The sequence below is a fragment of the Semicossyphus pulcher genome, unplaced genomic scaffold (assembly GCF_022749685.1).
Source record: "Semicossyphus pulcher isolate SPU_LCO1_2020_fin unplaced genomic scaffold, fSemPul1.0.p SCAF_1, whole genome shotgun sequence".
NCBI lineage: Eukaryota > Metazoa > Chordata > Actinopteri > Labriformes > Labridae > Semicossyphus > Semicossyphus pulcher.
The window spans coordinates 12,021,821-12,165,999 of NW_027211603.1; the positions used below are offsets into that span (position 1 = coordinate 12,021,821).

At 41.8% G+C, this 144,179-nt stretch overlaps 1 protein-coding gene across 2 annotated transcripts; it reads right to left on the bottom strand.

Moving 5' to 3' along the window:
• Positions 1 to 52,941: 52,941 nt before the first annotated feature.
• On the bottom strand, positions 52,942 to 114,682 carry pcdh17 (protocadherin 17). Of its 2 annotated transcripts, none has more exons than XM_069659633.1 (5): positions 113,998 to 114,682; positions 110,434 to 113,229; positions 89,348 to 89,406; positions 88,777 to 88,946; positions 52,942 to 57,773 (listed from the first exon to the last, which is right to left on the bottom strand). In XM_069659633.1, the coding sequence occupies exons 2-5, from the start codon at positions 112,927 to 112,929 to the stop codon at positions 57,073 to 57,075; spliced, it is 3,426 nt and encodes a 1,141-aa protein (XP_069515734.1). In that variant the 5' UTR covers positions 112,930 to 113,229; positions 113,998 to 114,682; the 3' UTR covers positions 52,942 to 57,072. The 2 variants fall into 2 exon arrangements, with proteins under 2 accessions (XP_069515734.1, XP_069515726.1); XM_069659625.1 differs by having other exon boundaries at positions 88,777 to 88,949.
• Positions 114,683 to 144,179: the final 29,497 nt, after the last annotated feature.

The following is a 144,179-nucleotide window of genomic DNA, read 5'->3' on the forward strand; positions in this document are numbered from 1 at the left end:
TACAGAGGAGAAGAGTCTAGTTAGCGACTCCCATCCCTGTTGTGATGGGAGTACCAGGTGCCTTTCATTGGCAGAGCGTAGTGGGCGGGAGGGAGTGTAGACCTGGATGAGGGCGTTCACGTAGGCAGGAGCTGTTGTTGCCGCTGTTTTGTAAGCGAGCAACAGGGCATATGAATCTTAACCCTATGTCACATGATTTCACACATGCTGGATGACTGGAGCAGTTTCTCTGAGCATCTAATAATGCTGCAAATAGTTTTAAAGCTAATAAAGAAGCAAAGGTTATCTTATGCATCTATATTAGACACCAAGGGGCGTGATGTAGCCTAGCGATAGTATTTAACAAAGTGGGAATAAGAACAGTCAGATAACAGCTAACAGTAGGTAGCTTGGAACAAACAGGGCCTATTCTGGCTAGATACATGACAAGGTTTCCATCTGGTACATTTAAAATAGTAACTAGGTTGCTTTAAGTTACTGTTATTTAAAAGTAAATATATAAGCAATTTGTTTTTCTGTGTTTTAAGATGCTTTAAATTGTCATTTCGAAGCCAATCCTGGTTGTAGCAGCATCCAGGGAAGTCCCTGTCCGTCTCCCAGTGATACGAGGCGATAACTCAGAGGAGTGCAGCTGGACTGCTCTCTGTAGGCCGTCACAGTATTTCCAAGCATGCTGCACTCTCTGGCCACACCCCAATCAGTGATGTCAAAGCCATTAAGTGCTGATTGAAAACACCTGCATGCATTATCAGCTATTATGTCAGCACACTTATGCTCTGAATGGGCTGCATCTGAGGCTATTTCAGTACCTGTTATTATACAAATTTCTCTGCAAAAAAATTCAGATGGCCAACGAAAGCTGGAGCAGCCCAGTAGATTTCAATACCATTAGCCACCCCGCTCAATAATCAGCTTCATTTGCTAAGAAAACAAACTGGGGCCAGATGGCGAGGCTGATGAGCGTTCATCGATCTCGGGTCCCTCTTGCATACTTGCTTAATTCTGGAAATGGAGGGGACGGCCTTCTGAAGGGTGAGGAGGGAAACACGGGGGCAGATGTGACTTCCCTCATCTATGCTAAGCACAACACTCAAAATGTGAGAGGTGTGAGAGGTGTGAGAGCTCTGGAGCGGCACTTTAGAGTTTGAAACAGCTGCACTAGTGAGCTTCACTTCAAACTATCTAGGTATTTTATGTAACGGGGGGCTTAGTCTGAGTGAAATAGAACTTTTCATCAAGATATCATATTGAGATTTTAACAATAACCTTCAATTTAGTTCACTTTGATCTATTAAAATGTGCAATAATGTTTTAAGAGTCTCAAAGCTATATTTGATAAGTGGAATCTGATAATTAAAGTAGTGTTTGATGAGCTCTTATTACCCAGGTGGAGGAGATTGATCCCTCATCTAATCTGATAGTGCTTCTATTAAAGTAACATTTAACCCAAAGTTCAGTCACTTTCATGTTTGAAAAGTCCTCTAGTCTGTTCTTTAAAAAAAATAAATATTTGCGCAACCCTTTTTTACAGTGTTAAAAGCGAACGTTCAAACAAAACACAAGTTTGATTAGAATAAAATCGTCGTTATCTTGGTCCTTTAAGACCACAGAATAGGTATTAATATTTAAATCACTTTTTTTCTTTCATGTTCCAAAAGATACTGAAGATTTCAGAATTGAAAGTGAGCAGCAATTTCATCTGGATTTGACCCGAGCGACCCTCCTACTTAGGCTGAGATATTAGTCTCACAATCCTGCGAGAGAGAACAGGCAGCTTATTAAAAACAACCCTTCATTTCCATAAGACATGGCGAAGCACTTGGCTTGGTAATCTTTGGGAAGCTCCTGATGAATATCTAACTATGACCCTGAAGTTGTTACGGACACTGTAGCAGAATGCAGTGTTTTCCTGCAGGCACTGGTGGTGGCTTTAGCTGCTGTCGTTGCCAAATAACTGTTGTCTCTGTGAAATCTTGTTTAGTCATGCTATGATTGTGCTTTATTGGCGGGGACATGGTTGTTGAATATTGGTGGCTGTGAACGGAGGAGGCAAAGCAGAGGAAAATAACCAACAGATGGTGTCAGGATCCGGGTTGCTCACATTTTAGTTAACAGAATAGAAGATCAGAAATGTTTTGGAGAAACAAGGGAGTATTTACCTGTTCAGAGAGCTTATTTCAAGAGTGAAACACGTATCAAGAATGTGATTATGATCCTGGACTTAGATGAAGACAAAATGCCCAGAGGCATGGGAGAACATGATACCACGCCAGCCTCCGATAAATTCATGAATGCAATCAGAGATGCTGGGTGAACACCAACTGATCTGGATGATGGCATGTGCGCTCCAGAAAGCCTGGCCTCAGCTCTTCCAGTAGCAGGAGACCATGAAACAGATTGAGCTGATTATGCTGCTGATTGTGTTAGCAGGAGGAGAGACAAGCAGCCCTGATAGCAGGATGGAGGAGGAGACCCTGCCTTCTTAATGAACAGCTGTCTTATTTGCTGGACATGCGAGTAGATAGAACCATTGTGTTTTTATAAGCTGCTTATTTTAATGCTTAGACTTGGGGGCATGGGCTAATAGAGGAGTTTTGTTCTGACATAACGAGTCAAAGTCTAATTATAAATCTCAATTAGGAACTTCTGTCCAGGAACTTTTTTGTTAATAACAGCGAGCTTATACCGCACTTTTATGAGAGAGGAAACTTTGACAAACTTTAACAGAAGAGTGTTTTGCCACACTAGAGACTTGACCTACACATGTAAATGACTTTTAAACTTTTCTGACATGGTACTAACAGTAGTTAAATCCCCTCAAAACATAGTTTTGATTTTTTTTTTCCATAAAAGGAGCAATTGGCCCCTGGAAAAAGCCTCTGTCCGTCAAAGCTGGTGTTCTCTGTAATCAATAGAAGCAATTATATTTGAAATTGGCGCCATAGCTGTGGAGAAAGTTGTACAGCTCGTTTTCATCCATTCTGCATTCCTACAACACCCAGCGTGCATTGCGCCATTCCCTCTGAAAGGAACGGCCCAGCGAGAGACGCTGGAGTGAAATACTGTTTTCCAGTCAAGGTCATTGATCGCTGCAGGCAATGGCTCAGAGCGGTACAGAATCAGAAATACGACAAGAATATACCGGTGGATTGTCTAAAAAATCTTCAGGTCTGCAGTCTACATTTCAAACCTGACGATTTTGAACGAGACATGTCATCGGAGGCGGGCGTCTTAGATTGAGGAAGTGTAGTTTATGACGGTCCCTGGCGTAGTCTGGCATTCTGGAGGTTTTCCAGGGCCCATTGGAGAAGCGGATAGCATCCTCCAAAGGCACAGAGCAATTGCATTACACCACATTATCAGTGGATTTAGACTCATCTGCTTCAGTTACTATCATCCATTACTTCAAATAATACAAAAACGTCTCACCCCTGCTGTCACAGACAAACTATTGCCAAACCATAGTGTTACTGTGACTGTGAGCTACAAGGTATAAAGGAACATCCTCATCCCTGTATGTGTTGATTTATCTGTGACATGAAATAAAATATAACAGTAAAAGACACATTACTATAGCTTGTACCAGCAAACTGCAAAGAAACACATAACTTATGTCTATAAATTCCAGGAGAGAAATGTTGGAAAAGTACAAAAAGCCATTTTGACTGTTGTGAAAAACACAAAGTTTAAAGAATATAAAATACATATGGGCTTAACTAAGTAAGTGGCAGTAAGTAAGCAGACAAGTTGTAAAATGGTCCTGGGTCCCAAAAGACTTCACGTATATGTTTCATGGTGTAATGCACTGGACTGCTATGAGTGTTACTTGTATCTGCAGAGAAATACTGTGATGTTTTTCAATACAAAAAAAATATTAAGACGGCCAAAGAAATGTTTTATCAAAGGATTTTTACAGAATTATATATTTTGAATTTGTGTGCAAAACATAAAGGCCCAAAAAAGTCTGAAATATTTCCATTGCGTTGGAAGGAAAAGAAGCATCGTGAGCCTTTATATGATGGATTCAATCTTTTTCATCAGCGACTCTTTTGTGGTGCTGTTCTCACTGCTGCAAGCACCCAGCTCCCTCTGAGGAGAAAACCAGATTGTTCCCCCTCTGACAGAGAATATTTTCCGGCAGACAACCAGCTTTCCTTATCTCCTCATCGCTTACATTACAAATTGGTTGTAAATTAAGATAACTAAAGTTGTTAAATACAGTTTTCATTATGAAAATGCTAACACACCTGCTCCATCCCACCCAAGAGTGAGTTTCTGCTGCAGGGAAGAGCTTGTAAATGACTTCCCGTGTTACAGAGAAGTGAAAGGAGGTTCATCCTGAATGTAAATGGCCTGGTAACTCAGCTTTATGGTATTGTTTGGAGGTAATGCCTTTGAAGAAAATATTATGAAGAGTATAATGTGATTCTGTGTTTCTCTTAAAAGTCTATAATGGCGTTCACCTTAATGTATTTGGATAATAGTCCAATGTTCATGCAAAATATGCTTTTATACCTGTTCTTCCAGCTCCATCAACTGCATTAAAAACTAATGGATGTGCAGAACCATCTCAGTGCACAGAGCTCCCGTACCTGGCCTTGTAATTGAAGTAAAGATGTATAAAAAGTCATTTTCCAAACAAAAACAAACCCTTCCTCTTCTTCTCTCTCTTCTTCATGTAGCGCTGTTTGTAAGTTTGCTTCCACACACACCTTGAACTCCTTCTAATCCGTTTCTGTTTGGTGTGCCGGTGCCGGATTGCTGCTGAATCAGAGGTGGGCAATAGAAAGGCTAAGGCTTCGACAGAGAACACAGGGTTTTTCCTGTTCTTCTTCTCCCAGCATTAATGGCTGGAGCATTCCTATTACCTGCTCTGAGCCCTGAAGATGGGATTCCTGTGGTGCAGGCCGGGAGCTGCTCTGCTGCGCTGCATTGTGATGAGTTCTCCACTGATGTTTTCCAGCTTGCGCTCCTCTCAACTCTGCCAGATCTACTTTTCTCTCCTGCCTGTCTTCAACCCGGGCGTAGTATAGCTTTCTCAATATGTCTAGTACTTTTCTGCTTCTTTTGTCTATCCTCAAGCTGAACTTATGTGTCTATCTTTCTGCACAGTTTCTTCTTATGTGTGGGTTTCTGTGAGCAAATGCACATATTTTCCTACTGTGCTGCACCTGTTCTTAATATTCCTCTGACCGAACAACCAGTGTGGACATGAATCGAATAACATCAACAACTGCAGGCAACAAATATATTGAATCTCTGTGCATTTTCAATTCCATGAAGGCGGAGGATGGAAGGAAAGAGGAATAAATACTCTGAGTACTGTAATCAACTTTAGTTTTCAGGTATCTGTACTTCACTTGAGGATTGTTTTACTTCTACTTTCTACATTTTGAAAAGAGGCTCATTTTAGCTTCATGAATCTGAGCAGATAGATAGAACATTTTTATTTAGCATCATTGCGATCGGTCTTGACGTTGAGAGGCTGCGACACAATTTCAACCAAAATTGTGTTTTGTTGAACATTCTTTGACGTTAGAAGGATTTAAGTTAATAGCCTCCCAAAAATGACATGAAATTTAGTTAGCTTTGCATATAAACAGCTGGGATGAATGTCTAAGATGTCTAATGGGCTACTTTTGACTTTTTACACGGTGACTATGGGCAGAAATATGTGTCAGTAGAAACTGAATTGAAAAGATTTCAATATGAATTTTAATAGTTTTACTTGAAAAATTGAATAAAAAATCCATTCGTATCACATAATTTGAATTTGAATGGTTAAAGGTATAATAAGTAGGATTTTCCGAGAAAAATAGAATATAGACTTTTACAAATATAATATAAATCATCACTTATGGGTCTCTATACATGTGTGTTGGTGAGTGTGTGTGCAGACCCTTGTGAGACCCATCCCTCTGCATCTATTCTGTTGTTTTGCTTTGCACGGGACGTTTTCAGTAGGGGCGCTGTTGTTGTTGTTCCCTGAGCCAATCACAGCGTATAGGTGAGTGAGGGAGTGGTTCAAATTAGCAACGAACATGGCGAAAGAGCGATGCAGAGCTGGCCTTCTTTCTGTTGGACAGGTAGGTGCCTCAAACCGGGTAGGACAAGCTAACCAGGGGTTAGCATGCTAGCACAAAATTAACGGTGATGCTGTCGGTGTTAGCTGGGCGAGGTGGGCGTGTTCTCGCAAGAGAGAGTGAGAGTGAGCTTCTGGTGACGAAGAGCCCAGGAGGAGGGGCCCAGTTTGAATGTGTTGTTGACAAAATGCAAGGAAAAATCCTACCATACCTTAAAGCTTTAATAATTGCATTGAAAAACTGAAATAGCACAATTTTTTTATTGAATATATTAATTTGAAACTGAGTTGTAAAGTTGTAAAACTGAATGTAACACTAATATTGAGTCAGATTATCTGAAAATTCCAATTCCAAATTCAGTTCACCCCACCACAATGCCAGTCTGCGGCAGCTGCCCCCTGGAGCTTCCCCAAACAGAGCTGCCTTAGTGCAAATAGCTAATAAACTAACTATCACTTATAATATAACAAACTATCTAATAATGTAACTAATAATAGTCCACAGCAGTTCTGGCGGGTCTCGTTAGCCACCAGAAGTAAGAATATAACTAAATATCATTAGCTCTAGTAGCTTCCAGAAGCTTCATGTAGTGAAGGGAATGGTCAAAAACAAACTTTCAAGAACTAAATTTGAATTGTGAACCAAGATTTGACACAAATATCTGCCCATACCTTTCAGCCTACTTTTCCCCTGTAACTTCAGTAAAAAGGATAAATCAGTACCTTTACTTTTACTTGTTTTTTTTAGTTTCTGTTCATCTACTTGAAGAAAGAATCTTTGTACTTTTGCCTCCTCTGCATGAAGGTCTCAGGTTTAAGGTTGTCACCATTGGTTTGGCCAAGTGAAAACACACAATAGAAACATTGCTCTTTAAAACTCCACAGTCCTAACAACCCACATGCAAGACATTCTTACCTTGAACAGAAAAAATTCTGCTACCTCAGAGTGAAAAAATACAAGAATTGAAGATTGGCTCTCTAAAGAAATTGGATATTTTCTTCGGATGGATTTTGCTTTAAATGAACGATGTGTTTGAAGCAGACAAACGGTCTGTATGTAGCTAAAAGCAGCACAACGTAATGAATCCGTACATTATATCCACCACATGCAGTGACGAGACCATGTGAGAGTTTTACCTTCAGAGACGAGGAGAGAAATCGCAGCTCTCTGCTCCTCACTGTCAGTTTTTTCTCTTATTTTCAACTCCTGTCCTCCCTGCTTCTCTCCCTCTACTAATGCGTCTCTGTGTTGTCACTCCACGTCCCGCTATCAGACACCATCTTTGTCTCATCTGTTCATTCTCTCCTGGGATCCCTGTTTGTCGACTTATTCCCTCTACATCCTCCTCTCCTCTCCTCCCTTTCCTACTTTCTCTTTCTTCCCCAGGAGTCTCCTGTCACCTCCTGGGCTCCCAGTTGTACAGCGCGGAACAAACAACCCAGACACAGTAATGCAATATGGACAGAGTTAAAAGGAATATAGGCACGGGAGGATCGAGGGTATTGCATTGGAAATAAAGAGCTTTAGTAGTATGTATGAAACAATGCTGCGTCTCCAAATCCCGTCTAATTAAAAGTTAGTGAAGCAGCCAAGGAGGGACGTTTGTATATATGCTGTATGTGTCTCTTTGCATTTAGAATACGCGTTCTACACATGGACTTGATAATGCACAGATGGGTTCTATATTCCCCAGCTCCTCTCTGCCTCCCCAGGCTATTGCCCCTCCCGCTTTCACACCAATCTTCGGGGGTAGTTCTGACATGGGATCCTCTTTTTGCTTTGGGGGCTGACAGGAACCGATATCTCCCCCATCTGAGCCTGCATGAAGTCTGGGTCCCTCATCACAGAACTGGCTGTCTGACAGCTCATTCATCCAGCCTGGCCCCACTAGGCTTTGCCCCAATGCATGCTGCCTTAACTGGGCCTCCAAAAAAAAAAAAAAAAAAAAAAAAATCTCAGCTGTGTTGACTGAGGGAAGCGTTAGAGTACAGAGCTTAAAACCAGCCTGTATGGCGCTCTGGTCACAGGGGCTGCGAGGTGGTTGAAAGGGGGGTGGAGGGGTGGGAGAGGAAGCGCTAGGGGAGCGAGACAAGGAAAATGAAGTAAGGCAGAATGAAGAGAGATGTTACAGTCAATAAGTAACCTAATACAGCAGTGGTGGGCAGAGCAGGCATTCCTCTTCTCTGTCCCTGGTGGTTAGCACAGCCAGCCATTTTTCAAGTTAAAAGAAGGATTTGGGTTAGATGTGGAGGCCCAGGAGAGTCAATGTGGCATTTGCACTATGCAGCGGGTACCTGCTGTGGAAAGGAAAAGAATATCGTACGGGTGTTACAGTGCAATAGAGAAATAGACACAAAGAAAGAGACGCAGCGCAACGTAACTTAATCCAATAAAATGGAACATTTTCTCTGGCATGAAAATCTGAAGTATTTCTAAATTCACTTTCCACGACAACTGAGCTGCGAGCTCGTAAGTGGACCTCGACTTAGGATTGTGTTTTTTGGAATTTCGAATTCTGAAGTCACAAATTAGCCGTGAAGCTTTTGAAAGCATGTCTTGAGTAACTGTGAACACATTTATACGTAGTTAAAAAACGGATTTGTAGGGGATTACATATTCATATGTGTATACATGTGCAATCAAATATGATAAGAGCCATGGGACACTGCTTTAACAATGGATGCACCAGTTATAGGCACCTTGTAGGAGTAGTTAATATAGACCTAAACATTAATAGGAACTGAAAAATTTGTGTAAACCTGACAACGAAATGAAATAAGCCATTTAAAAAGTATTATTGTATAATGTAAATTGGTTATGTTATAAAAAGAGAGCAGGAAGAAAACAAAACAAAAGGGAAGTTTGTTCCGAAGAGGTGAAATAGTTTTCTGTCTTGGTTTTTTGAAAAGGACAGAGAGAGAAACAACAACATAAACACCTTCAATGAGAAGAACTTTGGGCATAAGACACCGTTTTAATCACTTAGACCTAGATACCGAGGAGCTCCACCAAAATAGCTCTGTGTTCCGCCCCGCTTATTCCCTCATGTCTGAGAGGGTGCACCATCGCAGAATAACCTCCTCCACACTCTGATGGTGGCCAGCTCCTACCACAGATGGAGGGAAATTGGATGGATGGAAAAAGAAATAGAAATAGGACAAGCTAAGCCCGAAGCAAATAAAACAGAAGTGGAAATCAATTTTATCATCCAATTATCATTTTGGCCTGACCCCTGTGAACTCAATATTACTAGTTTCAATAATAGATTTAAAAGTGCTTTCCCTACATCCTAATTAGAATTACTACACAGAAACAGAGATGGCCATCCTATTAATTCACTATACATCAAGTTGCAAGTGCGCAGCAGATAAGTTGTACCACAGTGAAATCAAACCCTCAGTTAGAGAATGTGTTTTACAATCAATTATAATTAAATGAACCCAGCTAAAAGTTGTGTTCCTACAAGGTGCACATATTCTATCTCGTTTACATTGAAAAGTAGACTCAACATGAAGCCCATTAGTGAATTAACATGATAAATAGCATCAGCTGAAAAATTGTACAGCTGTCATTAGCCGGGAAACGACACAAGATGTAGAGAAAAACATTTCAGTGCAGACAAGCTGGCGCCAAGTGTTGTGCTGATCGGATCCTCGTAAAGAAACTTGTTTTCTAGATTAAACGCTGTACCTTACATCATGAGGCATCGTCAGCCGAATGTCTCCATTTTCACTCATTATAATTGGAAGTTAGTTAGGGGGAAATGTGGGGGAGTGTTCATCAAACTGTCACAGAATCTAACACATTTGTCGGAGAATAGCCAGCACTGTGGAACAAGTCCTGAATGAATGATTTACACTGATATAACAAAATCAGTGTGTTGCCGAAGTTATGTAGAATTATAATACACTGTCTATATATATATATATATATATGAAGCCCAGGTATACATTACAGATGAAGTGTAGTCACTTTTTTCTTACAAACATCCCTTTTTCTTAATTAACTCCCCTCCCAGCGAATCCCATCTTAAACATCAACCTCTAAGCTGAATAACCAGGGTGGTAATTAGAGAGTTAAAGTGACATGGTAGCCAGTATAGAAATAAATACAAAGGTAAATAAATAAAATAAAATAAAAGAGTAGTGGAAAATCATAATAATGAGAATATCAAAAGTAATAACAGTGGTCATATGCATCATTGAACACAAATTATGGATAAGAAAAGCTAGTAGCTGCTCACAGCTAGGCCGTTATGTTGGACTAATGAAGATCTCAGGAGGATACAGTCAGTAGACCCGATACAAAGGTTAGTATCCAACCACCCATGAGCGCCCGCCGCCCTAAGTCAAGGGAGTCTTGTTCCTGGGCTGGCTGCGTTTATAGTGGGCAGGCACAAAGAGGCAGGTCCGGCGTAGGCAGGCTGAAGGTGGACCACTAGGGTGACACTTCTCTAGGGGGCAGTTGATTGATCTAATTAAGCGGTGGCCTCCAGTGAGAATACAGTCAGAAGAGCCTCTAAGAGTGAACTTTATTTCCTCCAGTTTTAGGAGAAACAAAATGATGCGGTCAGGCTTTAAATACGGGAGGCTGGGGGGATTTCCACAAAAGAAGGATTTTACACTTTCTAGACTTGCTGAAAATACACAGTATATCTCACTGTTATCTTATATGAAAAAAGATATTAAAAAAGATGGCAAGGCTGGGCAATTGTGACCAATAACTCAACTCCAGTTTAGATCCACTAGCTCCACTTTAATGACTTGGCAACTGTTGCCCCATAATAGCTAAAAATGAATGTTATTCTTACCTTATTATTCTTTAACCTAACCATATTTCTTTTTAACAGTCGCTTTACCAACTTTGGTTAACAAACTGTTATTTAATAGAGGCTTATACTGTAGCAAACTTATAATAACTTATTGAAAAGTTTGTATATTGCGCTTTAACTGTCAAGAGCATCATCAACAGGAGGGTGTCCTTGGCAAACTTTAGTGTTTATTATTTTTGTCTCATTTGGTGAAACATTGGATGTGAAGGATGCATGCTAAATATGCTGGTATGCAGTATTGGCATACTCTAGCCTTTTTTTTGTTAAGTGACTGTGGCATTTATTTTAGTTAATGATGCAAAATGTGCACAATAGTTTTTACTGTATGCTGCCTGCATGGGGTTGCAGTCAGTTCTTGGCAAACAAGGTTGATTTCTGGGACATTGGCTCTTGCAAGTATTGGTGGAACCTCACAGTGTAGGTTAAGTTAATAAGAATATCTACATTATAACATTACATTTCTTGGATACATTTATCAGAAACACACTGCAATAACAGTGATTTCTAGAAGGGCACTTAGAGAGCCCAGACCTCCGCCAAAACTTTGTCATGACTCATATCCAATATTATTGTTAGTTGTGACTTGGATGCGGATCTGCCCCAAAATTTAATGGGTGCTTGCTTGGCCCGAGCTACACTATTCAACCAAGTTCTATTAAAATTGGGCCAGTAGTTTTCCGTAATCCTGCTGACAAACAGACAATGAAACGGCGCCATTTATTCCTGCTGCTTCTTAATTTAATGGGTGCTTCCTTGGCCCGTGATACACTCTTCCACCAATTTTCACAAATGTCAGGCCAGTAGACTCTCCGTAATCCCGCTGCTAAAAAATGGCCCAAAAGCGTAACCTCCTGGGCTAATGATTGTAGAAATGTACCCATGCTAAATGATTCCTCCACTTGAAGACAAAGAATATTCAAGCACCTGTCTGATGTACTATTTGTAAAAGTAATTGTCTTCCCTGTTGCACAAAGTGCAGACATTACGGCGTGTTCGTTGAATAGGAGGGGTCACTGACCTTTAACCCACATGAACTCTTTTGAACTGTGCAGGCCTGTTTATGTGCCCTCTGTGTGCTTCTGTCACTCCTGAACACTCCAGCGGCAGCCAACAATGACCTCTGCCAGCATGTCACAGACCGGAGCTGCTCTCAGGATAATGGACAAATTATGCAAGGAGCTGAACAAATAGAATGAACATGCAGTTTCCCTCTGAACTCCACCTTCCTCCCCTTTCCTTCTGATGCAGACCAGTTTGAACACAAAGAAATGATTTCCTGTGTTCAAATCTATAATTCGCACACATAATCTAAATTGAAGAATTGCACCTTGATTCAATAAACATTGGGACCTTTTGTGCATTGAAGGGTGAACTCAATTCCGGGAAGGACCTAATCCCACTACCTCCAAACCTCGAGACATTGCTCGCTCCATCGGAAGGCATCAGAAAAAACAAATCTCTGTTCTTTCAGGGACCAAGAGAATATTCATCTTGTGAGTCCCAACACATCATTCATACATGGTCAAAAACATTTCATTAAACAAATGACGTGATTGTTTCTGAGCTCAGTGAGCATGGCTGGATAACAGATGAAGGGGGCCCATTTTAAGCAGCCAATCACAATGACCAATGCAAAGGTCGTGCACTTGAGGCAACAAGGGTGTATCAAAATTCACTTGGTATTTTTTAGTGATGCAAATTTAAGAGATTCAGTCACTGTCTGCTTAGACAGTCCATTTTCCTTTCATCTGCATGCATGGCAACAAGAGAAAGAGGACGTTTGAGCTTGCAAACAGTAGTATTTTATGCTGACAATGACATTGTCAACATGTTCATATTTAAAATGTTAAATGCTAACCAATGTTGCAAAGTTATCGCAGGACACATTACAAAAACAGTCCTCTTTGTTATATGATTTACCAAGCCCCAACATGAATCCACTATGAGCAAGTACTTGTGCAGGCTAATGCATTATGGAACTGTTTTCTAGTGTTTAACATAATTAAAGGTCAAAGTTTAAAATGGTAAAAAGGCCCTATTAACGACATAATTAATTTAGTTAAGAGATAAACAAAGCTCTTACCTCATAATTTATTCATGCCTAAGGGCCACTTAAATGTCTGTACAAATTTGTATGTTTATCTAACCAGTAGTTGGTGATGTATTTTAGTTTGTGCCCAATTGTCTTTGGATTGACCAACAGTCCAAGGGACCCACATTTCCATTAGAAGAGCCTAGCCTTTTCTACTAGTAATAATACATGCAGTCTTCTAAAGCTGAGATCATTTATTAGGAATTGCAGGCCAATAAACAACTACTAAACTATGCTGTCAAAGTCAGGTAGTGTGCCCTTTAAAACTGAATTTAAGTTTGTTAAGATAATAAAAGTGTGATCACTGGGATTTCCAACTGTAATGGTCTACAGTTTAGTTTGAAACTTTCCACAAATAAGTATTAATGCAGTTACCGCCTCTGTAGTAAATTAATCAAGCACAACCACATAGGATTTGGGGAAATTGCTTTGGTAACGCACAGCGTGTCGCTTAAAGTAAAGGCTCCAGGTGGAACACATTCTGGTTCTTCAACAGTTGTATTCATTAATTTTACTATAAGGTAACAACTTACATAATATAAGGAGTTCTATGTTCATTGATTAACAGAATGGAAGTTGCAGCTACATCCTGAAGACCCATTAAAGAATTGTTCAGGTTTGGTGACACGTTTGCCAATGGCAGTTATTTACCAAAGCATCCGAATTCATTATGTTGGTGGCCTATAAATAAAGGGCACTCACCAGCTTCTTCAGTTTAATGGGGTGGGATGGGCTACATCTGCTGGGTTGGATGGAGGCTTTTTCCACCACTAAAAATGGATGTAATTATTTTAAGTGTGCTGGGGGAGACACTGTGCACAGATGCGGGCCAGAACAATGTGGCTGAGGTTAGTAATAAAACAAAAAGTAATTGTAACAGTTTCCGTAGAGACTGTTGGTAATCCATATGGGAACCTTGCAGAGATTAAAGCTTTTGACCTCAGCATGGACCCTTGTAGCCAGTCGGAGCAAAGTTTCATTTAGCTGGATGAATGACACCGGAAAGAAACAGCTCAAAGTGATGGCTCGACTTTGGTTCTTCTTCTCTCAAAGAAAATGTAACAGTATGGTTTTATCATATTTTAAGTGCTTTTTTTGTCTTTCTCAGCATTAGACAAACATTCTTTCATTAACAAACACTTTAAATTGATTCCTCCATACCCAAAGTAAGAGTTCCACCATGCTGTGTGAGCAGAGGAAGTGCTGTGCCTTCTTTGGCATTTATTGTAGTAAAGCAGTCTGTTCTGACACCTGCAGAGATGTCTCTTTCTTTTTGTTTTATGATAATGAAAACCTCAGTTCCTGATAATGTTTAGATAATTACATTGAAAGAACACTTTGGGGCCATAATTTAAAGATCCCCGTAGACAGCTTTTAACACATAGAGAAATACTCCGCTGGGTGTAATAATTAATGTCTGATGTACTTTTCAATTAACTCACTTAATTAACAACTTTTGCTCCTCACTGAATATTCTTCCTGTCCAAAGGGTTACTTACGGAAAAGAAGATGTCTAATTGTAAAGTCCACTGCGTGCACCGGAGGCTTTAAGTTTCACTGTAACACTGACGGTTGCATTCTGGATTTTGTTGTGTGCAAAATCATGTTCATACCTTTATCTCTTGAATGTCAAATCAGCCTTCTGGTGTCAAATTGTTGACTTATATCATTCCGCGAAGTAAAGGTCAGTGAAGTAACGACAAATAAAACACATGTCTGTCAATTACCATAACTTTAGTCAAACTGGAGGAACACAACTGCTTTCATAGATGTGCCAAACATTCCTGAAAATTGCCAAGTAGATTGTAAAATGTATTTTTTGTAATGCGTTATAAGAATAAGTCAGAACATCCTTCAGAAAAACTGAAATGCCAAATCAAAGAGTTGCAGTTTTAGACATTTTTCTAAAGACTTGTAAAGACCACTCAGCTGTTGTTGTTTGCTTTACAGAGAAGCTGCATTTTTTTCAATTCTTTCCTTTTGCAAACAAAATAACTTTATTTAATACAATGAGTTTCTTTAATAGATCCATTTTGAACCACTCTGTCTTTTTCTGTTCAAATCATCACGCAATAATGGATTTAGCCGAAAAGTCTTCTAAATGGTAATTACAGGTCATCTGATTGATCACGTAAGGCAACAACACTTCACATGTGTAAAATTTCCTTGCACCTGGAAAAGGGCTAATACATGCCGTAGGCAGTCTGACCTACATGTTGATAAATTGGCCATGAGTGTGTCCGATTTTTATTTTTTTCCATTTGTGGGACAACAGCCGTCCCCATCTCCTCTGATATGTAGAAAACAAGGAGTAAAACAGTGCTGTAAACCTGCTCCTCCCTCACTTCTTTCCTCTCCATTTTACAATCACATCCACATACAGTAGTTACCTGTTACATGAGGCTAATTATTCTGTTTTCAACATTTAAACTGTATATTATGTTGTGCCACATGTTGAGCATATTTAATATGGGTAATGTGCAGTATGCGTCATTTGTGGTTGTGATTGGAATGTGCAACTCTGTTGATTGTTGTTTGGTTTCATTGTTTTTTATTTACTATTACTAATATTACTGTGGAGACAGCTAGATGTGTGCAGCATTCAAGCCCGAAACATATTTCAATGCAGGGACAATATAGTTTATCGAATTGTACCACATCATATCGCATTGCATTGTATCGCATCGTATTGTATCATATTGTATCGTGCTGTATCATATCGTCTCTTATCATTTTGTATTGTACAGTATCGCATCGCATCGTATTGCATCGTATCGCATCGCATCACATCATATTGTATCATATTGTATCATATTGCATTGTGCTGTATCATATCGTCTCTTATCAAATTGTATCGTACAGTATCGCATCGCATCGTATTGCATCGTATTGCATCGTGCTGTATCATATCGTCTCTTATCAAATTGTATCGTACAGTATCGCATCGCATCGCATCGTATTGCATCGTGCTGTATCATATCGTCCCTTATCATATTCTATTGTATTGTGTCATATCACATTGTGTCGTGTCGTGACTTTTTCTATTGTACCGGATTATATTGTAACACATCGCGTTATATTGAATCGTATTATATAGTATCCTGTCATATTGAATTGTAAACTTCTCATCTCTTTAACACACTAATTGTGCATATGTCTTAATTTATTAATATTGTAAGCAGAGGCTGATGAGCACAGGACTTGACTTGTGGCATGTATGCACTTTTTTACTTGAATTTGTGTGAATGTTCCTGTTAATACCAGTAAACTCATCTGGCAGACATGTGGCGCTTGAAAGACACAGGAGGTGGTCAGCTCAAAGAAAGCTAAAATGCAACGAGACAAAGAAAAGAGAGAGAGAGAGAATAAAAAGCACAGTAAGAGCAGCATGCATGCATTACCTCAGACAAAGGGTATTCTCTGAGAAACTAAAAGAAACCCAGAGGGCATAAAAAATTCCCTTTCTGAGTGACAAACATGCTCACGTATTCCTGTATTACAAGCAAGTCTCCTTATTTATTGACAGGGTTTGTGATACTGCAGTTTTGTGTTATGCAGTCAAAGAAAAGCAAAATAATATATACACACTGGATGTCATCCCCAGATCATCTAAGAGCATGCATGTAGGGAAGAAAGAGATGCTGCTGTGGTATAGGACATACAGAGTTACAGTATTCAGAAGAGGATTACATAAGGCTGCCATGATTGCACGGCCCAGATGGCTGCAGCATGTAAGTGCCAATTGATATAACAGTGCCACTCAACGGTTCTGCCACCAAACCCATTTTGATTAAGCCCGAGATACTGATGTCTGGCAGCTGCAGTGCTACACATACTGATGTCTTGATGTCAGGATCTTCAGTCCCCAGAACGAAACAATCACTCCCACGCAGGCTCGGTCTGGAGCCCCGAGACAAGGCCTCGTGAGTAAAAGAGAAATTGAAAACACGTTTAAAATTGTGACGGGAGAACGACAGATTTTCTGAGTTATGTAAGACAGTGAAACAAAAGTACAATGCTGTTTTTCAACCATTACTGAGAAGCTGGGATGTATTTTAGTCATCACAACAACACCTGGACTCGCACAATACTTCCCTGCTCACAAAGGAGGCTAAATTTTGATAAATTACTTTTTTGACAAGTGGTTCCCTTTTGTTGGGTTTGAAAGATGTACTGTACCTCTTAAGGCACCGTTCCAAAGAGACCTTCTGTCATGACAACAGTGCGAAAATTAATTTCAACTGAGACGTGTCTGAAATGAAAAACCTTGGAGGAGTATTTTTATTTTGATCATTTGCCGTGCTTCTCTACTACAAATACGTTATGTAAGTGTGGTATTTTGTGCACAAATGTTTGGTTCTTGTGCGGTTAATAGGAAATTAAAACATTGCCTCAGAGCATGAGGATGAGTAGGAAGAGCTGTTTGAAGTTTCTGTTTCAAGGAAGAGAGCAATTGTGTGTTATACAATGAGCTCAATAAATATTTAGACAGTGATACATTTAAGCTCCACGCTCACATTTTAGATGTGAAATACTCGAAGAAACAACTTCTGGGCTTGGTGCAGACGTTCTGCTATATGAAGGAGATTAATATTGGCCTTTTGTAGGGGAAAAACACCTCTTATATATTACAGGTAGATGATTTGAACTAATCGTATTCAGTTTGCAGTCAACAACTCTGATTATAGACGTATGCCAGTGCCTGAAACCAGCGAGATTCTCTTACTTTTTAGTAATATTGCATTTCCTTATATGTAGTAAATGAGGAAATGTCAGGAAAACGTAGTTAATAAGAGTTCGCTAAAGGATATCCACAGCACACTTCCATGTTTGCACATTCTCCACCTTAATATTCCCTTACATGACTCAAAAATGAGACCTTTCAAAGGGTTTCGTGCTCTCAGAAATGTTTTTCCTTTGGTGTGATGTTCAGTTTATATTTCCCTGGGTCAGTATGTTGAAAGATAACAACTTTATTGACCCCTCATTGGGGGAAAATCACGTCTTCAGAGCCGCTTACAAGTCAGAATAAAGGAAATGAAGTTAATAAAGTTAATAAAGTGATAAATATGACCTGTTATTTCTGCATTGTATATGTTCTTAATGTATTTAATGTATTTCCTATTGTTGCTTCTGTTCTTTCTTTTATGTAAAGTGCCTTTGAGTACCTTTTAAAGCGCTATATAAATAATAAAATGTATTATTATTATTATTATTATTATTATTATTATTATTATTATTATTATACATAGGAAATACAGCAACAATAAAAGAAATAAGAAATAGTAATACTAACATCAATATTAATAAATAAACTATGAACAGTACGTACACATTTCACTTATTCAGAAGTGGCTTTGGTTGGATGCGCAGGAAATTACACACATGGTGTGTAGCATTTTACTATTATTAAAATGTTGGAGAGGAATATTACGTAACGTAAGTATTAAAAAAAACAAACACTTATAATATAAATGAATATATGTAAGCATACATATGAAATACATACTGTATATATAAATAAATCAACCACCTAAAGCTTCTAGCCTTCTGATGTTAAACATACGGCCTTAGTTTTATAGGGAAGGTTTCCTGACTGTAGACATCGATATCACAGTGTCTTATTTCACAACATGATGACCCCAGTTAGCAGAACAACACATTCAGGCACAATATTGAGTGTAGGTCACCTGCATTTATGGCAGCACTCAAATACCAATTAACACTAACTGTAGTTTTCTTGCAAAAACAGAAGAAAAGAGCCTGGAACTATAAGCATAAACATGTTTTTAGGCACGTACTGCAAATGTGACACATGGGCCATTTAGCACCCTGTGGAGATAGATGTTAAGAATAGAAGCATATATTATCTGTCAGCGTTGGCTGGACATGCTCTCTGTGTGGACACGCCTTAAGAGCTGTGTAATGAAGCTAGGAACTAGCACTTAGTTTAGCATAGTTTCTGAAAGAGGTCGCTGGTCACTGTCCAATATAATAATTACGAAAAATCTGCTGTCGCTGGTCTTGAAATAACTATAGTTACAAAACGGGTTTTTTTGTGGACCTGAGTACAGAGACCGCTCTTGGTTGTGTGCAGTGAAAGACTGTAGTCTTGCCATTATAGGGAAGTTAAAGGGGATGTTCAAAAGTAGCCTTAAATTAAACAGACAGTTCAGCATTGGTGCCTTAACCCCAAAGCCATTGCGGATCCCCAAAGTGAACATATTGTGAACAAATTAATGCTACGTGAACAAAGTGTAATGCATATTGTACTTTATGATGTATTATATATGCAGTGAGCATTTGTAAGGAACCCAATTAGCCGTGCCCTAAAGCGAGTTTATCTGGGGTCCATTATTTAAAGTTGTGCTCAGAGCAGCCGTCAGAAAAGTTACCTTGCTTTTTTTTTTGTGGTCATGTGATGCACACAAGGTTAACAAAGTCATGCAAACGCAACTGTGTGCTGTCATTTGTAAGGGATAGTGATAACAGGTCCATTTCAATGGTTCCATTGTTCCTGTCTTTGTTCTCCTGCAGCAAACACACTTTGTATGCATTGACATGTATTGACCATATACTTTTGTATGTGTACGGTATTCTCCCAACCTCCATCCCCCGCACAACAGGGCTTCCCCGAAAGCCACAGTGTAATTCAAACCATGCCCCATCCTTCGGTTTGCCCTGTGTGGTTTCTTGCCTCTGCATCATCCATTTCAATCATGGCATGTATAAGTTGAGTATTAGCCTTAAAACATTTGCACTAACAAAATAATAACTACTTTTCTTAAGTTTGAGCACAAGTTTAAGAATGTAATTGTACTCAGTCTGATTGCCAATAAATAGTTAATTTCTAAGTGTCTATGGGTGTGGCCAGGTTTTGCTATTTCTGTGCAACATGCCCCAAATTGATGCTGCAGCTTTAAGCCACAAATACATTATCAGCACACAGAATTGAACAAGTTCAGTAATGGCCCATCACATCAGCTCCCTTTATTCACTTTAAAAGCAGCAGACAATTTTTCTAATGGGCAGGAAGAAAAGCCGAAGCCAGCTTCTTGTAAAAGAAAAAGAAGCAAACAAAGCACAAAGATTCATGTCTTTAAAATGATGCCAGGGGAAGAAGAGACTCTCTTTCAAAATAAATGTGTATTAGAAAACACTAAATCCCTCTTACCATCATTTTGATGTTTAGTTTTCAGATAACATTAACTACAGTAACATGTATGACAATGTATGTGTGTGATATGTGGTATAATTTGTTAAAGGAGCAATTCATCCCTGGAAAAAGCCTCTGTCAGTCAAAGCTGGTGTTCTCTGTAATCGATAGAAGCAATAACATTTGAAATTGGCGCCATAGCTGTGGAGAAAGTTGTACAAACAGCTCGTGGTTTCGCCCATTCTACATTCCTACAACACCCAGCGTGCATTGCGCCCCTCCCTCTAAAAGGAACAGGCCAACGAGAGACGCTGGAGTGAAATACTACCGTCTCTCTGCGGGCGATGGCTCAGAGTGGCACAGAATCTGAAATACGACGAGAATATACTGGTGGATCATTTAAATCATCTTCAGGTCTGCAGTCTACATTTCAAACCTGACGATTTTGAACGAGACATGACATCGGAGGCGGGCGTCCCAGATTGAGGAAATTTAGTTCAGCGAGCTCCCTGGCCTCCGCCAGTTGACGCATTCTACGTAGTCTGGTGGAGGTTTTCCAGGGCCCATTGGACGAGCGGATAGCTTCCTCCAAAGGCACAGAGTGACATTGCTTTTTTCTCTCTTCCATAATGGCATTAGCTCCCCATAATAGCATGATAGGACTGAGGTTGAATATCGGTGAACTGGCCTTTTAAGATAACAAAATAAAAAGACTAAGGGGCAATTCAGAGAAATGTAACCCAGGCTCTGCTATTTAAATGGTCCATAAAGTATTTAAAACAGCCAGATCAACTTTCAATCTGTAACAGTGCTGTCTCCCTCTTTCCTTGTTTTACACTTAAAATACTAAACCGAGAACATTACATCACTTCCCTCTTGGTCAATTCCAGGCATTGACGGGAGATCAATACGACATGCTGTTCTCCTCTCGTGGTGTTTGGGGATCATGTCAGGATGGAGTGATGAATGGCAGAAGAACGGGCTCGGCAGTCGGGAAAAATGAGCTGGACTGGGGAACAGGAGGTCGACGAGGTTAATGATGTTGGCCGTGATTATTTGCAGGTGTGAATGATCAGAGATTAATCATTCAGCAGCGAGGTTTGAATGACAGGAGGTGAGAAATGGCCATGATCAAACTGGTGGAAACGTTCATGAGCTGCGCACAACCTTTGCTGAGGTCGACCAGCGTGATGAAGTCAGGGAGGCCGATGCAGCTGTCCACGCTTCGCTGTGTCACAACAAATGCTGGGGGGGGGGTTTGGGACATGTACTCTGTAAGTATGATTTTAGACCTTTGCACATTGTGAATCCTGCAGCGTCATTCATCTGGAAAAGTACTGTCAATTTGCCAGATACTTGAAATAATTTCAAGTGATGTCTACAACTCTTACTTAAGATGAAAAACTCTTAACTTGAGAAGAAAAATGGAGCGTTTGATTTTCAACAGTAAAAATGTCCCATTGCACCAGCCAGTGAATCATCCATAACAAAAGCCTTGCATACACACCATTTTATGTTGAACACATCAGCTGCATGTAAATTCTTCTTTAAGGAAATCAAGGTACTTCACATGAATGCAAAATTGTTCTTACATCAAGCTAAAGACATGACCTCGAGGGCGTTTGCGGCATAAGCTTAATTGAACAAACAGATGTATCTGCATATTTTCTCTCTGAAAGAAATGAAAAATCTCAGGTGCATTCAAAGGAAAATAACCGAGCGCTGCACTCTCACTGACATGACAGACACGCTGCGCTCAGTTGCCCCGACTGGACCAAAGCAGATTACCCAAGGCTCTGACAAGAGGAGATACATATATGTTTTTAAGACACACTTGAGAGCCCCTGAAAGCAGCTGATATAGATTTATCGGCTCTGTTTAAAATGCAGCAGCACGTACGTCTAGAGCCAGCTGTCTGTGTGGCGCAATGAGCAGTTCTGGGAATACCAGAGTAAGTATGGAGAATGTGTGGGTATAGTTCCAGAAGAAAAGAGTCTGATATTGAAATCTGTATACTATTATATATATTTGTATACACAGTAATAATGTACATGCACGCACACACAAGAATGAAGCTTAAGCATACATATAATAAATCCACATCTATTTGGATAAGCATGCGGTCCTCTTTGCTGACGCACTGCAGTAAAGGTCGACATGTAACCACCACCTGTTGATCAGTAAAAGAGTGTGAAACCATTGGCAGGAGTGTGCACCATGTAACTGGAGTGCACATGCACATGGGTCCTAATTATGCATATACACTAACTAAACTAAACAGGGACCCACTCATGGAAAAATAGCTCCATAGCGCTAGTAGAGGTCTATAATTCTGCAGGGGCCCTTTAAGTGTAAGACATGAATGAATGAATTGGAAAGTGAGGGCACTTTGGCTGAAAGGATTTTGAAGTGCTCTTTCAGTAGATCACTTTTAAAACCTCATGTTGGTTTCATACAGTCCCTACCAACTTGATATCCTGCATCTCCCTCTATCCCACGTTTTCATAATATAAAAAGACGACTGCACTTTTCTTGTCTTCCAATGTCCCGTCCACAGCAGACCGCGGGAGCCTGGGATTGACCACCAACCTTCCGTTTAGAGGACGCCCTACCACTGAGCCACAGCCACCCCAATATCTCATGACACTTTCCATGGGAAGAAGGGCTGAAGCATTCTGTTTGTAATATGAATTGAAGAGACCCAGCATTAATCACCTTGAGAAAGCACTTGGCAACAGTGGCAAGAAAAAAACGTCCTTTTGATATTGTTCTACAGATCAATCAGTTCCATCTCCTTTAGTTTTTCACTGAACACTTTAAATACCTCCGTGTTTTTGTGTGTTTCCATAAGCATTTGTGAAATTGTTTGGTCACCCCATATTTCTATTTCCTCATTGCTCCCCCACGTCTGCCCTCTACTCGTCTCGCTGCATATCTCTGCAAATGTCAGCATCCGTAAGCATACAACGCACAGTTTTATGCTTTGTTTACTGTATTTGGTCCTGCTTTAAGTCTGTTCACGTTCTCACCAGAATCAAACCGGGCCGTGGTTCGATTGGAAACGGACCGAGACAGTGGTCAGGTTGTTTGGTCCACACCAGAGTTTCATTCTGGCGTTCACACCGACCTAAACGAACCGCACCGAGGGTGCAAACGCTCCAGGGTTCGGTTCAATCGGACTAAACAAGGCTGGTGCGAACGCGCCCTTAGTCTTCACCAGTGTTTGATTGACAGGCGTTCTGAGATGTGAAGCACCCTACATTTTGGTGTTTGACTATGTAAGTAACAGCTAACTCCTGCTACATGATTCAGAGTGTGTCCTCACAAGGATAGAAACACAAACCTGTGTTTATGTGTTGTGTAAAGGGCAAGATAAAGAAGAAAGATGGAGGTCCATGTGGACTGTATTTATCCGAGGACGCGAGCATGTACACACTTAGACCCACTTATATGTAGACGCACACACATCTGAAGTCATCATTTTAACACATACACGCATCCACATTTCCCATGATACTCTTGAAAATCCTGTGGTGGTATTTAAGTAACATCTGGCATTTAATGTAATGCAGCAATTATTCATCATCTGTGGACATATTGTCCATAAGTGTCAAGAGGTGAGTATGTAGATTGCTTCGGCGATGGATGCATCAGGCTCGACTCGTGGGAACACGATTTGTCACAAGTATTGCACATGCTGTTTTATCCTGCTGCATTTACATTCTTGTAATTTAATGATTATGACAAGGTCCATTTTTATAAGACGCACATTTAATCACGGATAGAAAGGCAGGATTTTTCTACCAGCGGTTTGTCATTGTGGAGAAAGCATGCAGCATGAGTCTTAAGCTAATCAATGGAGTGACCTCCCACAGAGCTGTTTATGTCTTATGCATCTGACACATAATCGATTGATAAAAGCGGGATTATGAATTTGAACCAATCAGCTGTTTCATTCAGTTGCCAGCGATTCGTGCATGAGCTGCATGAGCGAGCAGCGTACTAAAAAAGTGATAGATAGGAAGCAGGGAACTACATGAAGGCCACATCCAGGGCTGCAGAGGCCAGCAGTAATAACTGTAGATGTTTTATAAGTGCTCCGGATGATGACAGAAGATTCAGTGTGTATTACTGAGGTATATCATAAAAGGCTGCAACAGTGATGCATTAATTCATGCCTCATATCACAGATGCTAAAGGCATACTGTTTTATTCTCAATGGCAGAATTGACTGCATAGATAATGATGTCATTTCAATTTAAAATGGAATCATTTTTACCTTGAAACATGTTATAAAACATTCCTACACATATTATATCAGGCCTTTCCTTGCATCCTAAAATTGTGTATGTTATAATTTATAGCAGAAAGAGGCAGCAGGTCAGGAGGTGTCTTTTTTAGCAGGCAGACGAAGCCACATGATCACAACTTCCTGGATGCCAATGCTTGTGTTTGGCGTCTAGGCTCCGACCTCATCACTCCTCGCAGATTTATTTTACATGCAGAAATTTGAGGAGTGATGAGATAATATCCTAAACCCCCCCTAGCCGGAGCCTGCAGGTGGATGCCGGGAATGGCGGTGGAACTGAAGGTATGAGCGCAGTACTGGTGCAGGGCAGCAGTGGCTATATGACCAAATTGGGGGGGTAAGAGTTTGTGTGATGATTGCGGAGAATGACGCGTGTCAAGTGTGAAATCAGTGCAGCTCGAGTTGCTCCGGGCGTCGCTCCGTTTATCTAAAAATCAGCCTCCAAAAAACCTGAAGGTATGATCCCTAAAATAACGTCTGCCATTTGTTGTTTTGCCTGACTCACACAACACACTGTGCAGGTGTAGCCGGCGCAAAGATACACACACGACTGTTAAAGACATGGAGTGCATGTTACGTGTTGCCACAGTTACATCACACTTCTACTGAGATTTCTCTTTTGTGTTAGTAATGTTTTATGTACTCAGGTGGGGTTAAAGGTACAAGTTTTGGAAATATGCTGCTTTTTATATTGCGGACTGTTTCAGAGTTTCAAAACCTTTCTATATGAAGGCTGTACAGATTCATCTGACAGCTTGTATTATTACTGCCATGGAGCAATGGGTTGTACAGATACTTGAAGATATATTACATTATTGAGATGCATGGAGATGCATTGTTGTAGTGTGGTTCAAATGTATAGTGACGGTCATGGCAAGCTGAGGAGAAGAAAAGTTCTTATAAATATCCTATCTGAAAAATAGGATCCGATCCACGTCTCAAAACTGTGAAATGATCTGAAACCGTATTTTTGCCGCAGTCTATTTATAGGTTTGTGCAAAATGAACTTTTGTTTTATTGTGAACAAAATTTCTCCCTGCTTCCAAATAAAATATTGTCATTTAGGTATTTTTTAAACAACAGAATACGAATGTTGTAACTTAGGAAGAGTTCAGAAATCAATATTTGGTGGAATAACCTGGTTTTTAATTACAGCGTTCTTGGCATGCTCTCCACCAGTCTCTCACATTGCAGCTCGTCTTTGTGCGATGGCTTGTGATCGTCCATCTTCCTCTTGATCACATTCAGAAGGCTTTCAGTGGGGTGCAGATCTAGACTGGGCTGGCCATGCCATTTTTCTGGTGCTGGTTCTGATATGTAAGTATGTATGAATTGTCTCCAGATTATTCCAGCAGCTTAGCTCCAGGTGTCAGGTCCAATCATACAGGAGCTTCATAATTTCACATGTTGGAATTTGTAACCGTCATAAGCACGCGCAGGGCTGGACAAAGAAGGAGGAACCGCCGTTTGAAGTTACGATTTATTTCACACGTTTAATTAAAATCAAAGTACAGCAAAGCAAACACAGGGGAGAGGGGAGACAGGCTGACAGCCATTAGGGTAATCCATCAGTCTGTACGGCTGAGCTGAATTCGCTGAGTTGTAGATGGAGAGGTGTTTCAGGACCACAATTCATCTTGCTGTGTAGAGATTTTGTACCAAAGATGTTGAGAGCATCGAGTGTTAATATTATAATCGTTTAGCTTGCAAACAGTCAGCGAGAACACCTGAGATGAGGTGTCTGTAAGTGTTAACATTAAATGTTCCTTTGTTTATGCTTGGATTAAGTGTTTGAAGTGGATCTTAATGGTTTGTTGTAACTGCACATGCCTTTGTGTGTGTGAATAAGTATCTTCCACACTCCATATGCACATTATTCTACATTAAAATATGCTGATGAAGACACAAAAGTAACCACAGAGGGAGAATGAGACAGAACACATCCTTCCCAGTGAAGCTGTAGTGCCACATTTCCGACCCTTACAGTTCCACGCTTTGTACTTTTAGTTTCTCTCGTAAGTTTCTCTGAAGGAGAGGCTTGTCTGAACTCTGCTATTCATTACCAAACTGTTGAGGCACTGTGGTGGCGACTGTGCTGCTTTTCAAGGGAAGGAGAGGAGCTGGTTTAATTGGCCGTGAATGATGACGGGACCCTTCCACACCCAAAGCTAATTTATGTCCCAAATCCAACACCTTTAACAACTGTGCTGCCGTCTGGATGTGGTCACAAAGTTACCGAAAAAATCTTGTTTCATGGCCAAGTAAGCCTTTACTTGTGGAGAGATGGCCCTTATTTTTTTTTCCAGCATAGATTCCAGGCCAGGAACGCTGAACTCTCATAGCAGAATCATCACCCACACACACATGGCGAGGTAGAACGTAGTCTCGTTAAATTCAGAACAGGTTGCTTGTGACTAAAACAATCAAGTTCTTCCTATACATATGACGCCGTGATCCTGCTGGTTGCTTTTGTGCTGAGAGGCACAGAGTGACAATCGTCGGGATCAGGAGGAAAACATAACTATCAGTCATGACCCATTAGCTAACCTGTTTTTATTCCGAATAAGTGCAGTGCACTCAACAGAGTAATTCTAATACAGATGTTTTTCTTAACACATGCAAACGAGCGCTGAGTAAATTTACTGCATCTTAATTAATCAGCGTGGAAGGAGATAACATATTTGGTTCATTTGGTTGAATGGTCCAAACCTCTGCTAATGTAGGAAGCTGTTTCTTGCAGTAAAGTGAAACTAACTATCAGCACTAGCCCACTGATCATGTGTCCAAGTCAGTTCGCAGCACAAGTGGAAGTGAATGAGTGTTGATGCAAACACGCTTTGGTGCTACATGGGCAAATTCAGTCACGTTCATAGCCAAGTACCAGAAATATAAAACCCACATGCAATGGGCCATCTTGAAGTCTTCACTCTGCAGTCAACAAAACAAGACTTTAAAGGGATAGTCCTTTTTTTTTTAAGTGAGGTTGTATAAGGTACTGTGGGCGGCTGTGGCTCAGTGGTAGAGTCGGTTGTCTTTCAATCGGAAGGTCTGAGGTTCAATCCCCAGCTCCCTCAGGCTACATGTCGAGGTGTCCTTGGGCAAGACACTGATTGACAGTAGGGCACTTTACGTAGCAGCCTCTGCCATCAGTATATACATGTGTGTGTGAATGTGACATGTAGTATAAAAGCAGCTTTGAGTGGTCGCAAAGACTAGAAAAGTGCTATATAAGTACAGTCCATTTACCATTTACTTGAGTAGCTGAGTGTACTACGTACAGTAAATGCCGGTCAGCACGGTCCCTGTTTGGATAAGTTCCTACAGGGAAGCTAAATTCTTTACCAGAGGGAGAGGGCTTTCTGACGCCAAGGTGAAGCGGTGAAAAAATTACACTTACACTAAAATGTTCTCTTAAATGTACGAGTCTTTTAAGGGGCCAAAGTCTGTGGTACTCGTGACCCTTTCTGCAGCGGTGCAAAGCTAAGGCCATGTCTACTCGTACACGGGTATTTTTCAAGGACTTTTTCCCTCCTTCGTTTAGAAAAAAAAAAAAAACGTCCACACAAGCATGGTTCTAAAAAAAAATAGAAACGATGTCATGAATGCCACACCAACATAACCCAGTCATGGAAAGAAGGAAAAGACAATCGTGGGCCAATCAAAAGTCCGAAAAATCTATTGCCGGAAGACTACCTGGCGGCCAGCAATGGCGCATGGAGGAAGGGGGTTGATATATCAATATAGTGGACCAGTAACTGTACACATATATGTCAACATAAACAGTCCTGTTAGCAAGGTTAGAAGCATCCCTGTTTTTGTCACTGTTTTTGCATGGAATGTCACCTCATTTGTGGCGCCTCACAAAGGAGATAACGGTGCACAGCTTGACGTCATGAGCCAAAAACACAGTTTTTACCCCGTCTACACGTCTCCGTGGAAACAGAGTTTCAGTGACCTAAATTCGCATTTGTGTGTGAACGCGGAGAAAAAGCTTTGAGGAAAATACCTGTGTACGTGTAGACACGGCCTTAGCCTCCGTGTACGAATCCTAGCCGGTTTCTCCTAACAGGGGCCGTGCTGACCGATATCTGCCGCACAGAGTACACTTACTATTGAAAAGTACCTCATTCAAGCCCACTTCAAAAAATCCAAACTATCCCTTTAAGGTTCAACCTCAGTCATCAGATGTCCAAGACTTATACTTTAATATCTGAGAGATATTAATCCCAGAAACAAAGCATGATTTAGTCAGCGAGGTCAGAGTTCTGTGACCTTTGTGTCAATCAAACATAAAAAAACAAGTATATTTATGTGTGTTCAGTGTTCATAATCCCCAAAGAGGAAAATAGGATCTTTTGTCATTTTGTGCTCTCCTGTTAATCCTTCCATGAGTTCTTAGATGTGGTTAAATCTAATGTTTCTAAAGGTCCTGCCATAATGGATAACATGCAAAACCCCACAACAAAAGATTGTGACATTAAGATGATTAAACTGATTCATGACAAAAAAAAATACACTTTACACACGCTACTTCAAATCCGGAGAGTTTCTGTGAATCGTAATATTATCTTTGTCTCTTTATGAGCATACCAACAACGTCCTTGATGCCAAACAATGTGAATGATTTCTGTTAACTTTGAGGTCTTTGGTTATCCCACGGTGAGAGTGTGATGTAATCAGAAAAGCTTAGAAAATGAATAGCACATTAGTATTCTGAGGGTGAATTGGAGAAGAGGGCAAGCGCAGGATCAAAACAAGACGTGTGAGGTTCATCATTCAAAGAGCTGTACGCCTTTGTAAAGGGAACAGATTACCTTGAATAAATATCCTCACCACCCATATGCTGTCTTTTACTGAAGCTGTTCATCATCTTTGGAATTAGTGAATAATTATTGAACTCTTAACTTACTTGAATCTGAGATATTGCTCTCAAACACGGCCGTTCTGGATAATTACGTGTGAAGCTGCTGGTTAGAAACAACGATAGCTCACAGAGTTTATGCCTCTTGCGGGCCGTATGTTTCCTTGATGGTGACGCGTCTGTCAAAGGGTGGAAGTTTGTAAATCTTAAGAGCATAAAATCTGAAGTATTCTGGAAGATCTCCTTGGCGCCCTGTCTCACCTGAATCTCAGCCATACGTTTTTGTTTTCTCTCGAACAGCTCTTAAACAAATCTAATCACAGAGAAGCTTTGCCACAAGAAGGCTCTCTTACAATGGTGAGTGCCCGTCTGATAACATACGGTCCCCGCACAGAAGAGATGAACACTTTCCTCAAGTGTTCTCTTAAAAGGTGGTTAGATATAGAGCTTCAAATGGAGAGCAACAAAATGAAAGTTCGCCCAGATGGCCTCAAAGTTGCAGCGTTGAGAATTCACAAGGACATTTTTACAAAGCGTGAAAAGCTGTAATTTCCCTCAATAATGTTCAGTTGGAATTACAATAAAGCTGATTGATTGGACATTAAAAAATCAGCCCTGAAACCCTCCATGAGAACATAGAGGTCAAGGAAGCTCTGAAATAAAATATTACCTCTAAAACACAACACAATATTAAAGATTCTAATTCATTCCAGGGGGAGTGCCAGGGTTACGGGCAGGCTCGCGCTCCCCTCCTCCCTCCTCCTCCCCACTCTAACTAATGAGAAGCTATAAACGAGGAGGTTTGGAAAGTGTTTATCTATGTGGCTCCGAGGGGGCCAAGGTGCCCTCGCACACAGCGGCGTGTGGGGAGGGTGACTGCTGGGCATAATACTTCACACATCAGCTGCCTCTCACATATGGCTGTCCTCGCCTCGCCCTGGCTCCTGCCCCATCTGCTTTCCCCACCTCGGTCCCCAAAGTTTGTTTTTCTAACCTGTGATTGGCTGCCTCCGAGTCCTCATTGTGTTGGCCCTAAAAGCCAGCCGTGCTATCATTCCGTGCCCTCTTCTACTTCATTGTCATGTGCACATAACAAATGTGCCCTTCGCCACTCAACGCGAGCCCGGGCAGCCTCCAAACCGCCGTAACCTTCCCTCCATCCCTCCCCTCTGGATCGCTGCCCTCGTCCTGCCAGGCTTGGCGTAGGGTCACATCTGGAATGGAGAATTATTGCCGCCCTCCCTTTCATCTACTCACAGATGGCCTGTTGATTTTAAGCCCTGTACTGTACGGCAAATGCAGCCTGTTGGCATATAGACGGTGGTTAATGTAGAGAGAAGCCTGTCGAGGCCTGGTAGTTTTTGGGAAAACAGATGCAAGGATTATTACTAAACATTTCCCACTTATAATTTCGACCAAAGTAATGATCTGCTCAGGTGACCGTGGGAATTGGCTTGCTGTTGGTAAGGCCAGACACTAACACGCTGATGTATGAGATGGCTTGGGTTGATGAGGCAGAGTGTGACCTGTTGGGCTGCAGGCATGCTGGGGAGGGGTGGGGTTAAACCTGACATGTGTCGCTTTAGACAAGAGGATTCACTGCCATGTTTTTCTGAATTCACTGCGTTTACAAAGGGCAAAACAACTGTAATGAACCTCCATAATGTTAAGTTTGAAAGATTGAAAATCTCTGCATCTGTTCAGGAAAATCTGGAGGACAAATTTGGACAGAGGGTTGAAGAAACTCCTGAACCCGACCATCGATAACGATCAATTAATAGATTAATCCCTAACTTTTTATATACTTTTTTGCCTATGACAGAAAGTACTAAATGTGTTTTTCTTAATCAAATCTATTTTCCCGGCCTCAACCTCGTCGACAATAAACCCCCATAATAAATACAAAAATTGCAGCGAACAATACGGTGCCCTATTTAAAGAAAGTTGATCATAACACCATTATACCTGTGCTTCATTCTTCCCCGCCATATGTTCTCCACCTTCACCTCCTCTAACTGCACACAGCTGCTGTTTGTTTGTCTCTTCCTACATGTATCTGCTCTGTTGACATTCATAATGAGCCGTGCAAAGTGGTCAAAATAACACGTTTTGAGTTTTTCACCTGCGGTCTCGTTTCCACAGCAGCAGGTGAGCCGCTCGTGAAGGAGGCTCATCGTTAAAGAAGAAAACAGAATAAGAAGGTCCTTGTGTGTGTGTGTGTCTTTGCGTTACTTTGTGACCAATCAAAAAAGAAACATGATACATGGAAATGTAGAATCTGTCGGCAGGGATGTGGATTAAGCAGTCCAATAATATTGACCAATCACGTATCAGCAGGCTGCGGTGTACGCAGGAAAAACAGTCCATGTGGAGAGCAAAAGCAGGCGGAACATAATCCGCCATAATGCCATCCCGGCTCCCATCAGCGTCTATCTGATGATGACTTAGCTTCTTATTAATCTCTATAAACAGACATCATGCTAACAGCTAACAATCTGCTCTAGATCTAAAATTCAACTTGAGATACATTTCCTGACGGTGCGTCAAAGCCGCCCAGCGTTCAGATTTCCCGACTTCCTCGAATGCATCAGAAATGATAAATCCGACCTCCGTTCAACAAACGAGCATTTTGAAAGTAGTTTTCTTCTCCTCTTGAGGACAGACCTGACAAAGCTTCATTTTGACTTTTTACTAATCTGCATCATGATGTCGAAATTTCAGCAAACTTCAGAAAAGGTTTCTTTTTCTGTAACAATGCAGCACGCGGTTGCTTATGACTAACCGCCGGCTACATGCCCCGGCATGTTCACCGTTGAGGCTGTATCGTCATCAGACTACAGCCGTTGGGATCCGAGATTGATCATCAATTAACCATCACCCAGCCCTAATAGTGAGGACTCACTGCCATGCATTTCTGAACGCTTGTTAAGTTAAATATTCACACTGCTCACATTGAAGATGAGATATAACTTTAAGAAGGAAATTCTGGTGACAGATTGTTCCAAAATAACAGTACCAAAATATACAACAGAATGTAAGAAAACAACGGAGCATCAAATATAAGTGAAATAAAACACTGAAGTGTAAGGGTTAAATGCAAAGAAATAGTGCCTGAATGAATACAAGTATGACAACTGAAGTATAGTAGGCGAAGTAGAAAAGCAGTAATGGCATTGAAACCACTATTGCTGAGTTGAATGTTTATAGTGTTGAAGCCCAAGGGCTCTTTTGCCTGTAACTGATCTATATATGTTACTCTGCACTCTATATTGATTGCATGGTATATGAAGACGCACTACATGTATGAATGAATACTTGCTCGAGTACTATTTGCAGATAAGCTCTGCACTAAACGGAGGTGGGGGGATGCTATCAAACTATCTACAGGGTTTGTGTTCATGTAAATACTATCTTGTATTACACTTATTCCTGGTGTTGAATTCGTGTAAACACTGCGTTCTCTTATTGCTGCCTTTATATTAAAAGAGCCTGGGGTTGGTATTTTCCAGCCAATTATGTGCATCAGGGATCTATGAACAGCTGCCGGATGCTCTCAGTTGAAGAAGGTGTTGTCGTTTTACACCGGGGTGGTACGTGATGATTAAAAAACAAAAGCCACAAGTGGTAGGCAGCTTATTACTTTTGTCTTGTGCCTCTTTATTGTGGAGTTCCAGCTGTTTCGGTCATATGGTTACGCTGATTATACAATGATTAATATAGTGCAATAAAGAGGATACTGTAGAAGTAGGAACACATTATTGAGTTTGTTGCTGTTTAAGGGGCTCCAAAGCAAGTGTGAAGCATTATATAGACAATGTAAATGAACAGTTTATTATGTTTAAGTAAATATTCACTTACATTGTGCTGTGTGTTATCCGCTCCTCATAAATCAAAGTAGAACCATGGTTTGGATTTTGACAGGCATAATTTGGCATTGTCTAACTGTAGCATTTGTCCGTAAATAAGGGAGGAATTCATTTGAAAACATGCATCACCTGCGCCATATGCTCCTTCACCCATCTTTAGCCAAAAAGCTATTACTTTGAAAGGGTTTACAGCTGTTCTTGCTCAGGAGTTTGGCAAATGCACCCTGTCAGAATCAACACAGCGCCTAAAGCCAGAGGGGTGATAGCGAAGCCAAAGAACGACTTCCCAAATTTGGGCAATCTTTCTTTCAGCTGCTTATCTGCTCGGCCAAGAAAGGGATTTCTTTATCTGGAAGAACTGCAACCTTCACAAGGTGATGGACCGTCATTGTATGTGCAAGACAGAGTTCTGACAGGCAATTTCTGTTTGTCAACATGGAAGCAATCATTGCAGATCTGGGAGTTAAATCCATGCAGTAAATGTATCTAGGGCAACCACCATTAGTCATCTGTAAGTGTGTTTTAAACTAAACTCTTGTTGGCCTAATAGTTCATACAGTGCGTCATTGTGAATGTACTGAGATTTGATCAAGTGCGAAAAGCATAGAGTTGTTCACCGTTGTGATAACAGGGTTGTGTTGAATATCTGCCCAGACGTGCTTTACGTAACAGAACTTGTTTTCACACTGGAAAAGGAATAAAATTGCCCTCTTGCTATTTAAAAACACACTGTTAGTGCTGTACCTTACTGTGAATTTATACTTCAATAAACTTCAACGGGAAGAGGAAGCAAAAAAATACAGGGGAAAGGGGTCAGTTATAGTAAAAACAAAGCAATCACAACTCGCTTTAAGGGAAATATAAAATAGTCTTTCAAATTTTTGGACTTTTAAGAAGTTTACCATAAAGTAGCTCTCAAAAGACTTTCAAAATGTGAATCCAAAATGTATTTCTTCTATACAATCATCCTAGACATGGCCAGTGTGCTTAACTTCCCCTATCTCATGCATGGAAAAATGGAAGCAATCCTTTTATCCCGGTACTTCCCATCCAAACAGAAGCATTGTGGCACAAAGGAGGAACCGTGTATCAATAATAGATTTAAAAACACAAGATGTCAATTGAAGTAAAACATAGCAAACCAGAGGGCAGCTCAGCGTTTCCATTAAGCCATTGCAACTTGATTCATCTGCAGGCGCCTTTTTATGCACAACGGAACAGTTGGCCCGGGGAATTTCTGTCTAAAATCGCATTTGGCAAGCTTCCCTTAAACACCTCTTTCCCCTGATAGCTCTCTGCTGGTAGATACTGGCAGCAAAGGTCTATCTATATTTGGAATCAGTGATTATCGTAGTATTACCGGCAGATGTTTTATGATGCAACACGTGTAATATATTCAAAAGGTACGAAAATAGAGGGTAATCTTTTAACACTGACTAGCACCTTGTTTTGCCCTCGAAACAGGCTTACTGCAGTGCAGATGGTGGAAGGTGATGAAATCTCAGACATGCTGGTACATAGTGACTCCTATACTTACAGCCATTATAGGTTGCCTGAGATTGAAGAAACATTTCACTCTTGAAGTGAAATGTTTCAGTCTCAATTGACTATTTTCCACACAGCAACAGCTTTCCTCTGCTGTCGTGCTCAGGCCGGGAAGCTTAAATGCTAATGTCACACTGCTGTTTTTACGGGTTGTAATTTGAGTCAATTCAGGCTATCTAACAAGTAATCATTTCACCTCTTTAATCTGCGACTGAATTTGCAACGGATGATGAGAGTCCCGAAGGAAATGTGGCAATAGCCTATATTTAAAGTTATAACAACATATTTGATAACCTAGCCAACTTAGCTACTGTCTGACAACAGCTAACATTAGCATTCAGGCACTTGGTAGCTACTAAACAGTTAGCTAGGAAATGGCTGACATCTAATGAGTTATTAAATAAAATAGGATTGATGTGAGTTCCTAGCTTAAGTTTTAGTAGCTACAACTGTACTTATTAGCTAGCATAACAGTAGCTAGGAAGTGTCAGGAAGCTAACATTAGCTTGTAGAAAATGGCTGCTGTGTAAATATTGTGAACGTTATCCCGTCTATGGACTATCCAGGCATTTTTTGGGTGAAATATATTTAAAGAAGTTGGATTTTTACAGCCGCAGAGTCCTGAAACCAGCCAGTCCAGCTGAAGGGTGGAATCCCTGCTTACACCAGCCTGCTGCTTATAAAATGGGATCCTCTGACAGGGGAAGGCAGCACTAAGTTGAGTTTGTCGTGTTTGTGGGATCATTCCTGACCAGCGGCAGCCTTGTGCTGTGTGACATTATCATGCTATAAAAGTGAGAGATGGATTCATTACTGCAGTTAAGGAATGCACCAGCCTGGCAGTGATTGTTGCAGTAGACCCCTTGTACCCGTGCAGACACTTTGGTGAGTCATGGCAGGTTGTTAGCATGGAAACAATGGGCTAATTTTAGGATCCCCACCCTTTTTCTCCAGCAAAATAATCAGATGCAGAGACAGAAAAACAGCTGATGATATCAGCTTATTAATTACAGTAGAGCAAAGTGCAGATTCAAGGCTTTGCTCATAGATAGGTACGGCTTATATTATCATTATTGGATTTTTTTTTATTAAAGCCAAGGACGCATGCCTGCTTTTTTAACTAAATAAACAGGGTATCTTTAAATTCCATAAAATTACAACTATAAAATAAACTATTTTAAAATTTTCCTTAGTTATTTAGTCACTGTCGGGTACAGTAAGTCATTTCTGTAGTAAGCTAGCCTTGCCAGATGAGGACCCCGTGTCCTGCTGTGGTTACAGCCCTTTTGTTGGAGGACACAGAAAAACGATCTTTGGAAGCATTCATTTGGGGTGGAAAATCGGTGACAAATACTTTGTTCTGTTAAATTGGCAAAAAAAAATTGACAATAAAAATTGTATTCTTCCTTTTCGAGTTAACTCTTTTGACCATTGTTACCTTTATTTGATAGTTGAAGCTTAAAAAAGACAGATGGGATGACATGCAGCAAAGGGCCTTGGTAAGAATCGAACACACGACTGCAGCTGGGGCTGCCGGGGTACTTTATGATTTCTTTGGACATCCCTCTGTCTGATTATTGTTGGTATGCACAAAACATCAATATATACTATCATATACAGTCAATATTAACAAGGTCAGTAATGCTCAGAGACACAGCCGTGTAGGAGTAGTAATGGCCTGCTAAAACATTAGAAACCACAATGGGCCTGTCCTGTTGCTGCTCGTTGTGCAGTGACAGATTGGGCTTATGCTAGCTCCTGCTCATAAAATAACCCAAGGACAGCCTCTGGGCAGGATCTGTGTAGCATATACACGTAGGCTGTTTGTAGTATGATGAGGAAACCCATTAGGAAGCTGCCGACGGGTGAAACTTGTTAAAGTTCATGTTTAAATAGCCCTTCATCACAGACAAGACGGTCTGAAAGGCAGCAGAAAAAATAAATGAGGCAGTAATAAAAGAAACATCCAAAAAACAACAAGCCAGTTTAAACTAACAGGTCTGTTACTTTGTGTACTCTGCATCACCCTGGTGGCTAACCTAAACTGGCACCACTCTGCATTCTGCCTCCAAACAAAGTGAATATTTTCAAAAGAGGCTTTGATAGCTTTCTAGGATCATGCACACTTGACTCGAGAAGCAGCCTGGAGGTTAGAGAAAAAGCACTGCAACTGAATATTTGCCAGTTCTGGACCGACTACAAAAAGCTGAGTGGATGCAGCTCTTACCCTCAACAGCTCCCATCAAAGTGCAGTTGAGCAAGGCACTGAACCATCAATTGTTCCAGGGGAGCTGCACAGTTGCCAACAGAGAGAAAGCCATAAAGATAACTGAGCAAATGTGCGAGTGTAAAAACCCTGAGTGGGTGTCAGACTCTCTAGCTTTCAACTTCATGCCATGTGAGTAAAAATATCCTCTACAACAGCTCGTCTTGTTAAGGCAACATCATAAAATCAGATGTATTGTGTTAGAAAAAATAACACGGAGCTCTTCCTTGGAAATCCGTCTTGGTAGATATACTGTAACCGTGAAAGTCGATTTTATTATTCATTACATCACCTCAGCATCAGTTTTTGTATCATTGTGCGAACGGCAGAGGATGTGAACTGACTACTGATGCACCTTCATTTTGCATTTGAAAGTCGCAGCGATTTGTGTTATTACGGCTCTGTCAGGCTGATGGAGGCGGGATTGATGGACCCGCTGAGCTGTTCTCGAACGCTCGTGTGAGAATAGAGGTTACGGTCTCGTTCTCATCACCACCTATGACACTGTGATGAGTGGAGGCTTGTAGCTTTGACTGACAACTAAATGCGGAGGCCTGCCACATACTTACATTTGGATAAGAGGCGGCATGTGACTGTAATTTCAGGAAAACACTGCAATCCGCGAAGCATGGCGAGACGCTGTTATGGATTCGTGTGAAGAGGGGAGATATAAAGGGAAGGGGAGGGCAGGGAGGGGAGGGAAAAGTTAGCAAAAGAGTGTGAAGTCAAGGGGAGCAGAAATAATCAAAGCGAAAAATGGGAGGAAGAAATATCGCATGAGCTGGTAGCACGAGCAGTGTGCTGAATATCTTTATGAGTCTACACTGGTAAAGAGCAGCCTCATTGTACACAGCGGCAGCCAGAGGTCCAGACAGAAGCAAACAAAAACATGTCCAGCAAAAGCAGGAGCAGAAAACGCTCATGAAAGTCTTGTACTATCCCAGCAGAGCTCGGCTACCCAATTGACCCTGATGAAAAGAAGGGGTAAACAAAACCAGGTGCAGCAAACAGTTTTGTCTGCAAGAATTGAGAGGTGATGACTGGCACAGCAATGAGCGCCTGGTAGGGAAAATTGGACTTCAGTGGCACAAAGAGGAGCTTGATTTGGTCCAGGAACACATCCAGAATCTTTTCTTTCCACCTGCTTTCACCTCTTTCTACAGACCACAAATAAAAACATTTAGTTTACAGATAGAAACAGAAATTTAATAAAGCTGAAAAGCAATTTTAAAGACACTCTTTTGCACGTTGGGGTTTGATGCAGCAGCCTAGTGTTCTCATCAGTCGTCATCAGACACGGAGCGGATGACAAGCCTGTCATGTGTTTTGGACAGCATATGTGGAAGTAACATGTTACTTTCTGTGTCCATGCGGTGGCGCTATAACATGCAGTCATCCTGCAATATGTTGCTGTCCATCAAGTGTAAACCACACCCTGTGAATAACTTGGTACATTGATTTTGGTTTGTCACAGCAGGCTCATTGTCTCTTACCAGTAGGTGGCGATATCACTTTGTCTGAACACTGAATTTGAGGGCAGATTGGACACTAGATGTGCGAGTAATAACAACTTGTTTGTGGCTCCTGTTTGGTGGCAAAAGATTGCTTTAGTGTTGCACAGGTGGCCACACCTTTCGCCGAGATTTGAGCAACTTTAATCATCAAAAGTTTCAATACTCTGACCCTAAGTTTGAGCTGGATACGATGCAGCGCCTGGAAGGATTTTGTTAAATTTGTAATCTCGAAGATCTCAGTTTTGTTCTCTTTGGTGGCACCTGTGGCGATAAACAGTAATTGCGGGAGCACACTTCCCAGATATCCAGACAGTGTTGCAAGTGTGACGTCCACGGTTGGCTCCGGTTGTAACTCTTGATTCTCCTCGCTGACGGTCGCTTTCCTTTTTAGACTGTTTGCCTTCATCTGAGCGTCGAATTTGTTTCTTTTTCTTTGGATTTTCACTTCTTTTTGAAGTTGTATCTGTCGTCATCGATCTTTTCTTTGTTTGTTCAGCCATAGTAGATTACTGTTTACTCGCAACACTTGCAGAGACCGGAAAAGCAGTCGCTTAGCTCCGCCTACCCTCTCTGGCAGACCAACCACTGCTGAGTGATGGAAAATGCGTCACTAACTGGGCGCCGCTTGTTTTCCATGAAAGTCGCACAAATGCAGAGGCTTTCATCAGTGGGGACATAGGTTCAATCACCATTGTGTTACCTCATTCGGCGATAGTGACTTAACATTATTTTAAGTCACAATTTATTTAATGAAAATCTTTGAGATTATTAATTTAAAATTTGAATAAATAAAAAATGGCTGACTTCCTGTTTGGTGATGAGTTTGGCTCCAAGAGGCTTTTTTGTAGGGTTGGACATGACACATCTACCAAATGTCATACCTTTATGTGAAATGTAGTGCCGGGGCTTATCATTAAAAAATTCCAGGGAGGTAAGCAGTCATGTTGCCACAGCCGTATACAAGACCCATAAAATATCAAATGTTTCACCATTTCTGATGCACATGCAAAGTTTCATGAGATTTTTGCCCATTTAAGCCCCTCAGAATTGCACTTTGGCATTAAGAAGACAGAATAATGCCTCCTTGCATTATAAAAGGCTCCTTACCCTGCATCCGGAGCTCGGGCTCTAATTATAATCACTGCACTGGGAGTTAGCCATGTTGGTGGAAAAGATATCCCAGTTATTCACAGGCGGGCCAACATGGCTCGACCTTTTCCATGTCATGTTTATCTGTTCAAGCATCTGCTCATGAACAAAACGCCAAAGAGAGAAACAAGCATTAGGACATGTGAGCAGGACTGGTTTGTAATAATCTGCCCTTTCTCTCCCTCTCTGTGTTTACATGGTGAATTTATGATGACATGACCTCTATAATAATCACTGGGGACAGGCAGAGGTTACACCAGAGGGTGTAAGAAGACATATTGTCAACATGATCCTGCCATACATCTCTCCCCTTTCATCTCTTTTTTTGTGCCTCACTCTCAGTCTAGTTCAGTCTTTTTGCATGAGTGCCTGTATCACAGATCCCGGTCTCCTCTAAAGCAGACATCACTTGGCAGTTTATCTAACTCCACAGGCCTCCTTCATCACAACAGACCTCCAGCTGTCAGAGTAGAGATCCTTCCAGCCGCCACACTGAGGGGAGAAGAGGTTCAGTCCGACAGAGCTGCTTGGGTTCCTCTCCGGCACATCAGGCCCTCCTAGGAAGCAGGAAGCAGAAGCAAAGGGAGCTTTTTCCTCTTCTCCTGTGGCTCAGTGTGCAAAGATAGTTATTATCCACAGGAGGAGGTGAGGGAGCACCTTATGAGGCAACAAGGTGCAGAGTGAATGCATCTCTTTCTTCTTTATCTTTTTCCCGTGTACCTACCGCGCAGCGTTTCTCCCTCGCTGCGCTTCTTTCACCTTTCCTCTCACCGGTAACTACCTCTTCCAAACAGTTGACACCAACACAGGTAATTCTGACTAATGTGACAAATAAATTCTTCTAATCTCAACAAAATGGCTGTTGCTTTCTCCCGCGCATTCATCTGTGCTAAATCAAAGGTTTTATGCAAATAAAGGTTCTTACTTTTCATCCAAATAAGCAGCTAGATCAGGTTGTAAGCCGGACAGCTTTGAACTTACCTGGTAAACAAGTGTCAGGCTTCGTGCTGAAATGCTAAACCTCCCCAAACATTCACCTGTCAAAATGAGACTTTTTTCCCCCTCTAAATTACACCTTTTCTAACGAGGCAACATCTCCCGCAGAGAGGTTTAAGTTTTTAATCAGGTGTGTCTGCTGAGTGATTCACCTGCTCTGCTATTTGAAACTCCTGTGACCTTAAAGAGCTTAGCGCAACATCCCTCACATCCAGCGTTGGAGCCTTACTGTACATGCAAAGCTTTAGGCTGTCATCTGTGCAAACTAGATAAATAATGTCGGGAAATGCTAAAATACCAAGACGTCAGATTTGTAGGTATGTGCAGTCGAGTCAATCATCCCCCAACAAATATCTGCAAATAAGCTTCACACCTTTTTTTTCTTTCATTCCCTCCATCTCATGCTTTTGTAGAAGTACATTACTGTGTTTTCTATTGGCATAATAGTAGAGGCATTTAAACATTAACCACAATGCATCAGGATATATGGAGCCTGTCAGGGTGTTCGCAGTGCACGGCTGCAGAAGAACATTGCCATAGCACAGCTGTCTTGTAAGCGAGGGTAGGTTCAGTGCAGCAGAAAGACAAAGCGTCACCCTGCAGTATTTATGAACAATTTTTAGAGAGGTGGTGCTGAGTGCTCTCCTTTGTACTCGCCAGTCTACATATCGTGACCTACATAACCTATGTGTGACAACATGGAGTCGTCTGCATAGTGCCGTCAGCTCCCATAGGGAAAGTCTTGTTTTCCTCAAACAATGGCAGCATGTTGTACTCGGTTTTAACGGTGCAAACAATTGATTTATTGAAAAAAGGGGGAACAATTCCACCGAATATTTAATAAATATTTTTCAGTACAAAGCGGTATCCAGCAGTGTGGATAGTTTTGGTGGTATTTGCCAAGGTTTCCGGCTCTCTGCCAGTGACAATTATGCCGCCGCCCAAACACAATGAGGGTGAGTGGAATGTTGTTGTCCTTAAGGACTGGAGAATTTTCATTTTAAAAATTTAACAACCACATGCCTTTCCTCACACTGCAGATTATTCAAAGAAGCAGCCATTGTGTCTGACATTTCTGTAGAATATTTCCAGTGAAATTATCCAATGCTTTGTCATATTTGTCATGTTTCGCCAGCAAAAGAAGGATTTTTACGGTGTTTTTAATTATTTTATTAGAAAAGAAATACACAGCATTCTGGATTGGAATATTTCTAGCCTGAAAAGAGAATCTGTTCTCTAACCCCATGACCAACTGTTAGGGAACATGTGATTGTGATCCACTGGGCTCTAACAGAAGGAGTAATGACATCACAGGCCTCTTTATCCAACACACACTTCAGACTGAATCTAGGTCAACACATTTGGATAGGTCCAATACAGGAGAGACAAAATATGTCAAGTAGATTTTTTTTTCATCCTTTAAAGAATTCATATATTATATGAGAATAGTCTTTTTTTGACCTGCATGTAAGCATAAAGCATCAGTCAACGCAGAGTGTCTCAGTAATGGGGGCAAGAGCATGCACAGCTTTTGCTTGCCCAAATAGCATGCCTGAAATACAACATCCAAACATAATTTCAAGCCAAATTAGGTTTATTGTTTTTCTTGGACTATTCCACATTGATGGTAAAAATAATAATTTTCTCCTCTACTTGACATAGACGTTGAAAAGTTCTTCATGTGACCCTGCTTGTCATGATTGGGCATCAGTTTGTGCCCCAGTGGTCCTGCATGGTGCCATCAGGAATGGATGTGGTCTAGATACCACACAGGCCTCTCAGTACCATGCCAGATGCAGCTTTGCCACCCGTGGCACCATCTCAACCTTTTGAAATTTAACGGTTCATGTACGTCAGGGCTGAACCATCTGGCCCTCAGAAGGATTTCTGCAATGGAAAAATGACTTAGGAGGTGGTGAAATGGACAACCTGTGCAAAATCTACATTTACTTCTTACTGTTATTGCGCCGCAGTTTGTCAGTCGTTTGTTGTACCATTGTTTGTGAGCATTAGTGTGTCACATTGTGCTGTGATATATCTGTTTGCTATTTTTCAATGGCTGTCCATCAATTCCCATAAGCGAAGACAGTTCTAAATGTGAGTTCCTGTTAGAGGGAGTTCCTGTTTATAGAGAATCAATCTGTTTCCTTTTTAGGCTAGCTGTTGTTCCACCACACTCATCCTGTTAATGTATTTTTTTTTTTCGCATAGCATCTATTTTTGCAAAACATGTCGCTCCCATCGCTCTTTCTAAGAAGCTGAAATATGATATTGACGTTTTAGATCCTCAAACATCAGACGAGAATGTTTTTTCTTTGCCTTCCCGAAATGAGCCATGTAACCATTACAACCATTACAGACATGACTCAAAGCTGTGCTTTCCAATCTGTCGCCTCCGTGGTTAAAACTACTTATTAAAGTAGGATCATGGGCATGCAGGATATCATGCTAATCCCTTCCATCTCTGTTGCTACTGGAGAGTCATTCATTCAGGAAAACAAACAAAAGAAGCCTATTTGAGGTGTTTAAGCAAATCAGAAATGCTGCTGTTTTGTTGTCTCTGATTTTAAATGTACACATGCATCCCAGTTCTTTACAAATATGTTTATGTGCAAATATTGACATCAAATATGGATGCCTTTCATTAGCCCATAAGCTTTGCACCTTGGGTGCATGACGCTGCTGAGAGAGGAATCCATTTTTCAATCAATAACCTTAATCTGTCCAGGAGTCAGTTTATCAATAAATCCATAAATCAATCAACTAAGATCTACACATGATTTACGGGAAACAAAAAAAAGTCATCCGGTCTGACTAATTTCCCGGAGCTAATACCCTGGGATGTACAGCGTGACACCGTATCGTAAACTGGTGTCAGGGACATGGTGTCACACGGACAGCGGATCTGAGGCAGCGCTGTCACTGTCCTTCTGCCACTCAACTGACACTTGAAAACAGGGTGTTCAGATGTGCACTGGGCTGTGATCTGAGCTGTAACACCAGCTCACACGCACACATGCACAGCTACACACTCCCCTCACACACACACACACACACACACACACACGCTCACGTCACTCGCAGGGTGGTCCGGAGGAAGAGAGTGAGAGGAAGAGAAAGAGCAGTATATCTGAAGGGGGGAAACATTAGAAGGGCATCTCTTATGTTTTCCATTAAGGTAACAGAGATGTGATGGCAGGGATGTTGGAGCAGATAAGAACAGAAAGAGACATAAATGGAAATGGAACAGTTTTTTTTCCCCTCGATGACCTTAGGCTAGCATGATATTCACGGTGACTCTGAATCTTGCAGCACTCTGTCAGTGTTAGGTAAGCTTTCTATTTAACATTTCTGCTTTATACGCAACAAAAGCAAAATATAATATGAGAGAATTTTCTCACTTTAACCCTTTAGACCCCATAACACCTTTTCTTTGTGTCACTTTTGTGCCTGGGTGCACCCATCATTTTAAAATCCTTTACAGTGTGTCAAATCAGGAAAGAAGAAAGTCCTTTGACACTTCAAGTTGTCGTCAATATCCACGGCTGTAAATATACATAATTATATTGAGCTCTGTTTTTTTTCTCACGGTTTTATACTGGTTTCCTTTGCAAATCTAGAAGTGGTTCCAGCTAAGCATTCCCGTCTTTATTCACTCAAGGAAGCTTGATGATTTTGTCATGAGAGCCCAGTGAGCACAAACCAGGATTTCAACATTGAAAAAAGGGTGAAATCAGGTCTGAAGACCTCATTTCAGCCATTTTTTTCTACCGGCTAAGATACGGTTACGACATCAACGTGTCAGAAACACATTTTTGTTTTATAATTTGTTCATTTAAGCTTCAAAAGGGTGACAAAAGTGATGATTGTAGCGACATTTCTCCAAAATCCTTTTGCAGCGATTGGTGAAATACCGTCTACAAAAAGATGTAATTTCAAAACATTTTATTTTTCATACAAAAATCAATAATACAGCGCTTTATGGGCTGTGTGATGTTAACAAGAAGGTTCAGAGACATCGTAAAGGGAGCAGTTTTGAACATTCCCCACAGAAGAATGACGCATGCCCAGGTACTCGGGCCGTGCAGCTCTGACGACGAAGGCAGAGCGACCCCTGGATGCTGACGTAGCTCATCGATAGCTGACGGATAGATGTGTCTCAGGAGGTGGCGGTGGCACGACGGATAGGAGTGCTTGACCTGAATGCAGGTCACTTTTTTTGGTCACTGTGATGCACTGCTCACATTGCCGTTAATATGTGTGTGAATGTGTGATGAATCTTGTGACAGAAGCAGGTGAAATCTGGTCTAAACATAAAACGTTTTTAAGTAGTCGGTGAGAAAACTTTCACTTTTCAACCAGTTATGAACAAGTGTTCCTGATCCACTGACCTTTGCATCAAACAATGGGAAATAATGTCCAAGCTTTGGATTTAGATAATATAAGTTGTCGTCAATAACAAGAGCTGGAAATACACATTGTAACGTTGAGCTGTGTTTTTTTACTCCCTGGTTTTCACAGTTTCCTTTGCAAATCTAGAAATGGCTCCGTCTGCCAAGCGTTCCTGTCTTTATTTACTTCCGGGAGCCCTAAGGTTTTGTCGTGAGAGATTTCCTGACCCGTCGTGTGCTGAAAAAAGTGAGGGAGGCATTACGAGTACTACTATTTGTGGTTAGTGTGTTTTTTTTTTATGTTATGACTCAGAATCTGTGTTAAAAAAAGCTCAAAATGTGACATATTCAGTGTCAAATCAAAGATGGATTGCTTCATAAAAGGAAACCTTTCTCTTTAAGGCAGTTTTTTGTTATTTGAGCCGAATAATGAGTGCGAGCTCCCGGTAAACATCTGAAATTCTACTGGGGTCTGGAGGACTTCATACATGTGGTACAGATTTGTGCAATGGCAGCTATAATGGAGAACAAGCGACAGAAGGTAGTATCACTTTTGAGCCAAATTAAGAATCCTTAAAGATAGTTTCCCTACAGCTGCATAAGTAAATGTCAGATAACATTCGAACAAATCAAACACCCAACCCAGGGAGTCTTTGTGCTATGTGGCACACATCTCTAGGGAGGGCCTGTTATTTACACCCTCTCATCCTGCCTAGGTTGGTGCTGTGCGGATGCATCACATTCTCACTTTGTTGTAGATCAGCTTTAGACTGCTTTAACTGTCAGCCGTAGCCCTTTAAATCCCGCAGGGCCCATTCTATTTGCACTAGCCATTAGCCGAGGAAAAGGCCTCTGTCTGTCGCCCGGCTTATTTAGCAAGTCTTTGTTTGTTTTTCCCTTGCTGATTCCCATTTGATCGTTCCGTCCCTCACTCCTCATTGATGCAGACTGCGTTTTCCTTTTTTGTCTCAGTGTATAAGTTTGGGGAATAGTTGTGGGGGTTGGGGTTCAAAGCTCTAAAGGATGGTCTAATCACATGCAGGCATGCTGTCAGAGGCTTTAATCGCCTTTGTCAGCCATGTCTCGGAGTTCAGAGAGGGGCCGACATCCCTGCGTGATACCCACTGCTGCGTTCGTACTGGAGATACATAAACTTTGAAAACAAAGGGAGAAAGGCAGAGGCTGAAGGCTTTGATCAGACTGAAAGTTGCCCGTTGCCGTTGTTGTACTATACCATACAAAAGTTTGGTTTGACCAAGGCTAAGGCTTTGAAAAGGCTCCAACGGACAAATGCCTGACAGATTTCTAATGTGGACAATTGACTCGCAAGGCCAAAGTCCTCAGCCATCAAAGCCAAGTATTAGCCTGGCAGAAGCATCCTTCATGCAAGTGGACTCCATAGTGAGTCGCCATGACTTCACTTCGGTTGACGACAACAGAAAATGTGTAAACTCTTTCACAATTCACAATGGTATGTTCAGACCTTGTATCTCCAAGCCTTATTTCTGCTCCGTGAAAGGGCATTTCTAGGCCGTTTGAGTTTTTGAATCTTTGATTAAGTGTAAGAAGGAGGAACACTTTACGAGCAAAGACCAAACCACTGCAATGAGACTTAAAGGTTAAATGAAATGAGGAAGTATTGGATGGGGAGGATGGATGTGAGGAATGAGATGAATGTGGGGGAGGAATTTGTCTGTTTTGCAGTCTTAGACGGATAGTCATCCAACAAGCAAAGAGGCCCAGACGGTACCTGGAAAAGATGAGATGGGAGACGGTAGAGGAAGGAAGGAAGGAAGGAAGGAAGAGGTAAAAGGAGGGAGGACGATGGGTCTGAAAATGGATGGGATGAGGGAGATAAAACAGTGGGGAAAGGGGTGGTTGATCGGGTAAACTGAGACACACAAGATATTATTAGATGAAAAGGTATAAGCAGGCCTGACAGGTGTGGATGACGCACGGCCCTTTTTTGAAGTACAGTATGAGAGTAGCTTATATTCAGATAAAATACAATATTGTTGCTGCTTTTTCAGCATCACAAATGTGTTAAAAATGTCCATCCATCCATTATCTAAACCGCTTATCCTGTTAAGAGTCACGGGGTGGCTGGAGCCGGTCTCAGCCGTCATTGGGCGAGAGGCGGGGTACACCCTGGACAGGTCACCAGTCAGTCACAGGGCTGACACACGGACACTCGAAGCTCACGTTCACACCCACAGGCACGATTTTACAGTCACCAATTAACCGAGCGAGCATGTCTTTGGACTGTTGCAGGAAGCAGGAGTACCCGGAGAGACACGGAGAGAAAATGCAGACTCCACGCGAACCTTGTAGCTGTGAGGCGACAGTGCTAACCACCTCACCATCGTGCAGCCATAGAAGAAAAGAAACAATGAAATAATAATGTTAAAAAAAGGAACAGTGCATCACCAAGAAAAAAAAAGAACTGAATTATTCAACTACTTTAAATCTATGATATAATCTCTGGATCTTCTGTGATACTGGTTTGCATTTGTCTACCACACGAGACACAACCTGACAGAGGACGGCAGCACTGATGATGAGAAATACTGAACAGACAGAACTCCAGTAATAAATCACATCATGTCGTCTTTCTTCTTATTTTATCAAACAAAGCCAATACAGCAGATAAAGAGTCGATACATTTAATTATCTGCCCTTCTAATTTATGTTTCCTTACAGGATATTTTTCATGCAGCAATGTGTGTGTGTTCAGATATCTGCATGCACACTTAGATGAGTGAATATAGCTAAAAACTGTAGATATGACTGACCTCAGACTAGATTATGAGTCTTCTCCTGGAGGGATTTTTGAAAGGAGATTATGTCACGCAAACTTTTCTAACTTTGCTTAACCTGAACATGACTTCACAAAGACCACGAACTTCTCTTCTCATAGAATGTTTAAATATAGAGCAGACAAAATGGGAAGCTGAGGATATATCTCAGAACACTGTCAAAATGACATTGGGGTAAAGCTCAGTTAATGATGCCAGAGCTAATTGATATTAGAGTAAAGGATCAATGGTGCAGCGCTGCCAAGGGAGAACAGCTCCAATAGTAAGACGTTCGTCCCCAAGGTCATATTCTGTTACTGTAATATTGACCTTCCTGTTCCCTCCTGACATTCCGTCCAAATCTCATCCTGTTGTTATCGTGCAGCCATTCAGGTGTCTGTCTTCTCTTTCATCCAGTACATCCTCTCTGTGCGACAATCTCTTTGGCAACTTCTCAAAGTCTAACAATAACATCGCGTCAGTAATGTCTCTTAAAATTATTGACACAATGCTATTATCCCAGAAAAAATGGAAACTCAAATGATATTATACAATTGATATGATGATATTATACACTCCATGAGTGGTGATATAGAGCAAAACATCGCTGGGACTTTTCACTCTGTGTATCACTCCGCCTCAGCCAGGTGTTCTGAATACTGTTAATTACCATTACAGACGACCGTGTTTGTCTACATTGATCAAGCTGGTACCTCTGAATCACACAGCAGACTCTTATTGTGGTTGATGATAACTAAAACAAACGATAAATGTACATGATTAAAAACAGCTAATTTGTGGTAACCTGTAGACACAGAGTGCAGGAGAATGTTTGGGTTGCTTGGCAACAAAAGCCCAGTTTCAGTTGAGTTGTGGAGCTAGTTGAGTTGGTGGAGCACAAAATAATCTGGTGTTGATTATTACTGTTTACTACTATTTACAACAGTTGTATAAGAGGGCTGCTATTCAGTATAACATCACAACCTCAAGTGTGATATTGCTTAAATATTGGCATTCATTAAAGTCCTTTGGCATCCTCCTTTAAAATTGTGTTACTTTTTAAAAATGTACTTTGTGTTTTGACAAGCAAGGAAACCAGACCATCATCAAGAAGATTGACAGTTTCCAATAAGTTATTTATAATACCTGTCACCAATGCCACCATTTCAGCTTACAACGAAACCATTTACAGAACCCAGACGGAGCATTTGTTTACATTTTTTTCTCGACAGAGTTTCACAATAAGTGGTACGTTAGACGGTTAAAAGGAGGCAGGAGGAGATTCTTTCATGGGAAAATACTTCTTAGGTATGTACAGGACCAGATCAGCGAAGAGATACCGCTTTCTCGACAGAGGCTGTTGAAGTTGACATGAAATTAAAATTCAACACGGTTGCTTTTAGTGAACAAATGCCAAAAAGAAGAACTTAGAATTAAGGGTAGTATGACTAATACACTGTTACATGTCATAAAGTAACCTCAATGTAGCACTGCAACTACAAGGCTGAAAGATTGTATCAGATTATACGAGAGACACAAAAACTGAAATATTTACAGTTATATATAAGTAACATTAAGAACAAATAGGTTAATAGAATTGGTTTAAAGTCCAGATGACATTTACTGAAAGGTCCCCTCACTTCCTGAGTGTCTCACACACCAGACATTGGATATTTGTGAATTGATTCAGCCGTGTCAGTCAGTGCCGCACTTTGCCAGGGGCACTAATCTATGTGATGGAATTCATATGTCTACTTCATATTAAGTTCCCCGTGTTGCTTATTGACCTTTTCATCTAGCATTTTTTCCCCTCCCCGATGTGAGACGGCCCCTTCACAGAGGCTGTCTGCAGCCATTATTCCGCAGCTTTCCATTCTGCTTCCGGTGAGAAACACTTGAACACTTAACACTCGGCTTCATTTCGAGGTGACTGCGATGGAGGGCTCGCATGCTAAAGAGAACTGGCAGGCTGAGGTGTCGGGCGCAGACGTGAGATTCTTTACTGTGTGAATGAAATAAGCATATGTTAATATTTGGGGTTTTATTATGTAGTAAAATATTATGTATACATAAATAAAAGACATTTCCTTTGGTTTCATAAAAAAAAAAAAATGCTGTTTAAAGGGATAGTCCTCATAATCCTCTTGAGAAAAATGATCGTTGCAGATCGTTGCGCATGGAGTGTTGTTTACATTTAGCGAGCTAGCCACCGCTATCTAAGGCCATGGTCACTCTATAAGGTAACCAGGACACTCTTTGTTTGAACAGTCCGGAAAAAAACAAGCACCAACTGTGATATCTTCATACAAGTGAAGTGTTTGTTTATATGTAGGACTCTTTTAAGTGGTTAAAGTACGTGGTACTCCTGACCCCGTCTGCAGCGGTGCTTAGCTTAGCTTCTGTGTCGGAACTCCAGCCGGCTTCTCCTAACCGGGACCGTGTTGTTATTTACTGTACGTAGAACGCTTACTATTGATAAGTACCTCATACAACCCCACTTCAAAGAACCCTAACTATCCCTTTAAGTTGAAACAGGATAAAAGATGTCTCTCTTTATGACAAGGAAGAAATTCACTAGAGCCTCATGTAACCTCAATATTAACCGTCAAAAACTGTTATCAACATGGCGCATTCATACTGCCATGCATTGTTATGTCACGTTATGTAGGCACGTTATTCGTCATGATTGTATGTCCCTTCATTTCTTCTTCTGTGTGATTAATAGTGTTATTCATGAACACCCACTCCAGCTCTGTGCCCATAGTAACCCACTGTTATTATTTTTTTTATTATTATTTTTTGTCAGTGGCATCAAAACCGACCCGACACGCATGACTGTTCCTCTTTTGAGACGTACATTCATATTCCCACCTCTCTTTTACGCTAACCAACACGGCACACACTTCTTTCTTTTTCTCAGTCACACACACACACACACACACACACACACACACACACACAGTTTTTCAATTTGCCTACCTTCTCAAACACTACCACACATGAAAGGAAACCCTTGTCCTTTAACTTGAATATGATGAATACCTTTTCTTTTTCATGTTGAAAAGATCTTTGCTCCATTTGCCCTTTTAGCCAGCTCTATATAGAACAGTACTTGATTAAATCCCATTAGCACAGTTATTTGATACAAGGACCTTAGTAAAAATGCAGAAATCTGATTTCCACATCCAGCGTTACTTTGAAATCTCTGACTCAATGAAGGCTAAAACACTTTAAAAATATGACAAAATATCTAGTAAAACTGTTTCTTGCTCTGTGTTTTACTCTAACGTAATGTTGCCGTGATTATCATTCCATTTGTGTTCAATTCATGCATCCACTTCTTTCTTATATTCAACACTTCTGTTTTGGAAGGGAAGCTGTTGGTTTATAGAACACTCTTACCACTGTAGATGAGACTTCACGTTACCAATGCACTCCTAAAAAATGGTGATTTTAAGAGCGCTCCTCTGCTATCTTTTTAATTATTATCTGCCTCGAGGCGACTGGCGAGATACAAACAGAATAAATCTTTGGCGCATACCAATGGTCTGCAAATCAGGAATAAAACATTCCCTCTGCGGTCAAAATGAAAATTAATTTGATCGAGTCTCTTCAAGTAATACATAATTCACGCAGTAATTTATCTTGATGTATTTGAATTAGACCTTTTTTGGAAATTAATTTTTTGTACACAGCGAGCGCTTTCATTACCATTCCAGTTATTTCTGAAAATCCAATTGTATTAAGATGGATCTTCAGCCAACTGCAGACACTAGAGACATGAGTATCCATGTTAGTATTGTATTTGAATTTTTCAAAAGATTTCTAATATTTAATCTCTTAAGCACCAGCTCAAAATTGTTGTGCAAGGAGGACTTTTCAAACTCCAATCCTTAGACAGCCGATTGATGCGTATAACCAAATGAGCATACAACCATGTGTACGTCTGCAATTAAAGCGTAATAATGGAACCATTTTGTTGTATTAATGTAAGGGGTTACATTAGCTTTCATGGTCTGTCATTTTACATTGAGAAACACTAAAATAGGGCATTAAACCCATTTTAAAGCACCAATACGTCGAGCTGCAATAAGCTCTAAAAAAGTTTGTGTCTTATTTTTTTTAGGGAACTACAAAGGAGGTCACATCTGCCACCAAGCATCCAACACCTAATAGCTTTATTTCAGAATTAAAGCTCCTGTGAGGAACTTTCAGTTTGTGCTGATTTTGTGGACGAAGTTGTACCTGTTAGTCCTGTACATGCGGTGGTGGTTTTTATTTTATGTATCACTCACTTTAAATTATTACCCTGGAAAATGTAAATAAAGGCAGCGTGCAGTTAATTGCTTCGTCTGACACCTACCCCCCGCCAGCAGTTTCAGGCATTAAAAATAACTATATAGAAATAATTAGTCTTGTCGCTGATGGTCTGGTTTGCTTTTGTAGCTCTGTTATTATCTGTTTAATAACCAGTGAAAAACTCCTCACAGGAGCTTTAAGCAAACCAGATTTGAATGTGCAAATGGGAGTTACACAGAATACTTCTCTTACTACGGGCCAGTGTTGAAGACACGTCAAATTGGCCTCTGAATGCTAATCTAGCTGAAGGGCGGAGTGCAACAGGTTATCTGAGAAGCATTAGTACACATCATTTCAAGCACTGATTTATTTGCCTCTGAGCCCTTAGAAAAAAACTTGAGCAGTAATTTTTGTTTGACGAATGTTATGAATGAAGAATCATTTGCCCAAAGCTAAATCTTAAGTGTGTGTGTGTGTGTGTGTGTGTGTGTGTGTGTGTGTGTGTGCGCGCACTTGGGGAGGAGGTGCATTCCCGTGTGCGTTAAAAATCAAAGTACGCAATTGAAAAATCCAATTTTTATCTTTTCCTAAGTGTGCTGGCACTTAGAAAGTAAACAGTGCATCTCATTCGACAAGGAGAAATTGGCTGCACGGATGCTCGGGGGAACAAAAATATCGGGTATGCGAGGTTATCTCTCGGGAAAAGAGAAATTAAATCAAAGCCACGACTAGCCATTCCTCAACCAACTCATACAAGGACGAGAACAAACATTATTAGTAATTGCTTTTTTATTTGATCTTTTCATCATTTTTTTCAGATAGATCACAATGAACACAGCCTTTAGACAATAGCAGTTGAAATAATCCATACAAATGAATGTCTCTGATGCCCGTTATAGCGTGGAGCCCTATGCTATCAGTGTGGGCTTGGGGGAGGGAGGGGGGGTGAGGGAAGGACACTGACAAACATTGGGTGCTTGTTTTAACTAACCAAAATGGCATGTTGTCTCTTTGTGTGTGTGTGTGTGTGTGTGTGAAGCAGTGGCGGTCTGAGTCTGTGTGCACCTGCATCAGTGTGAGTCAGAGACCAGAGGCGCTTAGCCACATTCAACGAGGCCCTGTCCTAATCACTTGGTAAACTCAACAGTCTGAAGTGGGCAAAAATAGCCCACTCTAGATCTGAGTAATGCACTGCCAACAGTCTATGATGCCAACAGAGCGTTATTAGTCAATAATGAGCGGCCTTACATTACGCTCAATCTCCAACTATGAGTTGACCTCTGCAGCGGCCACTGCTCTATTAGACAGAAAATCGCCTGAGAGAGGGGCCATGGCTTTAAAGAGAACCTTCCATCCACTGGACCCGGCTCATTTCGTGCCCACAGGTCGTGAGTGTACAGACGGCGGCCGGGCCAGTGGAACGCCATTAGAGGGGACAGCACTTTAGATGTGACAGAGACTGTTTGTGGCAGCCAGACTGAGTGAGAGACACAATCCTGGAGGTAACCTTTGCACTTTGTTTTAAATAATGCCCAAACAAAAGCGAGAGCACAGCAGTAGAGGTTTAATGTGAGTGGGAATTCAATCTATAGCACGCAGATAAAAGAAATTATATCAGAGGAAATTGTTTTGTCACACAGTAAGGGAATGAAAGGGAATAAAGCGCATCCTCACACACACATACACACACACACACACACACACACACACACGCGCAGAGTAGAGAATTCTTGATCCAGCATGAAGACTGAGCACAATGAGATAAAAAGAAACTAAAGCATGAACACGAGTGTGGAAGTGTCACATTTGTCTGGGTGGTGTTTTGCCCTCTCTTTCAGCCTTCGCTTTACCTTTAAGGGGCTATGCATTCAAATGAAAGGCAGTGTGCTGCTGGAGTGCCCGGGTTATTTGTATGTGTGGGTGTGTGCAAAGCAGCAGCTTTGTTAGGATCACAGTTGCAGCCTGCACTTTGAACACGGATTTTAACTGCACTGTTTGTGTGAAGTTAATGTCAGGCCTGCTTGATTTATCCAGATATTTGCGAGAGATAAACAAAAAAAAAAAAGATGATTTTAAAAATAACCATAAATATTTTTCCTCTTCCGTCAAATCTTTCAAGTCCTCTCTAAAAGCAGCGTCTGCCGTCTCCCAGGGAAAAAGGAGCAAGGGTAAACCGAAACCAAATACTTAACAGACGAAAGAGAGGAGAAAAGCTAACAGTTACTTTGCTCCTCTGAGGCGACAAAGCAAACAGCTGCGGAGAAAAGTAAGCGAATGAGAAGTGAAATAAAAGAGCGATGGCAAGTAGGCAAAAGATACAGCATGATGGCAGAATGACAAGGGGAATGTCCAAACATGTGACTCGATTAAGAAAATAAAGCAAGAGCAGAGATACCAGAATGCTCGGATGCGGCATGTTTGGAGGATGCGTTATATCTGCTGTCAAGATTCCCACTCAGCTCAGAGACACTAAACACACCAGGAGCTGTATGAGTGTTAGTCACTGTTCCCTCTCATGGCTGCTTCTTCCGTAGATTTGGTGATTGTGGTCATTTCCCCCCAGAACACATCTAATCTAATAGCCTACTGTTCTGCTTATTTAACGCACAGAGAATATTAGAAAAAGCACCTCCCATTCTTATTTCAGAGAGTGGCCGAAATGTGCCAAAATTTTCAAAAATAAATGTCTGTATCATTTTTTTTTTAAGAAAGCCTGAATGCGAAGACACTTGGTTATATAAACCGTGTACCTAAACAGCTAAGACATCAAATCCAAAAGTAACTTCAGATAGAATTTCAGATGTCAAGTTTCTCTGCAAAGTATGAGAAGTCGAACATGTATCGAGAAGGAGTACATACAGAAACGACACAGACTGCTGAAAAAGAACCTCTTTTGGTCCTTTATAGAAAATGCACATTCTGGTGGACCAGGGCTTTAGAAGCAGTCACAAGCTCCACAGATACAACAAGCTCTCCGCAGAGACAGTAAGGCAGTTTTATGATCACCAAGGAAACCACTCCACCTTCCATATGGCAGGTTTCTTTTTTGGAAAGAAAGTAAAAACGTAATGAACACAAAATACGCATCCTAGTTATTGTTAAAGAAAAATAGCTGCCCGGTAAAAATCTTGCTCAGTAAAAATATTCAAACTGTTTTTTTTTTTTCTTGTGGTTGTTGCTTTTTGTTGTTGGTTTGAATTGTATTCTAGATCAGCTGGCTCATTAAGCTTTTAACAGTTATTGTATTTGATCCAGCTGGATCTCAGGGTAAAAAGAGGCGACATCTCAAAAGCACTGAAGCCAGCCTGCAAAGATGCAGAATAGAGAGGAAAAAAAACACCAACAAAAAAACCCAAACTAAAGCAAACTCACAGAGTTCGACAGCTACTAAGGCAACTTTTGCCAAATACAATATAAGCCCATGTATATTGCAACACAACTATATATTAATTTAATAAAATACACAATATAGCTTTTGTACACATAACAATTTGGCTCAAATGCACAGAAATTGCAGTAAAATCAATAAAAATATGTCAATTTTTTGATGTAAACACATCTAAATTGGATACATTTACACATATAATGATATTATGTATAGTGATAATGTGAAGGGACATTTCCTTGTTTGTTTATATTTTTGGATACTTGTCTTCGAAACAATGGCAGTGTCCTTTGCAGTTCTTTGAGTTAATACCCCGCTCTTGACCTTTACTTGAGGACACTTTTTTGCTGAGATTCCTCATTTCTTTTTTTCTTAAAAAATGTATAAATATTCAGTTAATATTTGGACACTATACATGGATTCATACATATAATCATCTATATAATCATATAGATATCATCTTTTCACAGTTGAGGAAAAATGTCCCTTTTTATACAACTTGTGATTGCCTTAAGGCAGAGTCACACACATGATTATTCACTGTACACAAGGGACTGAAGCTGATGATGTTCATGTAGAAGACAATTACACAGATGGCCACTTGTGTGTAAGCATTAGTGTGTGTGTGTGTGTGTGTGTGTGTGTGTGTGTGTGTTTGGATCAGTGCATGTGAGTGTGTCAGCACGTGTATGCGCAAAGTGTAGTGCACGTGTGTAAAGTTGGTGCGTGCAGCTACACCAGTCAGCAACATGAATGTTTAAATAGAGGCGTGAGACAGACACAACTTACACATGTGGCTACAAATGACAGGTGAAACAATGGTTACACTGTTAATAATTCTCCTTCAGCGAAGCATTTAAGCCCCTCCAACCCCCAAGTCCACAGCCGACCCGAGCGGACACACCACTGATCAACCAATCTCTTCATATTCAGATACAGGATCCATCACATGTTAGACGCCTACGATAAAGTCAGAAAAGATAAGCTTGTTTCGTGTTTTCACCGTCCCAAATAGATTAGAATTTGTTTCTCTGTTCGATTGTCGTGTCTGACCATTAAAAGTCCTTTTCCATTCAGTTTCTATGGCCATCACACATAACAGAAAATCCACCTACACACACTTAGATATGTAGGGTTTCACAAGAGACCATGAACAACACACTTATGAGCTGGTGGGCACTTAGATAATAGTTTGCGAGGTGCCAGAGGCATAAGCCTCTGCGATTTGCTTAAGAATCCAAAACAAAGAGTTTATAAATTCAGCAGAATCCACAAGTTTGTAACCCAGGTCCTTTTTTGTTGGAAAGGATCTTTGCACTAAAACTGGTGCAGAATGACGGGCATAGCAAATGTTCCCATTGTCCGTCCAGAGTCGGTACTTATCAACAACAAATACAGTGAAAAGAGCTCCTGTCGTAAGAGCCATTTAACCTTTGTGATTTGTTTTGGTGACAGTTTTGGCATGAGAGTTTTTGGAATAGCATTCTATTCCTCTCTCTACATCCACACTTCTTTCTGTTTAAGTCCTTTTGTGTCACTTCCTGAGTGTGCCAGTGGCCTCACTTCCTCTGCAGTCCTGCAATAGTTTGTCGATGTCTCTCACCACCTGGTCAGCGTCCATTCTGTCGCGGTTTGCGTTCCCAGGCTCAACCTGCTCCAGGACACACTCCATTTCACCTGCAGCCTCCTGGCTGATCCTGGAGCGGGCCTCTGCGAGCACCTTGGCTACTGGGTCTGAGGGAGGCAATGGTGGGTAGACCCCCTGTTCTCTGCTTTGTTTGGTTGGTGACAGGTACTGACCGTCAGGAGGCCCATAGTGGCCGGAGCAGGTGGCGGGAGGAGGTTTGCCTTCAGCTCCGTCGGCTGGGCTTTTGACTGAGGAGCAGGGAGACATGGTGGAGCAGCCTTTGGTAGGACTGCCGGAGGCTGAGGGAACCTCCTGAAGCAGTGGACTTAGGGCACGTTTCGCCTTCAAGTACGGCTTGACATTGGCAACCAGGATGGTGTGATCGCGTCGCTCTTTTCCAAAGGTACAGAATGTTTTCTTGCCGTTGGGGTTGACCGTCTCGTAGGTCTCCGTCTCGGGCACGGATTCCATCCCTGCAGGTACGAACATGTTGTTGCGGTAGTCGACACCCTCTGCCTGGTTTCCTCCGGCAGGGAACTGGGGCATCCAGCAGCGGTCGGAATGACCCAGAACTCTGCACTCCTCCGTACAATTCACACAGTCCTCATCTGCAGACAGAAAGAAGGGATGGAGAAGAAATGTATGTGAGCAGTGTGCACAGAAGAGTAAAACCACACAGGGAGAGGGTAATAGAATCATAGTAGGATTATGAAACTGAATTGTACAAAAGATCTGAGCCCAAAGTTAGGGAAGTAGAGCCAAGCCTAATGAAATGATGCATAAAAGGAAGAGCCAGCTAAGGATGTCCCATTCCAAAATCTGTAAATGCATGCACACACACAGACACACACACTTTTCCAAGGGACTGGGGGACACCTGCTAGCATTTTCCAAAGCTCTGATCAAGGGGATGGCAGAGCATACAGAAGGGATGGAGAGGGAGCGGGAGAAAAACAACAACAGTTGAGGTTTGGCAAAGGCATAGTGCCGTTATCATAAATTCATGTCAGTGGGCTTTGAAGCCCTCCCTAGACAGAGAGACTGTGCCAAATGGCTTGTGCTTCCTCCCTGTGTATTTGTGCCTGTTTATTTGTGTGCTCCTTGTTGTTGTCGTCTGCACACGCATGTGTGTATAAGTGTGTGTGTGTGTGTGTGTGTGTGTTCTCCGCTTTCATCTCTATTCAGAAGGATGCACACTCTGGCTGATTATGGGAGTGTTCATGCCTGTGTCAAACAGATCCAGAACTTGGTTAAAATAATAATAATAAAATGAAAAGAGGAGCAGATTTTTTTCTCCTCTTGGGCGTGAAGTGAAAAATAGAGAGAGAAAAAAACGAGCATCTGTTGTCCCATAAATGGATTTTTTCCATTGGCTGGGTGGGATGAAACCAAGGGAAGATACACAGAAATACAGAATCTTAACCGTTGAGACTATACGGATGACATTGGTACAACTAGTTCCGTGTTTCCCATCCTCATCCACACACCTGACAGTGTAATGTATATTACAGTGGTCAGTAAACCTAAACTCTGCTGGAAAGATGTCCAAACAATAATTTTGTGACACATTCAACACCTCAAACTGAGAATTTGCCACTGCTACCTGACACATTTCAGTACACAGCACTGACAGGCCCCCATCAATCATTCTAAGAAGTGTTACCTTGACAAGATACAGGTTAGAAAAATTCTTAGAATGCAATAACACAGCAGCCTTTAACAATGCTCTCCAGTAAAATCCATAGCTTGCTTGCACAGGCCCGTAACCAAATGCAGCAGCTCAGGCCAATTTGCATATTGGTTTTGAGATACGCGATGCATCTCTGCCTGTTTGTCGAGCCAAACGCTGCAGACAAACACCACGCTGCCTTATAGCAATGCAACACTTGCTTGCTTCTGCAAAAAAAAAAGAAGCTCTTTTTTAGAACAAAACAAACTGCAACAGAACTGAGGCAGCTTTCTTTGTTAAGAGGAATTAGGCAAGGCTATTCATAGGAGCTTAATTTCTGCACTTTTGATGTTTGAATAGGCGAGTGAAAGTGTCAAAAGCACAAGTGGCAGACAGAAATATCCGAACTAAAACAATGTCAAATAAGGCTACTCGGAGCTGAATGCGGCTCCGGTACTTTTTGCTTAATGTGAGAAGACAACATTACTGTTCGGAGCTGTAAAGGCACCCCATCACTTCCATTATGCGATGCATGGACCTTTACAGCAAGGCGAGAGTGCAGCTTTAGAGACCACAAACTTGGGACTAATACAATCTTTCGTGGATGCAAATGAGCGCACAGAGTGGATGTGCTTGAGTGCACTTGGCTAGGCTGTCTTTGCTGTGTTGCGGGTCAGCAGCCTTGATTCCTGAGAGACTGCCCTCCTAAGCTGCAGAGATGAGCTTAACACTTCACAAATGTTTGAAGAAGCCAAACAGCGCTGGCAGAGAGAGAGCCTGACATTTCCCATGTCGAGGCAGTCATCTGAAGAGGAAAATAAGGTGAGCTGGAAAAGCCGAGGCCGGACCAGTTTGAAATGGACTACATTTAAATGGTGTGTGGGGGTGAGCGAATGCATCTGCACGCGCCGTTGGAGCATTCGTGTGTGTCTGTGCAAGAGTGATTTCAGATTTGAGTAAGAAAGTATAAACAACGTGTCAAAGCACAAAGATCGATGATACGGTCGAAAGCCCGTACAGTACGTACATAATACAAACCCCAGTACACTTCCAAACCAGAACACGCTATTACTGTAATCCATCACCGAGCCACAGAACACAGACCCTACGTGTAACCGAGCTTAACAGCTGGACAACCACTGCCACGCTCTCGCACAGCCAGCTCGCATGCGTTCCAGACACACACACACAATTAAGTCGGCCCCTGCGATGTCTTCATGCTCTCAGAGGTGATTGTCCATTCACCGAGTGCATATTAAAGCATAAATAATCCATGCAGACATATTTCCCTCTATTTAGTCGGAGGAAACCTCTGATAGATTATTCATGTCTCAGCTGCACGTTCAACCTTGAGGCGTTCTCCTCATATCTATGGCTAACAATATGACATATGAGAGCAAGGGTGACATTCATCTCCCCTCCCTTCCCTTCACTCTCTCTCGCTCTCTCTCTTTCTTTGTCTCTTCACCGTGGCTCCAAAAGCTCTCTGGGTTGGGCAACAGAAGCCTCCACATAGGACATATTTGCCTGTGATGATTTGGCTACCAGGGGTGTAGTAACTCTCCAATTTCTTTCCCATTGCTGAATATTGTCCAAGATAAATTAAACTGATGGTTGGAACGAGCAATATTTTCTTATAATTTAATCAACTTTTAGTCAATAACATGGTTTGGCACAGTGATGAAACACACTAATAAACTGCTTAATTTGTTTGTTTTTTTAATACACAGTATGTCTTTCAGAAAAGAATCATACTACCACATGTAACCCTAACCCATACAAGTTTCCAACAGGTTAGGCCTGCACATATTTTCTATCCATTCAGTCTTTTTTTGTTGATATCCTGTTTTGAGACGTCCTCCATCCATCATTATCTTTTCTTTTCCGCAGCATCCTTACCACAAAAGCACTATTTGTTATAAAGTCAAAACCTCGAGATAGCTTGAGCCTCCAGATATGAATCTATGTTTACAAGAAGCGCACAGTATTTTATCTTTCAGTGTTCACTCTTCTATCAGCTTTGCCATCTCGGGCACGGATATTGTTTGGTGAAAGAAAAATGTGTCCTTAAATCGCGTCTTGCATACAAGCCTTGAAAACGGCTGGTTTGTTTTATAATATCCACTTTGGCCCTGAACCAAATGGAGGACAGGCGGGGGACGTCGAAATGATATGCAGCAAGAGTTTTAGATTATTCAGTGTAAAGCGTGACTGAAACGTATTAGACATCAGAAATAAAGAGGAGGCAGAAATCTGCTTTATTTACACGTAAAGTGTTACTGAGACTGATTGAATCGTCAGGAGGGAGGCTCAGTTGATGTTGGTGTCTTTCGCAGCCCCATTGTAGACACTTGACCTGAATCCCTGATTGAAATCAGATATTTATTACACCTCTATTGACAACAAAAGAAGTTTAATTAACTCCACGCACTCTTTTGTACTTGTTGACGCTTTTTTAAAGAGCCAGCAGACACAGCTATCTTACTACCACTGGCAGGGTTAATTGCGTTGCTGTAGGGCAGAATAGCAAGACGGGGTAACAATGAGTTAGATGGGATAGCTATGTAGCTGCCAGTTATCTTTACTGCTAAGAGCACATGAAACAAGTTATAAAAGTAGCAACGGCCGCTCCAAGAAATGTTTGAGCTAAAGGCAAAAGGACACACAGTGTCGGAGAAACCTTTAGCACTTCAGACAGACCTTAATTCAACATCGCTGCAAAAGACGGATATGATCCCGGTTCACTGCGTTATTTGTCAGCATCAGATATAGCTGCATCCGGGGTGAGAGGAGCAGTGGAAGTGAAAGACAGATGAATGAAAGGTTTGTTAATTCCTATCTGAACCGATGACGTGCCTTATCTAAAATGTAAAAATCTGTCCCTACATGAAGCTCTTTAAAGGGACTGGGACATTTTTAGAGGCAGTTCTTGGAGAATGAATTATGAATCATTTGAAGGAATAATTTTAATAATGAATTCCATTTAAAATCAGAGTAGATCATCTAAAACATAGTGCGTAATGACTGCCCAATGTATTCAAAGCAAGAGGGGAAGGACAGTGCATTAGCTTTGAGAGAAGTAGGTTGTCCCCGAGAGTCCTTCTATAAAACCCTGGAAACCCTTTGGAGAACATACTGACACCCTGGATATCAATGCAGCAATCAGACAGATGAAATAACACACAGGAAAAATGTTAGCCATTTCTGTGCAAAGCAAATAATGAGATTTTGGAGAAATACAATTTTTTATTCTGTATGTATGTACATGTATGTGTCGTCAATGACTGTATGTAAAGATGGATGATGCGTCTCCATCTGCCCTCATTGTACAAAACTGAAACCAGAATACCCCCCGTGACGGACGCTGCCATCTTGCGCTGGTGACGTCATTTGGCGCCAGAGCTGCACAGTAGAGATCGGCGGGTTGAGCCACCGTAGCCACTTCTGCTAACCAAAACACACACTTAACTTACCACGGAAAAAAACCTAAAACGTGATTCTGCACGTCGGCGTATTTAACAGCAGAACTGCTACGTTACGTCTCCTCTCACCGTTCCTCCTCTGCTAAACCGGAACAGATCGGCTGCAGGAGCCGTATTTCGACCTATACTGCAGCCAACCAGCAGGGGTCGCTCCAAACGTTTTGGCTCCACTTTTAGGAAGCTGTCATGTCGTCCATCTTTGTATACAGTCTGTATGCTTTACAGTGTATATTTATGCATGTATGAGGGAATTTAAACCTTCAACAAAGTATTTCTAACTGAAGAATTAGGACCAAACCTAAACACAACTTCCACAGAGACAGACTTGCAGTCATCAGTGACAATAGGACACAATAAAAGCAGAATAATAACTATTTGCTATTATCAAGAACCTTTAGAATAATGACTTTTCTTTGTCAAAAGCAGGTCTATTAACAGAGCTTTCTCCTCTGCTTATTGTAATTGAATACCATAATGTATGCAGGATCTCAAGCATTGTACCTTTTCACAGAAGTTATGATGCATTTGCAAAGACAGGAAACTATTATTGGTCTCAGATTTTTGAAAAGTCAATGCACTGTTTTAATACTCCTGCAGGAGCACCTGCAAGTGCAGCTGCTACACATAATACACAAAAAAGAACCAGGGGTGATGGTGCATACCATTACAGGCACGCACGCCCACACTTCCACACAACTCACACAAAATCAACTATCACTTGATATGGTTCAGGACCCAGTGGCCACTGTAAAATGTCAACATGAAATGAGGTTGATATTAAAAAAGTCCAATAACCCAAAGGGGTCAGAAATAAAAGCTGAAGTGAAAGAAAATGATACAGTTAAACCCAGCTGACAACTAAATACTGTGTTCTGCTGTCATTTAGCTAGCAATCAAGTCCAAACAGATGCATTTCATCACCATCTGATATCATGGGAGTTATCAGCATCATGAAAGCCTCCCACAGCTTTCTCACCATCGCAGCAGTCGGGAAGGTGCTTTCTCTGCTGAGCCATAAACTGCCTCTCATCTCTTTCCAAATTACAAAAAAAAAAAACACCTCTGTGTTTTCGTTCCAGAAAAATCTTTTAGTAAATTAACACTTAATTAACGAGGGCCACATAAAATCACACATAGGTGGGCTAGAAGGCGCGGGCCTCCCCCTCCACACAGACTAATAGAAAGTAAATGGTCACCACTCCTCGGCTTGTTTTTTCCTCTGCCCTCCTCGGTCTAATTTTTCAAACTTTCAGGGCGGAAGCTTTCAGTATGCTGCGTGAAGGATGTGCACCTAAACCTGTGGCTGTAAAAGTGTGCTTGTGTATCAGTGTGTGTCATAAAGCATGCTGTGATTTCCCTAAACACCCTTTTCTCCCTCTAGACGCCTGCCCCCCCTGGCCCTACATGCCCATCCCTCCTCGCTTTATTACCCAGCCCTGTGATTAATGTCCCTCTGTCACACACTCTGCTTCCCGGAGAGGGAGGGAAGGAGGAGGAGAGAGCTGTACATGGAGGCTATTGCTAGCAAACGCAGGACAAACTCACAAGCGTAGGAAAGTAAGAAGCTACAAACACATAACAATTTAGAATCCATCACTGTGGGGGTGAATCGTTTTACCATCATGCACACCTGGGTAGCCATTAGACAGCTCTCCGTGCTCGCAAAGTGGCCTGTGAAGATGGAGAGTGATCCGGGATAATGTGTGTGTGTGTTTGTGTGGTTTAAGGTTGTGTTGTTGTGAATACCCCCCCCTCTCAACCCACCCAAGGTGGACAGGAGGAATGGCAGCTGACGAATCACGCGGAGCATCTGTGACAGACCATGACTGCACCTGTTCACCTGAGGGAGCGCGCAGTGTGTGTTTACGTGCGCATGATGTGTGTGTGTGTGTGAGATATTGTGTTTTTTAATCTTCTCGCCTACTGCTATCTCGCCCAGCTGATCCATGCAGCCCCCCCACCAAGCCATCCCCCACCACCACCACCCTTAATTCTCAGCCAATCAGGGCGACCAAATATTTGCACTGCACAGATGAGAGAGTCTCCGCTCTGAGCTGAGCTGAATGTTTAGTAAATATCTTTTGACTTCTCAGGTCGCCGATCTACAAAATAAAAGCAGGTTAAAAGAGGATTTAAAGGAACAGTATGTAATATATTTGCTGGCATATCATGGCCACTTTATAATGAATTCCAGTAGAGATTAAGGAAACATGCTAAGTTGAAATGCTGGCTTCTCCGACAACAATGCTGCAGCCAGTTTTGGCCTACGCAATCCCGCCCACTGTCCATTTCGTCACCCCGGGTTACCAGATATGAAACAAATTGGCGCACAGGACTCGTCGCTTGTCATTGTCAAAGCGCACGTCTTGCGCTAGAATAGGTTCAGTGTTCTCAACCTGGCAACCCGCGTGAGCTTCGTTCTGTACAAGAAGCGTAGCTCCGTTTGGGAATAGCTGAGTGCGCGAGTGTGGGTGGTGGAGCAAGTGAGTGAGAGAGACAGGAAGTGAGTGTGCGCGCATGAGTTACGAGAGTGAACGGGGATTGGAGCGGATCAGCGGAGAGTGCAACTGAAAATAACAGAACGAAGGTTGTGTGCGTACTTAAGCCACGTACTCCTCATCTGCTTCCTGCTCGCTGCTGTGTGTGTAAAGTGACTGGAGTTAGCCCCGAAGCTAGCGGCAGCTTCGGCCCTGGGGCAGACTGATAAGTCTCCCCTGTGCTTATCGACCACGCTCGGAACGCTGAAGCAGGAAAGGCTAACACTCGAATCTGGGGAGGAGGGGGCGGGGGGAGACAACGCTCTTTAATATTTTGGACTGCAGTACCCTTTTTAGACGCTAGCTGTCAATGTTACATATTGTTCCTTTAAAGCAGCTTGGGACATTTTCAGATCACAAGGTAGACTGGAGAGCCAATTTGTCCTGAGGCCATAACCACTAGAGAAACATTACTGAATGTAGTATTCACTGTGCAAAGAGACCTTCAGTTGCCGCTTTGTGAAATTGTACAAATTATTAGGTGTTATAGAAGAACCTCTGTTTCCTCATGAACCTCCCTCTGTTATTTATTCAGCTGTGATTTTGGTTTTTTACCAGGACGCAGACCCGGAGACATAAAAAAAAGTGATATTTCTCCGCACTTCAAATAGAGTATGTGAGTTTATATTCCTTTCCTCCTTTTCACAGAATTGTTTTGGTGAAAATTAGAACATTACTCAAGTGTAATACTGCGTCTGATGTTGTTATGATTCTCAAACAGAGCAGTGCCGGGGAAACAGGTTGTTCTCCACAGTTGGCCGGTCTGTTTTGTCAACATCATTTCAAGAGGTTGCACTGCAGTAGTATTTCTGTGCAACTGCTGTTTTTGGTGTATTCAATGTAGTTTGAACCTGCATTTTCCAGTTTGCTGGCCTTCGTTTCTACTTAAAGCAATGGGAAATGCTTTCTGTAAAGTGATTTAAAATGGTAATTTGGAATAAACTGATATTCTAAATACATTTATTCCTTATTTTCCCCATAAAGCTCCACATTAATATCCTCCATAGCCCCAGATCAATGCAATCAGTCTTAGTAATGTAGCTGTGCGCAAATTAAACATTTTTATGATACATCCACTGTGAGTGTGGTGGTGCATTTAAGGGGATAGATCTGGATTGTTTTGTGCAGTGGGTAGCTTAGCACAATGAGACGGATACCTCTTTCCAGTGTAATAGCTTTTATCGCAGTGGGAGGCAAAAGAATACCAATGCATAGCAGGAAATGCTTGGCAGCAGCGGGAGGGGAGGGGGGGGGTGTGCCTGGCGGCTGGCGAAGCCGAGACTGAGACTGAATCAAGGACATATATCTCAGGATCAAACACGTCCTCTCTTCAGGCATTCCCTCGCACACTGCAGGCCCCCTCCGACAGCTAATGCCTGGCTAAGTTGTTCAAAGAACACCCGGAGGAGGGAGTATTTATGCATAGGAGAAAGAGGGGATAAAAAAACCCAAGAGGAGGAGGAGGAGGAAGAGGAGCATAAGCTCAAATTCAAACAAAAACAAACACACAAAGCCTAATCAATGATGAGCGAGCGGGGATGTGTGCTGTGGGTGGCAAGAGAGGTCTGTGGGTTTGGAGAGATGAGGGGCATTCGGACAGCTGGATTGATGTTCTCAAACAGTACTTTCCCTTCAACATGAAACAGGAATGAGGGCCCTAAAGTGCACGGCATGGCCCTTATGAATATTATTTTTTGCAAGTGACCTACCTGGTTATATAAAAGCTGTCTCGTGTGTGCGTGTGTGCGTGTGTGTTTCCTGTATGAGGACAGATTGGGCCGCGCTCTCAACCCCAGCGTTAGTGTGTCGGCAACTTGAGGCCTTATTGATTATTTTTAATGAAGCTCATTAAAAACTACTCCATTTAAATATGAATCGCTTCCACTAGCATTCTGTATGTTTTCATGATATTTGTAGACTCTTCATTCATATCTGAGCCAAGCGCCGCCTGCTATAATCTCAATTATCAAAAGGTTGCTGCTAGCTTTAATTGTAAGTGAAGGTCGGCCTTGAGACACCTGTGTGTGAAAAAAAAAAAAAGGGAAGGGAATGGAGGGATCTCATCGTTTTCTCTGCTATCTGTTGACAATCAGACCTTTAGATAAGAGGAAAAAAAACTCCACAAACAGGTTTTCAACAGTAATGAACGGCCATGGGAACCTGTCCAAGGCCAAAAAGTGCTGAGAACAGACAAACCGATGTTTATCTGTAACCACGTCCGTGACGTGTGACAACCCACTTCAGAAGATTCCCACCGCTGTGTTTGAGCAACCCATTCAACCATTTTTAAAGTGTACTTCACTGAGCTGCATTCATTATAGAGACCAAATAAAATAGAGAGGAAGAAAACAGAGAGGATTATATTTTTGAGTTTCTGCTTACTGTTACTTCACAGCCGTCAGAGTACCAACTAAATATTGCAAGGTCAGTCATGGAACATCCTTGCTTCAGCCAATCAAAAGACCTTTATTTTCCAACCTGTGACTTAAGACCTTGTATAATTCACATTTCCTCTGGCTACAGCTCACTCTTTTTTCCCCCTCACTCCTTAAGTGTTCTAATGGTGGAGCAATTGCAGCAGAGAAGCCACAGGCAAGCTATTAGATATAGATGTCTGAGAGGAACATCCTGTACATCTCTCCTGCTGTCATCACGCTATTTTTATCAGGCAATTAACCTGGAAGGAAATAAATAACAATAGTTCAGAGAGGAACAGGGATAGACTGTAATCTGTGCATATACTAACTGTCTGAAGGCGTGTACGCTAATCAGCTACTGTACATTCTTACTACGTCTTTATACCTCTACATTGTGCAGTAGAGATATTAATGCTACGTCCAAGTTTAACCTTCATCTTTATATAACATATACAATAAAAGTACTACGGGCTATTTTGGCATTAATTACATGACTTATGTTGTGAGAGGAAAGTAGTCAACATTTGGTTATGTTGCTCAAAAAACAGTTCCATTAGATTAAAAAATACATACTGTTAGGGTCGGCTGCATTTGAAAGGGGTACCGCAGGAGTACAATTGGCATCTTTTAAAAGCGCTAATTAAAACTGAAACAGGAAACAATAACATGAAGTTTATAGAAACAACATAACCCACATACTTTTCAAAATTGGGATGATTGAAAGAAGCACCTCTCAAAAAAGGACCTGTGCGTTAAATAAAAGGAACTTTACACTTTACATGACTGCAATACCGCGGTTATGTGTCTTCACCGTCATCACCACTTTATTTTTAAATATAGACCAAGTGATGTTGCTAGGTACACATCCTGCGTCTCTGGCGCATTAAAATCTAAAGGGAGGCAGTAAACTCACTAGCAACACGTCCCAGGGACGCACCTCATCTTTTCCATACAGAACGACACATTGTGAACAACAAAGTCGTTTTTATTGCTGTTTAAACCCTCTGTGCATCTAATTGGCGCAGACGTGCCCGTGTGCATTCTTGTGACATGCTAGCTATTATCACTTAAACTTGCGCGTCCACCGCTTATGCTCTTTTCACTCATGTCGAAGATGTTTTACCGTCTGGGGAACGCGCTGTAGTGAAAAAAAACATAGTCCGGCAGCGGGCTGAGGCAGCGGTTAACTGCCGAACCGCAAGGGAGCGTTAGTGTTTCACCGCGGTTAGAAAAGCTCAGTACCCTCACAGCCCTATATTAGTAATTACAAACTAACAATGTGTTAATACAACAGCTCAAGAGTATAGCAAATATTGCTTTAGCTCAGTTGGTAGTGCAGGCTCCCTATATACAGAGGCTACAGTCCTCGATGCACTGATCGCAGGTTCGACTCCCGGACTGTGACGATTTGATGCATGCCACATTTCCTGTCTCTCTTCAGCTGTCCTTTCTTAAATTGCAGCAGTAAGTTATAATACAGTCTATTTACATATAAAAATGTTTTGTATCTTTACTTGTTTTGTGCTTTTTACATTGCGCCTATTGTAAAATAACATTAAAGGTCTGCAGATGGATGAGATGTGTGTGGAAGCTTGGCTCTGCGTGATAAATAAAGCTGCTTTGCTATAAATAAAACACGGTCAATGCATTCAAATATGAACACAAGGACTCCAGAGGATATTTAGGTGAGCTGACCAATAAAAAAAAAACTTAGACTTACCGTATGATAACAATGTAAACAGTGCCAACACACGCACGAACACATGCAACCAAGACAAAGCGAGTGCACATAGGAATGCGATCAATGCATTACTGATGTAAACACTCTCCCATGTCCAACTAATAGACATAAAATGACGAGAACAGCTAACAAAACAAGTCTGCTGCCAGGATTACTGTAAAAATTGGATTAGGTGGTGATGTCTGAGGCAGACATGTTAGCTAGGAGGAACAAAGAGTGACAGAAAGCCTCAGGTCAATAGCATCCTGCTACCTTTACCTGGAGAGAGACGTGGAGGGCGGCACAAAGGGTGGCAAGGAGACAAGAAGGGGACTTATTAGAAGATGAGGCGAGAAGCGTGGTGAATCAGTGGCTAATCCTCCGTTTCCTCTAAGCCTGTGTAATTAGGACATGGGGGATTGCACCGTGACAGGGGATGCTTCTGGACCGCCTTGCTTTTTTTCTCCCCCCCTCTCTCCCTCTTTCTCTCTCTTTTGTTTATTTCTTTCCTCTTTAGCCCGAGTTTATGGCAGTTTGTCATCTAAATATAGCATGCTTTTGTCTGTCTCGCCTCTGTGTGTTGCATTGCAGCATGTTCGCTCATAAGCAACATAAACAGACACAGCGTGCCTGCACCGTGCTTTCATTTTCTGCTCTTTACTACTTACTGTTTGCAGACGTGAATGAGAGTTCACTCTTTCTTTTTTTTTGCTGCTTTGGTCGCTGTGTGACACCCATAGATCGTATTTGGACATATTTGTGGGAGTCAAATGGGCTGTTTCAGTCATACAACACTTCCTCCAACACACACCAAATAAATAAACACACCATTTTCGAAGTGTGCCTATGACTGGAGAGCCCTAGGAGAGGAAGCCCAGTATGGACCAGACATTAGACCAGAGCCCAGAAAGGCTGATCAGCATCCTTCTGCCTGTTAATAGCCTTAATCTACTTCCTTTCCCCAGTAGACGGCAAGGAAAGTTGCCTTGGCCCATTTAGGGAGATAGTGAGCGCAAGAAATGAACTGAGAAAGGGAGAGAGAGAGAGGTGGGGAAAGAAAAAAAACGAAAGGGGGAAGGGAATCAAAAAAAATTAAGCCAAGAGATGCTATGACTCACCAGCTCATTACAGAAATCCTGCTTCTATCCAAGGAGAAAACAGGTTTAAAACACGCTGTTAAAGAAAGAATGAAGGGAAACCCTCTGTTGCTAATTCACAGCATGATGTCTTTTGAATTGCTTCACTCCAACATTACTTCACATGTCAGCATGACTCTTTAACCCTGCTATTTCCAACTCTCCAGATTTACAGGATCTCTTCTTAAACTGATTGGATTTAGCGGCCCGAAATGAGGCGCGGTGGCACTGTCCTCATAACTGGCCGAAACAACAAGGATAAACACATTTAGCATTATGGAGGGTTCACTCAGACAATCCATACAATAACTAGATCCACCAGACACCACACAATCCTGTCACATTTGCTGAATTAAATCACTTTCTTTTATTGTCTCGCTCTCTCTCTCTCTGTCTGCCTCTCTGTTTGTCGCTTTCTTTTGAACAAAGGGATTTGAACAACTCGGGGTGTCATGGCTTTGTGCAAGTAATCATTCCCATGTGTACCGCTTTAGCAGGATTAGGGGAAGTGTTCTCATTCTCTCTCTCACTCTACAGAACCATCACTCTAATGCAACATACACATACACTATTCTATAGTGAGGTGTTGTGCTTGCTACAGAATAATTTTGATGGTATCATGATCACCTTGACCTTGATTGAGGACAAGATCTGAGACAAAACCTGCTGTGGCACCACGTGGAATTTCATCAAAATCAGAGGCAGCTAAATCTATGCTATAATAATAATGCGAGTCCAAGACAAAATTCCCTATAAGGACAATAAAGTTTATTGTATTGTATCGTATGGCTTTGTATCGTATGGCTTTGTATCATATTGTATCGTATGGCTTTGTATCATATTGTATCTTATTGTTACACTTTGTATCGTATTGGGCGGCTGTGGCTCAGTGGTAGAGTTGGTCGTCTTTCAATTGGAAGGTCGGTATAACTGATAACTGATTGACAGTTGGGCACGTAGCAGCCTCTGCCATCAGTATATGAATGTGTGTGAATGGGTGAGTGTGACATGCTTGTAAAAGCAGCTTTGAGTGGTCTCAAAGACTAGAAAAGCGCTATATAAGTACAGTCCATTTGTATCTTATCGTACCGCAGTGTATTGTATTGCATTGTTTTGTATCATATCGTATTGTATCATATCGTACTGTATCATATCGTATTGTATCATATTGTATCGTTATGTATCGTTATGTATCATATCGTAAAATCATGCAAAAATCAACAAAAGGAAAAATTGTGTAGCTTCCTCTTCTTTGCTGAAACCTGTCAGACTCACTCCAGACAGGCCAGGCAGGTAAAGCATGTCAAGAAGCTTCACACTGAAGCGTGATGCAATCCCAGAAGGAGCCTATACCAAGAAGAATGAATTAGTCATGGCTGGTTCTGACCTGGGGTTATGAAAAATATCTCGGATAGAAAAAAAATCAGGTTTTCAGCACAACTACAAACAAATTTATCAAATTTCCAACATGCTGTAGCAGAATCCCTTGGCTGACTATTGTTGGATGACAAGCCAGATGTGCCGATCACTTGCAATGTTTTCTTTCAGATTCAATTCTGCAGATTGTGATATCACACCAGAAGCTCCAGTATTTCTTGGGAGAACAGCTGTGACACTTTATTAAGATCTGTCGTGTACTTCTCTTACATTAATTCAGCAAGACTAACAGCATCTACAGCTGTGTAGAAATACCGGGAGCTTAAGCACATACCTGATGTGACACCAGTCAGATGTTTTCAAACAGCTTAATCTGACAGACTGGATTACTCGTGTGTACAAATATTTTTTTTTTACTTCTTCTTCAATGTTGACTCACTCGAGCTCATAGAGTAAGTTTCACTGCATGTTTTATTAGCCTGCAATTCCTTCAACTGAATGCACTAAATAACATGGAAATTAGCACTTTTTTCATGTATTTTCATGTGTGACCTTAAGTTGTATGATTCACTCAAACTTTATCTTATGTGACATGTTTAAACGTCACTGAATCTTTCTGTAAACAACCAAGATGGCTGCCATCATTGTGAAATCTTCTAGTTATTGTGGTAGTATTAAACAAACTAGATTTTAGTCCATGTTACATATAAGTGGTACTTGTTGGCTACTAAATCGTAATATGCCAAACGTCACGTACGTAACCTTGGAACCAGAGGGGAAATCAACCTTACTTTTTTGCTTACTGAGGTAATAAATCAACATTTTCTAAATGAGTTTATGATCTCAATAGCTAGTTACAAATCTTCTTCAACAAAGTATGATGTTAATTTAGTAAATAATGGTCTTATTTAAAGATAAACAGGGCAAGTCAGGTTGCTATCAAGGCCGGCCCCTTAATCAGGATGTAGCGGTAACAATGCTCTTTATCCTGATACTGTCCAACATGGTGACAGCCTGAACACGAAGCTTCAGAAGTGGGGCCTCCAAACACATGATGCCATGGTTGCTACACCCACACCCCGAAGAAGTCTGTTTCTGCTGCTACGCGAGGGCTGTTGCTCAGCTTGTTTTGCAACACGACCGGTCAAGGTTCTCAAGCATTTTCATGATGAAACAGCAAATTGAGTTTTACTTTTTTTCCCAGAAGAGTGCCTCGGTGTTTTTCACCTTTTGAATTGCCACCTCCACTTCTTGGGTTAGAAGCAGCTACGTAGCCCAGCAGACTACCACTTAGTCTCTATTCATGTCCTTATTTGCTTGTTGCTTTCTTGGAAATCAATATGAAGAGGTTCCACTACAACTTCTATTTCTGAATATGGTTGTTGATGCCAGGCTCAGAAAATCTAGCTAAAGCTTAATTAATAATGCACAACCATCAATACTGAAAATATATATAGTGAAGCTCAAATCCTTACTTTTTTTACCATATATTCCAAGTATCAAACTACCAAAATAATAGGATCATTAGCTCGAGTAATAGAATGGGATCGCCCTCAGCCTGACTGTCTAGGTAACAGTGTGATACATCTGCCAAACGATGGGGAAAGGCATGAAGACACTCCACCTTTAAAGCTTCCTTCCATGCAGCATATCAGCACACCCCGCTGAATTCGTCCCCTGGCATATGCACTCATGAGACTAATACGTGCAATAAGAAAACTGTACACTTTAGCATGTCGGCATTTGATCAATTGTGCCAATGAACAGCAGTGTAGCTCCCCTAAGGATATTGGCGGGTGTTGAACGGAGGCTAAGTGGAAAGGTGGAGAGAGGTAGGTTGAGTCGATGGTGTTGGCTTTCTCAGCCTCGGGGCCTAACACATTTAGAGAGCTAACTGACACACTTTGGATGTATTAGCCACTGTGAGCTCTGCCAACCTCTCCTCTTTTACTTCTGCACCTCCTCCTCCTCCTCCTTTCGCCCGTCTGTCTGTCACTCCGATCTCCCCTCCATGCAAGACGGAGGAACATGCCTTGTGTTTCAGCAACATTGCTTTAGCATTGATGTTCCTCCGAGCTGCAGCCAAATTGGTGTTTGGCGTCTAGACACTGGTTGCTTGTGTCTCTGTATGGATAAACATACGCACACTCTAACACTCTCGCACGTCTGTTTATAAGTATGATTAGATTAAAAGAAACTGACGGAAATGCAATAACGGTCTATTAGTGCACCCGTCAGGGGGGATAATCATTTCAAATAGAAATGTGTTTTCCATCTCACTATCTAATTTATACTTTCTTTGCCTCTCCATGTGCTGCACTCCTGAGACTCGTGGGTTATAAGCAAGAGGCTTTAAAACAGGCTGGGGTTCAAGTCCAGGCCATGGCAATAAACACAAATAAAAAGGAATATACAGCAATGAGTACGCTTGAGTAAAAAAAAAAAAAAAAAAGCTCGAGGACTCGTTCTCTGATGAAGGTATGCGTTGAATCTGAAGGTGAGACAAGCAACTCTACTCAGTCCACGCTGTCCCACTCTATGTGGCGGTTTAAGATTAGGGTCAAAGATTAGAAGGCTTACACAAGATAAGAACGGGATTAAAAGAGCTCAGAGATGTAAAATTACAGATCAGAGAACTGGTAAAAACACACCTGAATTGTAAACAAACTCATAACACCGCCGCCACCTGTCCTGCTGGACAATCCTGGCAACGTGGGGGAGAAAACAAAACAATGTATTCCTGATGAGAGAATAGGAAGTGAATGTTATGGAAGCAGCATCCAATATTCCAGAGAGGGATTCAGCACACATCAAAGGCTGCCTCTGCAGTAAGTCTGTTAGATTTGGGATTAATGGACTCCAGAGGGGCCTGGACACACACACGCAGGCACACACACACACACACACACACAAACATACTCACAAAATCCACTACCACAACTCCGCCTGATAAGATTCACAACCCAGGCTAGCAAAGCACTGCAGTGCAGAGTATATCTATTATAGTAACTCTCCACAGTAGATTCTACTGCGGCGTTACACTGTGACACAATGTGTTGGGAGTCAGTAAAGACATAATTTTTTAACATTCTAGTAAATTTTGGACGGCGCATTCTTAAACTGTCCAGGTGTTTCGAGTGCGAGGTTTCCATGAATGCAGCTCAGGCTCTTTCCAGTCATGTCTGCTGGATTGTTTGGACAAGTTCTTTATTTTGCTTGTCAAATTTCGAAACACATGCCCAGTCGCGCACACACGCCTGCACGCATACGTGCACACACAACCGTAAGTTGCCTCCGAGCTCCGATGAGTTCATGCAAATTACAAAAATGCAAATTCGGGTGGCAAGGCTCAGCTGGCCTGTGATGCATTTTAAGGAAAGACACAACAAAATGCAGGGGGGTTGTTGGAGCTCACAGTGAATCTATTTTGTTTAATCTCGACAGACAGACAGACAGAAAGACAGCCTAATCCAAACCCTGACTGCCTTTCCACCCCGATGCCCACCCACCCCCCCACCCTCATTCAGGCCACCACCTCCCCCCTTGCGCCCCCCCCTGCCCCCGGGGCTAAAACCACAGGTGCAGGCGAATGCAAACCACTGGGTGGAAAATGCTCGTTGACAGCATTCTGGTGTGTTTGCGATTGGTCAGTGAACAATGAGGGAGTTTCCTGAACCACTTGTCGTGCTGATGGAACAGCTGGACACCAACACCAGACACGGATCAGGGTGGGAAGAGACCGAGCGGAACAACAGGGAACTTAAAACCAAAATGAGATTCGGCAGAGCTTAATTTCAGTGTCATTACGCAAACTGTGAATTTTTCTTTTCTTTGCCTCTCATAAAACTAGGTCTCTTATTGGCAAAACATCATATTCATATAAATACACTGATTATTTCTCACCGCAAATGTGTTTTCTAGGAAACAAGGTGCCTTTTATTATTTTCTGTTACTTATTTTTTCATATCTGACCAAAATTTGTCATAATTTAGCAGCTGAAAAGGGAAGATGGTTGAAATCACCTGTTGTTGGATATGTCTTGAATTCTGATGCGGTTGCCTGGATACAGCAACAGTAAGAGCGTGTTTTCCATCACTCCATGTGTGCTAATTCACCGGCTTGCTCTGCTATTGTCTGCCTCTTCTAACCACGCAGGCACACGAGTACATGCAGGCGTGAACCCAGCGCCATGTGCACTCCCAAACCCCGCTCTCATCCACATGATCATCCTGAGCAGCATTATCACAATCTAGGGAACTAGATTATCCCTAGGCTCAAAACTTCATCCTCTTTGATCCCCACTTGGGAGGGGGATGAGAGGCAGCGCAGGCGACCATCACCCAGATTTGCCACTTGTTAATCAAGGCAGATTTTGACCACCTTCAGTGCCAGATGGACAACTGTTTTCAAAACACCGCCATACAATGGGCATTACACTATCGAGGATATGTCCTCTAGCAGCAACAACATCACGTTGTTTCTAAGACGCCACATTGATCGCAGTAATTCTTATGCTCTTAAACTATATCAGATATTGTCGCAGACATTTTGATTAATATGATGCATTGTGGTGTGCCTTAGAAAACATTGAAAAAAGCTGCATTTAATCTAAAATGTGATAAAATGCTGCTAAAAAATAATGTATTGCTACACTATATATAAATAGATTTAACTTTCTATGCCTGATTCCCTCATTTAAAACACAAACATGAGTGAATCTGTTGCTTCCTAAAAGCAACTACAAGTATACATTAATCAGCTCATCGCTGCTCTCTTTAAAACCTGTTCCAGTAAAAAAAAAACAACCTACACATCTGCAACACATCCGACCGCCGAGCTCGCCGTGGTCTGAATTACAATGAAGCATATGGTGTAAACGGAAAGAGGAGGCGCAAACACCCATAAGCACTGTACGGAGATCCATCACACTTAGTTGTTTACACTGCAAGCCTTCTAAATCTCCATAATAGATCTTTGTTGTGGTTTGAGGTGGGATGGTGAGGTCAGCTGTTAATTGGCTGTTGGTAATTACAGATGCATCTTAAGCTTGCTGACATTGTCCGTGGGGCTTCGGGAGACTCTTGCAACTAATGCACCGCAGAGATTACTGCAACGGACAGAAAATTGCACAACACTTGTTCATGCATACCGAAGTAGCAATTAAAGCTCCTTATTTTAAGTCTAATCTCGTTCTAGCCCTTTCTAGGGCCGTCGCATGTTAGGAATATACTGTATCGAGAGGCCTCATTTATAATAAGGGTGAGTGGTGCACAGTGTTTTTTTACACATTGAAGATCAGATCAGTCTGTCCTTGCCCCACGTCGTTTCATTTAAATGTTCAAGCTCGTCATTCCATCAACTCTTCCATCCTTTGCCACTAGCCATGAGGCTGTCCCCCCCCCCTCCCTCTCTGTGGGGCTGCTTCCCGGGGAAGGCAGGCAGCGCAGGGACAATAGCAGCCACCCAATTAAAGCTGTGTTGGCCTCGCAATTCCTCAAGGTATTGCCATGTGACAGTTTAATTAACCAAGCCCCTTATCTTAATTTAGCAGGATCAAAAAGTAACAAACTGAGGTTATCGGCGAAAAACACTCCCAGTCGCCATCCACACATACTCATACACACACACTGTCTCTCTCTCAGCGAGGAAAGCAGTAGTACAGTGCAACACGTGCAGCACAGATATTTGATGAAATTCATACAGCTGCCACCCATGCAGATACCACAAAGCACTATTTATGGTGCACGTTCTCTGAAGCATATTTATTACAGCTGTAGGGGTCGGAATAATGACAGTAGCCGCGGTGTGTCCCTGAGTGCGCGCACATGTGACCGGGTTCAGGCATGTCTTAGCAGGGCATGTGTTTACATTGACATGTTTTTCTTTTGATTTTGAACCAGTGGCTCAGTGACGGCAGGAAGCCAGGCACCATGCTACTTAAGCCAATCTCCCATGGAGCCCGCCTGCTGTCCCGCCCATCTTCATCCATCCATCCGTCCATCCAGCCATGAGCTCTTCCTTCTTATCATCCAGTTACTTTCCAAATGGCTGCCTTGTTTCTTCTTCTTCTTTTAATTGAAGCCTTGTTTATTAGATTTCTATTCATTCTCTGTTTCTTTTCTAGATTTAACCCTTTATATATTCATATGTGTATTCTTTTCTGGCATCTCTGATCATCCCCCTCACTGTCATGGCATGATCCAGCCCCTTGCTTTGTTGTAGCATTTCCTCTGTCAAGACTCCATTATCTAAAGCACTGCAGGCAGTGGATAAAAGGACATTGCTAGTTATGGTTGAACAGAGAAGAAGTCCTGATGCCTTGGACAGGCCAGGCCCATTTATCTCCCTGGTTCCTGATGCAGTGTAACATGGGGGAAACAATGCCTCCGGGGCGCCACAAATATTCACTCACATCAGCCTAGAAAACAGCCCGGACGAGGGGGCTCTTCACTTGTATCCGACTGAAATCAGTGGATGTGTGCTGAATTCACTGCTCAGGGAAATTGTGACCATTATCAAACCGAGCAATTTCCCCAGTTTGTAACTTCCTGCGTAGAATTGATCAAACAATCTGCCACTAATTAATAATGTCTAATAATGTGTTTAAGGAGAGGGAATGATACAAAAAGTGTGCCAACCAGTTTGCTAATTCAAAGTTCTGCTACTAAAACATGTAAGTCATTTAAAATGCACCGCCAACACACAGCGGCCGAGAACTCGACAGGCAAGCAGTCAAACTGTAAGTGAAAGGCGTATGGTGAGATCACACACAAAGTCATGTGAAGACAAACATCTGTGCCACCCGTGACTTCGCCTCCCACAACATTGTTCCGGGCTGATGAGAGAATCAGCTCCTCTAATTGTGAGAACAGGCTACAGGTGTGAATTTGTCACAGGCGATACATCAGTGCTGTAAAGTTAAAGTCCTTTCCTCTCCATCTGTCTCGTAAGTGTGAAGTAGAATGCGTGATTTAAGATCCAATTTTTTTAGATATAAAGTTAAAGAAAAGAATGAAATAACCTACAACTGTACCCAGCTTAAGAAGATATAAAGGGCTGCTTGCTCTCGCATGTAAAAGTACAGTATATAAGTACAATTCACAGAGCCTTAATCTTTATTACAAGCCGAGAACATAATTAAACCCTAAACTGTTACATGTCATTATCGTTTTCTTCGTAATGTTTCATTAATTTTATGACACGGCCTCTTGGAAGATTAGTTTTCTGTGGTTTGAATGAAATCCAACTCGAGAGACAAAAGGCGACTAATGGCAGCTCTATTTAGTCTGCGATAATAACAACAGAAATCTACAGGGACAGAAAACTGCAACTACTGTCGAGTTATTCAATTATAATCATTTAGACGTGGCAAATACAGATAAACCAACTCATTGTATTTCTTATTTTAATTATTTAAAGTTATAATCTTGAAGATCTCAGTCTGTTCTCTTTGGCGACACCTATGGCGATCAACAGTAATTGCAGAAGCACACTTCCCAGATATCCAGACAGTGTCACATGTGTGACGTCCACGTTTGGCTCCGGTTGTAACTCTTGATTTTCCTCGCTGACGGTCGCTTTCCTTTTTAGACTGTTTGCCTTCATCTGAGCGTCCAATTTGTTTCTTTTTCTTTGGATTTTCACTTATTTTTGAAGTTGTATCTGTAGTCATCCATCTTCTCTTTGTTTGTTCAGCCATCGTAGATTACTGTTTACTCGCAACACTTGCAGAGACCGCCTACCCTCTCTGGCAGACCATCCACTGCTGGGTGATGGATAACGCGTCACTAACTGGGCGCCGCTTGTGATTTTTATCGCAAAAGTCGCCACAGACACCCAGTCTGTAATACTGCTAATGCAAATGCTTTCATGAGTGGGCCATAGGCTCAATCACCATTGTGTTAAATCATTTGGCGATAGATAGTGACTTCCCAGCTAGAAATGTTTTGTTCTAAGAACGTCCTGAGAATGTTATGTGCAATGTTTTTAATAGTAGGAGAACGTTCTCTGAAAACATTTTCAGAACGTTGCAGTGAGAATGTTCAAATCACATTTCAGGAACGTTTTATAAATCACGTTCTGATAGTTGAGGCCGTACTGACATCCTGAAAAGATCCTCAGAATGTTGCAGTGAGCACGTTCTACCTTTGTTTTTATGTAACATTAAGCAAATGTGTTATAAAAGGCGTTCTGACATCCCAGGCCTCAATAACATCCTGAAAATATCTTCAGAATGAGTCAGTTAACACATTTAGTTTTAACGTTACAAGAACTTTATTTGAAATGGTAAACATCCTTAAAACGTTCTTTGAATATTAGATTAAAACGTTTTCTTTCAGACGTAATTAGAACTTGTATGTAATGTTAGCCAATGTTATGGGAACGTTCCCTGCTAGCTGGGTTAACAGGCATTTATTTCGATCTCAAATCTTCGAGATTATCACTTTAATTTCATAAAAAGTGTTCACTTTTTATGATTTTTACTTCATAACTTGCTTATAAAATCATCAAATTCTACTTAAACTACATAACAAAGCACTGAAACAGAGGAGGATGATCATCTATACGACTGAAAAACGATATGGAGGAAGCAAAAGCGGCTCTCATAGCATATGCAAAAGAGTGTGTGGTTATTGTCTGGAATTACATCCGACACACACTCACACACACAAACACGCACACATACAAATGCAGCGATGCCCGGCTGTCCGTGGACAGAGGACAGATGGCCATGGAGTGGCTCTGTTCCAGGAAGTGACGATGTTCTGTATCATTATAATCTGCTCCGTAGTATCCTCCCTACTGCTGTGCTGGACAACATGTTTCACCCACTGCGAGCAGATACTGGAACAGCTCTTCTGCTGCTCTGTCACACATACTCTTAGAGAGGTGCTGTGACAAAACACCGTCTTGTACTGTAAGAGCTCCTTTGTTTCAGGCTTTAGAAAGATGGGGAAAGTTTGTTTTGCAGCCAAAACTTATGATGATATTCTCAATATAAGCAAAGACAGTGCAAATGTGTAACTAGTACACGTCGCCCCTTTACGAGTCAGTCTTGGATTGCTAACAGAAGTTATTTCCGTCAGTCAGTCTGCGCACCGACACGCAGACGTAAGCGCTGATTGTGATTCAGCGCTCCGCCTGTTTGTTGATCTCACCAAAAGCAAACTCGGTTCCACCCATGAGCTTTAAAAAAAACTGCATCAACATCTCCACCACTCTTTGAATCCAGTGCCAGAGCTCCCATCTTAAAATATCTCTGCATCAACTCTTATGATCGCGTCCTAATTATGTATGCTGCTATCACAAATTTAACTAAGCTTTTCAATTACAGGTTAAAGCCTGAAATAAATAAAATAAAGGCAGAAACGTGGGCTGCAGTGCCATGGGGCTCCGCCACACAATGTTAATTAATTTCATTTATAGCACAGACACCGCATCTACCAGGTTGCTGCTCATGTGATTACAACGAGAGGAAACAACTGGGAGCAGAAACATGTCTGTCCTGATAATGAAGGAGATAAATAAACCGGATTTTCTCCCTAGTCGCTGCTTTCAGGGACTTTATTTTGTGCACGTTGGTTTGTGGTGGAACCAGTTTGGCATAGGGGTTTTGTTTCCTCACCCCATTCTCCCCCAAACATGCACTCTGGATGATAATGTAGGTTACTAGTGTGTTTACAGCAAGCAAGCCTGTGTGCATGTATAAACTGTAAACATGAAATATGCAAACTAATCAAACTGCCTCGCCTCACTTTCTGACTTTTATTACACTCAAATGAGGCATTCGCGCAAACAAATTCAAATGCGTCTGCAGGCGACTCTTCTGACAAGAACACTGACAAAAGCATCTCCAGCTGGAGCTACACTTCAGCATGAAAAGTGTGTGCGACGCTGCGAGTGTGAGATCTGTTTTCAGAGGAGAGCAGAGGAAGACTGGATCAAAATACAAAAGTTCATCATCGTAATAATGCTATCTGTGAGGTTTTACTGGACCTGACAGTGGATGAAACTTTAACAATACGTTTGAAGAGTGATTAACTCGAAATCTGCACGACTCTGCCCTAATCCTCACATTCAGTGTGCCTACATTTTTTAATGGGCCTTCCCCGGAATTTAATGGCTTTGTGTGTTTTTTCAGTGTCTAATATGAGTGAGCACACTCTTGGATTAATACCCTGTAATGTTCTCATTACGGAGCGGCGTGCATGAGGAGAGAGGGCCGGGCAGCTGTAAGCATTTAGGGGCAGCGGCCTTTATTGGATGGTTCAGGAGGAAAGCGCTCTCAATGGGATCTAAAGCAGATTTTTTTTAAAGATGAGAAGTCCAATCATGCTTTGATAAGAGGCTGTAATGGTGCTCAGAGTGAAATAAGACATATTTTTACTCATTGCTTCTATAAACATGCCATAATTATTCAGTGCAGCGACCAGGGTGCAGGGATAATGTCAGAGATTTATAGCCCAAGTGGTTAGAGTCCCAGATATTCATCAATCCTCTCCATCGCTGTGGTGCCACAGTGCTTGAGATGGGCTTCGCTGGCTGAATGAGGATCAGGGGGTGAGCCGCCATGCAGGCGGGCTGAGGTTTAGAGGTGAAAATCACACCCCCACACAGCTCGCCCAGGCCAATATCACACACACACACACACACACACACGAGAGGAAGGACACAAGAATGGACATTACCCTTCATGAACCACAATCATAACAATGGAATTTAATAAAACTTGGTGTATTAAAGAAAATAGACTAATCCCTTTAAATCTTCCATAATGAGAGAGAAGAAATCCTAAGACTGTGATATTTTCCCTCCCTTCACCCCACAAGATTTTAGGCTTTCCACAGGATTCCACTAGCTTAGCTGCAAATCGCCTCACTGCTGTGCGATACCGCCATATCCTCTAAGAACGGGGCGAACGCACACTCTGGCACAACTACGGGCACACAAACACACACACACACACACACACACACAGAACCACACACAAATCTTATTTGACTTTGAGTGACGCTTCCTGGAGAAGTCCACATTGCTGATGCTTCTCATTTTCAACACCAGGAAAGTAACTGGTGATGTTGCCACGAATCGGGCTATCAGCCGAGCCAGGGACGGGCCGCGGAGAGCCGGGGAAGATGAGGAGCAGGACAAGATGAAAGGCTCAGAGACAAATCCGGCTCGCACAAACTGTAAGAAGAAACATGAGCATCTGGCTGCGGTTTTCAGATGTGGCTTGTTTTTTTCTAATCTGGGCTACTCCCCGAGGCCACGCTACAGACTCTCAGATAGATTCTTTAAGCTTTGATTTGGCACAGCAGATTCTTCATAAAGAGAAGCTAAGAATGTAATATTAACAAGAGCAATCAGTGACATGCTAGGCAAAGAGGAGCTCCTTTTACAACGGGTGTAAACACTCTGATGGCCTCGATTAATCCCGTTTAAACAGACAGATGTGATGGCATCCCATGAAAACATGACTCCCCCATATGCTACCTGTTTAGAGTAATGTTTGCAAACTAACTAATTACAATGCTCTCAAATGAGGCTCCTCTCTCAGCAGATGTTTGTACCATTAACCTGCGGAACAATTACTTTAACATTGCACATCGTGTGAGGAATCGCACATTAACGATGCCCTCGCTGCACCGGAGAAAAGACTACAAACAAGCGCTAACGTGCTAGGAGGAGACGTCGGGGAAAATAATTATGTTTTAGATGTTATGATTAATGAACGAATGAGGTTCTTGGAAATCAATGAGGAGTTATTGTGCTTGATTTGTTGCAATAAGGCCGCTTCATCACAAGGCCAGAGGGTATGAAAGGTGTGGATCTTACATATTATAGTATCACAAAAACTGCATATTACATCCCCAGAAAGAAGGCTCCAGCTTTAGTTAAGGGGAACACTTTTTCCCCCGCCCCTCCTGACAACACTGACGCAGTTTTTTTAGCTTTCTTTTGATGAATAAAAGTCTAAAAAGTCAGCTCTTGTCCACAAAACTGAGTCACGTTCTGGCTGAGAACCGCCGCTCCGTCACATCTCCACTTTGGATCCAAAGCCCGCTGGAAGTGTTTCAGAAGAAGTGCGTCTTCAAGCAGCCTGTCTTTCAGCAGCCAGATTTTGTGTTGCTTTGTTCATTTGTTTTTCAGATTCAATTGTGCTGCGTCTGAACAGCGTGGGTCTCTCTTCCTCTCTGTCTGCCTCGGTCTTTGTGTTCGTCTTCGCCTGGAAACTTTACATCACAAGCGTTAATTCATCTCTGAGGGGAACCCACGTAAAGATGACTGTTTTAGGACCAAGAAAGACGTAATTATTGTGCTCATATGGGCGCACAGTTATACTATAAAGTTGCAATTGGTCTGCCTCGATAAAACCACTTAATATTTTATACTTTCATACATTTTTAAGGGAACTATGTGATTTTATCTCCAATCTACACAACATGCATTATTAATTGCAACCATAATCTAAACATACTGCACTGTTAGTGCACTATTTATAACCAGAATGCCAAACATGTCAATAATAGACTCCTACCATGCTGATCGAGCTGCATCTTGAATACAAATTCAGCAGCATTCAAACAGCAGATGTAATATGCATCCAGCCACCCAGTTAAAAACGTGTCTGGATTCATCTGTCCATGAAATATGAATGATGGTGAATGGAATGCCCTTTTCCAACAGTCAGATAAAGGTTTATTGAAGGCCAGAGTTAGCAGGATAGAGGTTGCCATGGCTACAAGTGTGAAAAGGGCATCTGATCTGACTTCTGACCAGTCAATTAATCTTGGAATTGCATTTTTTTTCCTATCAAAGGTTCGGTCATAATTTAAAATTAATTGCCGCACATGAAAAGAAAGGGAGTAGAGACGGAGATTGCGGGGAACTTGAAACACTTTGGAAAAGTAGAGTATAGCGAGGGAAGATTAAGACCGCCACGAGGGAAGCTGGGTGAATATTTAAGATGGATTAAAGTCGGGACACTTAGTTTGTTTGGTGGCGGTATGGAGAGGCGGAGGAAACCTATTATTCAAGAAAACAACGAAGAAAGAGCTAATTTTCTCTTGGTTTTAAGACTGAATAATTGCCAAGTTGCGTCCTATTCTCTCTTAGAAGTGTCACAATGTTATAATAAGGACTCAAAAATCCAGTAAACAGCATATAAAATATATCTTCTGCACATAGTTTGTCATGGTGACTGGTGACAATGAGAATAAAACTAGCGGAGAAAATCATTTGTCTTTGTGTGGCTCACACTTTACAGCAACATATCCTGTGATGTCATAATGTCAAGGACCTCTATTCTTTAAATAAGGATGATTTCCTTTCACTACTGGTGAAAATGTCCACTCACACAACAGAAGGAAGCCAGTGAAAAAAACATTCCAGAGCTCTGCCATTGCTACAAAATCCTACTACATGCTAGTAATTTAAAGGAAGATAATTCTTCATTCAAACAGCTTTAAATGAAACGTTTGAATAGAGCCAAGGCCTTCAGTTATTTTTCTTTTACGCCTTCGAGTTGAAGGGAAACAGAGTACAGAGTGCTGTAAAGCAAACATAAAGGACTACGCTGTGCCATCAGTACCTCTCAGCAGACGTCACCAATGTCATGCTGATCCGCTTTTTTAGACATCACGCACGCTAACAGCTAACGTGTTTAATGAACATCTCTAAAAAATGAAATACAAACTGTGCCCGCATCCGAGTTCAAAGGACTCCTCGGCTCCGTATTCTACTCAAACCCGACAGAGAGGACAAGCATCATATAAATGTACGGTTTGGTGAGTAACAATTACATTTACTGCCAACATCATCAAATATTTGTGTACAGTGTATATATCTGTGTGTGTACTCATAGCACTCATTGTGTGTGTGCGTGCCAAGAGTCTGCGTGTGTAAGAGCAATTGACAAAGCCTGACATTTCCCTTATTTAAGCTATTCACAAGCAGAGGGATGATGTGGGGGTGGGGGTGGGGTGGGGTTCCATCAAATAACAGGGGAAAGTCAATTTCATCGCCTTTTACCGCGCTGCTACGGGAGCACATCTCATGCTGTCTCTCCTCACTGTACCCACGCTGTCCTTGTAGTATCACATCCTCCTCCCCCCTCCTCCTCCTCCTCCTCTGTCCCACTCATGCCTCCTCTTTTTAAACAAGGCAGGAGGCGGTTTGATTATCACACTCCGATCGCAGCTAATTAGGCTAGGTCAGCTGCTACAGTCAAGCAGTATCCCTGTCAAACAGCGTCCCTCCACGCTCTTCCTCCTCCTCCTCCTCCATCATCCCCCGCTCTCTCTCTCTCTCTCTCTCTCCATTCCCTCGGACAGCCCTATCAGTGGGTAACATCTCCCTACACCGCTGCCACCTGTCTGTTCGTGATAGCGACTGTGGCAGTCATCTCCGCAGAGGCGAGCGATGTGCTGCCAGCCACTCCGCCGGAGCCAGACGAGCCCGTATCAACGTCTGCTGCAGACGCGTCGGAGCATCAATTAATCGCCGTTTAAAACTGGCAAAAAAAATGGATTTGATATACTTAAGCTTAATTAATACATTGCTACCAATTTTGCAGGGCTAATTAATCAATTTGAGACTAGTCCCTGGTGCGAAGATGTCCAGATTATGTTGTCTGGTAGGAAACCGCAACGAATATCAGAGAAGATAGATTACACGCCTTGAAATAGTGTTTTTTCTGACAATGCCTATTACCAGAGAAGAGCCAGGTGGTGAAATTAAGGGGAAAGAAGCATTATAGGCCAAACAGGATGGTCGGATGAGAAAGAAAAAGGAGAAAAAACACAAAACATTGTCCACATTCAAGGCTACAAAGTAGCAACTATAAAGTCCAAGAACTGAAACAGGGTTGGGGATTGATTGTGACTTGAACTACATGCTTTGGGTACTTGTACCTCTGTTTATACCGAGCCAGTGAACGAGGCCGCAGTGTCCTGGCAGGCAGGCAGAGAGAGCTACAGATAGTAATTGGGAGGGCTATGCTTGGAGAGAAACACAGGACTTAAGATGGGATGAAGGAGGCGAGGAGGGGGGAGTGAAAGAGAGAGACCTATGAAGTAGATGCTAAGTGCTGGGATGTGAAGAAAAAGAGCCTGCAGGAAGACGACCCCAGGGACGGTGACCAATGACAAGCCTCCTTTTCCTCTTTTCTTTGTCCATCTGATAAAAGGCATCCAGTACCTGTGTGCTTCCAAGTGTACAATTGATGTGTGTGCACAGAGGGAGCTTTTTATAAACCAGTTAGCGTTAGCTAAATGTAGAGCAGCACATTACACCATATTTCCTTCAACCGCTTGCTTTCCGTGGCCTTTGTTCACATTTTTTTTCCCCCTTTTACTTTCTTACTGAGCCTCTTTAATAAGCCATCTAGTTACTATAATAAATTACATAGTACAATAGCGGGTCTGCTTAAGATAAAGCGCACGAGAGTACTCCTGAGCTCACCAGACAGAGGACCATCTTGAGATTCTTCTTGCGAGGATATGTAACAAAAACACAGAGCTTTCTAAGCAGTAGACAAATTAATATGAGAGGCAGAATATCTCACTTTAATATTGCTTTCTTGTGTAAATATTAACTCAAAGTGTGGTATAATTTGCTGCCTTTGAGCGTTCAATTGGTAGCCTTGCAACTTAATAAAGACCCACTGGAACGGAGCCAGAGTGATGTTCGCCGCCCCTCACTCCTCATCGCTGCTTTTGCAACGACGCCTTGGCCTCCTGCCCCTGCCCTCCCCCACAGCTTAGCTAAGCCCACATGTTATTGGCTAAACACAGCCAGCTGCAGCCAGTTAACTGTCTAATCTCACATCAATCGATTTCCCCAAACAAGGAGAGGTGGAGAAGTGGAACGCAAGTTGCGGAGCGCGGGTGAAAACACGGCGTCAGGGTGAGAGTAAATGGGGAGGGCAGCGATGAGTGAGAAACAGGCAACGGCAGGTTACAGCCTTCTGCTGAGTTTCAAGCAACACCGGGCTTGTGTGCGTGTGTGTATGTGTGTGTTTCTATTTGTGGATGGCTGTGACAATCTCTTGTTCAAGCCTGTCAAAAGGAGACTGATGGAGGAGCACGCACATGAAGGTGGACGGACAGGCTGCGGTTGGCAGCATCAGGCCGTAGCAGTGTCGTGTCGTGCGGGGACACTTTTTAATGATCGGCCCAACACACACTTTGTCATTTGTTTTGTGCGTATGAATGTGATTCTTTCAGTCCCCCACGGACAATTAAATGGGAACATTTTCAAAATGAGAAACATATGGAGCTTTTTAATTGGCCAATTTCTCTTGCCAACGTGTGTGGCTTTTTTTCATTCTAAAAACCAATGAAAAGGGGGGAAAAAAACTGCTATCTAGTCAGACATGCATATTGCAGCAGAGTGTTGCACAAATTGTCATTGTCCTTCCGCAAGGAGTAAAACAGCCCTTCTGTTCCCTGGATTAATAGCACCATTACACAAGATCCATGTTCAGTGTAGAGCGCTGAGCTTCTGGATCCAGTCAGTGAGATGTATGCTTCCTGGATAGAGACTTTAGTGAATTTGTATTTCTGTGGGAATATCTGTTTTGCCAAGCAGGTAATGGCCCACACCGAGCGACATGACTGGGTGAAGCTGCAGTGAGAAATCTACCATACCCTCCTGCCCCATTTCTTCTCTCTATACCATCATACTCTGTATAATCTTGTCTTTCTTGGCTCCCTTCATCCTGCACTAATCATGCGAGGTGGCTGGGGTGAGGAGGACTGCAACAACTTATATCTGGGGAGTTATTGTTCTACACATGTCATGTGTAATCTGCCCGACCCACAGCGCTTAGAATAATTATTCATATTTAATCACCGCACTACGAAGCTACATCGCCTGCCGCTCACTAAGTCATTTTCCATGTTCCATTATCAAAGTTTCAGAGACGGCTGCTCAGGGAAGGGGGACTAAATGGAGAGGCTGAAGTAGTTGGGCTTATAAAAACATAATGGGCTTGTCTGCTTTGATAAACTGAGGACGTGTATGGAATGCACACTCGCTCACACCCTCCAACACACCGCACACACACATTAAATGAGAAAAGTGCAGAGAACAAAGTAAGGGAGAATAAAGTAGCCGAGTAGAAGTTCAGATTGTGAGCATTCAGGCAAGTCAGGAGCTCAATCGTTAATACAAATAACTGCAGAGCGGGGAGCGGATTGATAGTCATTTGGCTCAAGTGTGTTTGGCAATCTTTCATTTCTCATGCAGTCAAATTTGCCAGCGAGGGCTCACCTTGCTCCAGAGGTGGGGGCTTCACGCCCGTGGCCTTTAGCTTGAGGGCTTCTTTTGCAGACATGTCGCAGCAGGAGCCTTTGTTGGTGTCCTGGTCGCTGTCGGCCTGGTCGCTGTCCCCGTGGCCGCTGTCTCTGAGGCTGGCTCGCTCTGGGTCTTTGAATGTTGAACTACTAGACAAATAAACAGAATAGAAAGTTGTTTGAGTACATGATCTGTGGCTGAGTGTTTGTCCAAGCTTTGTTTTTTTACCCCAGTGGAAGTTTAGAGAGAAATAAAACATTGATGCAGCCCTGAAAAACTAGAATATTAGGATTTATGGTGTAATAAATGCTTCTTAAAATACTACACCAGTCTGCTGGTTCTTGTTCCTGATCATGTTTTATGTATCACAGAGAATACTGCAAGTGACCACTTTTAAACCTTGTTAATGTCTTTAACTCCCAGCTATGACTCGGTTCATTAATTGTCAGCTTACTTACTGTCGGAATAATAACACTGTGTTGCGACTATTGGAGAAAAGAAAACAAAGGTGTGAGACGTAGTGACGGTTATAGATCCCAACTCTTACCTTTGAACAAACTGTTGTCTGCTACCCATATAATTAGGCTCGGTGGGGAAATTGTCCGTCTGTGGAGAGGAGAGAGAGAGAGAGAGAAAACATGTAGTGGGCTCTACGGAAATAAATCCTGCTGTGAAACAAGATCTCCCAGTGACATATGATTAATTATGCGGAAAGAAATGTGGTAGAGGACAGAGCAGGGGCAAATAAAAGACTGGGGGATGTGAGCTCTATAGCGTTTAGGTTTGAGCATTTCATTAACCACATAAAGCGGGCTAATTAGCCATTTGAGAGTAAACCGCAGAGCTGAACATCAAATGTGGCAGGCATAATGTAATCAATAACTGCTAGGACAATGGTCCTGATGAGCATAGAAAACTTTGCACCCACTGTGGTGAAGTGTAAAAACGCTGGCAGCACATTTAGTGCAGAAATTAAAATGCAATTCGCTCGTGCAATTTTCTCGTGCTTTTAACAACATTTCTGCGAGGAGCCGGTGACTTTCTGAGCTTCGACACTTTTTTTTTTTTCTCTCTCTGCACAAATTGTTTCGTGAGGAATGCAGGCTTGTATGTGTCGAACCATCTGGTGTTTATTTGATATAGGGGCTACCTGATCGTGCACAGGGGGCTTCATGCTATGTGGATCGATAGGAAAAGAACACAACTACAGGCAAAACACACTAACAGAGTAAAGTGTAACGTATACAGCAGGACAAAGAAACAGTATGGCATGTATGGGGAAAATACAGAAGTATATACTGTTGCAAACCCTATACTGCACAAACACTCAGCAGTGTATGCAGCAGTGCATTACAGACTGGATCAATCATATTGGCACTGGAAAGTCTCTCTCTCTCCCAGTCTGTCTCTCTCTCTCTAGTTAATTATATCAAAGTAGGGTATATGAAGGTTTTTAATCATGTCAATTTAGATAAAAGGTCACAAAGACAGCATTTTGTTTCTGGCATTTACGGACGTCCCTGTCAACCTTGCTAATAATAGAAAAAACTAATATACAAGCAATCAAGTGTGCAAACTTCATTGGAAGAGACAAAGTAATGTGTTTATATTTGGTTTAAATTATGACAGGAATATCTCAAAGTCCCTGTTGTGCAGCGGCAGGAAGGCTGGAAAACAAATGCCTCTAAGAGAAATAGCTTTCATACCGCTGTAGCCGTATTCATCATAGTAACACAAATAATTACCCTATGTAGCGCACAACTCTCGGTCCCTGAATTGATAGCAGTAAAATGTCATGTTCAGTGAGTAATGTCTCCTTGTGCCAGGCTTTTTCACATGCACAGCTTGACTCTCAGTCGATAGAGTATTTCAATGTCATCCGTGCTCTGCGGCGGCTCAGTATGAAGCGGGGTGTGTGAAGGTCAGACAGGCCACCTCAGTACTTTGACCTTCCATGCTTCTGCCAACACCTTTATCCGTACCTAAACACTCGATTGCACTTCAGCCTTCGCCACAGATTAAAAGAAAAACACCCACGGAATATATCAAAAGGAATCGGACCACGGAGTAAAAGAAGAATGAATGTTTGAGATAGTTTGGCATTGAAATGATAACAGCCAGAGCTTTTCAATAAAAAGGGGAGATGGAAGCCTTTATATTGATGTGCCCCTTCTGTACTTTCACGGCCGGGGACTCGTCCTTGGACATACTTTTTAAAATGCTCAGCTTTGTTGGCACTGAATCAGATCGGGATGAAAGGACATTAACAGAAAGAGGTTCTCCTTGATTGTTATGGGGTTTAATGTATTATGCACCTGTGCAGTAGAACAAATGATATCTGTGTGCACAGAACATTTTTTTTATACCATAAAGGAGATCATAAAAAATGATCAATTCATTAAATAACTGAAATAGCAACGAGTGCACTTACTTTAGTGTACAAAAAATGAATGAGTGTTAAACGGAAATCCAGATTCTTACCATAAAGAAGTAAATATATGCATGTTACACTTAAAGTAAGCCAATAAAAAGCACATTACGCCACTTCATAGAGACCTCTTTCCTGCCAATTAGAGTCCAGGCTGATCTTAAGCCTCCATCTCTTCCTGTCTGTCCGTACTGCCCAGCCCCAGCTCTACAATGGGCCACTTTCCAATTAATGGATCGATAAAGGCCAGTATGGGCTGCTTTGTACTTAGCCAGTCAGAGCCCACAATGAATACAAGATAATTTCAGGGGCGGGTGATAAATTCTAGATAGATGTCTGGTGGCTTTATTATCATTATTAGACAGTGTATCGTACAGTACATAAATTAATTTGCCATTGAAAGTGTCATTGAGTATTCATGTTGCATGACTGTGAGAAGGGGAAGAAGATCAAATGGCTGTTTCATCATTTTAGATCCAAAACCATCTTTTGTCTGCAGTTTTTTTTTCCAGGAAAGAGGCCAAGCTCACCAAACGACTAACAGATGTGTGGCGTCCAAAGTCTCCTGTGTTAGTGGAAGAACATATCGTCCCTTATTTGTAAGTTACATGAGCTGCATGCTTACATTTTGGATATCTCGTGGATTTTTCCTATTGAATGCAAATGTTTAAGATGGAATGTACTGATTTTCCATAACACCTAAACCTCTTGCATTCTAATTTCCCATTATGGTACTTCTTGAGGCTGCACGGTGGTGCAGTGGTTAGCGCTGTCAGCTAGAAGGTTCCTAGTTCAAACCCTGGTTTGGACGAAGGGGGCCTTTCTGTGTGGAGTTTGCATGTTCCCTCCGTGCATTTGGTCTTCCCTCCAGGTTCTCCGGCTTCATCCCGCAGTCCAAGGAGATGCTCGTCAGGTTCATTGGTGACCCTAAGTTTCCTGTAGGTGTAAGCGTGAAAGGTCGTCTGTCTCCATGCGTCGGCCCTGTGATTGACTGGCGATCAGTCCAGGGTCTTACCCCGCCTCTCGCCCAATGACCGCTGGGATAGGCTCCAGCCCCCCGTGACCCCGAACAGGATAGGCGGCATAGATAATGGATGGATGGATGGATGGATGGCACTAACTGAACCCAAGTGAACTGAACTGAGCTGAATTTAATGGACATAGTCTAAATTGCAGCATCCGTGTATTTGGCCTTTGAGGTTTCATAATCTGACTTCCTTGTTGACTAAAACTTAGAGACTGTGACCTTAAAGATTGAGAGAAGCACTGAACCCATTCAAATCCAAATGAACTCAGTCAGTCTAGGTCAATTAATGTTGGCTAGACCCGGGGTTCTCAACTGGTGGGTCGAGACCCAAAAGTGGGTCGCAGAGCTGTTTTCAGTGGATCGCGGATGTGTGCTTGTAAAAAAAAAGTTCTGGCAAAAAGTTGATGCCGCGCTTTTATTTTGAAGGACATGGTTTTCCTATGACATGCGTGCAGTAGTCGTGTAGTTTAGTCACACTCAATGTATCCACTGATTGGGTAATCCCATCTACACTTACCGTCTTGAAACTTGACACCTACAGTAGTTGCACTTATGTTTCGTTCTGCCTCAGGTCCAAACTGCGCAATTTTTCATTAAATAAATTTGAGTGGTTGAAATAAATCTGAAATTTGGGTCGCAAGGAGGTGGTGGTGGGTCCTGAGGCGGGACCAGTTGAGAACCACTGGTCTAGATATCAGCTCAGTTTGATCGGTGGCGTGGCTGTGAATTGCAGACGCATGTTGTTGGATTGTACTGTGAATGATGTGTTGCATCTAGTCCAGTGCAGCAAGGCCACAAAGGTCAGAGAGACGCTGAGTACGGTGAGGCTGAGTAAGTGTAAAAAGCTGCACTCTGTTCTGTATTCCCACTGAGACCCTAAGACTGACCGAGCAGACAGCCGGCCGATTGAGACAAATGGGACGAGAATATTGGAGTGCGTTTCTATTCTCGGGCCTTGTTGGTGCATTTTGGGACGCTGTTCATTTCTACCGGGCTGTGTTTGTGTGTACCTGTGTGTTTGATATCTAAGGTAAGGGTGGTGAAAGAGGACAAATTGCAGCTTCTCTTTCACACATCATTGGACACCTCTCTTTTATTCACAGGAAAGAGAGTATACCCCTCCCCACCCTACCTACCCTGCTAGGTATGATACATGTATTTGTCCTTTACTGTCTTCCTAAAACACACATAGTGCTCAAGCTGTGTGTATGCGTGTGTGTGTGTATGTGTTTCTTCATGCAGATCTGGATGGCTGTTTTTAATTTGATGTACTACTGTATGTCTCTATTGTGTGCATGAATGTGTGTTAATCTGTGTGTGTTTGTGAGGAACGTTTCCAACAAGGGAACTCTAGTTTATTCCTCTTGGAAAACTGTCAAAGCAGCTCAGCAGCAGCCAAATGGGAAGAATGGGGGGAAAGGATAAAACAGATTGAAATGGAGCTAAGAGGAAAGAAAACACACTGGTGGAGAGAGATGCAGGAAATAAAAGACGAAAACAGAGGAAGAGGAGATCAAACTGGCAAAGTGAGACACTGATAAAGGAAGTAAGGAAAAAGGGGTGGAGGAACTAGACAATAATTAGACTGCATTGATTACCGAGTGGCCGAGGAGCAATTGTAAGTGATCAAATCTAATTAGCTGGTCCTATACATCTTCCTGCAGATAACAGACCAATCAATCATGGGGCTTAAGTGAACTTAAAGCCATCACAGTCGACTGCCTGCTAAATATCCACTATCTTCCAAATAACTTACTAAAGGTCCGGTTCAAATGACTTTCAGACAAGCAAGGAAGTGCCGCTGATGTCATTAAACGGAGACTTTAACCACATTGAGGTCTTATCGGGCCAGAGGGACACCTCTCTAAGTGACAAGACTTAATCATATATAGGAATTTGAAAGATACGCTACATATTTGACAATACTTTGGATTTTATGGATGGTTTGGACATTAAATAAGGCCTTTTTAATGCAATACTCGTAGTATAGTGTGCCGCAGATGGACTTTTCCATTGGTTTATACTGTATGTGACAGCTGTTTGATCATTTGTGTCTGCACCAATGATTGTATATGAAGATGGACATCTGCTCTCATTATACAAAACTGGAGCCAAAATAGCCCTAGTGGTAGGCCCTGCCATCTTGGAGGCAGAATTGCGCAGTCCGTAGCCACTTCCGCAAACCAAAACACACACTTAAATTACAGGAAAAAGATAATAAGCATATTTAACAGCAGAACAGCTCCTTTGTGTTGGTCTGAAGTTAACGTTCACAGATATGGAAACTTCAATGACTGTAGTGATTGTTTTAGTTCCGTTTCCTCTCACCGTTCCTCCGCTACTCTACGCTCATCCGGAACAGATATTTGTCAACAGAGCTGTCAATCATCCTTTTGACAGCATCAAATAACTCATCAAAACTAAACTCATCAGAAAAATGAACACTTGGACGTAAATCATCGTGATAAGAACTAACTGTTACGACAGAAACCGTGTTTGAGAGGAGAGGTTTTGGCTTTACTTTTAGGGAGCTGTCATCCATTTCTTTAGACAGGTTTTGGTTTATAATTTGTACACCAATTGTAAAATATCCTATGGTGATCTAATTTTAAGATCATAATGTTGTAAAACTGGTATAAAAATGGTGTATTGATGTCCTCCTAACACTAAAAAATGAGCTCTGTAATATTCTGCTCCTGCTTCCACCACCCTCAAACACAACCACTTGTATAATTCTGAGGTGTACTGGTGAGCGGTGTTGCAGACAAAGGTCAGAAATTGGCATATTCCAAGTGCTTTTGTATATTTGACATGGGTCACAGCTGAAAATGAGTATGCATGCCGAGCAAACCTCTGGATAAAGTTTATAAGAGGACGAGGGGTTTTGAATTGAAGTGATTTCCCGGCCAGGGACCATTCGCACCAAACCTGTTGGGTTATTCATCTGAACCACACAGCTTCTACTGTCCTGCCGTAGTTCTGCTCGTTTCTGCTGGAGATCTTACAGTCGACCCCTTTTTTATTCTGTTGACAGCAGGATTTTTGGCCGGCGTTATTGTTTTTTCAATATAAACTAAAAGAAATTCATGGCTTTTATTCCCAGCTGGGGCTTATACTGAGGCCTGACCACAAAGCATTGTTGCATATTCAACCGTGACTTTTTTGTAGCGTTACTGCCCTCATTATCCGAATATGTTGAGATGCAAGATGCATAATCTCCTGTTGCTTGGTATCTGGGAGGTCCAAAGTCCAGTTGCACTCTTGCCTGACTCGAATGCTCTTTTCTGCTCAGACTCCAGCAGAAGATAAAAAAGACTCTGCAGCAGGATTTTGTGCCGAATGACTTGCTACAGTGAGTAACCTGCATAAACAGTGTTGAATCCTGCTGTAACACGCTGTTTATGTGCGCTGACATAACCGCCACATGAATGATTGAGCTGACATCCGTGTGACTTAAGCTCTGAGTCTGTTTGATATGAAGAAGTGTAAAAACTACCGCGAATAGGCTTGACGCACAAACTCTGCATCCTTTTCTGGCATCATGAAAAGGTTTCAGTTTTGTTTATGAACTGCTGACATTGAACTCGAGGAATATTTCACAAATATTGGCAGGGAATACTTCAGCAAAGCCGGAAAACATGCTGTGAAATTAGTGCCGGTGTAGGATAACATATTACTACAGACTGTTTCAGAGGATATCGATTATTTGTCCCACCCGGTGATCAGTCATTTAAAGTATCTCGCTCACGGACAGTCTCCCCTCTCCATCTTTTCTCTAATTGTGCTGAACTCGACTCCAGTGCCACAAATCTAATACAACTCGAGCTGAATGCAGTCGCCCACATGTGCACGTCTTACAGTCGACACTTTCCTTGAAATATTGTGTGTGATATTTCTTTTTTTTTTTTAAAGCACTACTGTAGAGCTTTGGTACAAATTGCCGTTTTATTTTGAAGCTTGGGACTCAGGCGGCTAAAATCCAACTCAATCGTCTCGTCGTGCTAATCACGGTTTGCCATTATTCATAATTCATGACGGAACTGCATCCCTTTTTTTCAGTGTTTCTGCTCATTTGGTGAGAAATAGTGCTTTTTTCCTTCATTAAATAGGGCTAAGTAGCACTTTGGAGCCTTTTATATACAGTTCCATAAACAGCATGACCTCTCCTCTTGCATATTCACCGCTCACCAGCAAAGAAACAATATTCATAATTAATATGGGACCACTCACATTGATTGCCTATTATTTTGGTTGACCATACAGTGTCATTAGAGATGCCTATTAGTGGCTCAGTGGAAAGAAGGAAGTCGTCTCCATGGCGCAACTTTTTTAAAATCATACTCAGCCTCAACAAATTCACTTCATATAGAGAGAGAGTGGCATGCAAATCACAGTGTTTTTCACTTGTTAATCTAAGCACACAGTGAGGAGGTGATTGAAATCATCAATAGGTGAAGGGAAAAAGCTAAAGAAGGGGTGCGGAGGCAAGAGGAGGAGCTGAAGGGGTCGTGCCCGCGTCTTCTCATCAAGAGAGATGAGACAAAAACACAACTTCAAAGCTGATTTCCTTCAAACTGTGCGGTTACTGCTGCTTTATTATTCCTTTTGAGGACGAGCCCAAGCCAGTGTGGATATAATTTTCTCTTCTGTCTACAAACACCTACTGTGGTCTCATCCTGAAGACATCTTCCATATACATGTGAATATGCCTTTAAGAGCAACAGCTGTAACAGAGTCCATCCTTGTGCTTTCTTTTCATATTTCTAAGAGCCACTTTTGTGCGGCACATTCATCCTTGGTAATAATGTTTGTCATTTAATTTTTTTTTTTTTTTACACAAAATTACTTTTAAGGAGCATGAAAAGAAGACTCTGAGGGATAAACAGAGCCGGCGCCTGAGAGATGGTCAACAAAGCGTTGTTAAAGTCTGTCCTTAAGCCTGTCATTATCATCTTGAGAATCAACTCACGTAGAAAATAATAACATGCAAACCTCCTGAGAGAGTGCGTATCCTTGAACTTGTTTTTCTCTCTCATTTACACACACACGCACACACACAGGTATACCATTACAGGTGCTCGGGTTCTTACAGTCTAGCCTTTTTTATGATGCATGGAAAATGAAATGATGGGCTAAACTGAAATCCTGCATCCACATACAGCTCAGAACGCTTGTCTTAACAGGAATATAGTGACACAGAATAATCTGTTTACCACAAATTACATAAAAATATATCATGTTTTTTTTTTAGAGCCCCGGCATGTAATTGATTTATTAATGGGACGATTAAGCTATTATTGAATGAATCACCCTTATCTAACTAAAAAGGATATTACCCATAAAGTGTTATGATGTTGACCAACATCCCCTCAGGGAAAGATTACAATAAGCTGCCACATTGGAAACACACAACCGAGGCTCTACACTACAGCAAACTGGCAGCATCTTTTTTTTTCTCCCTGCTAAATGGAAGTGGATAAAACCGAGTGACCCATTTTACGATGCAACTGTGCTTAGAAATCAAATGAATTCAGTCAAGGAACCCGTACCTTTGTGAAGGAATGAAAGACTCATTGTTTTCCATCTTTACAAAAAAAAAGGAAGAGCAGATTGAACAGATTTTCACCCAGATGGGGAAAGAGCGCAAATGGTCTGCTGGTTATATGTGACAATTCACAAACTGTTTAAAAAAAGAACATTGTCTCACTAACTTTGAGCCGTCCAACGGTTTGATGTTTGTTTGAAGGGTGTTGTATTTCCCCATACACAACTTTTTTTAATGTAATTTTTTAAGGTAAGTTTTTATTTATTTATTTTGAGTAGTGACCTGAGGAGGTTCACTTTATACTTGCTATAGCTAGCTGAAGGGGCGACAATGGAATTTCTGGCCAACTACCAACCATAATGAGGAGTTTTAGGCTGTAACTTTCATATCCATGAGCTAACTTTTAATTAGTGTTATATTTTTAAATACTTAATACTTAAAAGTCTAGTCTCGAAGATTTCAGTTGCGTTTGCTTCGGCGTCACCTTTGGCGATAAACGGTAATTGTCCAAGGTTGGCTCCTGTTGTAACTCTTGATTTTCCTCGCTGACGGTCGCTTTCCTTTTTAGACTGTTTGCCTTCATCTGAGCTTCCAATTTGCTTCTTTTACTTTGGATTTTCACTTATTTTTGAAGTTGTATCTGTAGTCATCGATCTTTTCTTTGTTTGTTCAGCTATAGTAGATTACTGTTTACTCGCAACACTTGCAGTGAGCGGAACAGCAGCCGCTTAGCTCCGCCTACCTTCTCCGCTGATGGAAAACGCGTCACTAACTGGGCGCCGCTTGGGATTTTTTCTGTGAAAGTTGCACCAGGCACCCAGTCTGTAATACTGCAAAAGCAAAGGCTTTCATCAGTGGGCCATAGGCTCAATCACCATTGTGGTACCTCATTCGGCGATAGATAGTGACTTAACAGACATTTATTTAAATGTAAATCTTACTTTACTGAAATGTAGTGAGTAACAAGACCTAAGAATACATAATTGTCAGTTGTGGATTGCAGGGTGAGACAGCACGTGTATTTTTAATTGTAAAAACATATGTATAAAGTGATAACTGAGAAATAGTGTGTGTATGTGTGTATATGAGTCATTATTATGAGGTGCAGTCGCACCTGTGTGCAGTGCAATATAATGAGGCAGTCTGGTGGCGTTGGCAGTCAACACAACACTAGACATAAAAATCATTAAATAGGACCCGGACATGAAATGAAAATGCATTGAAATCAAAATGCAGCAGACAAAAAGAGTCTGACTGGAACAGGTTGCGACCCCATCTCCATTTAAAACAAGCGAAAAAGTCTTTGATGGTCTCCAGTTGAAAAGGGCAAGAAACACTTGTCATTTTAATCTTTCTTCCCCGTTACATCTGCAATTATCTTCTGCAATATTGCTTCAGTATGTCTGCAGCTCCTACCAGCACTGTCTTTTATAAATACAGCAACACTGACAACAATTCCGCCGCCAACTCAGCCTCGGCAGCCGTCTCTGAAGCCAGCTCAGAGAAAAGTCTTCCGCTCTGTAGAGGAGGGGCGACACAAGACGCCGTGTTTGTACTCATATCAACACAATCCACATCTGTGGCAGCTGAGCCCCAGGAGTAAGTGATAAATGTTGCTTTTGGCATAGATATTTATTCCGACACACAAAAAGCCCTAACGCAGCAGTTAGCCAGCAGTCCTAAAATAGCAGTGTTGTTTTCACTCTCTACTTGAGACACTTTCTGTAGACACATTTAAACCAGCTGGTGTGGTAAGCTTACAGCTGGGATCAGTCTCATGATTATTGATGAAGGAAAAATATGTCAGCTTTTAAGAAGAGGGTAAAGGGGAACGGAAGACAGAGGATTTAACTTCATGTTAAATTATTTACCCGCCGCTGAAACTGTGAGGAAAGCAGTATAAAGAAAGAGGAGAAGGTGCAGAATGTGATCTCGGTTAGCCACTAATCATTCTGTACTGTCTCATCAATAGTTACAACAGCTTGGCCGTTAAGTGAAGCGTTGAGTCAGCACTGACCTTGCGTCACCCTCATTAATCCAAAGCCAACGCAGCCCAAAAATCCAAGGCTGGTGCAGAAGTAACCTGCTATCGACATTTCAGACATGGATGCATGGATGTTATCATGTATAAGAATAAGCACAGATGTCGTCTGATTAGTCAGCATGAAGCCTACAAACACTTTAAAGAAACCCTGATCATAATTTGGTGAATACACTTGTTTGCTTTCTTTCTTGGAGAAAGTTGGGATGATTACTAAATGGTAAATGGACTGTAGTGCTTTTCTAGTTTTTACACTACATGTCACATTCACCCGTTCACACTCACATTAGGGACTTTACGCTGCAACGGTCAAAAAGACGGCATTCAAAAATAAAAAAGTTCCACTTTGCGCACTTCCTGACGTTGTAGCCCAGCTGACCACTACTGGAGAAAGACTGCTCTGCCGTAGTCAGTGAAACGTCAGAGTGTAAGCAGGTGATAATACGCCATTCTGCTTATATTTGATTCTACCTTTAGTAGTTGTATGAATTATTGGTGTATGTGTTAAAGATACCTGCTAGTTTTCGGTTATCGCAAGAAACAGAAGTAGCACCTGTAAGAGTTACAAATCGTTGCTTAGTGACATGAGATTTCTATCACTACGGCAACCCGTTGGAATGTTTCACGGGCGCTGTAGCCGTCTTTCAGCCGTCGCTGCATAAAGTCTCTAATCACACACTGATTAAAAAAGTGCCAATCTACAATCGGGAACAATGCCCATTCGTACCCGCTGGGGATGTGGGGTTCAGTGTCTTGCCCAAGGACACTTCGACATGTGGCTGTAGCAGTCAGGAATCAAACCCCCGACCTTCCGATTTCACCTTCCACTGAGCCACAGCTGCCCCAACTAGATACTGTTCTAGTCTCAGCTCACTTAATACCAACCAGACTCCAGGAAATCACTGATATTTCCAGGAAATAGTTTGGTACATGTCTCACATCAAACAACGTTATTTTAAAAATGTCATTTTTACATGTTGTGGTTAACCAAACAAGATTGAAATAAATCAAATGGGGACTTTTAAAGGTGGACTTTGTTAGCTTTGGATGGGGAAGGCTACCCGTTTCTGCCGGTTTCCAGTCTTCATGCTAAGCTATGCTAACCCACTGCGAGCTATAACTGTACAGAGTGGTAGAAAGTGGTTTACTCTCTCATGTAACCCTCGGCAAGAAAGGAAACGTGCTTGTTTACCAAATTCAGTTTAAAGAGAAGCACAGTGTCTACAATATTTTCTTCTGATGTAGATATTTATAAAACTATTTAAAAAATTACCGCTGAAATGATCAATATGACCTTACAAAGTGCAAAAAACAAGGCTATCAGGAACTGTGAAGCTAACATGAAGTACACAAAAATCTGTATCCTTCCGTGTTTGGAGTGCCGTCTAAATAAGAACAAACAGTAAGCAAACAAAACAGTACACAGTGAAGGATTGATTTTAAAGACACTATAAAATATGAGCGCTGGCAGCCTTGCAGACGAACAATGCAACCGAGTCGACCTGTTTTCAGGCTGCTAAAAGCACACATATTTACTACGCCTTCCAACTGATATTATTATTAAGCCCTCTTATCCAGTATTAGAATCAAATCTGACGAAAGAAACAAGCGTTTTATAATTCACTCTAGAAACAAACCATCCACTAAATGTGCTCTGGTGTGCGACTTAACAAGACAGAAGCCGCGAGCTTGTGAACAAAAACATTAAAAAACAGAAATTATTCCATTTGAGTTGATGTAGGAAGAGCCGTTCCGTGGATGAAAGGATTGTAGATATTTCCCCAAAGCCCAGAACCGAGGCCAGACGCAGATAAAAAGAAAACACACAAACAGACACAGAGGAAGCATGCACACATATGTCTAATATCAACACATGCACAAGTGCACACACACACGCACACACAGCTGCGTTCTCCCTCTCCCTCTCTCTCTCTCTCTCTCTCTCTCCCCACACACACCCACAGCAGATGGACTATGTCTAATTTCACTTCAAGGTGACCTATCTACTGTATATGTATTGGGTCAGAGGATTTTGAGCAGGGGAGGGGCCGAGGAAAGGAGGAGAGGAAGACAGGAAGGATACTGTCCGTGCACCTGGTTGAAACCTGACAGGAAAGGCTTTAGCATAATGCTCTGTTGTCAAAGAGTCGGACGCCACTTCCTCTCAGTCTCTTTTAAGTGCGTCTATTGTGCATTAAGAATCTGTCAGAGCAGCTTTAGCATTAATCAGCTAGCCCACGGAAGAAACAATCGCACATAATCTCAAGCTCTAAACCCTGCTGACCTTCTCTTCAAATACACAGATAACTTCCCCTTGAAACCTTTAAAGGCACACACAGGCCCGAGCTCCGGCGCTGCTGGGATCTTTTTTTTGTTTTTTTCCCTCTCCCCTGTAGTCTATCTGATTGGTTCGTCCCGCAGCAGCACCCATGTCTCTCTCCACCTGGGAGTACATCGACTCAGCATGTCAACGTGACCTCAAAGAGGACGTATTTCAAACAATGTGTGGGGAGAGAGGGGGGGGGGGGGGGGGGGGGGGGCTGTATTACCCCATCAATCTGGAAGTGTAGGAGCGGAGAGAGGCGGAGAGGTGAAGAGGAAAAGGGAAAAAGAGAAGGAGAAGGGCATAATACACAAGTTCCATTCATCATCTCAGCAGTGTTGAGAGTGTATAAATAGCAAGATGTGTTCGGAGTTATCATTGAGCCAACGCTTCCATCGCGGTACTTCATTTATTAAGACTGTGCGGGGATCAATACGGCAGACATATACACTCTGCACTGTTGACAAGATAATCTCATCATTATGAATTTGGCTTGGGTCGTCAGTAACATGAGCAATTGCAACGCTTATCTGAGATGACAAGAGCGGAGAGAAAGGAAGGGAATCCGAAAAAGGAAGAGCGAGCGAGCGAGGGGAAGGGAGGGAGAGAGAGCGAGCACAAATTCTCTCCCTCTTTTTTTTTTTTTTTACTAAGCAATGCTCAGAGCGATGGATAATGAAATACAGTATTTCAGTACCAAACAGAGTAAAAATCAATAAGAAACGCAGCAAACCAGCAATTGATCTGAATGCTAAAGGCCCCAAAAAGATTTCTCTGTAAGACACAAACCCAGTGAGGGGCCAATTGAGTACATCTGTGTCGCACAATGGCAAAAGATGAAGCCGAAATACACAATTTTCAATACGCCATTAACACTCAGTGTAGTCCACTGCAACCCTGAAGAGCAGGCGCAGTCAAACGTTCGGTGACAACTCTTGTCTGCCCACCGCCACCACTTAGCCGACCTTTTGTTTAGGCAATAACATCTGAGAGGGCCGGCTCGCTTCGCCTCTGTTGCCACAAAACACGCAACAACCTCTGCAAAACACAGCGGCTGTCAATTCCCCTCAGACGCACACAGGGCTTCAGACATGGGAGTCAGATTTCAAACTGTGCCTCAGATATAAGCAGGAGCAGAGGAGACGCTCCTATTCGAGTGTCAGATCTTCTCCGAACGCATGCAAACAACAACAATACACTGGCAGGATTACACTGTTCAGGAAAATACTCCTCAAATTGCAAAAGCAAATCGCCAGGATGTAACGTGCTCCAGTGGTTGTATAAGGGGGAAGAGGGAGTTTTATAGCAGCTTGTTTTGACATGTAGTTAGGTGAAATTAAAGCAAATGAGATGGTGCTCATGGTATATCCCTCCAATCAATTCATCACATTACTGATGAGGCTGAAGAAGTGCTGAACTGTGGAAGGCAAGGACAAGGAGAGAGAGATCCAGGGGAGAGCGGGATAAATCATTTCTCTTAGACTAATGAGATAGAAGGTGAGAACAGATTCACATAACTCATTCTTCGAGCTACGTGTTGTTTCTACAGCACATGCCTAGGGGGCAAAGTGAAGGAAGATGTGGCAGAAATAAAAAGCTCTCTCAGGTTGGACGCGCGCCAAGACACAGCGGAACGGGTTCCACTTTGTTTGACTTTGAGAGAGTTTGATTTACAGCGAGGAGACCCAGCTGCTGGCAGTTCAAAGCATACATCGCCACGCCGTGTACGCCTATGTGGCCTTCTGTGCGCTGTGCATCTCGACGTACATTACTGCCAGGTCAGTCCGACATACACTCATCTATCGCTGCGGCTCAAGCACCCCGCTGCTCAGAGCGTTAAAGTCTAAAGACCCCAGGAGGGATCTAAGAGCCCTCAGGGGGCAGGCGGCCACTACAGGGGAGCCCATTCCAATCTGAGAGAACCAGCAAGACTGGTGCTTCAGAGCACAGCTGGAGGTAGCTCAGGTGCATGTGTGCATGTGCACGTCGTACACACACACACACACACGCAGACACCTGACAGCTGAGTCTTAGATTCCTCCACTGGGAAGGTTATGTTTTGTTTTCTTCTCTTTGTGACCTCGGTTGATGCTAGGTTTGGCTTCTTGAGCGCAAGTAATTCAAGCACAATTCCAGCAGCACCGCGGTAAATGTTTCAAATTCTACAGGGGGCATGCTCAGATCTCTTCTTTTACCTCTATAGAAAAGCATGTGTTCGAGGATTTATATTAAAAAGAAACACATTGCAGTAAGGTAAACGCACAGATCCGCCTGGTGCGTGCTTGCACTTGCAATGCCAAGTTTTACGGTAAACTTGTAGTATCAGCAGGGTCAGGAAAACAAGACCCACTGCCATGCAACAACAAACACAAATGACACAAATGAATGAAAATAAAAGTCATGCTCTTAGTAGCCTTGTTGCAACAAGAGTTGTTCCCATGATACCTGTATCAGAAAGGCCTCTGATAAAGCCTAAGATGCAAATATAATGGCTGCAACTAGCAACTAGTGCAAAGGTAACAAACAACAACACTGGGACGAGTGGGAAGAGAGTAATATTAGTTAAATATAGCTAAATGTCAGTAATCAGGGTTTTCATGTTCCTATTCTAAGGCTCTACTTCAAGTTCGGATAAATAAAACCGGAAAAAATCCAAATTAAAGCAGTTTTATTCTAAAAACGAGGGTTTCTCGGATGCTCTTCAGCAGCTACAGGAGGTCAGGAGAGGCTGCAAGAAGAGCTGATGCTAACATTAGCTTAGATTGTCTGTTGGTGCTTAGTTGATTTTTAGATGAGGACTCCTTCAGTGTGCTGAGCCAGGCTCTACAACAATGGTAGCAATGGATTAGAGGGGGTAAACCATCAGCCAATATACAAGTATATTTATTGGAATCAGTATTGGGAAGGGAAAAGAAAGGTAAGTATGAAGTCTGATAGGACTTGATCTGAAACCACTAATGGAAAGAAAACCAATCCAAACAATTGCTACTCAACAAAATATCACGACAACATCCATGATACTATCAAGCTCCACATTTGGTGAATTAGTCAGAGAAGATCTGACCATGCACTGCTCTTTTCTCACAAACACACTCGTGCACGCAAACACACAATAACTCCAGTGTGAGTGTCTCCTGACAATCCACAGTCCTATTATCGTGCCCATGCCATCTCCAGTACACTGCTTCCTGTTGGACCACGCAAATTGGTTTAATGTGTCCGGCCATTTCTGGCTATCACAGAGGTCAACTTGTGTCCTCATATCCCGTCTCTTTCTCTGCACTTGACAAAAAAAACAACTAAATTCCTTTGTTGCACTGCATGGTCGGGTCAGGAGGTCAGATAAAATTATGCAATTATGCAGCTCGGGAAACGCTGTGTCCACATGAATGCACCGCAGCTGGCTGAGAGGATTCCTAGTGGCTGACCAAGAAGACCGATATAGTGTAGACGTTCAAAATTGTCTATTATTCCATCTATTTATATCAGCCTATTTCTGTCTTTAGTTAAATCCTACTGGAGTATGTATTAAGTTACAGGAAGACCCGTGCCTAGTTTTGGGCAGAGTAAGGCGCCTACATTTATATTTAATTATTTAGCAGGGTTACTTGGAATTTAGAGAACTTGCAATGAATAAAACATTTGCTTCCACATCCCTCTCCAATCTTAAACAAAGTTTTCTGGGTAGTATGCATCTCCAAATGAACTATTAATTGTGTAGGTCTTTGAAGAATTTTAAGTTGGGGTCCGTTAGAAGTGTTTCTTGGAAACGGCGGCCAAAGAAAACATTAAAAGTGCGGATAAAAGACAAAGACATGGTTGTGCTTCTTACCAGCAGATTTTCAGTCTCTTTCTAAAAAAAGTCATTACTGCATTGGGAGATTGCTACAGTCATCTCGACTCATTGCGCTCATTGCAAACTGAATCAGGAGAAGTCAATGAAAAATCAAATTCTGCTTATATTGGAATTTAAGTGGCTTCTGTTTCCCACTTAGCCTGTGTTCTGCCCCCCCCAGTGTTAACAAATCTGTAGCCAGAGACCTCTGATGTTTATCGTGACATCCTCTGATTTGTTAAACGCTATGATTTATTAATGAAAGAGGATGCAAATATAGCTGCTGTTTTCGTGCTGTGCGTTACACTTCTGCAACAGCTCCCAGACATGCATCTGTGTTGCAACGAGCACCTCCGCAGAATGGAACACAAGCGAATGCGGCTAATAAACCAAACACTTAATGACAACATTCGGGGTATTTTGGTTATGTAGAGATAACATAATTTACTGTTCTTCCCCAGAGCTGTGTTCTGTGGTCTGACTGCACTTCCTCTCACTTCTATCATATGAACTTGAGGGAGATGAAGAAAAAATAAAACTGCCTATTAATAATTCAGAATTCCAGCGTGTAGTGTTATGTACAGTAGCAGCAGGTTTATTTGAGGAAATATGATGATACACCCCGAGGCGGGCTGATTATTTTTTTTTAATGTACTGGCGAGCTCAAATAAAACAAATCTGGCCAAGTGGCCCAGAAGAGCTCGACAGGGGGACAAAAATACACAAATTACAGATGGCTTCCTGAGCTGTCCCTCATTCCTATAAATGACTGTTTGTGCGTCGTGTTGCTGAGCTGCTATATCCTGTCTGGGAGTGGGCTTCGGTACATACAGGTTTACCAAATTCATTCCATAGAAAGCTCCAGAGGAAAGCAGTTATCTAAAGATGAAGGGAGAGGCAGAGAAATGAAATAAAGAGCGCTTTTCAATTCATTGCCTCTGTGGCCACTGAAGTGTGGGAGCAATTTCAATACAATATACAGCGGAGGCTTTGATAAGACTTTTTCTGTAGGATCCTTAAAAACAGCCAAAGCCTGGTTACATGTGCATCCCTGTGTTTGTGTGCACCAGTGTGTGTGTGTGTGTGTGTGCGTGTGTGTGTGTGTGCATTTCTTGGAGGAAGGGTGTTTCAAGGTTCGGACAAATGCAAGATTGTCCCGCTCATAAAAAGAGAGGGGCTCTGTCACGGAGCCTGCCAGCTAAAGGCTTAAATCACATGCCTGGAATACACAATGACGTTACACCCACACACACACACACACACAATCTCTCTAAATTATGCAGAGTAAGACCATTCCTGGAAGCATTCACTTTCAACATCTGCTGCAGCTACATTGTTTGAATGCATATGCTCAACCTAAACAGATCAGAGCGGCGAGCATTTTATCTCCTACATTTCATACACGCTCCTAAATGATCACAGACACACATCTTAAATGCTTTTTTTCCAGCATCCTTTAAAAGCGCCCAATAGGTTTATGGCTGCCCGTCATTTCTAGAATCTATTCAGAGACCATGATTTATTATTATGTTAATTTATATGCAGTTAAAGTGAGGGCAAATTTAAGATATCAGGGATTCACTGTCTGCTTGGTAAATTAAGTGATTGTCATTGACAATAGCTGTAACCAAATATTGCCATGCAGGCAATTCCAGAGAGAATATTCCATATTGTATGTGTGTATAACGTATGCATGCCTGACATTTTCCATTAGAGCAGTAGGAGCCTCTTTACCAAGTGACAAGTGACAATGTCAAGTCAGCAGAGGCAGGCGCCCCTTTTCTCCTTGACACCCTCATTTCAATGCCACCCAACACAAGGCAGAATGCCGCCACCTAAAGGCAGCCTCTCCAGCCTTCCAGACTCCCCCCCCCCCTTTGCCTCTGTACCACCTGCACCTTATTAACATGGCTGCTCTCCCATCGAGACAGGGTTCTTTTTAATTAGAGTTTCATAGTGAATCAAATTACAACACTCAAAACTTATCAAAACAAATCAATATGATAAATTATGGGCCAATTAAAAAGTAATGGCACGGGAGTCTTTGCATGTTTGGTAACAATGAGGGCAGCTTGGAGGAAAAACTAGTCAGAGAGCAACAGAGAAACTTACGAGCCAGTCAGTGGGCCACAGCCTGGCACAGCAGCTGCAGCCAAACATTATGCCGGACAAAATCCTAAAACATATTCAAGACAGAGTAGGCACAGGCTCACTCTTTGGAGCGAATTACTGCAATCCCTTCTTCCTGAGCATTGAGGAATTTTGCAGCAGATTGGTTTTAACCTTGATTCCACACTAAGTAATTCCCTTCAACGCCTTAAGCGGAATTAGGCATCATTACGTATCATCCATCTCCTTATCCCAGGAATTCTCTTTAGAAATGAAATGAAGCTCTCCACCGGGCCGGATGCTGGCACGGTGGTGACAATGATAAGGCCAGCAGAGCTCTGCTGATATGTTCATATTATTCCCTTCTCCCAGCAAGAGACCAAGCCCTGCCTGTCTGCCAGTGCACCACTATAAAACATCATTAGAGGCCAGCAGCACTGTGAAGAGAGACTGGGAGTTGCAGGAAGCTACAGTAGTCCCACTATGTGCGGATGAAGAGAGCAGAACTAAGGTGCCCTTGTGAAACTGACTGAGCAGGCGGTATGGTCTCACGCTTTATCCATCTCTTTATTTATTTTTCCTATTTAGCCTCTCCTACCGTGGCAACCGTAGTGACAGATGGGCTGAGAGGCCTTGGGATCGATGGAAGGGGAATTCTGTCTTTGTTTCCTGACATTTTTCCCATAGCCACTCTCCTCTGACTCAGGTTACTTACTGTCCACACAGTCAGAGAGAGGAGGCAGAAGCTGAGAGGAGGGAGGAAAATGATACGCTCCTGTACAGCTTCTGAAGAAACTTAATGCCTCAGGCCATCTCCCTCTACACAGGTTTCTGTTGAATAATACAATAGAGCACCCTGCACGCCTGATGCGTCGAGGGGACCCTCTGTAAACAAGACACTAAGGAATGTGTTGTTGCTGCTTTTGCTTGTTTTCCCTTTGAAAGTCTGGAGTGAGAGAGAATAGTAAGTGCACAAAATTGGTGTGCAACAGCCTCAAACAGTCTAATTCATCATCACTACATTAGCAGAGAAACAGACCGCGGAATGGGCCGGCAATTATTCTGTCCCTCTGATTGGGAAACCTTAACGGTCTTTGTGCTGACCCTTGCCCTATGCAGCTGGCTCATAATAGAAGCAAGGCTGAGACAGTGAGTGGGAACAACAGGCAGTGGCCTTCCTCCCTGGTGGGAACACGTCACATCTGATCACAGTCATCGTCACATCCACGTCCAGTGCAAGCGGTGGGATTGAAAAGACAGCAGAGAGCCTAATTTAGAGGCTAATAGTTACAGTCCATCAGGATGTAACTGGAAAGAATGACTTTCTCCAATTGTGCCAGGGAGTAAGCCCAAAGACAGAAGGTATAATGAAGCTGACTGAAAAGCCATTATTCTTCCTATCAAATTATATTAGGGCCTTGAAAGCGGTAAACATCAGACAAAGGATTAATTTTGCTACAACTGGCCATTATCCCCACTGTTACATACCGCTGTCTAAAGCAGTCTTAATCCTCGTCTGACACGACAGACTTTTAATGGGCTTAAGGCCAAAGACATAGAGAAGTTATCAGGTTAGAGGCTTATACACCAAAGTACTCAACACAAAGACGTATAAAGTAGCTGTGAAAATAAGTACAATGTGCTAATCTCTAGGAATTTAAATCGCTAGCTAGAATCAACCGCAACTAGATGTAGAACTTGAAGACTGTCGTTGTGTTAAAACAGAACAGAAACATCTGTCACTGTTTGGAGTAAATACACTTGTATTATGACATTATAGCTGTAGCTTTTACTGTGGACAGGTACATTAAAATAATATTCAAGTACATTTGTTTAAAAAGAATTCTAGTCATGAGATTTGGACGTGCAAATATGTGTTGGATAATTGGGCTCTTTAAATGGAATTGGCCTTAAAAAATACTTATACCTGCTCATGACTCAGGCATAGTCTAAACCCTTTATTCCACAGGAAAGAAATGACAGTGATAGAGTTATTAATGAAAAATTTCTACATGAAAACGGATTTCAAAAGCCTGTCGTGACATATTTCAAGCACAACTGATTTGTGTTGATGTCACTGGCTCTGTTCTATGAGAATACCGGAATGACTGTTTAATCCTTCTAATGCTCAGCCCTCCCTCCCTCCCCTCCCCTCTTTTCTCTCTGTGCTTCTGGGCCTCTCTGCTTCTGTCTGTCCTTATCTTCTCTTTCTTTTATTTTACAAAACAAGGCTGAAAGGTTGATATAGAAAATGGGAGCTCTCTGAGTGTTGTGACGTGAAAATGGTGGCAGTACAGTGAAGGAGAAGAGTGCAATTTCTCTTACCTGTATGATGGACATGCGGTTAGTAGGTGTGTCTGTAGTGCTGGTGACTGGGCCTGTGAAGCTGGTGTGGCATCCCACGTGGCCTTGGGGCACGCTGAGGTTATTGGCAGTGGGCTTTAGGTACATGACCTCTGACCTTGGTGAGCTGAGTGGCAGGCGTGTCTGGTAGTCAAAGTACATGGGAGAGGTGGCCAAGGAAGGGCTGCTTACCACATTCATCACATTCATGGCATCCCGCTCCTCCACCTCGCTCTGCACCAGCATGATGTCGTTCTTGTTAATCTTCTTCTTCTTGCCTTTTCCCAGTTGAGGGTGCGAGTACTCTGCAATGCGACAATTATAGGTACGGATCTCCTTGTTTTCCCGCTTGCACTTGATTGCTATGGTCACCATAGCAGCCAGAAGCATGATGGATATGATACTTAGAGTTACAATGAGAGGGAGGGACATGTCCCAGTTCTGATTGTCCTTTGTGCGTGGCAGTCCATCAGGAGGACGTCCATCGGAAGCCTTGATAATGAGCCTGGCGGCAGCGGTGAGAGTTGGCTTGCCATGGTCGGCAACTCGGATGATCAACTCCACAATAGGGTTCACATCGTCCCAGAATGGGTGGGCTGTTCGCACCTCCCCTGTCACCGGATCAATCTCAAAGAGGTGCTCCTCATTGCCATCTGAGATCTCATAGGTGAGCCTCCCACTTTCACCATAGTCATTATCCACCGCCCTCACTGTGGTGACAATGTAGCCAACGCCAACATTACGTGGCACATGGATTTCAGCCGTGTCGTTTAGGAGTAGGGGCAGAACTATGACAGGGATGTTATCATTGACATCCAGAACACTGATGCGCACTGTAGCGTTGCTCTCCAGGTGTGGCGATCCGTTATCTTTAGCAAGAACCTTAAAGTCAAAGTACTTAATTTGCTCATAGTTAAAAGATCTCACCGCATAGATGGCTCCATTAGCAGCGTTCACATTAACATAGGTGTTGACATCACCCCCACTCACATTGGAGTTAACTATGCTGTAGTACACTGTGCCATTCTGGCCGAGGTCTGGGTCATGTGCCAGAACCGAACCTAGGTACTCCCCAGGAATGTTGTTCTCAGGTATCTGAAGAAGGTAAACTGACTTGGTAAAGCGAGGAACATTATCATTCTCATCCAGAATCTTTACGGTGAAGGATTTTGTGGAATTGAGAGGAGGGATTCCGTTGTCTTTGGCCACAATGGTGACATTGTACTCATCCTGCACCTCTCTGTCCAAGGGCCTGTCTGTCACCACTGTATAGAAGTTATCATAGTTCTCCTCAAGTTTAAAAGGGACATTACCCAGCACTCTGCACTGAAGCTGCCCATTCCTGCCAGAGTCCTTGTCTGTGACACGGACCAGAGCAATGACAGTGCCTGGAGGTGCTGCCTCGCTGATGGCTCCCTGTCTCACTGACACAAAGCCTATAGATGGCCAGTTATCATTCCTGTCAAGCACTTTTACAGTGACTTTACAGTGGCCTGGGATTGGATTGGGACCTAGATCCTTTGCCTGGATGTCAATCTCAATAACAGGGCTCTCTTCATAGTCAATTTCGCCCTGAATCTTTATGACCCCTGTCCTGGAATCTATGGAGAAAAGCTCCCGGATTCTCTCTGGGGCATAGCCACTAAAAGAATAGACTACTTGTCCATTGTTGCCCTCATCAGGATCGGTAGCATTTAAATCAATCAGGACTTTACCAGGAGGAGAATTTTCAGGAATTTCGACAACATACGAGGGCTGATCAAACACAGGGCTGTTATCATTAGAATCAATAACTTTTACATTTATCTGCATGGTACCTGACCTAGGATATTCTCCCCCATCAGTGGCTGACAAAATAAGAGTGTGGTGGCTTCGTTCTTCTCGGTCCAACGGTCTTTGAATAACTAATTCTGGAAATTTGGTCCCGTCCCCACGGGATTTTACCTCCAAGGAGAAGAGATTGTAGTCATCGCGTGTTATTTGATAGGTTTTCAGTCCGTTTTCTCCTGCATCTGGGTCATGCGCACTGGTCAGGGGAAAGCGTGTCCCTGGCACGGCATTTTCAGAAATATCAATATCAATCTGATCCGAGGGGAAAGTGGGGGAGTTGTCGTTAATGTCCTGAATATCTATTTTGATCATGCAGATCTCCTTGTCATTGGCAAACACCTCCATGGAGAGCTGGCACTTGGGGTTTCGCTTACACAATGTTTCCCTGTCGATGCGCTGCTTGGTGTACAACAATCCGCTTTGGGGGTCTACGTCGATGAGATGCGGAGCCGAGTTCTCCAGCACTCTGAAGTTGGCTTTCTTACCCTGTCCTCCCTGCCCACTCTGTTCCAGTCCAAGTCTGGCATCTTTGGCAATGTTCCCAATCACTGTCCCCGGACCCTGTTCCTCCGGGACAGAGTAATTCAAGTTTTTCAATGTCAGGGCTTGAGCCCATAGGAGAAGGAAAAAGAAAATAGAAAGATACATCCCCACTCCGTAAAAGCTGCGTTTATCTGCGTAGTGTTTATGCCTCCTTTGACCTGTTGATATCTTGATCAAATTTGGTATTTCTATTATTCAGGATCAAATAAAGAGTTCTGTTCATCATGTGAGGCCTTGGCATTTGTCTTTGTGGATTGTCTTTGCTCTGTCTCCCTCTTCCTCTTCCAGCAATCTGTGGTGCTGAACACCTAATTTATATTCAGCTGAGCGCCCAGACTCATCTGAGCAATAATCGCGATCCAGTCTCCGAACAGAATAGTCATTGTAAGAGTTCACTCATACCACCTAAGAAGGAAAACAGAAAAAAAGATATATTTGTTATAATGTCTGTGTCAATTAGTCACCCAAATAAAAATAGAAGCTACACGAGACAGTCTGCCAGTAAGACATCAGATCTACCGCTGAGCCAAAAATGAAACAGGGCTCATGTGTAATTCATCTCCACAATTATGGGGGAAGCTTGTCAATTAGTTAACCTTGGGAAGACACTCGGCGCAGCCCTGATTCTCATGGATATAATGATTCCTCTTGTAGCTTATTTACTACATGCACTATTTAAAGCACACGATTCAGAATGCAGTTTTTAATCTATCTCAAAATGTGGAATGCAGGACCTGACCCTGGCGCGATAATGGCCCATTCACACAAAATGAGAATGTTGATGAAACTGTAATAGGGCAACTTTAATTATATGGTAACACTGCAGGCGAACAACTGAAGATGGCCTATTGTGGCGGCTATTTAAATAAGTGTGTATAAAATGAGCCTCTTACACGCATTAACAAATCCGCATAATCCGGATATTCACAATGAGCCTTATAAAAATTCGGAAATGAGCTGCCAACATCTCAGCACAGCCGTGTAATTCTCCCCACTGATGCTCTCTGTCTCTCTCTCTATCTCTCTCTCGCTGCAAGATTCAACGGTCCTAGGGAGAAGCTGTTGCATCCGCATGCATAGGGATGGTTGTGAAATAATCGTTTGGAAATGAGCAACAGACAGAGAAATTAAAGATAAGACCTTAGGAAGATTAATGACAAAACGTGAACTTACCAAAATAAACTGCTGAAATAGTCCAGAAAATGTACGTGTAAAAATGAAAATAGTCAGTTCCAGCAGGGTTCAAGGAGAGTTTCATCCCCCTCGCCACTTCAGTATAGGTACCACCCGTATCCTCTTTCCTCCTCTGTGTGCAAGGGGGAAAAGCCACAAGCCTCCGATGCACGCGCAGGCTACAGTGCAGCGCAGTGGAAATAAAAAAAAAGTGCTCCAGAAAAGTATGACTGTAATGTCAATGAGCTGAAGTCCTCTCCGCTGTCTGATTAGGATGCAGCGGCTCGCCTTCTGCCTGCAGTGAGTCACCGTTCATCAGGAATGAAAACTGTTCGAAGAACAAGAGGAAGGAGAGGGGAAATCTAGATGTGTAGTAAGGTAGATCCAAAGTTGGATATTTTTCTTTTAAAAGGCGGTGAGTGGTTTTTCTCCCGGTCCGAAACAGCGCTCACAGGCTGATTCCCGTTGTGGCATTTTGTCCTTGTCCGCGTCCCCCGTCAAAGTCCACACATACGGAGAGATAGAAAGAGAGACAGCTGCTGAGGAGGTGGTCAGCAACAACCCCGCATTCTGCCACAAGTCTCCCCGTAGCTGTCAGGAAAAAAGAGGGCTGGTTTGCTTCAATATATACGCACTGTCGTTATTTAGTATTTCCCGCACGTAAAACAGTCCTAAGCACATTGAACGCTTCCTCTCACTGACTGAACTCCGGACACCGCATGGTGCATTAAACATTGTCGCTACTCCTCCGGCAGCCAATGAATTTGAAGAGGTGGGAAGAAGAGGAGGGATTCAAAAGCCGCTTCGGGTACAGACTACAAATGATTGGTGGCTCGTAGTTCACCGGTGGTGCATCTGTGTTTTTTCAAATATCACAGTTCATTGTTGTTTACAATAGAGGAAACGGTGCGTTGGACAGCCTTGCCAGGAGAAGTGTTGGGGGGCATGGCTTCAGCGGTTTGAAATTTCAGTTAGGTCATGAATCAAAAACAGACAAAGAGTTTTAAATTTAGTGGAAATGAATTCATTAGAATCAACTGAATTTCAGGCTTTACACCTTTTAATTTGAAATATGTATTCAGAGAAGAGACAGTGTTCAGTCTAGCGTAAAACAACTCAAAAGTAATCTAAGGATATAATTTCAGAGTTATAAATGATTGGATTGTTTGTGTTTTATGTATCTTAAATCCCTCTAGTTGTCATTATCATTCTACATGCAGAAAGTGTAAGCCAACTTTTACCGTAGAGACTTGTTTTCAAACCCAAATTATAAAGTTTCATAGCTGAAATAATCCCTGTACCCCTGCCAGCATCCATGAAGCTATCCCTCATTGGCATGCAGGTCTGTGGTGCCACATGCAGCAATAATTGCGTCAAACATTTTGTAATTAAAACTGTGAAATACCTGTGAATTATATGATAGAAAATGACTTGATGAGTTCAGCAGGTATTTAACGTGACAACGAAACCCTATTGTCATTTTCAGTATTAGACGTTCACAATTAAAGCTTCAAAACTTTCATTTTAACTTTATTGTCTTTTTAGGAAACAGCCAATTTAGAAGTTATTTTCCAGCACTGACATGAAAGAAAGTACACAGACAAGAAATGAGCGCGCAACAATTTTGCGGATCGATTAATTGCTCAAGTAATTTTTCAAGCAAACAAGCCAAATATTATCGACTACTAGCTTCTCGGTTGTGCGTTTCTTTGTCTTGTGTGATTGTTAATCCGCTGCCTTTGTGTTTTCGACTGCTTTTTAGACAAAGCAAGGAATTTGAAGACAGAAACAAGGAATTTGAAGATATCAAATTGGACTTTAGGAAACTGTAATGTGTCTTTTGTACCACAATTACCTGAGACAGTATTCAACAGATTTGTCAGTAGTGAAGATAAGCTCTAACTGAAGCCCTCAAACGGTAGCTCATGCATTGTGTAAATGTGAAAAGATAGCATGCAAACAGTTAGCAATGCCTGTCCATCACTGAGCCACCCATATATTTATGATTTAATAATATATCATAACCCAGACGCATCCATAGAAATATCACATCAAGGCCTCAGGGCCGTTTTGTCATAACTTGATTTGACTGTTGTCGTACAGCTGCAGCTTTGTTCGACTTGGACCATGCCCTTCATTTGGTATTGCTATTTCAACATGTCAGCTTTGTTCAGTATAATCTCGTAGTCGATCCATGTATAAACATGGGTCTCGACCTCTTTGACTTTCTCGCTGACCTTTATCTCTGACAGGAGGGAATGACAAGAGTGTCAGAAGCATTGGTTGGCCGGACGGTCACCGGAGCTCATTATTACACAGCAGGTTTGATGTACTAATGTCAAGATGTTGATAACTGATGAAGGTAAATGTCACATCACTGCCTCTATCTGCATGCAGCCTGTGTGTGTGTGGTGTCTGTGTGTCTATTCAAGTGTGATGCACGCTTTGTCCCCTGTGCGTGCACCTGCTTTTGATGTCTTCAGGTCTTTGTAAGCATTCCCGAAATTATAGAATCTGGGAAGAAATGCTGAAGTCGTACCGAGCCAGATGTTTAAGAAATGTGATTCGCAGCATGTGTGGGAAACAATTCATCTGCTCTTGAAAAAGTTGATTTATTCATTTTCCTCGAGACCACATTGTTCCTGCCAAAAGGTTTCATGATTTGCCCAAATAACATGTTTACTGCTTTTTCCTCTCCGACTACAAAATGCTACACTCGGAGTTTAAACAACGCCTGGAAAATCACCTGCCTTGATGAAATGTCACCAGTGCCGCCAGAGATAAACCCAGCCATTAGCAGCTTTCTTCATTAGCCCAATTAAATGGCCCTCAGGAAATGCACTGACAGAAAGCGTATTTGCAATGGGCTGCTGGTGAACAGCTGCATTAAAACACAATTTCGTAAATTAAATTTCAATCTAATGGCGATGGCCTTTCTTCAGGTGGTAATAAGAGAGAGAGAGAGAAGGCCTCTTCCTGCCTGCACTATTTAACCGCTTCTTCTAATTCTCTTTTCCTCCCTCTCTCGCTCGCTCTGATTTCTCTTCTTCTTCTTCTTCCCTTGAGCAATAAAAAATGTGTTTCACACTCCTAACATAGAGGAATTTAAACCATGAAGATGGACCGTGTGGAGTCTGAGTGTAAGCTTTTTCTCCGCTACCTCTGTCAGAGAAAAATCAGAGCTGACTTTTTACACATGGAGAGATTTTCCGGGAGCAAACTGTCACCTCTTTCACCGCTGCTTTCTGCCTGCCTGTTGTTTGTCTCCCACATACATTTTTCCCATGTTGCCGTCTGAATCGGAGCCTCACCTCTTCTTCACAACTGTTTGCTTTGTTGGAGGGGGGGCGTCTTATTGTTTACCTCACTTCACCCCGGTTCAGCTGTAAGACTATAACTTTTTGTCTTTGCATATGATCGAATGAAGCTGTGACTGCAGCACTGATTATAGTTTTAAGAAGAAGTACCTCGAACATTCTTTAAAGTCATAAGCCCTCTATAGTTTACATTAGTTACAGCACCTTTTATAAGCAGTCTGAGCTATTCATATTAATCCTTTTCCTACAGGTGACCCCCATATGACACGCTTCACTTAGAGTTAGTTTACCCTGGATTTGAACCCAGAGACTGTGTGTGTTAATGCCTCAGCGAGACTGTTGAAGATATAGTTCCCAATAATTTAATGCCAGAACCATAAAATTACACTAAATTGCAACCCTACTGCACTAAGATAAAGTTACATTTCAGTTGCTCTTTTTCACTCTGTTACTCGTTTATTTGGATCTGTTCTGCTGCTGTTTGTACGATGGACTCTTCGACACTTATTTCTTGTGTCTCCTTGCTTTTTAGTTTTTTTAGTTATTCTATATCTATATATATGTCAGGACTCACCCTTTCATACACACATTCATACACTGATGTAGTGCCAGCAAGGTCACTAATCAGCTAGTCATTGCTCACATTCACACACAATTCAGGGTTCAGTATTCAGTAGTTCACCAACCTTCCCATTAGGGGACAAGCTACTCTCTCTTAGCCACAGCCGACCCTAAACCATCTGCATTGACTGTAAAACACTGTGGGTCAAGTCCTGCTCTTTTAAAGTGATAATCTCGAAGATCTCAGTTTCGTTCTCTTTGGCGGTACCTAATGGCGATAAACGGTGTTGCATGTGTGATGTCCACGGTTGGCTCTGGTTGTAACTCTTGATTTTCCTCGCTGACGGTCGCTTTCCTTTTTAGACTGTTTGCCTTCATCTGAGCGTCCAATTTGTTTCTTTTTCTTTGGATTTTCACTTATTTTTGAAGTTGTATCTGTAGTCATCGATCTTTTCTTTGTTTGTTCAGCCATAGTAGATTAATGTTTACTCGCAACACTTGCAGAGAGTGGAAAAGCAGCAGTTTAGAGTTTGTCCAAACACTTGATTTAAGTGTTGATACCTATACTTAATGTGCTCACACATTTTCACACAGCCATTTATGGTGTTGCGCTTGATTGTGCACACGAAAGGCCAAATAAGTGTGAAGAATGAAAAAAGAGATCTTGAAACACAAGCGCTTTCTTTAATGATCTATACCAGGAAATACAGCGCCCTAAGTCGCTAACTAGACTCTTCTCCTCTGTAGTCCCCCGCTGGTGGAACGAGCTACTCATTCAGTCCTTTGACCTTTAAGAAGAAGCTAAAGACCCAGCTCTTTCATGAACACCTCTGCACTTAATGATATTGATGCTCTTGGTGATGATGACATTGAGGATATTGTTGATGTTGAATAGGATATTCATGATGATGATGATGACTATATTGACCTTGTTGATGCTGCTGATGATTATATATTTAAAAAGATGACCTGTGCAATGCCTGTCGGCTCCAGTGTCCGATCGCACTTGAAGCTGTTTGTTGGCTCTTACTGACTTCGTTCCTCCTGTCTTGATCGTTGCTTGTGTTGTATTAACTCTCAGATGTACGTCGCTTTGGACAAAAGCGTCTGCTAAATGAAATTGTAACATTGTAAATCTTTAGTGATGTAATTTACACCTGAAAGTGTCCAACTGCACGACTGGAAAGCCAAGTCAGACATCAATGCATTGACCCGTTCAGATAACCACTGCACTGTGTCAGTCTTAAAGAGGCCTAATAGGTAAATACTGATGAGCTTGGTCAGGGTTTACAGTATGAGCCATGGGAATCTATGCCCATGTCCACTATGCATCTATTTGTTTCTTCTCTACCAGCTCTGTTGCTGTCTTTGCAACAGAGCGGCTTAAATCCCTGACCCGGCTTAGCAGTGACATGAAGCCTCCAGAAAAACAATGGTTTATTTAAGGAGGTTGACAGATGGAAAGCAACCCATATGTACTATGCTGTATGTGTGAGTGTCTGAACACTTTATGTCACTTTAAATGTGCCTATATGTCTATTTCTAATTTGCCTTAACAGAGTTTAGTGCACGAAAATGAAAGTGTTTACTGGTCGAACACAACCTGCATTTATTTTTGCGCCTGCTTTGTTTAACTTGCCTGAATAAGTTTGTGTGAACCAAATGTTGGCACGTTCCAAGACAAACTGTACCTCCTAATCAATGCTCACCGTGTAACTGATCCTGTCTCATTTGAGCTATAATGGGTTTCAGCAGGTGGACGGCAGGACTATAGATTACCACAGTAAAGAGGCGTTTATTTAATTTGATGAAATCTTCACTGAGATGTTTCTAGGTTGATCTGCTTTGTACACTGGAACTAAAATGCATTGTCCTCAGGTGTGGTTTGTCATAAGTAAATTGCTTGGCACTTCTGCACTGACGCTTCAAATAGAGTAGCTGCATTGGATGCATACATTAATGCTCTCAGCATGCTCTAAGTGGAAAAATGATCTTCTCCTCGGACTGATCACGAAAGAGATGACTCGTAATAATCTCGTATAGCTTTTTACCATCACCTGGTGCTCTTGAAGAGCCACGTCGCATTTGGGCAGATGAGACCAGACACAGGAAATTGGCACCGTAATGAGAAGCATGCTCACGGTTAAGCCAACAGTATGTCTTTTATTCCCCCTGAGGTGCAAATAATTACCTCTCCTCTCACCTGCGGAGCCAGGTATCACGCTGAGACAAGAAGATGAGGCCGTCGGCTCCCTTTGGCATGGGGAGGCTTTTAAATGTAATCCCGACATCAAATGATCAAACACCAACACACATAACACCAAACTAGATCACCATCAGCTGCATTTAACTGTCCATCAACCATCTGCTCTCTTCAGGCTCGCCTACAGTCAGAATTACAAAATACTGCATCTTCATCTCTTGAGCTTTAACATCACTTTTTACTTCCAGCTATCTCAAAACCTGTTGAAGATTTCAGGCTGAGCAGTCATTGGTGTTAGTAACATGTTTCCCTGCGATGCTTTTACTCAGCCTATAAATATTAGAGGGACTCATTAAAGCAACAAACAGAGGTGTTTATAAGACGCCATAAAAGACTTGACAGGCGAGGCAACCTGACAATAGCTTTTCATTAACACTTATTAGCGGGATATTATTCACCTTTTCTATCAGTCTGCCAGTTTAAAATGACTTTTCCACATTTGCATGAAGCAATTTCAAATATGCAAACACGAGCATTGCTTTATAGTTTCCATGAGGATTACAGTAAGTGTGACAGTGATATTAACATTCTGTTTTCAAGGGTTTCACTCGTAGTGTATTGGATAAAAATACCTGAGAAGTAAGAATGTATAAAATACTTTAAGGCTGTCCCTTTAAAACTCCAGTTTGTGTCGATTTTGGCGCCCCCTGTGGACAAAGACATATCTATTATCTTATTGCTGATCTTTACCTGTTCATGTGCAAGTAGTGCTTTCTTTTAACATTTAAACATATCACTCATTGAGAATCTTTGCAGTGGAAAAAGTAAACAAAGACTGTTTCGCCCACGTGCTGTTAATCTGCTTGTCTGACACCTACACCGCAGCAGTAGTTGCAGGCATTACAAATATCGAGAGAGAAATGATCAATCTTGTCACTGTTGGTCTTGCTTACATTGTAGGTCATATAGATGCATCAGTGTTAATTTCAGTCTGTTTCATAACCAACAAAAAACTCCTCACAGGAGCTTTAAAAGGTGTTACTAGCTTAAACTACTCTAAAGAAAAAGCTTTAAAGACCTGAGTGCGTTTTGTGACTACCCATTTGTTTTTCCAAATTACACTTGGTCACACTTTATATATTAAGCACGTTGATCTTTCTTAAAACATTTATTTATTCATGATTCTTCTGATGTGCTGTTGTCAGCCCGTAGAAAAGGTTAAAGATGTCGTTTCTCACTGGAAACCTTTGAATTGGTTGATGAGTAATGCAACATGTGTAGGCAGGAACTCATGCAAAAAGGAAGGAGGAGGAGTTTTATCAACAAAAAAAAAAAACTGATGAGAAAATGTCAAACTAAAGAAAAAATGTTTGAATAAAAACCCACAGACTCAAACTGCCACCTTATCTTTCACAACAGGCAGTGACTGGCATTGTCGCCTCAATCTGGAACGTACCATCTGCTCAGGTAAGCGCGGGGGTGAGCTGAACAAGTGCAAGAATTCCAAGGGTACTAAATAAAAAACAAAAAAGTAGTATCCACTTAATATAGATATTGCTGGCATCTTAACTCAGCTATACAAACACAGCCCTGCTCAGAAGAGTTACATTAAGTGTCACCTGTAGTGTAATTTGACCCTTACTTAACTCTTGTGTGATTGCCTCGTTAGCGTACAATGACGCACACCTGTTCTCAATATCATTTCATTGGCAGATGAGTGAAACAAGCTTGTGCTAGCATTTATATAACCTTACTAACTGTACAAAAACAACAGACTGAAATGTATTATTTAATGCTTTATTAAAACTTAATGTTCGTCTGTGAAAAGAAAGGATGCAACACAAAGTTTAGGGCAGCCACACCTCCAAATCTAACCCAAATATACAACAAGAATTATCATGCTTATGTCACCAGACACTTCCCCCGACCTTTGCAAAGAGATTAATATAATGTATCTTTTTTGAATGGCACTGAATAATGTCTGTACTTGTCTGGAGCTGTTCCTCTGTTTCATCTAATTCATCCGTTTTATAAGATAAAAGGCACGAATAAGAACATGGACTACTTTACATCAAAATGGGTCAAAGTGATTTTCTACTGAGGAGATAGAATCATATGGGTCACTGCATTATTTCTGGAAATTCAGAGAGAACAAGTGTTGTAGGATTGTTGAAAATTACCAACCAATTTTATATAGGTGACCTGGTAGAGGGTCTATATTTGGGTTTCCTTGGGCCTACTGTATGTGGAGGGAGCGGACTCGTCTCTCTCTCCGTCTGTTTCACATCTCATCTGACTTCATCTCGACTTTATCGTCTTTGCTCTCTCTCTCTCTACACGGCCGCCTGTGTGTGTTAGCTGCACGTCGACTACATAACCATTGTAAATTAGCGTTATGAGAGCTCATTTTTTTTACATCAAATCTCAATGTCTTGTTTAACTCTCAATTATGCCTGCTATCAACATCCGATCTTAAAATACTCCTTAAATGAACTCTTAATTGCTCCGTTTTAGGCGACAACACTGATAAGCATTGTCGCCTTGATTTCAGGCGATTGGGGATTTGAAAACAGGATTTTAAATTGACTCTTTGATGTTTGGCTTGACTTGGACTCAACTAGGCCAGCTCAGTTTGTCTTGTCTAAAGCGATTTCGACTCTAGAGACGGTCACAGTTTCACCCTCGGTGGCTGAGCGTCTCTGTCTCTTCCTCTTTATCTCCCCTCAAGCCCCCTCCCCTCAGCTGCTATCTCCTTCTCTCTGTCTGTGCACGATACCAAACACCCCTCCTTCCCTCATCCTCGTCTCCTTCCCTCCCTCTCATGGTGCCCTCTGCCTCAGTCACCCTGTAGCGAACAGGTGTATCTGTCTCTCTCCTGATGAGTTTATTACTCTGAAGTGTCCCCACAGTCCCCGCGGACCCCCTGCCTCCTAATACGCTTAGCCCTCACAGCTTATGTCAGCCAGAGTGGGTGGTCTGATAACGCTCCACTTGATCAAGCCGTCCGCATTGGGGTCCATCTGGTCCACAGTCACTCTGGTCAGCTTGGATGTCAGGCAGTAGACACACAGACAGACAGACACCCACACAGAGTATCCTTCCCCCCACCCATTAAAGGTGATGGGAGTGACACTGTAGTGCGGTACCACGGTGGCCAGCTTTCCAGACCTGCATGGGGAACATTTCTAGACATGTTTCTTTTTTCTGAGTGAGCAGGTATGGAGATTAATGCAGAGTGACTCAGCTTGGTTCCATCAACACATCAAGCTGCTGTGCTCTCAGAGGAATCAGGACAGTGTGTATACAGAAGTTAAATGACTGAAGTCTGAAGTCTTATATCCCAGGTTTGAATGATTAAAGCCTCCATAACTTTAGCTTCACCTGCAAATGTCTTCTCAAAATTAAAAAAGGTAAGACGTGATAAGATATGACGCATGCAAGAGCAATATTCACTCTTCTCTTTTAAGCTCAGGTTTGGTTCCACCCACTTGTGCAGTAAAGATCTGGCTCTTTAGCTGCTCAATGCTTCACCATGCTAACTAGATAGTTTGCCGTTTGGTGCTGTTGAGTTACAGTGGGTTTAGTTTAATCAAATATGGAGCAACATTAGCAATTATTTTGGAGTTGTATTTCTAGCTACATGATACATGCAAGGTCAATATTCACTCTCCTCTTATCTCTGGTCTGGTCTCTCTGCCAAACCCTGCAGGACACATTTAGCTCTTTAGCTTAAATGCTTCGCTATGCTAACAAGCCAGTTTGCTGTTTGGTACTGGGGAGTTAGCAACTGGTTTATCAGACACTTCCAGCAAATATTGAACAACATTCGCATCAAGGTTAATATCCACTCCTCTTTTCCCTCTGGTTTGGTCTCCACCTTGGTTTATCACACACTTCAAGCAAATCAGGAGCAACATTAACATTCATTTGAAGTTGTCTTTCTGGCAAACTTATACATGCAAGTCAATATTTACTCCTCTTTGATCTCTGATTTGGTCTCCACCAACTCCTGACCGAGACTTTGGCTCCTGAGCCACTCAATGCTACACGATGCTAGCATGCTAGCTTTGGATTTTAGGTAGGATTATCAGAGCTTTTTTCTGAACAGCCACCCGCTAGCTGCATCTTAAAATAAAGCTCTTTTCATATTACACATCATCATTTGATCCAGTGTTTATATATAAATATTGATTATAGCAGCTTTAAAGCCATATAATACAGTATATCCCAGGGCATGTAATACATTTTCATCATGACATTATAGCCAATGGTGAAATAGATATTAAAGATTGAACTAAAAAAAGAAAGGACAGTTAACTGTAGAGTCAAGGCACTACAGTGATACAGGGATCGGGATCACATGTCACAAGGTCACACGGTTCATATGGTTTGAGTGACAGTGCTAAATGTTCTGCATTCACGGTGACTAAGCTTGTACCTGTCTATTTTCATTCATGATGTCAAACCCCACTGTTTCTTTTTCACACAGCAGTATATAAATAACAGCGAGCTAACATATGTACTGAGTAATCCGTGTGCTCTGATCCTGGGCAGCACCGGCGAAACAGGAGGTAAATGTTTTGCTTCCCGAGGAATGATCCCACCCTCCACCCACCATGTCTCCTCCGCTCTCTCTTTCTCTCTGTCTTCTGCAGTTTTTTTTTTCTTGCACTGTTTTACATGCAAACACTCCCCCCTACCTCCCCACCCCTACCTTCCCACCAGGAGTTATCAAAGGGGGTTGAAAGCAAGACAAAGACTGCATCCCATCCCCATAGAGCGCTGCGGCGCCTGTGCTTGGATATGTATCACGCTGAAGTGAGAGTGCAGCACCTGATTCCCTCAGAACTGCTGCGGGTCTTTGTAGCCTCTCAGGGCCTTGAAGTTTGCATATGGGTTGTGTTCATCATCAGTAGATACACACAACAGCAGGAGACAACCTTGTGACTCTGTGACGTGCCTACAGGTGTTACTCACAGTGATGTGTCACATGCAGAACAACCCCGGCAGTGCCGCTTACATCCAGCACATTTCCCACGAGCATCAGAGTTATTTACAGTGTGTTATTTGTTGCTGCAGAAGCTGCTTTGCTCTCCCACAAGATGAATGGGCTGAGAAGTAATAGCTTATTTACAGTGATAAGTTGTATTCAATTTACACTGTTTCCATTATCCATTCCCAGTGTTTTCTACATCCCCCATAGTCCTCATCAATTATACAACTTGAGTTTACACCATAATTTAATGTTTGGTTGTCGGCACACTTTTTCTTTCCTCCGTCTGTGGTTGTGGAGGATTCACACAGCTCATCCTGAGCCGAGCCGGTTAAATTTTTATTCTTCTTCTCTTTTACTACAGTAGTCAACTTATCTAAGAGTTTTTTAGACTTCAAGTGAAATGTTTAATTTATGTGTTTAACCTTAAATGGTCTAAGTTTACAAAAAGACTATCCATCTGTTAGAATGGGGTGGGAAACACATTAGCACCATCTAGTGGTGAGTTTAGACCAGCCTTTCTGTCCTATAACATGATTTCACATGTGCAGTATGTATATATATTTAAATATATATGTATTTGACACATACACACACATACTAACATATATATATATATGTATATATATATATATATATATACAGACATGTACTCACGCACACACACACACACATATATATATAGAGTGTCTCTGTGACTGTGTTTTATGTATCTATCTATCTATCTATCTATCTATCTACCGTCAGCATGCTGGCATCATGCCTTGCAGATCAAGTGCTCTGATTAAGAGAAGTCTCATTCTCGAGCTAATTAAGCAGATAATAAAGAATTCTGAATGTCAAGTAAATTATGAATTCACTTCCCGCGTGTTCATGTAATTATCTCCAAATGTGTCCTTTTTCAAACCCCCCTCTACCTGTTTGAGAGTGCCTCTGCTTTATGTTGTATATAATAGATCACCCCATTTGCCAGTGCATTTAGAGACTGCTAATAAGCGCTGCTCATGAGGGGCATGAACCTGTCTCAAACCCATCTAAATCAAAGACGCCGCCGCACATAACCGGCCTGTCTGTGCACATGTCACGGTATTCTCACCATGTGATTTGTGGGGACTTTCTGATTCGTGTCACTCATAATGCTGAGGATGTTTCCATGACTGAAATGGGAGTCTAATTTCTTTTGAAAGCTGCAGTATTTGTCTTGTAAAGTTTTAATTCGTCTCCGGTTCGAACTTGCTTGTGTATCAGCGAGAGCAGGAGCAGCAGACTGAAGTTCGTCAAGGTAAATCTGTAGATCAGTCTGGGCTAATGTTAAACCACATTCTCATTCCTCTCATTCCATTTGTTTTCTGTGCCATATTTAATTGCACATTCTTTGTTTGAAGAATTAACCCAGCCAAATATGTACTTATTAATTAATGCAAAGGACTTCAAGTCAAATCTGAATGCATAGAAGTCCTCATTAGAAGAATAATTGTTTATTTATCTGGTTCATAACCGTGGTCAGAATATGGATATGGTTCTGCTGCAGTCTGTCTCAATGCGAGGTTGGCATGCAGTGAATGCATAATGATGTGCACGATGCTACAGGGCCCTTGTTACAGCTTGGGTACTTTAATTTGTCCACATTTGTTATACAAGGAGAAAACAATGTTCCTTATATTAGTCAAGGTATCAGGTAAATGGGCGCAACAGACCATTGGACAGTGCCTACCATGTTTTAAATCTTTAAGGTCTCAGTACTTTTGTGGTTCTCTCTTCGATTTTAAATTATCTGTAGATAAATAAAAAGGTCACAAGGTCAAAATGTGTCCTTCATTCAACCTCTTTGAGAACAGATGATGAGGGAGCCTTCAGCCAAAGCGATTATCTTCCTTGACGGACACAGTGTGACTCAAATTTATACTCAGAGATTTATTCATTCATTTTTTAACATACAAACAGAGTTTCCTTCTGGCCAGTGGAAAAACAACTATTTTTGTACAGGTTAAATAAAAACTATTATTCATTGAAGGTATTTTGAGGTAGACCTGTCGGGATGGTGTTGTGTTGATTTTCCCTTTCATTGGATGAGTGAAGACACAACCCATGTTATGTAACCCAGTTAATACACGAGGCCAAGGTCTTTTTAGGGGGAGAGCAAAATGAAGAAAATGCTGCTTTAGTCGACCTTGTTGACTGATTAAGACTCGCTATGTATATGGAATCTGAGTCTCTGCTGCTGTCTGCAGAAAAAGAGCTCTTCACCCTTTTCCCTCTGAAATAATGCAATGCCATTTAACTGTGTTGTATGAACATTGGATTGATTTCAAGCTCTTAAATATAGTATTAATATATATATTTGTAAAAATGTAAGTGGAATGTGAGAATGTCAATAGCTTAATATGACTGTATTGACTTGCAATGAAGATTGCGACTGAAAGCACGTAACTGTTTTGCAAATTATTTTAATATAATGATGAGAGGGGAAATTAACTCCAAATATGTAATCACTGATACAACATAGCTGAATATGAATAAATATATCATTCATATCAACTGGGCTTGAGTTGATGTTACTGAATTGGCATTTAATAGATACACTTAACACAGTTACAGTTATATTTTCAGAATTAAATAGCAGATATAAAATATACCCCAAAGAAATGATTGTAATTACTGTAAATTTGACTTTTTCTCGTCACTCTCTATTTCTGTCTTCCCTTTTTTCTGTCCCCAGAGCTCCAATACCTGTGGTGAAGGGCATGTTCGAAGCATGAGTAAACATAGTAATTTCTGGACACTGTGTGTAATTGTAGTCCTCTGCGAGGACTCAAGGAAGAAAGAGGCATGAAATCACGACGTGATATTTTTTGGGGGCTTATTATGGATACACTGGGACAGAAGGAGACTTAAAAAAAAGAGGAAGATGTAACCATGAAAAACAGAATTTGTCATGCTATCAATGGACGTATTAAAATAGCATCTTCAAGACAGGTTTATTACACTTCATTTTATTTAATCATCTTAGAGGTGTTTTTGATGGTATAGGTTGAGATTCAAAACAACTTCATTAATATCATGTAACCGTTATGGACAGGTGCGGTATCAGTAGCTGAGAAATCACAGACAACAGAGTCTGCCTTTGTATTTGTTTTCAACTCAACCTCTCATACAGCCTTCAACATGAGGCAGAGGGAATACAACCTTCAGAAACAACCTTCAGAAACATTTTTGCAACTGCATCAGAAAATGTGACAGGAAATGAAACAATACTACCTTTGAAGTAGCTCCAAGTTCATTAAAAAATCTTTTTCAGTGGAGACATCCAAAGACTGCGCTGAAATAATTCCAATTCAAGGTGTGTTTACTTGCACTTTGAATCAGAGGAGACTTAAAAGAGGAGGATTCACCAGACTGAAGGGAATATGTGACGTCACATTCGGTACAAGCTTAGACAGTTTGTTTTTTTGTATTAGTGAAACTTAATTTATCATTATGATTTGCAGTTGTTTTATATTTACCAGTTGGAAAAAGGCCTTTTCAGGCACGATTCAACAATGGCACCACCGGGCTCTTACACCCAATATATCCTATATCTTGGCCGTGTCATGATTGCATTTAGCAAAGCACAGCGTAGCATGCTGTTTGGCGAGCGCTTCCTGGTTGAACTTGGGGTGCAGCTAACTTTGATATGCGTTGAATCCAGTAGCGAGCGTAGCTTTAACTGCAGTGTGTCCCAAGAGGCCGTTACAGTGAAGCCGTGCCAAGACTCCGCACTGTAGCGCTCTCCATGGTGCTGATCTTGAGGCTGGGGTCTCTTGCTGTTCACTCTCTCCCTTGCCAATACCAGTGATATTCTTCACCCAAGCAGGAAGTTAAGGCCAATAATTTATGATGTTTAGTTGTTGACTCTGACATAGATAGCGCCCCTGTTTGTGTTTCCTCTTTGCTGAGTCTTGAGTTCACCTCTAAGGCCTTTGTGTGCTACAGAAAAGTTATTCAAGTTTTGTTTGTTGTTTGTAGCACAGTGGATTGACTGCAGGCAAAGTTAGATCACTTTAGAAGCATCGTCGGTTGTTTGTCTATTAACAGGATCAACATGTCTGCAGTCTCCTGCCTCAATATCTCCAGGGTCCCTACTACACATCAGCTGTTGCCATAAGCTTTTGTCCAAGGAATGAATTGTTGTAGAAGTTGTGTGATAAACCACCAAAGGAGTCCGTAAAGGAGAGGAAAACAACTGCAAATGGATGCAAAGTCAGGTGTCAAACTTAAAAATAAAGAAAGTTTTGCAGATATTTGACATTTGTTGGACTTTAATGATAAACACTTTAGTAGTAGCCTAAATCTGAATGTGAACAAAGACTTGCTTTGAGGAACTCCACAGGGCGACTTTAAGCTGTAATGGATTTGTTAAAGTCGTGAGCACCTAAATCATAATGTAACCTTATCAACTAAAAAATTCTGACGGCTCTAGTTATTCAGTTTAGACCAATTTTTCATGAATTATTTGTCAGAATTTATAAAGTAGTAGTTTACTTTCAATTAAATCCAACTTCATGTTCCCAAACACCAAAATGTTCTTAATGTTTCCAGCAGTGAGGGGACACCGTTCTCAGGAGTCAACATTAAAAAACAGCTGCAATTATGTATATTTTTATAGATCTGTATTTAATTTTCAATAAGAAACTCATGCATTCAATTGATTTTCTGCTCCCTGGCTTTTCAATAAAGCTTGGAGCCATGATGAATATTGAAAGGATAAAATTAATAAGGTAAGCTGTTAATTGATATTGCACCAGCTGTACAAATGAAGAATGAAAATTGGAGGGAGAAAAATAGACTGTGGATTTGTAGCTCACAACTGTAACACCTAGATCCAAGAAAAAAAAAAAACAAGGCCTGAAGGTTCAATTCATTCCTTCCCCCATTATTCACAGCAAACCCACAACTAAGGCTCTCATATAACCATTGACACTAAACTGGAGCTACTGTACCAACAGTATATATTTTTATATCACAATGTTTTATGAAAACAAGTATTAGTTTGTCCGTCCTCCGTAGCTGAAAGCTGCATGCACATGATGACAGAAAGAGGGGGGTGCAAAAACATAAATTAAAACTGCTAAACAGAAGCCGGATTGAAGAGAAATAAAGCCCTGATAATCAATACTTAAGAGGATTCGATGTGCATATATTAGTAAAACTTTGTCTTTATTTGTCTCATTCTTTCATGATTTATACCGCTTATCCTGTTCAGGGTCGTGGGGTCCCAGCTGTCATTGGGTGAGATGTGGGTTACTGGACTGATCCCCAGTCTAATCACAGGGCTGACATATATACCCACCTACATTTAGCATGTTGACACACGTTTTTCAGACCTGCTTAGAGATGCCAATTGTCTCTATTCCCATTGCCAGTGGAGTATACTCCTTTCTGTCTCTTTTCTGCTCCGTCACCGTCTGTCAGAAACAGGGCTAGTAAAAAGTGAAGATGTTTATCAAACTTGGCGCTGACAAATTTGGAACAATGTTTGAGCGCTGCTTGGACGGAGACGGGCGGAATTAGTAGCTGAGATGACAAGGAGTTGCAGAAGTTACAGACGGAGCATAGCATTGCACTGGAGAGGGGGAGGAGATTTGCGCGTTGATACTGGTTTGGTGTTTCCATCAATGCCGATTGGAGCCGAGGTGATGATTACCCAGGTCTACTGCAGAGTCATTTGACCCAGGTCTGAATGGCTAAGCAAAAACGCCGAATATTAGCAGGTGTTAGTGGGTTTTTTGACCAGTGGGAAAGCGGCAAAAGAGAGACAACCTTTCATGCTCACACCTACGGGCATTTTTAGATTTTTAGAGAACCTAACGAGCATGTCTTTGGACTGTGGGAGGAAGCCGAAGTAGTAACCCATGCACACACTGGGAGAACATGCTAACTATGCTTTGTCTGAACTTTGAATCGAACAGGAACCTTCTAGTTGCGAGGTGAAAGCATTATAGAAATCACTGTTCAAGCAGCTCTCTCTGACTCAATCTGTTCACCACATTGTGCTGTGTTGGCGTTCATATTGCACATACAATGTTGCATTCAGTGTCTCAGCAGGAATCCGACCAGCTGACAGCAGTGCTGCGACTCAGCTCTTAATGTGTTGGTTGTGTATTTATATTTATAAGGATTGTATGGTTTGCGTCAGTATATTTTGACAATGTTACTGTATGCAGTGTTACACTGTCTAAGTTTGTAGTTTAAATATCCCTCCTGTTACCTTTTTTATTTTTTAAACCAAGGCAATAATAAAAGGTGAATGCACCCAAGAAGCAAGAAACTTGTAAATTCCTTAATGGGGCACACCAAGGAGGATAGCATGCATTTTTATGAGTAGACATAATCAACACCATGTTGGTCTAATGCTGAAAGCTTCCTTGAAAGTTGCACAGAACTTGTGCTATGGACACAATACACTTAGTCGTAAGTAGAAAACCACATTCTTTTGCAAGTAACTGCAAGGTAAATGGACTGCACCTATATAGCACTTCTCTAGTCTTCATATTCTGTTGAGCGAGGCTGCTATGCGAAGTCAAGTAACAGGATTTAACCTCTCATGATGGCGATGCCTTTGGGAGAAAGTTCAGTGTCTTGCCCATGGACACTTCGACATGTAGACTGCAGCAGCGGGGTATAAAAACGCCAACCTTCAGATTGGGAGATGACCAACTCTCAAGGTTCAACCTTCTCATTCTGAATCTAAACTAGTCTTGGGATAACTCATCCATCTATCCATCCATCCCATTCCTCTACTATCTATTCCGATTATCCTGTTCAGGGTCAAAGCAGGGCTGGAGCTGAACCCAGTTGTCATTAGGCGAGAGGCGGGGTACACCCTGGACGTGTCGCCAGGCAATCACAGGCCTGACGCATACAGACAACTATTCATGCTCACATTCACACCTTAGAGTTATAAGTATGTCTTTGGACTGTGGAAGGAAGCCGGAGTACCCAGAGAGAACCCACGCACCCACCCGCCAGCCAAACCAGGATTCAAACAAGGCACCGTCTAGCTTTCAGGCAAAAAAGTGCAAACCACTGCACCACTGTGCCGCCTTAAAGTAGAGTAATGAAACTAAAACAGATAAAAATGAATCATTAGAGACAGAGCTAATGAGGATACATTTGTTTTAATCATCATTACACTGCCAACACTGGATATATTGGCATTGGTTTTGTGAATTCTTTCTTAGACTCCCCATTTAATAAGACTCCCAATTGTTAATTAGACTCAAATCAAATTCAAAGTTTAAAAACATTCTTTGTTAAGAGTTGGAAGAATCCTTTTTGACTTGCAAAAAGGTTTTTTTCCCCCCAAAATGTTGATCTTTCTCTCTGCTTCTGTCTATTGTGATGGTCTGCCAGACAGTTTCTTAGCAACCAAAAAATACACATTAGCCCTCGACAGCAACATCCCCTCGCAACTCGCCATCTCGGTCCTCACAAAAACACGAGCACGCACCCCTTCAGCATCTGTTTCCCCGGGTCTTCTGCTAAAGAGTCAGAAAATGAGTCTCCACTTTGATGTCGGAGCGTAATGCATGCAGCACTGCGAACGCTGTACACCACTGTGCTAATGGAGAACAAAGCCCATGGAGGTGAGCGGGTGTGACCCTCGACTTCTCAATCCTCCTTTGCCTTTCTTAATACTACCTCCTACAATCAGTAGCACTTCTCATTAAAGGGCACTTCCCATTAGAGTGAGTCAGTCCTTCAGAGTCTGTGGCTACAAGGCTCAGGTTATTTCTCATCAGTCCCACGCTGTATTCATTATGCCTTCTCTCCTCTCGCCCTCGATTCAGATTAACATTCCTGTAACAAACTAGCATGTCGAAATATAACAGAGAATGTGGTTTTAAAAACGGAAGCTTTGGCCCACATTTATAATTAATAAGAAAGAGACTGTCTATTAAATTCACCTCCAGTATTGATTTAGGCAAAGATGTGGGTTAAAAACAAGAATCTGAGGTGCCTTTTACGTTCAAAAAGTTTCCTGCAGGTTGAATCAGAGATACCACGGATGCTTTTGTGCTCCAATCCAGAAATACTCTGCACAGATGGCCTCAAAAGCAATCACAAGAAACCTTCAGGTTGCTGCCAAAGACATTATTATGATCATATAGTGCAAAGTACAAACACATAACTTTCACCGGAGACTGAGCCAAACCGAAATACTCTCAGCAAGGCGCTTAAAGAAAAGCCTGCCGCATAAGCTATATATACATTTTATTGTTTAGACCCATTGATCATTACATTACTTTTATAATTCAAACATTATTTTGACTAAAACCAGAGGAAGAAGCAGACAGAAAAGACTTTGGTCCACTTGGATGTTTTATCACAAAATGTAATGCAACTAAACCCAGAGGGATTTCATAACCCTTGGCACCCCTGCCTGTCTTTCCCGGAGATTACAACACATCTTCCCACACTCGCACTTTGTTTGTGCCATTTTTTTCTCCTCTCAGTTTTGGTTATAAATCAAGTACACTTAAGCGGGGTGATGAGGGGTCACGCACACACACACACAATCGAGTTTTCTGTGTCTTCAGTATGATGCAAGGAATGAGTTTTAATGTCTTGGTGAGAATATAAGATAGAAAGCAAGTTAACAGCAGTGCTCTTACTGTATGGAAATCAAATACATCAAACAGTACAATATAAAAGAATGGTATGAAAATAATAAATCTTCTTTAAAAGTGTAAAGTTTTAATATTCAGACAATGTGCCATATTTAGGGATAATTATCCACAGGATGTGCACTAATTTAATGCTTAATGCTGCGTTCACGGTAGACGGCAGACTGCGTTTGCACGGGACGGGAAAAGCAAACAAACACTCTGACGGAACGGCAGGTTGTGATGTTGAACAAACTATATAATCAATAATTTATTTCGTGTCCTTATTTTATGTCATTATTCTAATATTTGTAGCTATAAATGCAGCTTTCTCTTGATACTCTGTTACAAACATGAAATTATTAGATTTCCCTCAAAACGTGAGGTCATTCCAATATGGATAAAGAAAGGAGAACTGCACTTGGTGTATCCGGTAGGATTTTAAACGCTGGTCACAAAGTTCCAGCTGGTCATAAAGTTCCGGGTGTTGTTGTACCAAAACGATAAGCTTCTTATCGCTCATGTTTTCTTGTTGTGTGAGGGAGGTACGCAACATCTGGTTATAAATTCCTTTGCGGAGGACGGCAAAAAGTTTTTTATTTTTCATTTTGGACAACAATGCAGTCTACTGTTACCGTTGCCAAACAATCTCTACCGGCATCACCACATTTTACCGTCCTGCTCTCATCCACTATAATTCTTGCCGTTGATCATCTGCTTGAACCCATGAACACAGCAAAAGAGGCATAATGTAATATTGTAACCTCATTGTAACAAGAAGTGACTATGAGTGTGGGCGTGAGTCACTGTGTCGGTGGGGAGACTATGGCCTTATTGATGAGGCTGGTGGCACATTGTTCTTGTGGCGTGAGGTCATGGTCCTGATGGACCGCATCCTCCTGCTGCAGGGGAGAGTTGCCGAGCATATGCTGTGCGTCCTCCTCTTTGGCCTGCGGAGGAATACAAACACAAAGACCCAGAGTGAATAAAAAGAGCTCACAGGGGGAGTAAAATTGTTGGCAGTGGAGGAAAAAAGTTTCCAGATCATGAGTTGGATCCTTTTCAGTCCTGTCACCAGAAACTGCTGATGACAAAAGAGATTCTTCCATCTTTTGTTTTGCTGGAAAGTTCTGTGATTGGATCTGCTCTGAGAAATTGTAATCCTGCCACCTGTATGCGAGTGCACCATCGAATATCCAATAAATTATGATGTCGGTTGGCATCAGAAATATCTTGAATCGTGACAAAACATGCACCAACTCACAAGACACTGGCCAGCTGCCTAATAAATCGTCCTGCGGCTCGAGGAGGAGTTTCTGCTCATTAATAAGGGTGTCATCTGCATTCACTGACACCCAATCTCTTAACATAAGATTATAAAGATGGGGAGCTAGTTGGCCAAACAAAATGTTACAATTAGAAGTCAATCATAATCACAAATCTCAAAGTAACAATGTATACATCCTTTTGGGCTCATTGAAAACAACTTAAAGTATCTACATGGAAAGCTAGGACTATATCTGTCCTTTAATGCACAGGGAAGGATGAAAAAAATGACGGTCGCTCCTGGGCACTTAACTGAAGTATAGAACTCCCCTCCAGGGCACTATGGGGTCCAGAGAGTTAAGAACAATGACAACAGGTAAGAACACAAGCCAGGTACGAGAGCACACAACAGCTATAAGACAACAAGTAACATAAATAACAGTCCAAGATATATTCAAGTGTTCTGATGTGTGCTTTGATTGGACCTACGTGAAAAGAGTAAATGACTAAGTTTACGTAATAAAAGAGACACAAGGAGCTGCTGTAACGAGCTGCCAGTACCACAGCGCCATGATTCATCCACAAGCAGGTAACTGGTCCATAAAGGACGACAGAACACACCGACACACACTCTTCACTTCCAGTCCATACTTAACAGGTTTAATACAAGTGCAAACTCAATACACCAATCTAGACTCAATGGGTGTATATGACAGGGATGAAAACAAGGGAGCAGGCGAAATGGGACCTCGGCTGATTTATAGCTTCTCTTCCAACAGTGAGAGGACAGGTGTTTGGATGGCAGTAATCCTTGTCTCTCTGTCTCTCTATCAGCCGAAAGCAGAGGAGCTCTGCTGCAAAGATGGCCTCTTAGCCCACCTAGCCATCTATTGGATTACCTTGTGCTTTTAAAAGGAATTACTGGTGTTATTGAGTTTTGTGCCCATGTTGGTTAGAGATTGAGTTTTCTTGTACCTGTGACAACTTCAGTTTAATCCTTTGTCTTACCAGAACCTGAAATTGGCTGGCTTCTCGGAATCCAGAGTTTCCAAAGTGTAGGTCAACACATAAAATAGTCCCCAGAGATTTACAGAGTGTATTGAGGAAAGTCAATAGAGGACATATTGGGAATCTCTATATAAGAAATCCATCATTTTGACAATATAGCCAGTGCTCATGCTGGGAAAGGCTGTTGGATATTGTTGGAGACTCATGCACAGAGGTATGATAGCATTGTTTTAGTTTTTTATAGACCTTTAGCATATAATATCCACATTTCTTACAGGAGAAGTTAAATTCAAGCAGATTTTCTTTTGGGTGTTTTTCTGTTTCCGACTGCGCAGGGACTCCAGTAGATATGGTCCTCCAACGCCGAATGTATAGAGTAACATGGTTCTGAAGTACTAGTGTGCTTTTAAATCATCCATGTATGATTTCGCTTCTCATAATCTCTAAACAGAGATCTGCATGTAAGTTCAGCTGACAATCTGTTCACGCTGTGTCATATATGCTGTTCAGCGTTCAGATTTTACCGACTTCCTCAAATGCATCAGATCTATCCTTCCTCCGTCCGACAGACGAGCATTTTTTGGGGGGGGGGGGGGGGGGAGCTGAAAAAAGACAGGAAATGTGGGAGCAGATAGCGGGTGAAGACATGCACCAAATGGATCGGCAGATCGGGAGTCAAACCTGCAATCAGTGCGTCGAGGATTGTAGCCTCTAGACATGGGGCGCCTGCTCTACCAACTGAGCTAAACCAGCGCCCCTAGACGAGCATTTTAAAAGTAGTTTTCTTCTCCTCTTGAGGACGGACCTGACAAAGCTTTAATTTTTACTTTTTACAAATCTGCATCATGATGTTGAAATTTCGGCAAAGGTAAGACCTGTTAATTAAAGTACATCACAAGAAAAAGTGTTCTCTTTCTGTAACAATGCAGCACGCAGAAAAGGACATCTTGACGGCTTACACTTGAGAAGTCTGTTGTGTGATTTTGGGTCACATTGCATTCATTAGGGATGTCTAGCGCTTAGCAGGCGTGCATTTCTATTAACCTGGTTTTTGTTGCATTTGCTCTTTTAAAGAAATCTTTAGAGGAAACTCAGGAAAAAAATCCATAAAATCACATTCATACATGAATCAACATCCATCATCCATGATCTATCACCTTTATTCTGTTGAGGGTCGCAGGAGGGGGGCTAGAGCCAATCAAGCCAAGCTGTCATTAGGCAGGAGGCTGGGTTACCCGTCGTACTGAACGACAGTCAAACATGCGTGACCATGACTTTTGGGCTGTGAAAGGAAGCCGGAGTACCCGTGGAGAACCCATGTGGACACGGGGAGATCATGCAAACTCTAATCAGAAAGGTCCTCGCAAGAATAGAATAGAGGAACCTTCTTGCAGTGAGGCAACAGTGCTAACAAACATAAATGCTGTATTTCCATCATGTTTTCCACTTCAGTCAGGTAAGTTTGAGGTTTTATTTGCTTTCTTTCAATAAAGTCACCTTTTGGGCTGTAAAAAAAAAAAAAAATGGATGAAACCGTTCAGAGAAATGGTATTGTCTGCATAACACAAGCATCATTCTTGTATGAGTCCCTGGACTAACATGTATGCGTGGTGTTTCTCTCCATTAACAGTCTAAGGTAATGCCTCTATCCTCTTTCCCTGAACATTTATGAACATCCGTGTAAGATAGAATAAAGGTTGAGTTTCAGCATTGGAACTTCTCATTCTAAAAGCGCAGCTGGAGTCCTCGCACTGTATTTGTCACCCTTCTCTTCTGCAAGCTGCTGACCTTGTGGATGTTGGCATAGAATAGCCATGTGTGCAGCCTGTATCCGCGCATACCAAGAGACGGCCGCATATCAAACCTGAACCTACAAGCAAGCAAAGCACAGAGATTGCATCGGCAACACTCTTTGTTTTTACAGCTATTATGAGCGCCTCATAATAGCCGGTTCAGAGTAAGAATTTTTGGAAATTTACCAACTTTGATTTACACCAGCTGCAAGTTGTGGCAAAAACCTGAATTCTCAAGTGTTATAATTATCTTTAATGATCAATAATCAAAATCAGATATGATTTTAGTTTGATTTCAGTCCAATGTTTCATCTCACCATCAAAGGAAGAGAAGCAGGACTTGATTTGAACAGAGGACAAAGTATTGTTACGTAGCTGTTTGCAGTACAGTCACACGTGTGTGGGTGGAAGAGTGTTCATTTTTCATTCATAGACATTTTATTAACAAGAAAGGATCCTGAAAATTGTGACAGAACAATTTCATCCTCCGAGCGTTTAAATTGTAAAGCGTTCTGTCACAACAACGAGGTTGAATTAATGCAGCTCTGCTGTTTGTCATGGACTTTCATAGCCAGGGAACATTCAGGGAATCTAAAACTGCTCTCGTCTGAGTAACATCTAAATCATCGTGTTCATCATCACCAATTAAATCGATGATTAATGTTAAATGAGGTTTGTAAAATGTGGAATTGATAACATAAAAATGATGCTACTCTTTATGGATATGTGGTTAATTAAACAAGTAATGTGTTTAAGCACAAATAGTTGTAACATTAAAGCCTCTTAAAGCAATCCAAACTATATTATGTTGAGTTATGGCTGGTGTTTCTGATTCTAAGCTAATGCTACTCAAAGAAGTATTTTGCTCTTAAACTATGAAGGGAAACTAATTTAATGCAAACGTGAAATAAATGCGAATAAATCCAGTGACAGCTGAGAAAATTGCGTGTCTCTGAAGTTGTCTCAGACACAGAGGGCCTGACTCTGCTGGGGCAAAGTCTGTAATCCTGTCACACGCTGATTGGTTCTTATTCCTTTGAATGACAGCGCTCACCTCATCAGGTAGAAGTTCATGTTTGTGTGCGCTCCACTCGAGTCTGAGTTGCATTCTAAAGGAGGCTGGTTGCTCACATTAGCATCCCCCGCGGAGCCCGGGCAGAGGCATCCTGGTCATTTGCATGCAGCGCTCACACTCACCTCCCCATGCTCGAACTGACTGACAAATATAAACAGGAAGTTATTATCCATTGGCACACCACTGTTTACAGATTTCCTTCAAATCTCTGCAGTGACTCTGTCTTAGGTAGCCCGCGGCACTATGAGCCATTAACCAGAGCAGTTTAATAAACTACTTGGTGTCCTGTGTTGAAGTAAACATTTCAAACAGTGTGCTTTTATTGTTGTAAGAGCCCAGCGAGGCAGAGTTTCTGTACAGCATCATGACTGTCACAAAGTCATTTAGGAATGCTTTTTAAGTGTAACTGCTGCAGAGCTGCTGATGGAAGAAAATGGACACCAGGAGATTTAGTGGATTTTATGCGTTTCTTGCTGGTGCGGGTAAATTTGCATAAAATGACTTACTGGAAATTTTGGATGATTGTGTGATGTGTGAGGAATAAGTGCTAAATGGAGTGTGAGGGACCGAGCAAAAAGGCAAAGGGACAAATGCGTAAGAAGGAGAAAATGTACTTTAATTAACAACAAAATACAGTAAATCTGAATATAACATAAGAAATAAGGAAACTACAAAAAAAGGCCCAAACAGACCTTACTTCAAAATGACGTGGGGTTTTTTTTATACATAAAGGACTAGTCCAAAACAGACACAAAGAAATCTAAACTGACAGCAAAATTAAACATTGAACATAAAGTTTATATGATATTCTATGTGAAACAGAAACAAAGTCTTTTAAGGAGATCTGCCGTCCAAGTTCTCCCCTTTTCCAATCTCCCTGTTGGTCTCTCCCACTTCCTGTAACAGGCCACCTTTGGCATGTGGAAGGTCTTTAGCCAGTATTACTTTCAAATTAAACCATGTGACAGAATGTTAACTAAAGTGTGTGCAGCCGATTGTAATAATGTGATGGGGGGGGGGAAACATAATGACGAAGTGTGAGGTGTGATCAAACCAAAGTAATGCTAACACTGGTGGGCAGCAGCTGATCCGACCGCCGCTTGGGGACATGTACACATAGTTGTTTAGTGCAGTGGTTCTCAACTGGTCTACCCTCAGGACCCACCACCACCTCGTTACAAATCGCAACCTACATTTCTAGAATTTTTCCACCAAAAAACAAACTTATTTAGTGACAAATGGTGCAGTTTGGACCTGAAATAAAATGAAACATCACAGCATGTCAACATCGCAAAATACAAAGGTTTGCTAGTCCAGCAAAATGACGAGCAGGTGGCAGTGCATCAGAAGAAAACATTCCCTCTACAGTTCATTCAGTCAGCGTCAGTCTTTTTTCAACACATAAAAAGTACAATATAAATGCAACAACTGTCGGGCTCATCAAGTGCAAAGAATGTAAATGTAACTGTATGTGGGATTACCCCATCCGTGGATACATGAAGTATGAATAAACTACACTACTACTGCCCGCATGTCATAGGAAACACGTCCTTCAAATTCACAACTTTTATATTTTAAGCACACATCCGCGACCCACTGATAAGGGCTTCGCGACCCACTTTTGGGTCCCACCAGTTTAGAACCACTGGTTTAGTGGGTCATACAGGGGTGGTTCTAGTTTGTGATCCTGGGAGCTGCCTTAAAATCTCCTTAGCATCTGTTTAACACCCGTTTTTTTTTTGTTGCATTTGTTTCCTGCCTTTGTGTGTTTTTGACTTTGCATTGTGAATGTACTTGCAGCGTATTTTTCCCCCTTTGCAGCATGTTTCCATTTATTTTGGATTCCATTTGTTGAATTTGATGAATGGAACTCTTCTAGGCCATTGCAGCAAGTTTGCCCTTATGGGCCACCATAGATCTAGGACAATAGCTCTACAAAATGAATACAAATGATGCCTTTAGAAATAATGTTCAGTTCTGATTGATGACATGACATTTTTTGTTGGAGGTGTTGTTGAATTGGAGAGCCTTTTACTGAAAGGTGTCTCAATTATTTAGCGGTCCAGTTCATGCAAACAATACACACAAATCAAGCTCCTGCTAAGCTCCTGTTTGAAGAGTGGTGACACCATCATGCTCTGAGCTGCTCTGGTCTTTGATCATTCTCTCCACACCTTCATTAGTTGTCTTTCTACCAGAACGGACACGATGTATTCAGCATTACTGTTCGTGATTAAATCAGTAGTAAAGTATGGTTGTCCTGTGATAGATTCTTGCTTAATTGGTTCTCATTGTGCAGCTAATTAGCCTCCGGTGCGCAACATGGTGGCTTTACATGTGTTTGGTTAAGTGAGCAGTGGGCTGCAATTGTTGTAACCTTTAATCAGGATCATCAGGATGGGCGATAATGGCCGAGTATGAGTAAACACAAGGAATATGACTTTGGTGTAAAGGACAATTTATAGTATAGCTGAAATTCATAGCTGGATAAAGAGGTTAAATAAACAGAACTATTATGTACGTACAAATAGGTGAAGAAATATGTATAATCGTGCTTGTTGAAATTCTTTAGATGTCATCATGCATACATAATGGACACTGTTGCTGGTTTGATCATGTTGCTATAGATATCTTGTATCTCATAGATGCTGAACACTGAATAGGCTAATAAATGACCTTGTCTAGCAAAGGTTAATGCATCTTTATTCTGAGCAGACGGCGGGCCTGTGTGGGCACTGCGTAATGATGAACAGGCTGAATTGTAAAAGGGTTCAAATGGCAGTTGTTTGGCTGTCTTCGATCACAAAAACATGTTGCAGGTTGACTTTTTCACTTTGTGATAAAGTAACCCGATTCTCTGATTAAAGTCTCATTCATGCCTGTAAACCTCTCTGAAGGGTTGCAGTCACTTTTTTTTTATTTTACTGGAGCAAACTGGTTTTCCCTTGGTATAGAATAAGCATCATCCATGTGTCTACATAGAGCTAATACTCTCTCCACTCCAAGAGTGTTCCCGGTGGGTGAGTCATAATTGAATGATTTATGTAACTTATATTAAATCACATTGATATTTATATTCATAGCGTTCTCATCAACTGTACAGTTTAAGTTACCCGTCAGAGTTAATGCACGTCACTAAAACCGTGTACGACTCTGGTAGCAAATAAGTTGAATCTTTGCTAACCAAATCTTGAGACAAAGGAGAAAAGAGTCAAAAGTATTATGTGCATCAGTGAAGAACAGAGATCTGTTGTTAATTAAAGACAACCCTGAAAACTACATGATTCTTCTGTTCTAATGTCTCTTATAATGAGACAAGATGTACATGTAATTTAAATGCACGATGCATTATTTACAACATGTTTCCATTTAATAAGTAAAGCATAATGCACAGATTGTCTAACAGGCCTGTGGGAATTTGCTTCTCAGGCATATGAATAAAAAAGCCTGAGCGGTGCACTTTATTACCTCATGTCTTATGTGTAACATGTTACATGAAACATGAGCTGTCATTAGCATTTTTATAGAAACAAGTAGCAACACAGAACACAATCACCACACGAGAAGAAACTCTCTTTCATCCTCCCTTCTTTACTTTCATAAAGTAGATAAAGAAATGAACACCACTCATGTATTCTGCATCATATATACGCTGTACATACTGTTTATATTATCAAACCTGTCAACCTCATGTAAGCAACCTGTTACCCAGCTGTGTTATATTTGTTCATCCTTTGTACTCCTCGTCACAATTTTGACGGTCCTGGAGCGTTGTGTATTTGTGTCTGTATACTTAGAGCACTGTCAGCCGGAGTCAGACTCCTTCTATGTGTTGCATACTTGGCCAGTAAAGCTCACTCTTATTCTGGATATATTTATTGTGCTGTATTTATTTATTTTTTTGTATTTTAAGTTAAGTGCGAATCTCGAAGATTTCAGTTTCGTTTTGGCGATAAACAGTAACTGCAGGAGCACACTTCCAACACAAACAGACGTCCACTGTTGGCTCCGGTTTTAACTCTTGATTTTGCTCGCTGACGGTCGCTTTCCTTTTTAGACTGTTTGCCTTCATCTGAGCGTCGAATTTGTTTCTTTTCTTTGGATTTTCACTTATGTTTGAAGTTGTATCTGTAGTCATCGATCTTTTCTTTGTTTGTTCAGCCATAGTAGATTACTGTTTACTCGCAACACTTGCAGAGAGCGGAAAAGCAGCTGCTTAAATCGCCTACCCTCTCTGGCCGACCAACCACTGCTGGCTGATGGAAAACGCATCACTAACTGGGTGCCGCTTGTGATTTTTTCCGCAAATGTCACCACAGACACCCTTTCTGTAATACTGTCAGTGGGCCATAGGCTCAATCACCATTGTTTTACCTCATTCGGTGATAGATAGTGACTTTATTTAAATGAAATCTTCGAGATTATTACTTTGATTTGTAACATTTCAAAACAGTAAAAGTTCACACATAAAGTCCATTAAGTATCATTCTTCTGTAAGCATGCTATTATGAGTAGATTAAAAGTATAACATACCATTGAAGGCGACATGTGGTCATTTGTGTGGAGGAATATTTCAGTTCAGACAAAGAAAAGATAAATCTCATTTACATTCAAGATATTTTGTCATAGTATCAAAGTGCCTGAATTTTCAGTATGAAAAATACTCGTGTCTTTTCTACAAAATTACAAAATATAAACCAAATGTTACAGAGCAGTGGGGAATGTCTGCGATGGATTTAGTAAATTGGCAAACATGAAAACCGTGTAAACAAAAACTCGAAACTGTAGAAGTGATGAGATGGAATTGTTGGCTGCTTGTCTTCCGGGCTTATTCGTTATCTAAATTTGGATTAATTAAAAATGCTCTGTTGAATAAAACCGATGTTGCCACCGTAACACAACGGGTCTTTGGGTTAATAATAAAATGACTGTTCCATAAGTGAAATCTTTCAGATCCCTTTCTTTGATTAGCACCTCCTATTGAGCTCCATTATATCTCCTCCTTTGTAGACACTTTGCAGGTTTTTAAAAGTCTATGCAAAATACTAGATAGTGGAATTGATTTTTCTTTCCAAGAAGTTCACTGCATTTGTGAACTTTTCACAGGGTTTTTTGGAAAGAGCTGCTATTGTTAATTGGAAAATGGGGTTGAGGTGGAAGTTTGTACAAAAAGCAGCAGCAGCGGGGTCCGTGGAGGTATTAAAGCTTAACACTGGCATAATTTTTGCATTTGGCTCGTTGCCACAGTCGGCTCACAGTGGCTGAGCTGCACCGCTAACTTCCACACACACAGCTACACTCAACACAACCTGCATGTGTTG

Excerpts from the sequence above, each read along its gene's own strand:
- pcdh17 (XM_069659625.1), bottom strand. The coding sequence starts at position 112,929 with ATGTATCTTTCTATTTTCTTTTTCCTTCTCCTATGGGCTCAAGCCCTG. Across the intron at positions 89,407-110,433 it reads ACCGCATGTCCATCATACAG|ACGGACAATTTCCCCACCGA; the intron begins GTAAGAGAAATT and ends TCCTCTCCACAG. Across the intron at positions 57,774-88,776 it reads GCCCCCACCTCTGGAGCAAG|ATGAGGACTGTGTGAATTGT; the intron begins GTGAGCCCTCGC and ends TTCTGTCTGCAG.